Genomic DNA, 130,000 nt, shown 5'->3' with positions numbered 1-130,000 from the left:
GCCTCTCATCTTTATCTATCTGGATCCCCTTTCCTCTCTTTTGAAACGGAACAAAGGTGGCCAAATCTTCTCCCGCTCCAACAACACAGAGTAAACCCCTTCAGAACCACGGGTGAGCTGAGAGGAACGAGGAGAGCTTCTCAACAGGCTTGATCTCATTATTCCATCTGGGTACTTCAATCCACAACATTGATCGGAATGGAAGTGAAAGAATGTATTTTGGAATCCGGCCTCCCTGGCTTTCATAGACGAACGTTCCCAGAGCCAAGTGAGCACAATACTAGATAACTTAGTTGTCTTGGTAACCTCTAGGGTTTACATTGGGACTGGTGTATAGTACAAGTGGTTCCTTTACCACAAGTGTATATGGTATATTATAAACTGGGAGGTTAAAACCCTGAATGCTGATTGACTGACAGCCATGGTATATCAGACCGTATTCCACAGGTATGACAAAACATGTATTTTTACTGCTCTAATTACATTGGTAACCAGTTAATAATAGCAATAGGGCACCTCGGGGGTTTGTGTTATATCCAGGTTCGCCTTGTTGCGTCGTGCATAAGAACAGCCCTTAGCCGTGGTATATAAGCCATATACCACAACCCCTCCTGCCTTATTGCTTAATATATTATCTTCCTGTGTGATTCTTTGTAGTATTCTGATATCTGTCACAAATTGTCTTTGTTTCTCTGGTGATATTGTCCAATATTGTCTTAGTGTCTCTGGTTATATTGTCCAATATTGTCTTAGTGTCTCTGGTTATATTGTCCAATATTGTCTTAGTGTCTCTGGTTATATTGTCCAATATTGTCTTTGTGTCTCTGGTGATATTGTCCAATATTGTCTTTGTGTCTCTGGTTATATTGTCCAATATTGTCTTAGTGTCTCTGGTTATATTGTCCAATATTGTCTTAGTGTCTCTGGTTATATTGTCCAATATTGTCTTAGTGTCTCTGGTTATATTGTCCAATATTGTCTTAGTGTCTCTGGTTATATTGTCCAATATTGTCTTAGTGTCTCTGGTGATATTGTCCAATATTGTCTTAGTGTCTCTGGTTATATTGTCCAATATTGTCTTAGTGTCTCTGGTGATATTGTCCAATATTGTCTTTTTGTTGTCTGGTGATATTGTCCAATATTGTCTTAGTGTCTCTGGTTATATTGTCCAATATTGTCTTAGTGTCTCTTGTGATATTGTCCAATATTGTCTTAGTGTCTCTGGTGATATTGTCCAATATTGTCTTTTTGTTGTCTGGTGATATTGTCCAATATTGTCTTAGTGTCTCTGGTTATATTGTCCAATATTGTCTTAGTGTCTCTGGTGATATTGTCCAATATTGTCTTTGTGTCTCTGGTAATATTGTCCAATATTGTCTTAGTGTCTCTGGTTATATTGTCCAATATTGTCTTAGTGTCTCTGGTTATATTGTCCAATATTGTCTTTGTGTCTCTGGTGATATTGTCCAATATTGTCTTTTTGTTGTCTGGTGATATTGTCCAATATTGTCTTAGTGTCTCTGGTTATATTGTCCAATATTGTCTTAGTGTCTCTGGTTATATGGTCCAATATTGTCTTAGTGTCTCTGGTTATATTGTCCAATATTGTCTTAGTGTCTCTGGTTATATTGTCCAATATTGTCTTAGTGTCTCTGGTTATATTGTCCAATATTGTCTTTGTGTCTCTGGTGATATTGTCCAATATTGTCTTTTTGTTGTCTGGTGATATTGTCCAATATTGTCTTAGTGTCTCTGGTTATATTGTCCAATATTGTCTTAGTGTCTCTGGTTATATTGTCCAATATTGTCTTAGTGTCTCTGGTTATATTGTCCAATATTGTCTTAGTGTCTCTGGTTATATTGTCCAATATTGTCTTAGTGTCTCTGGTGATATTGTCCAATATTGTCTTAGTGTCTCTGGTTATATTGTCCAATATTGTCTTAGTGTCTCTGGTGATATTGTCCAATATTGTCTTTGTGTCTCTGGTAATATTGTCCAATATTGTCTTAGTGTCTCTGGTGATACTGTCCAATATTGTAGTGTCTCTGGTGATATTGCACAATATTGTCTTTGTGTCTCTGGTGATATTGTCCAATATTGTCTTAGTGTCTCTGGTGATATTGTCCAATATTGTCTTTTTGTTGTCTGGTGATATTCTCCAATATTGTCATTGTGTTCATGGTAGAGAGGATATTATGTTTTATTAAAGGGGCAATCTGCAGTTGCTACATACATTTTAGGATTTATGAATTATAATTATAATTGTTGAAGAATATAATTTATAAATTTATAAATGCCTCATGTCATATCTCATCATAACTCAAAATATAAGATTGTTTTACCTCAATGTTTGAAAACAAACTGCATGTAAACTGCATGTGTGTGTGTGTGTGTGTGTGTGTGTGTGTGTGTGTGTGTGTGTGTGTGTGTGTGTGTGTGTGTGTGTGTGTGTGTGTGTGTGTGTGTGGTAAAAAGGACCGTTCAGGTCCAAAAATCATGAACTTGATTATAACAGTTAGACTAGCAACAACCCCCATCACTACACACAGTGTTACCTGCCAAACCTGCCTCATGCACGGGGAGCTGTGGCTGATGAACCCAAGGACTCGGACAGTCAGGGTGCAGAGCAGGAGGTTTAATGTTAGGCTATACAGGCCAGGTTTCTTGCCTTCTCTCTTAGCAGGTGTTCCAGAAACAATGTCAAGCGAGGACTGGAGATGAGATAGAGTCTGCGTCCCAAATGGAACCCTATTCCCTATATAGTGCACTATGGGCCCTGGTTAAAAGTAGTGGACTATATAGGGAATAGGGTGCCAATGGGGACACACACAGAGAACAGAGAACATTGTTACTCTGCTCACACCACTGAGCTGGGAGTTGACTGCAGCAGATAACTGAGTAACATAATGTCTGGGTCCTCTGGTGACATCACCATGGCATTGTTTTCTCATTGGCTCCCACATATAGAGTAAACAGGACATCTCCAACACATTGGACTAAACAAATCCTCTAACCACTGACATATAACAGTACACTGACATATAACAGTACACTGACATATACAGTATACAGTACACTGACATGTACACTGACATATACAGTACACTGACATATACAGTATACAGTACACTGACATGTACACTGACATATAACAGTACACTGACATATACAGTACACTGACATATACAGTATACAGTACACTGACATATACAGTACACTGACATATAACAGTACACTGACATATACAGTATACAGTACACTGACATATACAGTACACTGACATATAACAGTACACTGACATATACAGTATACAGTACACTGACATGTACACTGACATATACAGTACACTGACATATACAGTATACAGTACACTGACATGTACACTGACATATAACAGTACACTGACATATACAGTACACTGACATATACAGTACACTGACATATACAGTATACAGTACACTGACATATACAGTATACAGTACACTGACATATACAGTACACTGACATATAACAGTACACTGACATATAACAAACAGTACACTGACATATACAGTATACAGTACACTGACATATACAGTACACTGACATATAACAGTACACTGACATGTACACTGACATATAACAGTACACTGACATATACAGTACACTGACATATACAGTATACAGTACACTGACATATACAGTATACAGTACACTGACATATACAGTACACTGACATATAACAGTACACTGACATATAACAAACAGTACACTGACATATACAGTATACAGTACACTGACATATACAGTACACTGACATATAACAGTACACTGACATATACAGTATACTGACATATAACAAACAGTACACTGACATGTACACTGACATATACAGTATACAGTACACTGACATGTACACTGACATATACAGTACACTGACATATACAGTATACAGTACACTGACATGTACACTGACATATAACAGTACACTGCCATATACAGTACACTGACATATACAGTACACTGACATATACAGTATACAGTACACTGACATATACAGTATACAGTACACTGACATATACAGTACACTGACATATAACAGTACACTGACATATAACAAACAGTACACTGACATATACAGTATACTGACATATAACAAACAGTACACTGACATGTACACTGACATATACAGTACACTGACATATACAGTATACAGTACACTGACATATACAGTACACTGACATATACAGTACACTGACATATAACAGTACACTGACATATACAGTATACAGTACACTGACATATACAGTACACTGACATATACAGTATACAGTACACTGACATATACAGTACACTGACATATACAGTACACTGACATATACAGTACACTGACATATACAGTATACAGTACACTGACATATACAGTACACTGACATATAACAGTACACTGACATATACAGTATACAGTACACTGACATATAACAGTACACTGACATATAACAGTACACTGACATATAACAGTAACTGACAGTACACTGACATATACAGTATACTGACATATAACAGTACACTGACATGTACACTGACATATAACAGTACACTGACATATACAGTACACTGACACAACAGTACACTGACATATACAGTACACTGACATATACAGTATACAGTACACTGACATATACAGTATACAGTACACTGACATATACAGTACACTGACATATAACAGTACACTGACATATACAGTATACAGTACACTGACATATACAGTACACTGACATATAACAGTACACTGACATATACAGTATACAGTACACTGACATATACAGTACACTGACATATAACAGTACACTGACATATACAGTATACAGTACACTGACATATACAGTATACAGTACACTGACATATACAGTATACAGTACACTGACATATACAGTACACTGACATATACAGTACACTGACATATACAGTATACAGTACACTGACATATACAGTACACTGACATATAACAGTACACTGACATATACAGTATACAGTACACTGACATATACAGTACACTGACATATAACAGTACACTGACATATACAGTATACAGTACACTGACATATACAGTATACAGTACACTGACATATACAGTATACAGTACACTGACATATACAGTACACTGACATATACAGTACACTGACATATACAGTACACTGACATATACAGTATACAGTACACTGACATATACAGTATACAGTACACTGACATATACACTGTAGCTTCTAACTGGAGCCTAGACTGAAGCATTTCTTGTAGGCTGAAAGTTCATTGTAACATACAACTCACGGTATACTTTCACATCGAGAGGTAGTAGAATTATGAAGAAACTGCAGTGAGATATGTATGGCTGTATTCTCCAGACAGACAAACACAGACGGACAGACAGTCACAAGCAGACAGACAGATGGACAGTCAGAAAGACAGACAGAATGAGGCATGTTCTATTGGTGAGACTCGGACATCAAAGCAGTCTGAAGAAAGGAAGTCAGCATGGGATGAGAGGGATGAGTGGAGAAGGAATTCATAGCCACACTAGGACCTTTCACAGAGCCAGCAGGGCACCCTGTTAGAGGACAGGATGTTTTACTGGTTTATAGTGGCACTACAGTCCAGTCTGGCCTTAAACCTAACTCTAACTCTAAATCTTTACTGGTTTATAGTGGCACTACAGTCCAGTCTGGCCTTAAACCTAACTCTAACTCTAAATCTTTACTGGTTTATAGTGGCACTACAGTCCAGTCTGGCCTTAAACCTAACTCTAAACCTTTACTGGTTTATAGTGGCTCTATAGTCCAGTCTGCCCTTAAACCCTATTCTAACCATAACTCTAACCCTAACTCTAAACCTAACTTTAACCCTAACTCTAACCACAACTCTAACCCTAACTCTAAACCTAACTTTAACCCTAACTCTAACCATAACTCTAACCCTAACTCTAAACCTAACTTTAACCCTAACTCCAACTAACCCTAACTCTAACCCTAACTAAATCCAACTCTAACCATAACTCTAACCCTAACTCTAAACCTAACTCTAACCCTAACTAAACCTAACTCTAACCCTAACTCTAACTCTAACTCTAAACCTAACTCTAACCCTAACTCTAAACCTAACTCTAACCCTAACTCTAACTCTAACTCTAAACCTAACTCTAACCCTAACTAAATCCAACTCTAACCATAACTCTAACCCTAACTCTAAACCTAACTCTAACCCTAACTAAACCTAACTCTAACCCTAACTCTAACTCTAACTCTAACCCTAACTCTAACCCTAACTCTAAACCTAACTCTAAATCTAACTCTAACCATAACTCTAACCCTAACTCTAAACCTAACTCTAACCCTAACTAAACCTAACTCTAACCCTAACTCTAACTCTAACTCTAACCCTAACTCTAACCCTAACTCTAAACCTAACTCTACTACATTGAAACACAACTCAGAGTCCAGAAAGTGCACCACAGATCCCTTATAGATCTCAAGAGGTATTCATCCATTATGTATATCAACAGTAGATCTAGTATGTGGTTAAGATGGAGGTTCAGTTTCTTTCCCACATAAAACATCAAACCACTCAAACACAACTCTATGCTTCTTCTAACAGTCTGTGAATCATTATGAGAATATAGTGACATTTTGAAATGAAGTCGAGTAGGACATTCAGGTGTGTCATTTGTGCTGGAAATGGACTTTATAATCCAATTCTACATTCAATTAACAGTATTACATTTAAACTCCTCTCTGTGAAACATCAGCTACATCAAGGCACTTAAAAACCTTTCCATGAACAATAAGTCTCTCTTAGTTAGCCAATATAAATACTGCAGCCCATTCTAGTTCCCTGCATTAGCTGTGTTTTCCTTCTGCCTGGCCTCCCTGTCCCTCTTAAGCTGATGGTCACGCTGCGTTCCTTATGACCGAGGACATGTCCCAAATGGCATCCTATTCCCATAGACCCTGGTCTAAAGTAGTGCACTATATAGGGAACAGGGTGCCAGAGTCCATAGGGTTCTGGTCAAAAGTAGTGCACTATATAGGGAATAGGGTGCCATTTGGGACAAAGCCGGAGAGGAAGAGAGAGGGCAAACACCGACTGTGACGAGGAACTCCAACCCCAGCACCAAGACAGCACAGACCCATGTGAGAACATTCAATAAAGAAAACGGAGCAGACATGAAATAAACGGAGCGGTCAGAGAAACAACAACCTGACTGACCCTTCAGATTCCTTTCTCAGGTTGGTTTCCTGTCTGCTTCAGGCTCAGCTGTTTAAAGGCTGTTACTGTTGAAGCTCCACACCTGTCCTCTTTGACAGGGGCTATTCCAGTCACACAGCAAGAGGGATTGGACCTTTAAAGCCACATTCTGTAAGATGTGCATTCCATCAAACAGTGGGCCCACCGACAACCATGTATACAATGGAGCAATATTCCTACGTCTCGACCCATGTTGTACTGACTCATTCAGCTGTTAGTACTAGTACTACATGTATACTGGTCTGGCTGAGGATGGAAGGACAGGAAATATCACCACAGGACATAGAGGATTTAGTTTATGTAGTCTCTCAGCTGTAGTCTATGTAGTCTCTCAGCTGTAGTCTATGTAGTCTCTCAGCTGTAGTCTATATAGTCTCTCAGCTGTAGTCTATGTAGTCTCTCAGCTGTAGTCTATGTCATCTCTCAGCTGTAGTCTATGTCATCTCTCAGCTGTAGTCTATGTAGTGTCTCAGCTGTAGTCTATGTCATCTCTCATCAGTAGTCTATGTCATCTCTCAGCTGTAGTCTATGGCATCTCTCAGCTGTAGTCTATGTCGTCTCTCAGCTGTAGTCTATGTCGTCTCTCAGCTGTAGTCTATGTCATCTCTCATCAGTAGTCTATGTCATCTCTCAGCTGTAGTCTATGGCATCTCTCAGCTGTAGTCTATGGCATCTCTCAGCTGTAGTCTATGTCGTCTCTCAGCTGTAGTCTATGTCGTCTCTCAGCTGTAGTCTATGTCATCTCTCATCAGTAGTCTATGTCATCTCTCAGCTGTAGTCTATGGCATCTCTCAGCTGTAGTCTATGTCGTCTCTCAGCTGTAGTCTATGTCGTCTCTCAGCTGTTGTCTATGTCGTCTCTCAGCTGTAGTCTATGTCATCTCTCATCAGTAGTCTATGGCATCTCTCAGCTGTAGTCTATGGCATCTCTCAGCTGTAGTCTATGTCGTCTCTCAGCTGTAGTCTATGTCGTCTCTCAGCTGTTGTCTATGTCGTCTCTCAGCTGTAGTCTATGTCATCTCTCAGCTGTAGTCTATGGCATCTCTCAGCTGTAGTCTATGGCATCTCTCAGCTGTAGTCTATGTCGTCTCTCAGCTGTAGTCTATGTCGTCTCTCAGCTGTTGTCTATGTCGTCTCTCAGCTGTAGTCTATGTCGTCTCTCAGCTGTAGTCTATGTCGTCTCAGCTGTAGTCTATGTAGTGTCTCAGCTGTAGTCTATGTTGTGTCTCAGCTGTAGTCTATGTTGTGTCTCCGCTGTAGTCTATGTAGTCTCTCAGCTGTAGTCTATGTAGTCTCTCAGCTGTAGTCTATGTAGTGTCTCAGCTGTAGTCTATGTAGTGTCTCAGCTGTAGTCTATGTCATCTCTCAGCTGCAGTCTATGTAGTCTCTCAGCTATAGTCTATGTAGTCTCTCAGCTATAGTCTATGTAGTCTCTCAGCTGTAGTCTATGTCATCTCTCAGCTGTAGTCTATGTAGTCTCTCAGCTGTAGTCTATGTAGTCTTTCAGATGTAGGGCAGTGAGGTCTGGCCTTTCAGCATGTTGTTGAGGATGCTGCTGAGAAGGGCCATTCTGAACAGTGAAACAGACAAACTCAGATTGTGGCTAACAGTCCTCCCTCCCTCTCTTCTATTATGTGCAGACATACAGTTAAACTCCCTTTCTGGATGAACATGTAGACAGCTCTCCTCTTTAAACAGGGCTGAGGAGGGCTGAGGGCCTCACAATAGGAAACACATGGCTTTGGAATAAATAGTGTTCATTTCATTAGTTAATATGAATGATTACATTATACACCATTTAGCTACAACAAAGTTACAACCCTACTGATTCCAAATGCAACTGAAATGTAAACAGGAGAAAAGCTGTTATTATCTCCCAGTGCTGAGGTTTTAGCAGTGACCTGTGCTCTCATAATCTCTCTACATGTCTGAGATCGTCAGAACACGGAAACACCACTCACACCTCACTGACAGAAAGAAAGAATGAAAGAAAGAGAGAGAGAGAAAGGGAGAAAGTAAGAACAGAGAAGGTACGGGAAGAGAGAGCGATAGCATCAATGCACCCACTGATCTGATACACACCATTACACTAGAGCCTGATTGGGACTGATGAGTCCCTCCCTCCCCCCTCCCTCCCTCCCTCCCTCCCTCCCTCCCTCCCTCCCTCCCTCCCTCCCTCCCTCCCTCCCTCCCCTCCCTCCCTCCCTCCCTCCCTCCCGCCCTCCCCCCCGGGGTGTGTGTTTTCCTCCAGTTTCTCCTCCTTGACAGGCTGTTGTTTAGCTTGGACTCCCGGTGTGACTCTAACTCCATGATCCCATGTTGGAGGCTGTTTGAGCGGAGCCGAGGAGATGAGTGACAGGTTTATATGACCCCCTCAGCCTGGTCCTGTGGTGCCTCATTACATGTATGTTTTTAATTATCCTTCCCTCTATCCACTCTCTCCTGGCTCTCTCTCTTTCTCTCTCTCTCTGGACAGGGGGATAAGGGTTAGATACTGGATCTCTCTCTGGACAGGGGGATAAGGGTTAGATACTGGATCTCTCTCTGGACAGGGGGATAAGGGTTAGAAACTGGATCTCTCTCTGGACAGGGGGATAAAGGTTAGAAACTGGATCTCTCTCTGGACAGGGGGACCAGGGTTAGAAACTGGATCTCTCTCTGGACAGGGGGATAAGGGTTAGAAACTGGATCTCTCTCTGGACAGGGGGACCAGGGTTAGAAACTGGATCTCTCTCTGGACAGGGGGATAAGGGTTAGAAACTGGATATCTCTCTGGACAGGGGGATAAGGGTTAGAAACTGGATCTCTCTCTGGACAGGGGGATAAGGGTTACATAATGGATCTCTCTCTGGACAGGGGGACCAGGGTTAGATACTGGATCTCTCTCTGAATCTCTGGCTGGCTGACTGGATGGATGGCTGGAAACTGGATGGCTGGCTGGCTGACTCTGGATGTCTGGCTGGCTGGGTTACTGGCTGGATGGCTGGCTGGCTGACTGGATGGGGCTGACTGGGGTTGATGACTGGATCTGGATCTCTGGCTGACTGGCTGGCTGACTGGATGGATGGCTGGCTGATGGATGGCTGACTGGCTGGATGACTGACTGGATGGCTGACTGGATGGCTGACTGGATAGCTGACTGGCTGGCTGACTGGATGGATGGATGGCTGACTGGATGGATGGCTGACTGGATGGATGACTGACTGGATGGCTGACTGGATGGCTGACTGGATGGATGGCTGACTGGATGGATGGCTGACTGGATGGATGGCTGGCTGACTGGATGGCTGGCTGACTGGATGGCTGGCTGGATGGCTGACTGGATAGCTGACTGGATGGATGGATGGCTGACTGGATGGATGGCTGACTGGATGGCTGACTGGATGGCTGACTGGATGGATGGCTGACTGGATGGATGGCTGACTGGATGGTTGGCTGGCTGACTGGATGGCTGGCTGACTGGATGGCTGGCTGACTGACTGGATGGCTGACTGGATGGCTGGATGGATGGATGACTGACTGGATGGCTGACTGGATGGCTGACTGGATGGCTGACTGGATGGCTGACTGGATGGCTGACTGGCTGGCTGACTGGCTGACTGGACTGGATGGCTGACTGGATGGCTGACTGGATGGCTGACTGGATGGATGGCTGACTGGATGGATGGCTGAGTGGATGGTTGGCTGGCTGACTGGATGGCTGGCTGACTGGATGGCTGGCTGACTGACTGGATGGCTGGCTGACTGGATGGCTGGGTGGATGGCTGGCTGACTGGATGGCTGGCTGGCTGGCTGGCTGGCTGGCTGGCTGGCTGACTGGATGGCTGGCTGACTGGATGGCTGGCTGGATGGCTGACTGGATGGATGGATGGCTGACTGGATGGATGGCTGGCTGACTGGATGGCTGGCTGGCTGGCTGACTGGATGAGGTTATGGAAAAGACAGACTCCCCTGCAGAGAAGGAAGAATGAGGAGGAGGCTGCAGGTGATATGACCATTGTGAGTCATTGTGCTGACATCTATAAACCTTGTTAACAACTCAGTTAAACAGGGAATTATTATTGAGAATTTACAGCTCGAAGAGTCCCGTTTTTAAGAACACAGTGTTTCCAGTAGTCGACATAAAAGGCCAAACACTACACATTTTTCAGGGCATGGAATCATGCCTCGAGCCGTCTCCATAACAGCTCATTAAAAAAAGACAATCCTGGGAGAGCCTGTCACCTATGATTAAAGCTGTCATTCTTCCACTGTGGATGAATGTGTTGACAGACACACCATCTCTCACACAAGCTGCCCTGCCTTAGCTGTAGTAGCTGTAGAACTGGGGAGAACCCCTACCAAATCACCACCTCTGTCTGTCTGTCTGTCTGTCTGTCTGTCTGTCTGTCTGTCTGTCTGTCTGTCTGTCTGTCTGTCTGTCTGTCTGTCTGTCTGTCTGTCTGTCTGTCCCTCTGTCTCTCTCCTCTGTCTATCTTATCTGTCTGTCTCTGTCTTGCTCTCTCTCTCTGTGTCTCAACTTCGTCAATTGGGGAAAATAATTTCCCAAAGTGCAATCAGAGACTAATTGGTTTGTGGACAGGGTGAACACCAACACAACAGTTGCTTTAATCACACAAGTCAGCCAGCCCAGACCAACTCCCAGATGTATGTTTCTCTTGTTATAAGAGATGACAAATAGCTACAGAAAACAATAATAGTCCAACAAAATGAGTTTGAGCTGCTTGTGTCCAACGCTAACACACAGAGAGGAAGAACGGGTCAGATCTGAGTCTGGGGGTTTATCTGGAGAACGGGTCAGATCTGAGTCTAGGGGTTTATCTGGAGAACGGGTCAGATCTGAGTCTAGGGGTTTATCTGGAGAACGGGTCAGATCTGAGTCTAGGGGTTTATCTGGAGAACGGGTCAGATCTGAGTCTAGGGGTTTATCTGGAGAACGGGTCAGATCTGAGTCTAGGGGTTTATCTGGAGAACGGGTCAGATCTGAGTCTAGGGGTTTATCTGGAGAACGGGTCAGATCTGAGTCTAGGGGTTTATCTGGAGAACGGGTCAGATCTGAGTCTAGGGGTTTATCTGGAGAACGGGTCAGATCTGAGTCTAGGGGTTTATCTGGAGAACGGGTCAGATCTGAGTCTAGGGGTTTATCTGGAGAACGGGTCAGATCTGAGTCTAGGGGTTTATCTGGAGAACGGGTCAGATCTGAGTCTAGGGGTTTATCTGGAGAACGGGTCAGATCTGAGTCTAGGGGGTTTATCTGGAGAACGGGTCAGATCTGAGTCTAGGGGGTTTATTTGGAGAACGGGTCAGATCTGAGTCTAGGGGTTTATCTGGAGAACGGGTCAGATCTGAGATCTGGAGAACGGGTCAGATCTGAGTTTATCTGGGAACGGGTCAGATCTGATCTGGGGGTTTATCTGGAGAACGGGTCAGATCTGAGTCTAGGGGTTTATCTGGAGAACGGGTCAGATCTGAGTCTAGGGGTTTATCTGGAGAACGGGTCAGATCTGAGTCTAGGGGTTTATTTGGAGAACAGGGTCAATCTGAGTTTTTATCTGGAGAACGGGTCAGATCTGAGTCTAGGGGTTTATCTGGAGAACGGGTCAGATCTGAGTCTAGGGGTTTATCTGGAGAACGGGTCAGATCTGAGTCTAGGGGTTTATCTGGAGAACGGGTCAGATCTGAGTCTAGGGGGTTTATCTGGAGAACGGGTCAGATCTGAGTCTAGGGGGTTTATTTGGAGAACGGGTCAGATCTGAGTCTAGGGGGTTTATTTGGAGAACAGGTCAGATCTGAGTCTAGGGGGGTTTATTTGGAGAACGGGTCAGATCTGAGTCTAGGAGGTTTATTTGGAGAACGGGTCAGATCTGAGTCTAGGGGGTTTATTTGGAGAACGGGTCAGATCTGAGTCTAGGGGGTTTATTCGGAAAACGGCAGGCCATGTTGTTGGTTAAACAAACAGACAAAGACCAAACTAACACCATTAACTGACATTGACACTGAAGTAGAGAATCAACCTCTTCCTGTATCATTTTTGATAGAGAGATGTTCTCATTCTAGTTCATAACATGCACTGGGACAGGCATAGAAGAAAGTTGTACAAAAACAAGAAACATTGGTTGGTACCACCAAGGTCTATTACAACAGTGATCCTCTAACATGGTTTTTAGTCTCTCTACAGCCTCCAGTTTGTTTTGAATGAACTACTGGGGTAAGCACAGTCACATAGACAAATAAAGGATCTCCAATACTACAGAGATCCTCTAAGATGGTTTTTAGTCTCTCTACAGCCTCCAGTTTGTTTTGAATGAACTACTGGAGAAAGCACAGTCACATAGACAAATAAAGGATCTCCAATACTACAGAGATCCTCTAAGAGTCTGTTTGTTTTCAATAGGAGAATCCAAGACGTTATGAGACAGACACTGGCCAAGTTCACATCTACCACTACCTCATCTTTATCAATACGTCATCCACTTCATTAGGAGATCATTTGTGAGTGAGGTTAACAGTAATAACAGACTGTCTGTATGTGAGGTTAACAGTAATAAACAGACTGTCTGTATGTGAGGTTAACAGTAATAAACAGACTGTCTGTAAGTGAGGTTAACAGTAATAAACAGACGGTCTGTATGTGCGGTTAACAGTATTAACAGACTATATATGTGAGGTTAACAGTAATAACAGAATGTATGAATGTGAGGTTAACAGTAATAAACAGACTGTCTGTATGTGAGGTTAACAGTAATAACAGACTGCCTGTATGTGAGGTTAACAGTAATAAACAGACTGTCTGTATGTGAGGTTAACAGTAATAAACAGACTGTCTGTATGTGAGGTTAACAGTAATAAACAGACTGTCTGTATGTGAGGTTAACAGTAATAACAGACTGTCTGTATGTGAGGTTAACAGTAATAACAGACTGTCTGTATGTGAGGTTAACAGTAATAACAGACTGTCTGTATGTGAGGTTAACAGTAATAACAGACTGTCTGTATGTGAGGTTAACAGTAATAACAGACTGTCTGTATGTGAGGTTAACAGTAATAACAGACTGTCTGTATGTGAGGTTAACAGTAATAACAGACTGTCTGTATGTGAGGTTAACAGTAATAACAGACTGTCTGTATGTGAGGTTAACAATAATAACAGACTGTCTGTATGTGAGGTTAACAGTAATAACAGACTGTCTGTATGTGAGGTTAACAGTAATAACAGTCTGTATGTGAGGTAATAACAGACTGTCTGTATGTGAGGTTAACAGTAATAACAGACTGTCTGTATGTGAGGTTAACAGTAATAACAGACTGTCTGTATGTGAGGTTAACAGTAATAACAGACTGTCTGTATGTGAGGTTAACAGTAATAACAGACTGTCTGTATGTGAGGTTAACAGTAATAACAGACTGTCTGTATGTGAGGTTAACAGTAATAACAGACTGTCTGTATGCGAGGTTAACAGTAATAACAGAGGTTAACAGTAATAACAGACTGTCTGTATGTGAGGTTAACAGTAATAAACAGACTGTCTGTATGTGAGGTTAACAGTAATAACAGACTGTCTGTATGTGAGGTTAACAGTAATAACAGACTGTCTGTATGTGAGGTTAACAGTAATAACAGACTGTCTGTATGTGAGGTTAACAATAATAACAGACTGTCTGTATGTGAGGTTAACAGTAATAACAGACTGTCTGTATGTGAGGTTAACAGTAATAACAGACTGTCTGTATGTGAGGTTAACAGTAATAAACAGACTGTCTGTATGCGAGGTTAACAATAATAACAGACTGTCTGTATGTGCGGTTAACAGTAATAACAGACTGTCTGTATGTGAGGTTAACAGTAATAACAGACTGTAAGTATGTATGTGAGGGACCCACTTAAGCTCTCCCAGGCCCAGAAGAATCACCATGTGTGCTGTTTTGACGTTTTAGGGCCCAAAAGCCCCAGACTAATAAACAGACTGTCTGTATGGATGCGGTTAAGAGTAGTTTAATAACAGATTTATGTGAGGTTAACAAATAAACAGACTGTCTGGATGTGAGGTTTAATAAACCATTAGCTCAAACAGACTTCTGTCTGGCCGAGGTTTTGTTGCACAGTAATAACAGACTGTATGTTTGTGTGGTTAACACTATGATTAAACCTGGATTAGGTCCTGTCAAAAACTCAGTGGTTAACACACAACGCAAAGACACACACAGTATGATAGGTTAACAGTAATAAGAGAGACTGTCTGTATGTGAGGTTAACAGTAGAGAACAGACTGTCTGTATGTGAGGTTAACAGTAATAAAAAGACTGTCTGTATGCCATCTGATGTTTTTCTCTAGCTGTAACAGAAACTGTAATCAAAGTTGTGTAACAGACTGTCTGTGATGTAAAGAGCTTACAGACATTAGATAAACAGTGCTAGACCAAGCCTGAGGCCATCAGTCTTGTTTATGAGGTATAAACAGGGATGAACTAACTAGAAACTCTCAGGTGTAACACTTGAATTAGAACCCATTCCACAATCTGGGATTTACAGGATGCACCATTTCTGTAAAGAGGGAGGCTAAACAGTCAGACCCAACAGTGAGCTGTCCTCACAGAGAAGTAGTGCCATGAAACTAGTAATAGTAATTTAGAGGGAACAGACTGTTCTGTATGTGCAGTTAATCTAGAATAACAGAGGCCTGTTCTGTATGGTGCAGGTAACAGAGGAACAGACCTGTCTCCCATGGTGCAGTAATTTAGAGGGAACAGAGCCTGTTCTCCCATGGTTAACAGTAATAAGGGAACAGACTGTCTTATGAGGTTAAGTAATAAGGGAACAGAGGCCTGCTTCTCCCATGGTGCAGTAACTAGTAGAGGGAACAGAGGCCTGTCTCCCATGGTGCAGTGTGAGGGAACAGAGGCCTGCTTCTCCCACAGTAATAAAACAGACTGCTTCTCCCATGTGCAGTAATTAAGAGGGACCCAGGCCTGCTCTCCCAGGCAGAAGAATCACCATGTTCTCCCATGGTGCTTGTAATTTAGAGGTTTTAGGTGCCCAAAAGCCCCAGAGGCCTGCTTGACTCCCATGGTGCATTACAAACAAATCTTCTCCCATGGTGCAGTAATTGAGGGTAAAGAGGCCTATGGTGCAGTAATTAGATAAACCAAGGCCTGCTTCTCCCATGGTGCAGTAATGAGGGAACAGAGGCCTGCTTCTCCCATGGTGCAGTAATTTAGAGGGAACAGGCCTGCTTCTCCCATGGTGCGTGGGGAACAGAGGCCTGCTTCTCCCATGTTTGTGTGTAATGACTCCCATGATTAGGGAACCTGCTTCTCCCATGGTGCAGTAATTTAGAGGTTAACGAACAGACAAAGCACTGCACTCCCATGACAATTAGCAGAGATTTAGAGACAGAGAAGAGACAAAGCAGTTAGGTGCATCTGTTCCAGACAGACAGAGAGCTGAGAATCAGAGAAGAGACAAAGCATGTTAGGATGAGTAGACAATTAGAGCTGAGAATAGAGACAGAGAGAGACAAAGAGTGAGGATGCATCTGTTCCCATACAGAGTAATTAGAGCTGAGAATAGAGGACAGAGAAGAGACAAAGCTGTTAGGATGCATCTAGTTCCATACTGACAATTAGAGCTGAGAATGTACAGAAAGAGACAAAGCAGTGTTAGGATGCATCTGTCCCATAAGACAATTAGAGCTGAGAATAGACAGAAGAGACAAAAGAGCTGCATCTCCCATGACAGACAATTAGATCCAGTGAATAGACCAAGAGAAGAGGCAAAGCAGTCTTGTCATCCATCCCATAAGACAGGGAGAATAGAGCAAAGAGAACAGACAAAGGTGTGGATCATCCATCCCATGGTGACAATTAGAGCCAGAATAGAGGACTGAGGAGACAATGTTAGGATGCATCCATTTCATACAGACAATTAGGCTGAAAGCTAATAGAGGACAGAGAAGAGACACAGTGTTAGCCTGCATCCATCCCATACAGACAATTAGAGCTGAGAATAGAGGACAGAGAGGAGAACAGTGTTAGGCCTGCATCTCCCATGGTGCAGTAATCTAGAGGAGAAAAGCAGTGTTAGGCCTGCTTCTCCCATGGTGCAGTAATTTAGAGGGAACAGAGGCCTGCTTCTCCCCCATGGTGCAGTAATTTAGAATAGGGAACAGAAGAGACAAAGCAGTGTTTCTCCCATGGTGACAGTAAGCTAGAGGGAACAGAAGAGACCAGTGTTTGCATCCCATGGACAATAATTTGAGAATAGAGGAAGAGAAGAGACAAAGCTGTTTCTCATCCATGGTGCAGACAATTAGAGGGAACTGAGAATAGAGGACAGGTGAAGAGACAAAGAGTGTTAGATGCCTGCTTCTACAGACAATTAGAGCTGAGAATAAGGACAGAGGAGAAAAGCAGAGGCCTGCATCTCCCATGGACAATGCAGTAAATAGAGAGGAAGAGAAAAGCAGTGTTAGGCCTGCTTCTCCAGACAATTAGGCTGAGAATTTAGAGGACAGAAAGAGACAGAGGCCTGCATCTCCCAGACAATGGCTGAGAATAGAGGACAGAGAAGAGAAAAGCAGTGTTAGGATGCATCTGTTCCATACAGACAATTAGAGCTGAGAATAGAGGACAGAGAAGAGAAAAGCAGTGTTAGGATGCATCTCCCATACAGGTGCAGCTGAAATAGAGGACAGAGAGAACAGAGGCCTGCTTCTCCAGACAATGGTGCAGAATAGAGGACAGAGAAGAGACAAAGCAGTGTTAGGATGCATCTGTTCCATACAGACAATTAGAGCTGAGAATAGAGGACAGAGAAGAGACAAAGCAGTGTTAGGATGCATCTCCCATACAGACAATTAGAGCTGAGAATAGAGGACAGAGAAGAGACAAAGCAGTGTTAGGATGCATCTCCCATACAGACAATTAGAGCTGAGAATAGAGCAAGAGAAGAGAACAAAGAGTGTTAGGATGCATCCATCCCATACAGACAATGAGCTGAGAATAGAGGAAGAGAAGAGACAAAGCAGTGTTAGGATGCATCTCCCATACAGACAATTAGAGCTGAGAATAGAGGACAGAGAAGAGACAAAGCAGTGTTAGGATGCATCCATCCCAGACAATTAGAGCTGAGAATAGAGGAGAGAAGAACAAAGCAGTGTTAGGATGCATCCATCCCATACAGACAATTAGAGCTGAGAATAGAGGACAGAGAGAGACAAAGCAGTGTTAGGATGCATCTCCCAGACAATTAGAGCTGAGAATAGAGGACAGAGAAGAGACAAAGCAGTGTTAGGCCTGCATTCTCCCATACAGACAATTAGAGCTGAGAATAGAGGAACAGAGAAGAGACAAAGCAGTGTTAGGATGCATCCATCCATACAGACAATTAGAGCTGAGAATAGAGGACAGAGAAGAGACAAAGCAGTGTTAGGATGCATCCATCCCATACAGACAATTAGAGCAGAATAGAGGACAGAGAAGAGAAAAGCAGTGTTAGGATGCATCTGTTCCCATACAGACAATTAGAGCTGAGAATAGAGGGAACAGAGAAGACAATTAGAGCAAAGCAGTGTTAGGATGCATCTGTTCCATACAGACAATTAGAGCTGAGAATAGAGGACAGAGAAGAGACAAAGCAGTGTTAGGATGCATCTGTTCCATACAGACAATTAGAGCTGAGAATAGAGGACAGAGAAGAGACAAAGCAGTGTTAGGATGCATCTGTTCCATACAGACAATTAGAGCTGAGAATAGAGGACAGAGAAGAGACAAAGCAGTGTTAGGATGCATCTGTTCCATACAGACAATTAGAGCTGAGAATAGAGGACAGAGAAGAGACAAAGCAGTGTTAGGATGCATCCATCCCATACAGACAATTAGAGCTGAGAATAGAGGACAGAGAAGAGACAAAGCAGTGTTAGGATGCATCTGTTCCATACAGACAATTAGAGCTGAGAATAGAGGACAGAGAAGAGACAAAGCAGTGTTAGGATGCATCCATCCCATACAGACAATTAGAGCTGAGAATAGAGGACAGAGAAGAGACAAAGCAGTGTTAGGATGCATCCATCCCATACAGACAATTAGAGCTGAGAATAGAGGACAGAGAAGAGACAAAGCAGTGTTAGGATGCATCTGTTCCATACAGACAATTAGAGCTGAGAATAGAGGACAGAGAAGAGACAAAGCAGTGTTAGGATGCATCCATCCCATACAGACAATTAGAGCTGAGAATAGAGGACAGAGAAGAGACAAAGCAGTGTTAGGATGCATCTGTTCCATACAGACAATTAGAGCTGAGAATAGAGGACAGAGAAGAGACAAAGCAGTGTTAGGATGCATCCATCCCATACAGACAATTAGAGCTGAGAATAGAGGACAGAGAAGAGACAAAGCAGTGTTAGGATGCATCCATCCCATACAGACAATTAGAGCTGAGAATAGAGGACAGAGAAGAGACAAAGCAGTGTTAGGATGCATCCATCCCATACAGACAATTAGAGCTGAGAATAGAGGACAGAGAAGAGACAAAGCAGTGTTAGGATGCATCTGTCCCATACAGACAATTAGAGCTGAGAATAGAGGACAGAGAAGAGACAAAGCAGTGTTAGGATGCATCTGTTCCATACAGACAATTAGAGCTGAGAATAGAGGACAGAGAAGAGACAAAGCAGTGTTAGGATGCATCTGTTCCATACAGACAATTAGAGCTGAGAATAGAGGACAGAGAAGAGACAAAGCAGTGTTAGGATGCATCCATCCCATACAGACAATTAGAGCTGAGAATAGAGGACAGAGAAGAGACAAAGCAGTGTTAGGATGCATCCATCTCATACAGACAATTAGAGCTGAGAATAGAGGACAGAGAAGAGACAAAGCAGTGTTAGGATGCATCCATCCCATACAGACAATTAGAGCTGAGAATAGAGGACAGAGAAGAGACAAAGCAGTGTTAGGATGCATCTGTTCCATACAGACAATTAGAGCTGAGAATAGAGGACAGAGAAGAGACAAAGCAGTGTTAGGATGCATCCATCCCATACAGACAATTAGAGCTGAGAATAGAGGACAGAGAAGAGACAAAGCAGTGTTAGGATGCATCCATCCCATACAGACAATTAGAGCTGAGAATAGAGGACAGAGAAGAGACAAAGCAGTGTTAGGATGCATCTGTTCCATACAGACAATTAGAGCTGAGAATAGAGCAAAGAGAAGAGAAAAAGCAGTGTTAGGATGCATCCATCCCATACAGACAATTAGAGCTGAGAATATATTTTTATTTATTTAACTAGGCAAGTCAGTTAAGAACAAACTCTTATTTTCAATGATGGCCTAGGAACAGTGGGTTAACTTGCCTGTTCAGGGGCAGAATGACAGATTTGTAACTTGTCAGCTCGGGGGTTTGAACTTGCAACCTTCTGGCTACTAGTCCAACGCTCTAACCACTAGGCTACCCTGCCGCAGCAAATAGAGGACAGAGAAGAGAGAGAAGAGACAAAGCAGTGTTAGGATGCATCCATCCCATACAGACAATTAGAGCTGAGAATAGAGGACAGAGAAGAGACTGGAGTGAACTAATCCTGCTTGGGCCAAGTCATGTTTTTCCCTCAAACCTAATAAGATTGGCATTAGCCCACATCTTTCCATGAAATCCCTGTTCTCCTTCTCCTTGCTCTTCCTCTGCTCTGTGGTGGTGTCCCAAATGGCACCCTATTCCCTATAGGGTGCCCGGGCTCTGGTCAAAAGTAGTGCACTATGCAGGGTGTCAATTGGAATGTAACCTGTGTGTACAGTGCAGAGGGTTTATCTGATCCTGGGGAGGGGGACAGTCAGTCAGTCACAGCAGACAGATTAACAGTTCCAGCCTTCTCTAAGTGGATGATGACTCTCCTAGTACTCACTAAGTTGACAGCCACCTGTTGCCCCTCACAGCAGAGCAGAGTCCCTCACAGCAGAACAGAGTCCCTCACAGCAGAGCAGACTCCATCACAGCAGAACAGAGTCCCTCACAGCAGAGCAGAGTCCCTCACAGCAGAGCAGAGTCCCTCACAGCAGAGCAGACTCCATCACAGCAGAGCAGAGTCCCTCACAGCAGAGCAGACTCCATCACAGCAGAGCAGAGTCCCTCACAGCAGAGCAGAGTCCCTCACACAGCAGAACAGAGTCCCATCACAGCAGAGCAGAGTCCCTCACAGCAGAGCAGAGTCCTCACAGCAGAACAGAGTCCCTCACAGCAGAACAGAGTCCCTCACACAGCAGAACAGAGTCCCTCACAGCAGAGCAGAGTCCCTCACAGCAGAGCAGAGTCCCTCACAGCAGAGCAGAGTACCTCACAGCAGAGCAGAGTCCCTCACAGCAGAGCAGACTCCCTCACAGCAGAGCAGAGTCCCTCACAGCAGAGCAGAGTCCCTCACACAGCAGAACAGACACCATCACAGCAGAGCAGAGTCCCTCGTGGCAGAGCAGACTCCATCACAGCAGAGCAGAGTCCCTCACAGCAGAGCAGACTCCCTCACAACAGAGCAGAGTCCCTCACAGCAGAACAGAGTCCCCAGCAGCAGAACAGAGTCCCTCACACAGCACAGCAGAACAGAGTCCCACACAGAGCAGAGTCCCTCACAGCAGAACAGAGTCCCTCACACAGCAGAACAGAGTCCCTCACAGCAGAACAGAGTCCCTCACAACAGAGCAGAGTCCCTCACAGCAGAACAGAGTCCCTCACAGCAGAACAGAGTCCCTCACACAGCAGAACAGAGTCCCTCACAGCAGAACAGAGTCCCTCACAGCAGAACAGAGTCCCTCACAGCAGAACAGAGTCCCTCACACAGCTGAACAGAGTCCCTCACAGCTGAACAGAGTCCCTCACACAGCAGAACAGAGTCCCTCACACAGCAGAACAGAGTCCCTCACACAGCTGAACAGAGTCCCTCACACAGCAGAACAGAGTCCCTCACACAGCAGAACAGAGTCCCTCACACAGCTGAACAGAGTCCCTCACACAGCTGAACAGAGTCCCTCACACAGCTGAACAGAGTCCCTCACAGCAGAACAGAGTCCCTCACAGCTGAACAGAGTCCCTCACACAGCAGAACAGAGTCCCTCACACAGCTGAACAGAGTCCCTCACAGCAGTACAGAGTCCCTCACACAGCAGAACAGAGTGCCTCACAGCAGAACAGAGTAGCTTGATGTATGTTTTGTAGACAAGGTGGTCACTGATCAACAGCTAGTCGAGTCACTAAGACCACTTTGTAAGTTTTAGATTTAATTTCGTACAGTTCTACACATTTTGCCATGGGGTGTTGAAAAATGTTGCAGTATTAAAGCAAGTTTGTTGCAATTCTATTAATTTTGCCAAAAGGTGGAGAGAAATGTTTTCAATGCTGTTTTTAATATGACATGCGAGTGAGACTGACCAACAAAATCAATGAGGGACCCCCGGCCAGTGATTAAACCATGATTACTACGCTTAGATATCTGGTCGCTAGACTGACTTACCAATCTAAAAACTGTTAGCTGAAATGAACTAATTGAATGACTTAACAAGAGAAAAAACTGCTGATGCACAACCACATTTCCAAATGTCACCTTGTGTATTCTACTATCCTAACTCTCAACAGTAAGCTGAGACCATCCTGAGTTCCCGGTCTTCAAAAGGCTGCCAGTTGGCCATCCCTGCTCTATATGGTTTCTATCTGTACACTCATTAAACCACCTTCGATATGATGGAATCTATGACACAGAAGTCCCCTGGAGCAAAGTCAGTTAACTAACAGTAAAAGCCAACATATACGACACTGTTTTAAATTACAAAATGAAAGTGCCAGGAAATAATAGGAAGATAGGAGCGCTTCACATTAAATAAATCCACATTGTACTCAGCATGCACAAACAGGGCCTAGGTTAGGTCACCTGGCAGGCTGGGCTAGACTAGAGCGGTCTGTACTCAGCATGCACAAACAGGGCCGAGGTTAGGTCACCTGGCAGGCTGGGCTAGACTAGAGGGGTCTGTACTCAGCATGCACAAACAGGGCCGAGGCAGGTTAGGTCACCTGGCAGGCTGGGCTAGACTAGAGCGGTCTGTACTCAGCATGCACAAACAGGGCCTAGGTTACGTTCACCTGGCAGGCTGGGCTAGACTAGAGCGGTCTGTACTCAGCATGCACAAACAGGGCCGAGGCAGGTTAGGTCACCTGGCAGGCTGGGCTAGACTAGAGCGGTCTGTACTCAGCATGCACAAACAGGGCCGAGGCAGGTTAGGTCACCTGGCAGGCTGGGCTAGACTAGAGCGGTCTGTACTCAGCATGCACAAACAGGGCCTAGGTCTGTACTCGGTCTGTACTCAGCATGCACAAACAGGAACTAGGCAGGTTAGGTCACCTGGCAGGCTGGGCTAGACTAGAGCGGTCTGTACTCAGCATGCACAAACAGGAACTAGGCAGGTTAGGTCACCTGGCAGGCTGGGCTAGACTAGAGCGGTCTTGCCTCATGTCTCAAGTCTTGCCAATATTTAAAAGACAGTATTTTTAGGGCTCGGAAAAAAACTCCCAGTAAAAATAAATAAAATCAAGTGGAGTTTCCTAATGTTTCCATGATACATATCATGCAACAGCAGGTATAATGGATTAGCAGAGAAAACGACTGCCATAGTTTCTGAAAATCATAGCCTGGATTTCACACGGCATTTCAAAGTTATAACGCCTCCGTCCTTGTCTTGGTACACTTAAATAGCACTTTTGAAAAAGGCCAAATTAAAATCCAACAGCTCGTGGCTTAATGGCTTTTCCAGGTTAACCCTGCTGAGTTATTTTAGCCCTGGCAGCCTGGAGAGGAGAGGAGGAGGAGGCCCTGTGTGTCTGCAGGAGAGAGCCACGTGCACTCCTCTCCATGGTCTCTGTCACTGTCTGCATCTCAAATGGCACTCTATTCACTACACAGTTCACTACATCTGGGCCCTGGTCAAAAGTAATGCACTATATAGAGAAGAAGGTGGCAGTTGGGATGCAACCAGAGTCAACGTGCAGCAGCCTGCAGCACTGCCTTGCTGCCAGCCTGCACAGAACAGAGCACCTTGGTATATGGGCACGCAAGGATCCCCAGAGCACAGACAAGCTCTGACTCATCATTAAGTGAAGCAGGCTGGACGTGTTTGTATTATAATACTTATTAAAAACAATTATGCACTTAAATGTATTACACACAACCTACAGTGCTACTGCTGTTGAATGTGATGTGGAGGGCAGGTTTGAGTCAGGTTTAGACTGGGACATAACTGGGCTAGTCTCTCACTAAGTATAATTTAAACCAGTATTTTAGAGCAGTTAACTCTCTCTCACACACACACACACACACACACACACACACACACACACACACACACACACACACACACACACACACACACACACACACACACACACACACACACACACACACACGCACACACACACACACACACACACACACACACACACACACACACACACACACACACACACACACACACACACGCACACACGCACACACACGCACACACGCACACACGCACACACACCTCTCCAAGGCCGAAAGGTCAGGTAATAGAGGTTCCTAAAATAGAGGCTGGTGTGTCTGAGAGACAGGACAGGACATCAATATATATCAGGAGGTGTTCCCAACTAAACACAGTATTAACATCCACATGGAAACAGTGAGCTCAACACAGAAATATACAAAGAAGTGGAAAGACTGTGACCCAAACAATAGCTTTGTGACTGATTTACTAAGTGTGTGTGTGTGTGTGTGTGTGTGTGTGTGTGTGTGTGTGTGTGTGTGTGTGTGTGTGTGTGTGTGTGTGTGTGTGTGTGTGTGTGTGTGTGTGTGTGTGTGTGTGTGTGTGTGTGTGTGTGTGTGTGTGTGTGTGTGTGCAGGCCTATAATCACTCTACTCATTTCCTCTCATTATGAGGCCTGCTTTATTGACGTAGGAATCAAGCGTTGAGCGCGTTAAAACAAGGCCATAAAACATGATGGAGGGAGAGGGAAACGTCTTTAAAACAACCAACATAACAACCTCTACACTTTCCTCACTCTCCCAGAGGATTTCATCTTTTCAGATTCATCAGCCGATGCAGTGGAACACAGTGGAGAAGTGGCAGACGATATAATGATGATATAGAGTAGTTGCCTGCACAGTGACTTTGGCTCTTTAGAAATACCATGTACACTACATATGCAAAAGTATGTGGACACCCCTTCAAATTAGTGGATTTGGTTATTTCAGCAACACCTGTTGCTGACAGGTGTATAAAATGGAGCACACAGCCATGCGATCTGTAAATTCCCGTTTTGGCAATGTATTATTATTATGTTTTATAATTATGTATTATTATTATAATAAATTATTATCAATATTATGTATTATTATTATATATACTATTATTGATATTATATATTATTATGTATTATTAGTATGTATTAGTATGTATTATACTACATTATTATTAATATTATGTATTATTATTATTATATATATTATTATTATATATTATTATTGATATTATTATATTATTATTATTATATATTATTATTATTATTATTGTATTATTATTATTATGTATTATAATATATTATTATTAATATTATTATATTATATATATATATTATATTATTATTGATATTATATATTATTATTATATACTAGTATTATTATTAGGTATTAATATTATATATTAGTAGTATTTATTATTATTTGTAATATCATTAGTATGTATTATTACTTGTATTATTATTATCTATTACTATTATTATTTTTGTTATTTTTGTTATTATTACTATTATTATTATTATTATTATTATTATTATTACTATGTATTATTACTTGTATTATTATTATGTGTTATTATTCCTATGTATTATTACTTGTATTATTATTATGTGTTATTATTCCTGTGTATTATTACTTGTACTATTATTATGTGTTACTATTACTATGTATTATTACTTGTATTATTATTATGTGTTATAATATTACTATGTATTATTACTTGTATTATTATTATGTGTTACTATTACTATGTATTATTTTGTATGTATTATTATTTGTATTATTATTATGTATTATTATTATTATTTATTATTTGTTTATTATTATTTTTATTATTATTATTATGTATTACTATTATTATTATATTATAATTTGAAATTACTATTATAATTATGTATTATTATTATGTATTATGATAATTATTATGCATTATTGTTATGTATTATTGTTATGTATTACTATTATTATGAATTATAATTTGTATAATTTGTATTATTATTATTATTATTATTATGGATTATAATTTGTATTAGTATTATGTATTGTTATTTTTATTATTATGTTATGTGTTAATCTTATGTTATGTATTATGATTTTTTTATTAGCATTATGTATTATTGTTAATATGTTTTATTATTATGTATTATCATAATTATGTATTATTATTATGAATAATCATTATTATTGTTATTATGCATTATTATTTTTATTATTATGATTATTATGTCATGTATTATTTACTGTACCTAGCAGCTGGGAGTGATATTGGATGATTGAAAACTATCGCACTAAGAAGTCAAACAGAGACTATATATTCTAATGAGATGTGCAGGTGATGCAGCAGAGGTTGACATTAGCAACATTGTCTGACTCCAGATACCTCCGCATTTTACAGTCGCAACTTAAATACCCACAGTGCTTCAAAATGAAAAGTGTTTCACTCACCGATACAAGCGTGAACTCTGACAGATAACTGTGTCCGGAGGATGATGCTGTGCTTCTTGCCTCTTCTGATGAGAAAGACAGACAGAGAGAAAGAATTTTAATAGCATTGTTCCACAACACAGTGACCCTATGTAAATGAGTTACATTTGATGTTAAAAATAAATTTCGTCTGAATTGACATTTTAAAAAGCATACAGAATAAAAGCTCATTTTGGTTGGAAAACTGTTTCCTGCAATTTAACCTTAAGGACCTCATATTCTTGGACCCCAGGTTTCTAAACTGAAGACATATAATACTGGAATGGGGGGTTATGAACGAAGTCTCCAGTTGTGACAGCCAGGCGTGTACATAGCCTACACTGTATCAATAAACTCTCCACATGGTCTGATGCAGAGAGGTATGGACATAGACATAAACATCAACAGTCTGGGTAAACTACTTTCAGAGGGCTAGATCTAATCACTGTGGAGGAGACAAGCTTTCACAGGGCTAGATCTAATCACTGTGGAGGAGACAAGCTTTCACAGGGCTAGATCTAATCACTGTGGAGGAGACAAGCTTTCTACACTGGGAGGAGACAAGCTAGGGCTAGGGAGCAAGCTAGATCTAATCACTGTGGAGGAGACAAGCTTTCACAGGGCTAGATCTAATCACTGAGGAGACAAGCTTTAATCACAGGGCTAGATCTAATCACTGTGGAGGAGACAAGCTTTCACAGGGCTAGATCTAATCACTGTGGAGGAGACAAGCACTGTGGAGCTTCTAATCACTGTGGAGGGCTAGGGCTAGATCTAATCACTGTGGAGGAGACAAGCTTTCACAGGGCTAGATCTAATCACTGTGGAGGAGACAAGCTTTCACAGGGCTAGATCTAATCACTGTGGAGGAGACAAGCTTTCACAGGGCTAGATCTAATCACTGTGGAGGAGACAAGCTTTCACAGGGCTAGATCTAATCACTGTGGAGGAGACAAGCTTTCACAGGGCTAGATCTAATCACTGTGGAGGAGACAAGCTTTCACAGGGCTAGATCTAATCACTGTGGAGGAGACAAGCTTTCACAGGGCTAGATCTAATCACTGTGGAGAAGGCAAGCATTCACAGGGCTAGATCTAATCATTATGGAGGAGGCAAGCTTTCACAGGGCTAGATCTAATCACTGTGGAGGAGGCAAGCTTTCACAGGGCTAGATCTAATCACTGTGGAGGAGGCAAGCTTTCACAGGGCTAGATCTAATCATTGTGGAGGAGACAAGCTTTCACAGGGCTAGATCTAATCACTGTGGAGGAGGCAAGCTTTCACAGGTAACCGTAGTGGCAAAATGCTACTCAATACTATGCTACCCTGAATACACTTGAGTTACCATGAACAGAACTTATGTATAAATATTTAGCAGCAAGGGATACTAAATCATCTAGTTTCACACTAGTCTTTATCCAAATCCTCTCCTCCCCCAAAGCAATACCATGACAACAATGTCTGTTGAGGGACAAAAGAGGAGGCAATAGAGGAGAGAACTAAAGGGGGTGTCACCAATGTCTCACAGGTCTCCAGAGGTCACCAAGAGGGTGTTCAAATACACAGAGATCGACTCCGCCTCCCATCTCCATGGAGACAAGGTCATACCCCCCTGTCAACAACAACACAGCGTCCCCAGTGACAATCTTAAACAAGGACAACAAAAACATCTGTGACAGAATTGTGACAAACAGTGCTATGGGGGTTTGTAGTTGAGAGCCATCCTGAGGATGACAGCCCTCACATTCTGGAAGAAAACAAATGTTGAAATCAACCAGCAGGAGAAGCGTGCAGACAACCCCCACACAGACATAACACCAGACACCACCGTAGCAGGCCCAACAGATAAGTCCAAGCAGTACACACAAACACACACAAACACGCAAACACATACACACACAAGCACTGCAGGTAGGCTTGCACAAACGCCCTGTCCGCTTCAGCTCTGTAACAAACACCCTTTTGTGTGGCCCTCACAATGGAAGTATGATGCTCCATTCAGTCTCCAGTGGCCCAGTGCCAACAGTAGAGGGTCACCATTAGAGACATTAGAGACAATCCACCAGCACTGGAACACACTGAGAGCAGACTGAAGTAGGCCCTGGGGCCCGGTGCACGCTCAACCCTCTGGACCCTGCGGTGTACAATCAACTGCACTAACATTATAGAGAGAGAGAGAGAGAGAGAGACAGAGAGAGACAGAGACAGAGAGAGAGAGACAGAGAGAGACAGAGAGAGATAGAGAGAGAGAGATAGAGATAGAGATAGAGATAGAGAGAGACAGAGACAGAGACAGAGAGAGACAGAGACAGAGACAGAGAGAGAGACAGAGACAGAGACAGAGATAGAGACAGAGACAGAGACAGAGACAGAGAGAGAGAGAGAGAGAGAGAGAGAGACTGTCACCAACCAAGGAGGGGCTATAGCAGCACCTAGATCTTCTACACAGGTTCTACCAGACCTGGGCCCTGACAGTAAATCTGTAAATCTCTATAGTAAATCTCTATGCCCTTTATAGTTGTGAGGTCTGGGGCCGCTCACAAACCAAGAATTCACAAAATGGTACAAACACCAAATTGAGACTCTGCATGCAGAATTCTGTAAAAATATCCCCCGTGTACAACGTAAAACACCAAATAATGCACGCAGAGCAGAATTAGGCCGATACCCGCTAATTATCAAAATCCAGAAAAGAGACATTCATTATATAACCACCTAAAAGGAAGTGATTCCCAAACCTTTCATAACAAAGCCATCACCTACTGAGAGATGAACCTGGAGAAGAGTCCCCTAAGCATGCTGGTCCTGGGGCTCTGTTCACAAACTCAAACAGACCCCACAGGACAGCAGCACAATTAGACCCAAATCAAATCCTGAGAAAGCAAAAAGATAATTACTTGACACATTGGGAAGAATTAACAAAAAAAACAAAGCAAACTAGAATGCTATTTGGCCCTCAACAGAGAGCACACAGTGGCAGAATACCTGACCACTGTGACTGACCCAAACTTAAGAAAAGCTTTGACTATGTACAGACTCAGTGAGCATAGCCTTGCTATTGAGAAAGGGCGCCGAATGCAGACCTGGCTCTCAAGAGAAGACTATGTGCACACTGCCCACAAACTGAGCTGCACTTCTTAACCTCCTGCCCAATGTATGACCATATTAGAGACACATATTTCCCTCAGATGACACAGACCCACAAAGAATTCGAAAACAAACCCGATTGTGATAATCTCCTGGGTGAAATATCACAGTGTGCCATCATCCCATATCTACTGGGTGAAATACCACAGTGTGCCATCACAGCAGCAAGATTTATGACCTGTTGCCACAAGGAAAGGGCAACCACTGAAGATCAAACACCATTGTAAATACAACCAATATTTATGTTTATATATTTCCCTTTTGTACTTTAACCATTTGCACATCGTTACAACACTGTATATACATAATATAACATAATTGTATTTTTTTAATCACCTTTACTTAACCAGGTAGGCCAGTAGAGAACAAGTTCTCATTTACAACTGCGACCTGGCCAAGATAAAGCAAAGCAGTGCGACAAAAACAACAACACAGAGTTAAACATAAACAAACATACAGTCAATAACACAATATAAAAAAGAAAAGAAAAAGAAGAAGAATCATTTTTGTACAGTGTGTGCAAATGTAGAAGAGTAGGGAGGTAAAGGCAATAAATAGGCCATAGAGGCAAAATAATTACAATTGAGCATTAACACTGGAGTGATAGATGTGCAGATGATGATATGCAAGTAGAGATACCGGGGTGAAAAAGAGCAAGAAGATAAATAATAATATGGGGATGAGGTAGTTGGGTGTGCTATTTACAGATTGGCTGTGTACAGGTACAGTGATTGGTAAGCTGCTCTGACAGTGGATGCTTAAAGTTAGAAAGGGAGATAAGTTTCCAGCTTCAGTAGCTCAGTTGGTAGAGCATGGCGCTTGTAACGCCAGGGTAGTGGGTTCGATCCCCGGGACCACCCATACGTAGAATGTATGCACACATGACTGTAAGTCGCTTTGGATAAAAGCGTCTGCTAAATGGCATATATTATTATTATTATATTATTTTTGCAATTCGTTCCATGCATTGGCAGCAGAGAACTGTAAGGAAAGGCGGCCAAAGTAAGTACTGGCTTTGGGGATGACCAGTGAAATATACCTGCTGGAGTGCGTGCGGTGGGTGGTGGGTGTTGCTATGGTGACCATTGAGATAAGATAAGGTGGGGCTTTACCTAGCAGAGACTTGTAGATGACCTGGAGCCAGTGGGTTTGGCAACGAAAATGTAGCGAGGGCCAGCCAACGAGAGCATACAGGTCGCAGTGTAGGTGAACCAGGCGAGGAAATCATTTGAGAAACCATGGCTAAGAATGCAGTGATTGACAGAGTCGAAAGCCTTGGCCAGGTCGATGAAGACAGCTGCACAGTACTGTCTTTTATAGATGGCGGTTATGATATAATTTAGGAACTTGAGCGTGGCTGAGGTGCACCCATGACCATCTCAGAAACCAGATTGCATAGTGGAGAAGGCACGGTGGGATTCAAAATGGTAGGTGATATGTTTGTTAACTTGGGTTTCAAAGATTTTAGAAAGGAATTGCAGGATGGACATAGGTCTATAACAGTTTGGATCTAGAGTGTCTCCCCCTTTGAAGAGGGGGATGACCGCGGCAGCTTTCCAATCTTTGGGGATCTCAGACAATACAGAAGAGAGGTTGAACAGGCTAGTAATAGGGCTTTCAACAATTACGGTGGATCATTTTAGAAAAAGAGGGTCCAGATTGTCTAGCCCAGCTGAATTGTAGGGATCCAGATTTTGCAGCTCTTTCAGAACATCAGCTGACTGGATTTGGGTGAAGGAGAAGCATGGGGTGCTTGGGCAAGTTGCTTCAGTGGGTGCAGAGCTGTTGGCCGGGGCATTTTGGAATTAGTGCTACAGGATGCAAATTTCTGTTTGAAAAAGAAAGTCTTAGCTTTCCTAACTGACTGTGTATATTGGTCCTTAACTTCCCTGAAAAGTTGAATATCGCGGGGGCTATTCAATGCTAATGCAGTACGCCACAGGATGTTTTTGTGCTGGTCAAGGACAGTCGAGTTTGGGGAGAACCAAGGGCTATACCTGTTCTTAGTTCTACATTTTTTGAGATGGTGAGTAAAGTTCTTTCAAAGAGCAACCAGGCATCCTCTACTGACGGGATGAGGTCAATATCCTTCCAGGATGCCTGAGCCAGGTCGATTAGAAAGACCTGCTTGCTGAAGTGTTTTAGGGAGCATTTGACAGTGATGAGGGGTGGCCATTTGACCACAGACCCATTACAGAGGCAGGAAATGAGGCAGTAATCACAGAGATCCTGATTGAAGACAGCAGAGGTGTATTTAGAGGGCAAGTTGGTTAGGATGATATCTAAGAGGGTGCCCATGGTTACGGATTTAGGGTTGTACCTGGTAGGTTCATTGATCATTTGTGTTAGATTGAGGGCATATAGCTTAGATTTTAGAGCGGCCGGGGTGTTAATTATATCCCAGTTTAAGTCACCTAACAGTATGAACTCTGAAGACAGATGGGGGGCAATCAATTCACATATGGTGTCCAGGGCACAGCTGGGGGCTGAAGGGGGTCTATAACAAGCAGCAACGGTGAGAGACTTGTTTCTGGATTTTTAAAAGTAGAAGCTTGAATTGTTTGGGCACAGACCTGGATAGTATGACAGAACTCTGCAGTAGATTGCAACTCCGCCCCCTTTGGCAATTCTATCTTGTCGGAAAATGTTGAGGTTGGGGAAGGAAATTTCTGGATTTTTGGTGTCCTTCCTAAGACAGAAATCAGACATGGCTAGTACATCTGGGTTGGCAGAGTGTGCTAAAGTAGTGAATAAAGCAAACTTATGGGGGAGGCTTTTAATGTTAACATGCATGAAACCAAGGCTTTTACGGTTACGGAAGTCAACAAATGAGAGCGCCTGGGGAATGGGAATGGTGCTGTGGGCTGCAGGGCCTGGGTTAACTTCTACATCACTAGAGGAACAGAGGAGGAGTAGGATAAGGGTACGGCTAAAGGCTATAAGAACTGGTCGTCTAGTGCGTTAAGAACAGAGAGTAAAAGGAGCAGATTTCTGGGCGTTGAAGAATAGATGTACAGACAAGTGTATGGTAGGATGTGAGTACAGTGGAGGTTAAACCTAGGCATTGAGTGACGATGAGAGAGGTTTTGTCTCTAGAGGCAACAGTTGAGCCAGGTGAGGTCACCGCATATGTGGGGGGTTGAACAAAAGGGCTATCTAAGGCATATTGGGCTGGGGGCTCGACAGTGAAATAAGACAATTATCATTAACCAAAACAGCAATAGACAAGGCGTATTGACATTAGGGAGAGGCATATGTAGTAGAGGTCGATCGATTATGATTTTTTAAACAGACAGAGGCTGTGTGAGCTCACTGTTTATCAGATATAATCCCCACCAACAGACAGAGGCTGCGTGAGTTCAATGTTTATCAGATATAATCCCCACCAACAGACAGAGGCTGTGTGAGCTCACTGTTTATCAGATATAATCCCCACCAACAGACAGAGGCTGTGTGAGCTCACTGTTTATCAGATATAATCCCCACCAACAGACAGAGGCTGTGTGAGCTCACTGTTTATCAGATATAATCCCCACCAACAGACAGAGGCTGCGTGAGCTCACTGTTTATCAGATATAATCCCCACCAACAGACAGAGGCTGTGTGAGCTCACTGTTTATCAGATATAATACCCACCAACAGACAGAGGCTGTGTGAGCTCACTGTTTATCAGATATAACCCCACTAACAGACAGAGGCTGCGTGAGTTCAATGTTTATCAGATATGATCCCCACCAACAGACAGAGGCTGTGTGAGCTCACTGTTTATCAGATATAACCCCCACCAACAGACAGAGGCTGCATGAGTTCAATGTTTATCAGATATAATCCCCACCAACAGACAGAGGCTGCGTGAGTTCAATGTTTATCAGATATAATCCCCACCAACAGACAGAGGCTGCGTGAGTTCAATGTTTATCAGATATAACCCCCACCAACAGACAGAGGCTGCGTGAGTTCAATGCTTATCAGATATAATCCCCACCAACAGACAGAGGCTGCGTGAGTTCAATGTTTATCAGATATAATCCCCACCAACAGGCAGAGGCTGTGTGAGCTCACTGTTTATCAGATATAACCCCCACCAACAGACAGAGGCTGCGTGAGCTCACTGTTTATCAGATATAACCCCCACCAACAGACAGAGGCTGTGTGAGCTCACTGTTTATCAGATATAATCCCCACCAACAGACAGAGGCTGTGTGAGCTCACTGTTTATCAGATATAATCCCCACCAACAGACAGAGGCTGTGTGAGCTCACTGTTTATCAGATATAATCCCCACCAACAGACAGAGGCGGTGTGAGCTCACTGTTTATTAGATATAATCCCCACCAACAGACAGAGGCTGTGTGAGCTCACTGTTTATCAGATATAACCCCCACCAACAGACAGAGGCTGTGTGAGCTCACTGTTTATCAGATATAATCCCCACCAACAGACAGAGGCTGTGTGAGCTCACTGTTTATCAGATATAATCCCCACCAACAGACAGAGGCTGTGTGAGCTCACTGTTTATCAGATATAATCCCCACCAACAGACAGAGGCTGCGTGAGCTCACTGTTTATCAGATATAATCCCCACCAACAGACAGAGGCTGTGTGAGCTCACTGTTTATCAGATATAATACCCACCAACAGACAGAGGCTGTGTGAGCTCACTGTTTATCAGATATAACCCCACCAACAGACAGAGGCTGTGTGAGCTCACTGTTTATCAGATATAACCCCACCAACAGACAGAGGCTGTGTGAGCTCACTGTTTATCAGATATAATCCCCACCAACAGACAGAGGCTGTGTGAGCTCACTGTTTATCAGATATAATCCCCACCAACAGACAGAGGCTGCGTGAGCTCACTGTTTATCAGATATAACCCCCACCAACAGACAGAGGCTGCGTGAGTTCAATGTTTATCAGATATAACCCCCACCAACAGACAGAGGCTGTGTGAGCTCACTGTTTATCAGATATAATCCCCACCAACAGACAGAGGCTGCGTGAGCTCACTGTTTATCAGATATAATCCCCACCAACAGACAGAGGCTGTGTGAGCTCACTGTTTATCAGATATAATCCCCACCAACAGACAGAGGCTGTGTGAGCTCACTGTTTATCAGATATAATCCCCACCAACAGACAGAGGCTGTGTGAGCTCACTGTTTATTAGATATAATCCCCACCAACAGACAGAGGCTGTGTGAGCTCACTGTTTATCAGATATAATCCCCACCAACAGACAGAGGCTGTGTGAGCTCACTGTTTATCAGATATAATCCCCACCAACAGACAGAGGCTGTGTGAGCTCACTGTTTATCAGATATAATCCCCACCAACAGACAGAGGCTGTGTGAGCTCACTGTTTATCAGATATAATACCCACTAACAGACAGAGGCTGTGTGAGCTCACTGTTTATCAGATATAATCCCCACCAACAGACAGAGGCTGTGTGAGCTCACTGTTTATCAGATATAATCCCCACCAACAGACAGAGGCTGTGTGAGCTCACTGTTTATCAGATATAATCCCCACCAACAGACAGAGGCTGTGTGAGCTCACTGTTTATCAGATATAACCCCCACCAACAGACAGAGGCTGTGTGAGCTCACTGTTTATCAGATATAATCCCCACCAACAGACAGAGGCTGTGTGAGCTCACTGTTTATCAGATATAATCCCCACCAACAGACAGAGGCTGTGTGAGCTCACTGTTTATCAGATATAACCCCACCAACAGACAGAGGCTGTGTGAGCTCACTGTTTATCAGATATAATCCCCACCAACAGACAGAGGCTGTGTGAGCTCACTGTTTATCAGATATAACCCCACCAACAGACAGAGGCTGTGTGAGCTCACTGTTTATCAGATATAACCCCCACCAACAGACAGAGGCTGCGTGAGCTCACTGTTTATCAGATATAATCCCCACCAACAGACAGAGGCGGTGTGAGCTCACTGTTTATCAGATATAATCCCCACCAACAGACAGAGGCTGTGTGAGCTCACTGTTTATCAGATATAATCCCCACCAACAGACAGAGGCTGTGTGAGCTCACTGTTTATTAGATATAATCCCCACCAACAGACAGAGGCTGTGTGAGCTCACTGTTTATCAGATATAATACCCACCAACAGACAGAGGCTGCGTGAGTTCAATGTTTATCAGATATAATCCCCACCAACAGACAGAGGCTGCGTGAGTTCAATGTTTATCAGATATAATCCCCACCAACAGACAGAGGCTGCGTGAGTTCAATGTTTATCAGATGTAATCCCCACCAACAGACAGAGGCTGTGTGAGCTCACTGTTTATCAGATATAATCCCCACCAACAGACAGAAGCAACCTCACTGAAGCAACATCTGTCACCGTTGGATTGAGGCCGTGCTGCCTGTGGAATGAGACGGGAGCAGAGAGGAATTGAATCCTATGATGTTGGAGGCTGAATTCAGGGCCAGGCAGTAGAAACCAGAGACCTTTTTGTAATGAACTTCAGCTTTCTCTCTAACGTCCTGCACACTGCAACTCTATCCTCATTATGACTAACCGAGACCTGCATCATCCCCACTGCCGCAGCCGACACAGGCCAACGTGCTCATTATCAGATTAAACAGAGGTGCCGCAATATGTGAGAGACATTTAGGCACTCGTTAGCGGTTACCAGTCATAATATGAAACGGGATAATAACATGTAAGTGCAACATGGTTGATATGATGATGCATGTGACCTACTACAGGAGAAATCATTCTTAGTTCTGAGAGTTAGAATGTCAACACTGAGATGGACTGAACCAGCAAATTCATATGGTCATTATGATTTGTTCAGATCAAACCAAATGTATGTTTATAAAGCAGATGTCACAAAGTTCTTTACAGATAAGAAGCAAAGAAGAAGAAACAGCACAGTCGCCATGAAAAACTCATTAGAATGAAGAAACCTATGAAGAAACCTATGAAGAAACCTATGAAGAAACCTAGGGACGATCATGATTCATATTCAAGATACGCTTTGACTATAAAATAATAAACGTTTGATGAGCAACCATCTCACCATCCTACACTTCTCTAGAGAACTTTCTCAAGAACCTGTATTTTGTCCAAGAACATCATTAAACAGAAGAAAACTGATCCAACAACACCATTAAACAGCAAAGAACTGATCCTAACAAAACCATTAAACAGAAAAAAACAGATCCTAACAAAACCATTAAACAGAAAAAAACTGATCCTAACAACACCATTAAACAGAAAAAAACAGATCCTAACAACACCATTAAACAGAAAAAAACAGATCCTAACAACACCATTAAACAGAAAAAAACAGATCCTAACAACACCATTAAACAGAAAAAAACAGATCCTAACAACACCATTAAACATAAAAAAAACAGATCCTAACAACACCATTAAACAGAAAAAAACAGATCCTAACAACACCATTAAACAGAAAAAAACAGATCCTAACAACACCATTAAACAGAAAAAAACAGATCCTAACAACACCATTAAACAGAAAAAAACAGATCCTAACAACACCATTAAACATAAAAAAACTGATCCTACAACACCATTAAACATAAAAAAACAGATCCTAACAACACCATTAAACAGCAAAGAACTGATCCTAACAACACCATTAAACAGCAAAAAAACAGATCCTAACAACACCATTAAACAGAAAAAAACAGATCCTAACAACACCATTAAACAGAAAAAAACTGATCCTAACAACACCATTAAACAGAAAAAACTGATCCTAACAACACCATTAAACAGAAAAAACAGATCCTAACAACACCATTAAACAGCAAAAAACAGATCCTAACAACACCATTAAACAGCAAAAACAGATCCTAACAACACCATTAAACAGCAAAAAACAGACCATAAACAAACCATTAAACAAAAAAAACAGATCCTAACAAACAACATCAGATATAATCAACAGACAGAGGCCATTAAACAGCAAAAAAGATCCTAGAAAAACAGATCCTAACAACACCATTAAACAGCAAAAAACAGATCCTAACAACACCATTAAACAGAAAAAAACAGATCCTAACAACACCATTAAACAGCAAAAAACAGATCCTAACAACACCATTAAACAGCAAAAAACAGATCCTAACAACACCATTAAACAGCAAAAAAACAGATCCTAACAACACCATTAAACAGCAAAAAACAGATCCTAACAACACCATTAAACAGAAAAAAACAGATCCTAACAACACCATTAAACAGAAAAAAACAGATCCTAACAACACCATTAAACAGCAAAAAACAGATCCTAACAACACCATTAAACAGCAAAAAACAGATCCTAACAACACCATTAAACAGCAAAAAACAGATCCTAACAACACCATTAAACAGCAAAAAACAGATCCTAACAACACCATTAAACAGAAAAAAACAGATCCTAACAACACCATTAAACAGAAAAGAACTGATCCTAACAACACCATTAAACAGCAAAAAACAGATCCTAACAACACCATTAAACAGCAAAAAACAGATCCTAACAACACCATTAAACAGCAAAAAACAGATCCTAACAACACCATTAAACAGAAAAAAACAGATCCTAACAACACCATTAAACAGCAAAAAACAGATCCTAACAACACCATTAAACAGCAAAAAACAGATCCTAACAACACCATTAAACAGCAAAAAAAACAGATCCTAACAACACCATTAAACAGCAAAAAACAGATCCTAACAACACCATTAAACAGAAAAAAACAGATCCTAACAACACCATTAAACAGAAAAAAACAGATCCTAACAACACCATTAAACAGAAAAACTAAACAACACCATTAAACAGCAAAAAACAGATCCTAACAACACCATTAAACAGCAAAAAACAGATCCTAACAACACCATTAAACAGAAAAAAACAGATCCTAACAACACCATTAAACAGAAAAAAACTGATCCTAACAACACCATTAAACAGCAAAAAACAGATCCTAACAACACCATTAAACAGCAAAAAACAGATCCTACAACACCATTAAACAGCAAAAAACAGATCCTAACAACACCATTAAACAGAAAAAAACAGATCCTAACAACACCATTAAACAGCAAAAAACAGATCCTAACAACACCATTAAACAGCAAAAAACAGATCCTAACAACACCATTAAACAGAAAAGAACTGATCCTAACAACACCATTAAACAGCAAAAAACAGATCCTAACAACACCATTAAACAGCAAAAAACAGATCCTAACAACACCATTAAACAGCAAAAAACAGATCCTAACAACACCATTAAACAGCAAAGAACAGATCCTAACAACACCATTAAACAGCAAAAAACAGATCCTAACAACACCATTAAACAGCAAAAAACAGATCCTAACAACACCATTAAACAGCAAAAAACAGATCCTAACAACACCATTAAACAGAAAAAAACAGATCCTAACAACACCATTAAACAGAAAAGAACAGATCCTAACAACACCATTAAACAGAAAAAACAGATCCTAACAACACCATTAAACAGAAAAAACTGATCCTACAACAGCATTAAACAGCAAAAACAGATCCTAACAACACCATTAAACAGAAAAAAAAACAGATCCAACAACACCATTAAACAGAAAAAAACTGATCCTAACAACACCATTAAACAGAAAAAAACAGATCCTAACAACACCATTAAACAGAAAAAAACTGATCCTACAACACCATTAAACAGAAAAAAACTGTTCCAACAACACCATTAAACAGCAAAGAACTGATCCTAAAAACACCATTAAACAGAAAAGAACTGATCCTAACAACACCATTAAACAGAAAAGAACTGATCCTAACAACACCATTAAACAGCAAAAAAACAGATCCTAACAACACCATTAAACAGAAAAAAACTGATCCTACAACACCATTAAACAGAAAAAAAACTGTTCCAACAACACCATTAAACAGCAAAGAACTGATCCTAACAACACCATTAAACAGAAAAAAACTGATCCTACAACACCATTAAACAGAAAAAAAACTGTTCCAACAACACCATTAAACAGCAAAGAACTGATCCTAACAACACCATTAAACAGAAAAGAACTGATCCTAACAACACCATTAAACAGCAAAAAACAGATCCTAACAACACCATTAAACAGCAAAAAACAGATCCTACAACACCATTAAACAGCAAAAAACAGATCATAACAACACCATTAAACAGAAAAAAACAGATCCTAACAACACCATTAAACAGCAAAAAACAGATCCTAACAACACCATTAAACAGCAAAAAACAGATCCTAACAACACCATTAAACAGAAAAGAACTGATCCTAACAACACCATTAAACAGCAAAAAACCATTAATCCTAACAACACCATTAAACAGCAAAAAACAGATCCTACAACACCATTAAACAGCAAAAAACAGATCATAACAACACCATTAAACAGAAAAAAACAGATCCTAACAACACCATTAAACAGCAAAAAACAGATCCTAACAACACCATTAAACAGCAAAAAACAGATCCTAACAACACCATTAAACAGAAAAGAACTGATCCTAACAACACCATTAAACAGCAAAAAACAGATCCTAACAACACCATTAAACAGCAAAAAACAGATCCTAACAACACCATTAAACAGCAAAAAACAGATCCTAACAACACCATTAAACAGCAAAGAACTGATCCTAACAACACCATTAAACAGCAAAAAACAGATCCTAACAACACCATTAAACAGAAAAAAACAGATCCTAACAACACCATTAAACAGCAAAAAACAGATCCTAACAACACCATTAAACAGCAAAAAAACAGATCCTAACAACACCATTAAACAGAAAAAAACAGATCCTAACAACACCATTAAACAGAAAAAAACAGATCCTAACAACACCATTAAACAGAAAAGAACAGATCCTAACAACACCATTAAACAGAAAAGAACAGATCCTAACAACACCATTAAACAGAAACTGACCCTACAACACCATTAAACAGCAAAAAACTGATCCTAACAACACCATTTAACAGAAAAAAACTGATCCAACAACACCATTAAACAGCAAAAAAACTGATCCTACAACACCATTAAACAGAAAAAAACAGATCCTAACAACACCATTAAACAGAAAAAAACTGATCCTACAACACCATTAAACAGAAAAAAACTGTTCCAACAACACCATTAAACAGCAAAGAACTGATCCTAAAAACACCATTAAACAGAAAAGAACTGATCCTAACAACACCATTAAACAGAAAAGAACTGATCCTAACAACACCATTAAACAGCAAAAAAACAGATCCTAACAACACCATTAAACAGAAAAAAACTGATCCTACAACACCATTAAACAGAAAAAAACTGTTCCAACAACACCATTAAACAGCAAAAAAACTGATCCTAACAACACCATTAAACAGAAAAGAACTGATCCTAACAACACCATTAAACAGAAAAGAACAGATCCTAACAACACCATTAAACAGAAACTGACCCTACAACACCATTAAACAGCAAAAAACTGATCCTAACAACACCATTTAACAGCAAAAAACTGATCCTAACAACACCATTAAACAGAAAAAAACAGATCCTAACAACACCATTAAACAGAAAAAAAACAGATCCTAACAACACCATTAAACAGCAAAAAAACTGATCCTAACAACACCATTAAACAGCAAAAAAACAGATCCTAACAACACCATTAAACAGAAAAGAACAGATCCTAACAACACCATTAAACAGAAACTGACCCTACAACACCATTAAACAGCAAAAAACTGATCCTAACAACACCATTAAACAGCAAAGAACTGATCCTAACAACACCATTAAACAGAAAAAAACAGATCCTAACAACACCATTAAACAGAAAAAAAACCAGATCCTAACAACACCATTAAACAGCAAAAAAACTGATCCTAACAACACCATTAAACAGCAAAAAAACAGATCCTAACAACACCATTAAACAGAAAAAAAACTCTCCTTTCTACCACTATGACCAGCAGCTACTCCTCTCTTCTTTCTACCACAACGACCAGCAGGTGACTCCTCTCTCCTTTCCACTCCTCTCTCCTTTCTCCTCTCTCCATGACCAGCAAAACTCCTCTCTTCTTAAACTGCCACTAAACCAGGCAGCTACTCCCATTAAACAGACCCGGCAGCTACTCCTCTCTAACCAGGTAAAAACGACTCCTCTCACCACCAGGCAGCTAGTCCTCTCTATGACCAGGCAGCTACTCCTCTCTTAAACAGACCAGGTCTACTCCCATTAAACCAGGCAAAAACTCCTCTCCTACGACCAGGCAGCTAAACCTCTCTCCTAACAACCAGGCAGCTAAAAAAAACTCCTCTCTAAACCAGGCAGCTACTCCTCTCTACGACCAGGCAGCTAAAAAAAACTCTCCTTTCTACCACTATGACCAGCAGCTACTCCTCTCTTCTTTCTACCACAACGACCAGCAGGTGACTCCTCTCTCCTTTCCACTCCTCTCTCCTTTCTCCTCTCTCCTGACCAGCAGCTACTCCTCTCTTCTTTCTGCCACTACGACCAGGCAGCTACTCCTCTCTACGACCCGGCAGCTACTCCTCTCTACGACCAGGTAGCGACTCCTCTCTACGACCAGGCAGCTAGTCCTCTCTATGACCAGGCAGCTACTCCTCTCTACGACCAGGTAGCTACTCCTCTCTACGGCCAGGCAGCTACTCCTCTCTACGACCAGGCAGCTACTCCTCTCTACGACCAGGCAGCTACTCCTCTCTACGGCCAGGCAGCTACTCCTCTCTACGGCCAGGCAGCTACTCCTCTCTACGACCAGGCAGCTACTCCTCTCTCCTTTCTACCACTATGACCAGCAGCTACTCCTCTCTTCTTTCTACCACAACGACCAGCAGGTGACTCCTCTCTCCTTTCCACTCCTCTCTCCTTTCTCCTCTCTCCTGACCAGCAGCTACTCCTCTCTTCTTTCTGCCACTACGACCAGGCAGCTACTCCTCTCTACGACCCGGCAGCTACTCCTCTCTACGACCAGGTAGCGACTCCTCTCTACGACCAGGCAGCTAGTCCTCTCTATGACCAGGCAGCTACTCCTCTCTACGACCAGGTAGCTACTCCTCTCTACGGCCAGGCAGCTACTCCTCTCTACGACCAGGCAGCTACTCCTCTCTACGACCAGGCAGCTACTCCTCTCTACGACCAGGCAGCTACTCCTCTCTACGGCCAGGCAGCTACTCCTCTCTACGACCAGGCAGCTACTCCTCTCTACGACCAGGCAGCTACTCCTCTCTACGACCAGGCAGCTACTCCTCTCTACGACCAGGCAGCTACTCCTCTCTACGACCTTGCTCTCTCTAGCAGCTCCCTCCTGGACCAATGGGAGTTCTGGTCTGCCAGGCTGAGACATAAGGCTCCATTCTCTCTCTCAGGCTTTATTTGCCGGAGCATTATAGAGCCTGTTTATAAAGACATCACATAGTGTGTGTGTGTGTGTGTGTGTGTGTGTGTGTGTGTGTGTGTGTGTGTGTGTGTGTGTGTGTGTGTGTGTGTGTGTGTGTGTGTGTGTGTGTGTGTGTGTGTGTGTGTGTGTGTGTGTGTGTGTGTGTGTGTGTGTGTGTGTGTGTGTGTGTGCACGTGCTTGCGGTAGGTGCCCACAGAGAGGATAAGGAGGGTGATAGAGAGATGGGAGCATTTAGCAGTTTACCTCACCGAGGCACGCAGACTTAGAGTTGGAGAACAGTCAAACCAAGAACTGCACTTCCCCCCTCATACCTCACACTCTAGTGTAGGCCAATTAGAGACAGACTAGAAGGCCCCTTGGAGGCCCACTGGCTCAGCAGATCTGGAGGTAACTGCTGCTGGAGGGTCATATTCTAGTCTGGTCTGTCTCTCTGCTACAACCCCAGAGGTCATATTCTAGTCTGGTCTGTCTCTCTACCACAACCCCAGAGGTCATATTCTAGTCTGGTCTGTCTCTCTACTACAACCCCAGAGGTCATATTCTAGTCTGGTCTGTCTCTCTACTACAACCCCAGAGGTCATATTCTAGTCTGGTCTGTCTCTCTGCTACAACCCCAGAGGTCATATTCTAGTCTGGTCTGTCTCTCTACCACAACCCCAGAGGTCATATTCTAGTCTGGTCTGTCTCTCTACTACAACCCCAGAGGTCATATTCTAGTCTGGTCTGTCTCTCTACCACAACCCCAGAGGTCATAGGTCATATTCTAGTCTGGTCTGTCTCTCTACTACAACCCTAGAGGTCATATTCTAGTCTGGCCTGTCTCTCTACCACAAACCCAGAGGTCATATTCTAGTCTGGTCTGTCTCTCTACCACAACCCCAGAGGTCATATTCTAGTCTGGTCTGTCTCTCTTCTACAACCCCAGAGGTCATATTCTAGTCTGGTCTGTCTCTCTACCACAACCCCAGAGGTCATATTCTAGTCTGGTCTGTCTCTCTACCACAACCCCAGAGGCCATAGGTCATATTCTAGTCTGGTCTGTCTCTCTACTACAACCCCAGAGGTCATATTCTAGTCTGGCCTGTCTTTCTACTACAACCCCAGAGGTCATATTCTAGTCTGGTTTGTCTCTCTACTACAACCCCAGAGGTCATATTCTAGTCTGGTCTGTCTCTCTACTACAACCCCGGAGGTCATATTCTAGTCTGGTCTGTCTGTTCTGTCTCTCTACTACAACCCCAGAGGTCATATTCTAGTCTGGACTGTCTCTCTACTACAACCCCAGAGGTCATATTCTAGTCTGGTCTGTCTCTCTACTACAACCCCGGAGGTCATATTCTAGTCTGGTCTGTCTCTCATCAACAACCCCAGAGGTCATATTCTAGTCTGGTCTGTCTGTTCTGTCTCTCTACTACAACCCCAGAGGTCATATTCTAGTCTGGACTGTCTCTCTACTACAACCCCAGAGGTCATATTCTAGTCTGGTCTGTCTCTCTACTACAACCCCAGAGGTCATATCCTAGTCTGGTCTGTCTCTCTACTACAACCCCAGAGGTCATATTCTAGTCTGGTCTGTCTCTCTACTACAACCCCAGAGGTCATATTCTAGTCTGGTCTGTCTCTCTACTACAACCCCAGAGGTCATATTCTAGTCTGGTCTGTCTCTCTACTACAACCCCAGAGGTCATATTCTATCCTGGACTGCGAACATGTTTGCCAAGTCAGCTCTCTGCTAACCATTGGCTAGGCCTCGTCATTGCGTTACACACGAACACGCACACACGCCCAGGCGCATACACACACACACACCAAACCACTGCTAAGATCACTATTCTGCTCTGCAAACACCTCAGGGATTTTAATGAGGTTATTTTCCTTATAGTAAGTTAAAGATCTACTTGACTTTTTTCCCCTAGTTTCAGAATTCCTCTGGTTCTTTCTGAACGTTTTTGATCTGGAGAGCTGGGTGTCTATGGAAGTACGGCCAAGTAGGTCAGAAAAAAATGAAAGGAATGAAAATGATCCGTCCTCTGAGGGATGACTGGATCTGAAACAGTGTATCTGAGGCCTTCAACGGGGCTGGGACTCCTGGAGGTTTAACACAGCTGACTTCAAACTGGCTGTCAAAAAGTTAACAAACACACCAACAACGTAGAAAAAAACGTTTCTGGCTTCTAAACATTTGCCTTGAAGCCAGGATCAGAATGTTAAAAAGTGTGAACTTCATGTGTGCTTATAGCAGCTAGCTAGACTACATAACATAAGAGAAAAACACATATTTTCTAATGCATTTCACATGTTGAATCTATTACGTGGCCAATAACAGCACCTTGTGTGATCTTTCTGTGTCAAACCAGTAAAATAAGTTCTTGAGGATTTACACATTTACTAATCAGGTGTCAATCACTGTCACACACCCACGTAAAAACAACACCAGGGCCAACGCCTAAATGTTCCCAGAATTCCACCCAGAATTCCATATGGCCCTATTCTCAAAACATCAGACAGACACTCCCCAGGAAGGTAATGTAATCTGTACCTCAGTCAGGCTCCCACTGCTCTATCCATGTAACCATTACCTCAGTCAGGCTCCCACTGCTCTATCCATGTAATCTGTACCTCAGTCAGGCTCCCACTGCTCTATCCATGTAACCATTACCTCAGTCAGGCTCCCACTGCTCTATCCATGTAATCTGTACCTCAGTCAGGCTCCCACTGCTCTATCCATGTAACCATTACCTCAGTCAGGCTCCCACTGCTCTATCCATGTAACCATTACCTCAGTCAGGCTCCCACTGCTCTATCCATGTAATCTGTACCTCAGTCAGGCTCCCACTGCTCTATCCATGTAACCATTACCTCAATCAGGCTCCCCCTGCTCTATCCATGTAACCATTACCTCAGTCAGGCTCCCACTACTCTATCCATGTCATCTGTACCTCAGTCAGGCTCCCCCTGCTCTATCCATGTAACCATTACCTCAGTCAGGCTCCCACTACTCTATCCATGTCATCTGTACCTCAGTCAGGCTCCCCCTGCTCTATCCATGTAACCATTACCTCAGTCAGGCTCCCACTACTCTATCCATGTCATCTGTACCTCAGTCAGGCTCCCCCTGCACTATCCATGTAACCATTACCTCAGTGAGGCTCCCACTACTCTATCCATGTCATCTGTACCTCAGTCAGGCTCCCCCTGCTCTATCCATGTAACCATTACCTCAGTGAGGCTCCCACTACTCTATCCATGTCATCTGTACCTCAGTCAGGCTCCCCCTGCTCTATCCATGTAACCATTACCTCAGTCAGGCTCCCACTACTCTATCCATGTCATCTGTACCTCAGTCAGGCTCCCCCTGCTCTATCCATGTAACCATTACCTCAGTCAGGCTCCCACTACTCTATCCATGTCATCTGTACCTCAGTCAGGCTCCCACTGCTCTATCCATGTAACCATTACCTCAGTGAGGCTCCCACTACTCTATCCATGTAATCTGTACCTCAGTCAGGCTCCCCCTGCTCTATCCATGTAACCATTACCTCAGTGAGGCTCCCACTACTCTATCCATGTAATCTGTACCTCAGTCAGGATCCCACTTCTCCATCCATGTAATCTGCACAAATATTCCCGGGACCTCAGCATCTCTCACACCACATTATGGCCAGGTTCCACGGTCAATTACAATCACTAACTGAGATTACAGCAGAGAGAGCAGGGTTAGAGATGGTGCCGAGGATTGGGAGTCATAATCCCACTGGGTAGCTCCATGGTTCCATCCAGCCGGCCTCCAGCCCTCCACAACTCAGGGTGTGGAAGTGATTATAGCCCCTAAGCTCCTGTGACATGGATATCTCCAGGCTTTTTAAACACTCTGCCTGTCAGAGGGTCATACTTTCATCAGGTTGGAAAGACACTAGGCATGACACAGGTGCCTCTGGAATGTTGCTTGTAACCTGTAACCTCCAGTGGTGGGAAAAGTATCCAATTGTCAAACTTGAGTAAAAGTAAAAATACCTTAATAGAAAATGAAATGAAAGACACCTAGTAAAATACTACTTGAGTAAAAGTCTAAAAGTTTGTATTTTTAAATATACTTAAGTATCAACAGTAAAAGTAATTGTTAAAATATACTTAAGTATCAAAAGTAATAATAATAATAATAATAATATATGCCATTTAGCAGACGCTTTTATCCAAAGCGACTTACAGTCATGTGTGCATACATTCTACGTATGGGTGGTCTTGAACCCACTACCCTGGCGTTACAAGCGCCATGCTCTACCAACTGAGCTACAGAACGAATTGTAGAGCTAACTACTCTACAATTCCTCATATAAAGCAAACCAGACAGTATAGTTTTCTTGTTTTTTTTAGTTTACACACAAAGTATGTGTTTAGTGAGTCCTCCAGATCAGAGGGAGTAGGGATGACTGGGGATGAATTAGACTATTTTCCTGTCCTGCTAGGGATTCAAAACGTAACGAGTACTTATGGTTGTCAGGGAAAATGTATGGAGTAAAAAGTACATCATTTTCTTTAGGAATGTAGTGAAGTAAAAGTAAAAGTTGTCAAAAAGATCAATATTAGAGTAAAGTACAGATACCCCAAAAAACGATTTAAAACTATTTTTACTTAAGTACTTCACACCACTGGTAACCTCTATTGGTAGAACCTCTATGGTAGACAGAGGGACTTTCTCCTTCAGAATGGGATAGAGATTGTGTTGAACCTGGAGAAGTGTTGCTGTTCTAACCTCCAGTATAGCACAGTGGCCAGTCTCAGGTCTGTTGCTGTTCTAACCTCCAGTATAGCACAGTGGCCAGTCTCAGGTCTGTTGCTGTTCTAACCTCCAGTATAGCACAGTGGCCAGTCTCAGGTCTGTTGCTGTTCTAACCTCCAGTATAGCACAGTGGCCAGTCTCAGGTCTGTTGCTGTTCTAACCTCCAGTTTAGCACAGTGGCCAGTCTCAGGTCTGTTGCTGTTCTAACCTCCAGTATAGCACAGTGGCCAGTCTCAGGTCTGTTACTGTTCTAACCTCCAGTATAGCACAGTGGCCAGTCTCAGGTCTGTTGCTGTTCTAACCTCCAGTATAGCACAGTGGCCAGTCTCAGGTCTGTTGCTGTTCTAACCTCCAGGATAGCACAGTGGCCAGTCTCAGGTCTGTTGCTGTTCTAACCTCTAGGATAGCACAGTGGCCAGTCTCAGGTCTGTTGCTGTTCTAACCTCCAGTATAGCACAGTGGCCAGTCTCAGGTCTGTTGCTGTTCTAACCTCCAGGATAGCACAGTGGCCAGTCTCAGGTCTGTTGCTGTTCTAACCTCCAGTTTAGCACAGTGGCCAGTCTCAGGTCTGTTGCTGTTCTAACCTCCAGTATAGCACAGTGGCCAGTCTCAGGTCTGTTACTGTTCTAACCTCCAGTATAGCACAGTGGCCAGTCTCAGGTCTGTTGCTGTTCTAACCTCCAGTATAGCACAGTGGCCAGTCTCAGGTCTGTTGCTGTTCTAACCTCCAGTATAGCACAGTGGCCAGTCTCAGGTCTGTTGCTGTTCTAAACTCCAGTATAGCACAGTGGCCAGTCTCAGGTCTGTTGCTGTTCTAACCTCCAGTATAGCACAGTGGCCAGTCTCAGGTCTGTTACTGTTCTAACCTCCAGTATAGCACAGTGGCCAGTCTCAGGTCTGTTGCTGTTCTAACCTCCAGTATAGCACAGTGGCCAGTATCAGGTCTGTTGCTGTTCTAACCTCCAGTATAGCACAGTGGCCAGTCTCAGGTCTGTTGCTGTTCTAACCTCCAGTATAGCACAGTGGCCAGTCTCAGGTCTGTTGCTGTTCTAACCTCCAGTATAGCACAGTGGCCAGTCTCAGGTCTGTTGCTGTTCTAACCTCCAGTATAGCACAGTGGCCAGTCTCAGGTCTGTTGCTGTTCTAACCTCCAGGATAGCACAGTGGCCAGTCTCAGGTCTGTTGCTGTTCTAACCTCCAGTATAGCACAGTGGCCAGTCTCAGGTCTGTTGCTGTTCTAACCTCCAGGATAGCACAGTGGCCAGTCTCAGGTCTGTTGCTGTTCTAACCTCCAGGATAGCACAGTGGCCAGTCTCAGGTCTGTTGCTGTTCTAACCTCCAGTATAGCACAGTGGCCAGTCTCAGGTCTGTTGCTGTTCTAACCTCCAGGATAGCACAGTGGCCAGTCTCAGGTCTGTTGCTGTTCTAACCTCCAGGATAGCACAGTGGCCAGTCTCAGGTCTGTTGCTGTTCTAACCTCCAGTATAGCACAGTGGCCAGTCTCAGGTCTGTTGCTGTTCTAACCTCCAGGATAGCACAGTGGCCAGTCTCAGGTCTGTTGCTGTTCTAACCTCCAGTATAGCACAGTGGCCAGTCTCAGGTCTGTTGCTGTTCTAACCTCCAGTATAGCACAGTGGCCAGTCTCAGGTCTGTTGCTGTTCTAACCTCCAGTATAGCACAGTGGCCAGTCTCAGGTCTGTTGCTGTTCTAACCTCCAGTATAGCACAGTGGCCAGTCTCAGGTCTGTTGCTGTTCTAACCTCCAGTATAGCACAGTGGCCAGTCTCAGGTCTGTTGCTGTTCTAACCTCCAGTATAGCACAGTGGCCAGTCTCAGGTCTGTTGCTGTTCTAACCTCCAGTATAGCACAGTGGCCAGTCTCAGGTCTGTTGCTGTTCTAACCTCCAGGATAGCACAGTGGCCAGTCTCAGGTCTGTTGCTGTTCTAACCTCCAGGATAGCACAGTGGCCAGTCTCAGGTCTGTTGCTGTTCTAACCTCCAGGATAGCACAGTGGCCAGTCTCAGGTCTGTTGCTGTTCTAACCTCCAGGATAGCACAGTGGCCAGTCTCAGGTCTGTTGCTGTTCTAACCTCCAGTATAGCACAGTGGCCAGTCTCAGGTCTGTTGCTGTTCTAACCTCCAGGATAGCACAGTGGCCAGTCTCAGGTCTGTTGCTGTTCTAACCTCCAGGATAGCATAGTGGCCAGTCTCAGGTCTGTTGCTGTTCTAACCTCCAGTATAGCACAGTGGCCAGTCTCAGGTCTGTTGCTGTTCTAACCTCCAGGATAGCACAGTGGCCAGTCTCAGGTCTGTTGCTGTTCTAACCTCCAGGATAGCACAGTGGCCAGTCTCAGGTCTGTTGCTGTTCTAACCTCCAGTATAGCACAGTGGCCAGTCTCAGGTCTGTTGCTGTTCTAACCTCCAGGATAGCACAGTGGCCAGTCTCAGGTCTGTTGCTGTTCTAACCTCCAGGATAGCACAGTGGCCAGTCTCAGGTCTGTTGCTGTTCTAACCTCCAGTATAGCACAGTGGCCAGTCTCAGGTCTGTTGCTGTTCTAACCTCCAGGATAGCACAGTGGCCAGTCTCAGGTCTGTTGCTGTTCTAACCTCCAGTATAGCACAGTGGCCAGTCTCAGGTCTGTTGCTGTTCTAACCTCCAGGATAGCACAGTGGCCAGTCTCAGGTCTGTTGCTGTTCTAACCTCCAGGATAGCACAGTGGCCAGTCTCAGGTCTGTTGCTGTTCTAACCTCCAGTATAGCACAGTGGCCAGTCTCAGGTCTGTTGCTGTTCTAAAACAGCTGGAATGTGTCAAAAACTCCAGGATAGCACAGTGGCCAGTCTCAGGTCTGTTGCTGTTCTAACCTCCAGTATAGCACAGTGGCCAGTCTCAGGTCTGTTGACATTTAGACCAAGGCAGTAAGCTCAACTACAGCAGTACTTTGACTGGGGTTTTGAAAGCATGTCTGCATCCCAAATGGCACTATATTCCTTGTTTAGTGCACAGTGTTCAGTCCAGAGCCCTATAGGCCCTGGTCAAAGTGTTGCACTATTTACGTAATAGGGAACCATTTTGGACATATTACTATAACAGCAGCTGGAATGTGTCAACAGCAACAAACTCCGGGTAAAATACAGATGTCTTTCTACGTAGTGAATTAATAATATATTACAAAGTTGAAGTAGAGTTGCTGAAATATCCCATACTGCAAAAACACTGAGAAAGAAAATAAACCAAAATGGAACAAGTAAAGGTGAAATACCTCATCAGGCCTTTTTACAAGCCTAATAATCATAAAGAATCAACAACAGTGCACAGCGGGGGTTCTGAACTTGGTCACATCCACTCCATAAAAAGCCAGCAGGCAGAATTACCCTGCTATTACAAATAATACCAGGCCGCCTTCCCCTAAACCCCCTCAATCCCCCTCTACACCCCCCGGCCTTCTCAGACACACTGTGTAGGTTTAATGACACACATCCATACCAGACAGAGACAGTTGGCACGGCGATGCCCCTGGCAGCCTCCCTCTTTGACGAGAGAAGAAGCAGACCACTTTAACCTCACAAGGCTCTCTCTTGACTTCAATAAGCCTCCCAATGACTTTTGATGAAACTGGGAAATGAGAGTAGTGTCTCGGGTCCAATGGAAACACAGAGCCCAGTGAACAGCCTATGAACACAAATAAATCCATAGATGCTTGTGGTCTGGCCGACCAGGAAGTCTCATGCCAACTGTGGGTTGGTCTCACATCGACTGAGAGCTGTGCAGAACATCGATGTCATATCAACACAGTGCAGGGTAGAGCTGTGCAGGTAAAACCATATGGACTGAATAAAAGAACATGAAGGTGGACACTGTACTCAAATAAATACTGTGCTTTCATATTATAAAGACAGATTCAAGCCACACATTTATGTGTATATAGGATAGGAATCATTATTCGGCTGAACTTGAGGAAGATGATCTCAAATGCAAAGCCCTGTTCATTCAGGCCTTGTGCTGTCAAAATACAGTACATGTTTTTGAAGATAAATAACTTTGAGATAGAATACTGGGCTATTTACAAATACAGATTGGATTTGATACTGTAAATTGGATAGTATATTGTAAACGTGTAATAATAGAGTAATGATGTAATAATGTATTGTGTGATGTAATAATAGAGTATTGATGTAATGTATTGTGTGATGTATTGTGTTAGTGATGATGTAGGCTGTAGTTGTGTTTTGTTGTGATGTAATAATAGAGTAATGATGTAATAATGTATTGTGTTAGTGATGATGTAGGATGTAGTTGTGTTTTGTTGTGATGTAATAATAGAGTAATGATGTAATAATGTATTGTGTGATGTATTGTGTTAGTGATGATGTAGGCTGTAGTTGTGTTTTGTTGTGATGTAATAATAGAATAATGATGTAATAATGTATTGTGTGATGTATTGTGTTAGTGATGATGTAGGCTGTAGTTGTGTTTTGTTGTGATGTAATAATAGAGTAATGATGTAATAATGTATTGTGATGTAGTGATGATGTAGGCTGTAGTTGTGTTTTGTTGTGATGTAATAATAGAGTAATAATGTATGTATGTGATGTATTGTGTTAGATGTATTGTGTTTTGTGATGATGTAGGCTGTAGTTGTGTTTTGTTGTGATGTAATAATAGAGTAATGATGTAATAATGTATTGTGTGATGTATTGTGTTAGTGATGATGTAGGCTGTAGTTGTGTTTTGTTGTGATGTAATAATAGAGTAATGATGTAATAATGTAATAATGTATTGTGTGATGTATTGTGTTAGTGATGATGTAGGCTGTAGTTGTGTTTTGTTGTGATGTAATAATAGAGTAATGATGTAATAATGTATTGTGTTAGTGTTATGATGATGTAGGCTGTAGTTGTGTTTTGTTGTGATGTAATAATAGAGTAATGATGTAATAATGTATTGTGGGATGTATTGTGTTAGTGATGATGTAGGCTGTAGTTGTGTTTTGTTGTGATGTAATAATAGAGTAATGATGTAATAATGTATTGTGTTAGTGATGATGTAGGCTGTAGTTGTGTTTTGTTGTGATGTAATAATAGAGTAATGATGTAATAATGTATTGTGTGTATTGTGTTAGTGATGATGTAGGCTGTAGTTGTGTTTTGTTGTGATGTAATAATAGAGTAATGATGTAATAATGTATTGTGGGATGTATTGTGTTAGTGATGATGTAGGCTGTAGTTGTGTTTTGTTGTGATGTAATAATAGAGTAATGATGTAATAATGTATTGTGTGATGTATTGTGTAGTTGTGTTTTGTTGTGATGTAATAATAGTGATGTATTGTGTTAGTGATGATGTAGGATGTAGTTGTGTTTTGTTGTGATGTAATAATAGAGTAATGATGTAATAATGTATTGTGTGATGTATTGTGTTAGTGATGATGTAGGCTGTAGTTGTGTTTTGTTGTGATGTAATAATAGAGTAATGATGTAATAATAGAGTAATAATGTATTGTGTGATGTATTGTGTTAGTGATGATGTAGGCTGTAGTTGTGTTTTGTTGTGATGTAATAATAGAGTAATGATGTAATAATAGAGTAATAATGTATTGTGTGATGTATTGTGTTAGTGATGATGCAGGCTGTAGTTGTGTTTTGTTGTGATGTAATAATAGAGTAATGATGTAATAATGTATTGTGTTAGTGAGTGATGATGTAGGCTGTAGTTGTGTTTTGTTGTGATGTAATAATAGAGTAATGATGTAATAATGTATTGTGTTAGTGATGATGTAGGCTGTAGTTGTGTTTTGTTGTGATGTAATAATAGAGTAATGATGTAATAATGTATTGTGTTAGTGATGATGTAGGCTGTAGTTGTGTTTTGTTGTGATGTAATAATAGAGTAATGATGTAATAATGTATTGTGTGATGTATTGTGTTAGTGATGATGTAGGCTGTAGTTGTGTTTTGTTGTGATGTAATAATAGAGTAATGATGTAATAATGTATTGTGTTAGTGATGATGTAGGCTGTAGTTGTGTTTTGTTGTGATGTAATAATAGAGTAATGATGTAATAATGTAATGTATTGTGTTAGTGATGATGTATGTGTGTGTTTTGTTGTGATGTAATAATGTAATGATGTAGTGATGATGTGTTAGTGATGATGTAGGCTGTAGTTGTTTTTGTTGTGATGTAATAATAGAGTAATGATGTAATAATGTATTGTGTTAGTGATGATGATGTAGGCTGTAGTTGTGTTTTGTTGTGATGTAATAATAGAGTAATGATGTAATAATGTATTGTGTGATGTATTGTGTTAGTGATGATGTAGGCTGTAGTTGTGTTTTGTTGTGATGTAATAATAGAGTAATGATGTAATAATGTATTGTGTGTAGTGTTATGATGATGTAGGCTGTAGTTGTGTTTTGTTGTGATGTAATAATAGAGTAATGATGTAATAATGTATTGTGTGATGTAATAATGTAATGATGTAGTGATGATGTAGGCTGTAGTTGTGTTTTGTTGTGATGTAATAATAGAGTAATGATGTAATAATGTATTGTGTTAGTGATGATGTAGGCTGTAGTTGTTTTTGTTGTGATGTAATAATAGAGTAATGATGTAATAATGTATTGTGGGATGTGATTGTGTTAGTGATGATGTAGGCTGTAGTTGTGTTTTGTTGTGATGTAATAATAGAGTAATGATGTAATAATAGAGTAATAATGTATTGTGTGATGTATTGTGTTAGTGATGATGTAGGCTGTAGTTGTGTTTTGTTGTGATGTAATAATAGAGTAATGATGTAATAATGTATTGTGGGATGTATTGTGTTAGTGATGATGTAGGCTGTAGTTGTGTTTTGTTGTGATGTAATAATAGAGTAATGATGTAATAATGTATTGTGTGATGTAGTGTTATGATGATGTAGGCTGTAGTTGTGTTTTGTTGTGATGTAATAATAGAGTAATGATGTAATAATGTATTGTGGGATGTATTGTGTTAGTGATGATGTAGGCTGTAGTTGTGTTTTGTTGTGATGTAATAATAGAGTAATGATGTAATAATGTATTGTGTTATTGTGTGATGATGTAGGCTGTAGTTGTGTTTTGTTGTGATGTAATAATAGAGTAATGATGTAATAATAGATGTAATGAATGTATTGTGTTTTGATGTAATAATGTGTTAATAATAATGTATTGTGTGATGATGTGTTAGGCTGATAGTTGTGTTTTGTTGTGATGTAATAATAGAGTAATGATGTAATAATGTATTGTGTTAGTGATGATGATGCAGGCTGTAGTTGTGTTTTGTTGTGATGTAATAATAGAGTAATGATGTAATAATGTATTGTGTTAGTGATGATGTAGGCTGTAGTTGTGTTTTGTTGTGATGTAATAATAGAGTAATGATGTAATAATGTATTGTGTGGATGTATTGTGTTAGTGATGATGTAGGCTGTAGTTGTGTTTTGTTGTGATGTAATAATAGAGTAATGATGTAATAATGTATTGTGTTAGTGATGATGTAGGCTGTAGTTGTGTTTTGTTGTGATGTAATAATAGAGTAATGATGTAATAATGTATTGTGGGATGATATTGTGTTAATAGAGTGATGATGTAGGCTGTAGTTGTGTTTTTGTTGTGATGTAATAATAGAGTAATGATGTAATAATGTATTGTGTTAGTGATGATGTAGGCTGTAGTTGTGTTTTGTTGTGATGTAATAATAGAGTAATGATGTAATAATGTATTGTGGGATGTATTGTGTTAGTGATGATGTAGGCTGTAGTTGTGTTTTGTTGTGATGTAATAATAGAGTAATGATGTAATAATGTATTGTGTTGTATCATGTGATGATGATAGGCTGTAGTTGTGTTTTGTTGTGATGTAATAATAGTAATAATAGAGTAATAATGTATTGTGTTAGTGATGATGATAGGATGTAGTTGTGTTTTGTTGTGATGTAATAATAGAGTAATGATGTAATAATGTATTGTGTGATGTATTGTGTTAGTGATGATGTAGGCTGTAGTTGTGTTTTGTTGTGATGTAATAATATGTAATAATAGAGTAATGATGTAATAATGTATTGTGTTAGTGATGATGTAGGCTGTAGTTGTTTTTTGTTGTGATGTAATAATAGAGTAATGATGTAATAATGTATTGTGTGATGTATTGTGTTAGTGATGATGTAGGCTGTAGTTGTGTTTTGTTGTGATGTAATAATAGAGTAATGATGTAATAATGTATTGTGGGATGTATTGTGTTAGTGATGATGTAGGCTGTAGTTGTGTTTTGTTGTGATGTAATAATAGAGTAATGATGTAATAATAGAGTAATAATGTATTGTGTGATGTATTGTGTTAGTGATGATGCAGGCTGTAGTTGTGACGTAACCGTTTGAACCCTGTTTGAACCCCAGGAAGAGTAGCTGCTGCCTTGGCAGTAATTGTGATCCTAAGAAATACTGAATACAAAAACAATTAGGGCTGAGGGCTTCGTTATCAAGAACGCTGGAAGTACAACTAATCCTGAGGTGAGGAGGTGATTACCCATGATCCTTCATGTCCAGTGTCCAGTGTTCTTAAAGCCGGGTGTACACTACACAACGTTTCAAATTGAATAGAACAGAATAAAACTTTACCTCCAACATTTTCTTTTATCACCTTCCATTAAAATAATCACATACATTCTCACATCATACACATACACTCTCACATCATACACATACACTCTCACATCATACACATCCGTTCTCACATCATACACATACACTCTCACATCATACACATACATTCTCACATCATACACATACATTCTCACATCATACACATACGTTCTCACATCATACACATACGTTCTCACATCATACACATACGTTCTCACATCATACACATACGTTCTCACATCATACACATACATTCTCACATCATACACATATGTTCTCACATCATACACATACATTCTCACATCATACACATACGTTCTCACATCATACACATACGTTCTCACATCATACACATACATTCTCACATCATACACATACACTCTCACATCATACACATACATTCTCACATCATACACATACGTTCTCACATCATACACATACGTTCTCACATCATACACATACATTCTCACATCATACACATATGTTCTCACATCATACGTTCTCACATCATACACATACACTCTCACATCATACACATACATTCTCACATCATACACATACATTCTCACATCATACACATACGTTCTCACATCATACACATACATTCTCACATCATACACATCACACATACACTTCTCACATCATACACATCATACATACTCTCACATCATACACATCATACACATACGTTCTCACATCATACACATACATTCTCACATCATACACATACGTTCTCACATCATACACATACATTCTCACATCATACACATACATTCTCACATCATACACATACATTCTCACATCATACACATACATTCTCACATCATACACATACGTTCTCACATCATACACATACGTTCTCACATCATACACATACATTCTCACATCATACACATACATTCTCACATCATACACATACATTCTCACATCATACACATACATTCTCACATCATACACATACGTTCTCACATCATACACATACATTCTCACATCATACACATACATTCTCACATCATACACATACGTTCTCACATCATACACATACGTTCTCACATCATACACATACATTCTCACATCATACACATACGTTCTCACATCATACACATACGTTCTCACATCATACACATACATTCTCACATCATACACATACGTTCTCACATCATACGTTCTCACATCATACACATACGTTCTCACATCATACACATTTAAACCAGTCAGTCCATCATGTTGCATACTAACAACATAGAGGATATTAATACATTCACTCACAGCCGACCGTTGTCCCAACTTCACTAGATAGATAAGTACATATACTGATACAATTTACTCCTCATTTATTAGTCCAACAGCACAAAGGACGAAGGAATGTTTGAACATGTTCTTCCTTGCCACGGGCAAATCCTAACATCACTGAGCCTCTCACATTAAACGATGGTCTTCCCTGTAGTTTTTTGTCTTGCCAACGTAGTGGTGCGCACACTAAACGGTGTGGTACACCTGGAAGTGAGGATTCTCCATCCCACGCTGTCTCGCCAAAACAATGATGTGACGATGTGATTACATTTAACTTAGCTACAACGAGCTGTGGCTCAAAGCAGCCTCAGAAACCTTTTCAGTCAGACATTCACTCTTGCCATACAGAGTGTAAATATCTAGCCAACATTTTGGATTTAATAACATAACTTGTGAACTTCAGACCTGTAATGATTAAACACTTTTGCTTTGGTTAAAGGCAAGTACAAACACATACTAGTAGTAGTCATGGCTCCTGCTGGAGAGTCGGCACATTCTGGATGATGTGAAACAACGTCATCATCTCACTGAATTCTTCTCTGGCGAGCTCAGTTGGCTATTGATCAGCGTTCTCAAAACGTGTTGCACCGCTCACACTACAAGAACATCAACGGGACGTCTGTGCTCAAAGACAAGATTGGTAGCCCTCTGAACGGAACCGCCCATGACAAGCATCATGACCCAGACATCACTGAGAACTCTGAAAAGATGTATGCACACATGACTGTAAGTCGCTTTTGTCTCTGATAAAAGTTGTCTGCTAAATCTGGCAAATTGTCTAGTGTACAGCCGGCTTAAGTTGTTCATGTCATCACTGCTCTCTCCATCTGCCAAACAACGGGATGCATCCCATCCCTATTCACTCAGGTCAAATGTCTTCTCACAAGGAATAGGGTGCCATTTGGGATGTCAGCCAGGTATTTTAAGTGACATGGGTGGAGGAATGCCTTGTAAACTCTATGGCATTTGTAGGGTTGAAAAACAACCAACCAATAACATCCCTACTTTGCCACTTTGATAAGTGTTGGCACACACACCCAGGGCCTTCAAGATGTCCACCCAGACATCACTGAGAACCCTCTGAAGGAATGACAAGATGTCCACTCAGACATCACTGAGAACCCTCTGAAGGAACGACAAGATGTCCACTCAGAGATCACTGAGAACCCTCTGAAGGAATGACAAGATGTCCACCCAGACATCACTGAGAACCCTCTGAAGGAACGACAAGATGTCCACCCAGACATCACTGAGAACCCTCTGAAGGAATTGTCCACTCTGACATCACTGAGAACCCTCTGAAGGAATGACAAGATGTCCACCCAACATCACTGAGAACCCTCTGAAGGAATGTCAAGATGTCCACCCAGACATCACTGAGAACCCTCTGAAGGAATGACAAGATGTCCACTGACATCACTGAGAACCCTCTGAAGGAAACAAGATGTCCACCAGACATCACTGAGAACCCTCTGAAATGAATGACCCTATGTCCACCCAGACATCACTGAGAACCCTCTGAGGAACAAGACAAATGTCCAGTGACATCACTGAGAACCCTCTGAAGGAATGTCCACACATCACTGATGTCTGAAGGAATGACAAGATGTCCACTCAGCATCATTTGGGATGTCAGCATATTTTAACTGAGAACCCTCTGGGAATTTTAAGATGTCCACACATCACTGAGAACCCTGAAGGAGGAATGTCCACCCAGACATCACTGAAACTCTGAAGGCATGTTGACATCACTGAGAACCCTCTGAAGGAATGACAAGATGTCCACCCAGACATCACTGAGAACCCTCTGAAGGAATTGTCCACCCAGACATCACTGAGAACCCTCTGAAGGAATGACAAGATGTCCACCCAGACATCACTGAGAACCCTCTGAAGGAATGACAAGATGTCCACCAGACATCACTGAGAACCCTCTGAAGGAATGACAAGATGTCCACCCAGACATCACTGAGAACCCTCTGAAGGAATGACAAGATGTCCACCCAGACATCACTGAGAACCCTCTGAAGGAATGACAAGATGTCCACCCAGACATCACTGAGAACCCTCTGAAGGAATGACAAGATGTCCACCCAGACATCACTGAGAACCCTCTGAAGGAATGACAAGATGTCCACCCAGACATCACTGAGAACCCTCTGAAGGAATGACAAGATGTCCACCCAGACATCACTGAGAACCCTCTGAAGGAATGACAAGATGTCCACCCAGACATCACTGAGAACCCTCTGAAGGAATGACAAGATGTCCACTCAGACATCACTGAGAACCCTCTGAAGGAATGACAAGATGTCCACCCAGACATCACTGAGAACCCTCTGAAGGAATGACAAGATGTCCACCCAGACATCACTGAGAACCCTCTGAAGGAATGACAATATGTCCACCCAGACATCACTGAGAACCCTCTGAAGGAATGACAAGATGTCCACCCAGACATCACTGAGAACCCTCTGAAGGAATGACAAGATGTCCACCCAGACATCACTGAGAACCCTCTGAAGGAATGACAAGATGTCCACCCAGACATCACTGAGAACCCTCTGAAGGAATGACAAGATGTCCACCCAGACATCACTGAGAACCCTCTGAAGGAATGACAAGATGTCCACCCAGACATCACTGAGAACCCTCTGAAGGAATGACAAGATGTCCACCCAGACATCACTGAGAACCCTCTGAAGGAATGACAAGATGTCCACCCAGACATCACTGAGAACCCTCTGAAGGAATGACAAGATGTCCACCCAGACATCACTGAGAACCCTCTGAAGGAATGACAAGATGTCCACCCAGACATCACTGAGAACCCTCTGAAGGAATGACAAGATGTCCACCCAGACATCACTGAGAACCCTCTGAAGGAATGACAAGATGTCCACCCAGACATCACTGAGAACCCTCTGAAGGAAAGACAAGATGTCCACCCAGACATCACTGAGAACCCTCTGAAGGAATGACAAGATGTCCACCCAGACATCACTGAGAACCCTCTGAAGGAAAGACAAGATGTCCACCCAGACATCACTGAGAACCCTCTGAAGGAATGACAAGATGTCCACCCAGACATCACTGAGAACCCTCTGAAGGAATGACAAATGGAATGTTCTGCACCAATGGCTGTTGACACTCGGCTGATACTGTATCAAACCACCTTAGATGTCAGAAAATGTGAGACAAAATTCAGGAAGTGTTTCGTCTGCGTCTAACAGTTGGTCGTCAACAGGCTCCATTGACTGACAAATTAATCATAAGGCTTTTGGTATTACTGTTGAAATCCCTTGTAGTTGAATCACAGGATTGGCCTTATTCCCTAGACTAGAGAGCGCTGGGCTCCAGGTGAGGTAAAGCCTGTCATCTTAGCTCGTCAACCCCCCCCCCCCCCCCCCCCGCTCCCCACACTCCACCCACCCCGCCTACAGAGAGCAGCTTAAAGGCGGGACAGCTCAATTGGCTAAAACGAGGGGATGCCAGGAAAAGGGATTATTCAGTCATTCAACCTGAACGAGAATGGGTGTCATTGTGATCCTCATCACTGTAATAAAATCAAATTAGACTGGAGGAATATAGGGAGCAGGAAGGTATTTCAGGAAGGTCTCCCCCAAGCAAGGGATTGAAATACCTTTTTCTCTCTCTTCTCTTCCTCAAAACAATGATGACATTGTATTGACCTGCTAGTTAGAGATGGAGGAATACCTCTGAACAGAACAGTTTCTCTCCCTCCCCATCTCCCCCTCCCCTCTCTCCCACTCCCCTCCCCTCTCTCCCCCTCCCCTCTCTCCCCCTCCCCCTCCCCCTCTGTGGGGGATTTTCAGAATCTTCTTTGTATTATCTACAGTACAGCACTGCTGTACAACAGACTTCAAGCCAGTCTTGAGTAATACATATTTATGGTTCATAACAGCTCATTGAAACCACAGAAAGGAACATGAAAAGGTATTCTTACTTAGACCACTGTAGCTTGGCTTGTTATGAATGCACCTGCAAGGTAGTGCAAGTTGTGCCTTCAATCAGCACCACTCTGGACTCAATCCGAGCCTGATCTTCAAAAAGCACCACTCTGGACTCAATTCCAGCCTGAACTTCAAACAGCACCACTCTGAACTCAATCCGAGCCTGATCTTCAAACAGCACCACTCTGGACTCAATCCGAGCCTGATCTTCAAAAAGCACCACTCTGGACTCAATCCGAGCCTGATCTTCAAAAAGCACCACTCTGAACTCAATCCGAGCCTGATCTTCAAACAGCACCACTCTGGACTCAATCCAAGCCTGATCTTCAAACAGCACCACTCTGAACTCAATCCCTGATCTTCAAACAGCACCACTGATCTGATCTTCAAACAGCACCACTCTGGACTCAATCCGAGCCTGATCTTCAAACAAACAGCACCAAACAGCACCACTCTGAACTCAATCCGAGCCTGATCTTCAAACAGCACCACTCTGAACTCAATCCGAGCCTGATCTTCAAACAGCACCACTCTGAACTCAATCCCAGACGGATCTTTTGAAGTGTAGAGAATATGACCTACCTTTTTTTTACCTGTACAATACAAATATAAATGTGCTGGCGGTACAAGTTTTACAATTGTTTTCTTATTTTGGAAAGAGCTCCTGAAATGGAGATATAAGGGCACGATCAGCTATTGTAATAGGTTGTTGAGACAGAGTGTTATGAAAGGCCTTACCCTCCCTCCTGAAAGCCCTCGAGTTCATCTCTCTGTTCTGCCAGGGTAGACTCCAAGTCCAGGTAGCTCCCATTTTGGGAGAGCTGGAGGGCACAGTCATCAAGCTAGATAGGAGATAAAGACAAAGATTGCATCATTAATAATTCCCGCTTCATACAACTAAAGTTATTATACAGCATAGCTATTATAGATTACCTAGCTACAACATATACAACTAAATAATGCAAGGTTAGTATCAAACTGTTGCATGTACGTCCACTATGAGGCAACATGGGAAAATATCAAATGACAAACCCCTTGATTTGGCCAATGTTAACGCCAGCCAATAGCACACAATTTAGCTATCCATGGACAAACCATGGTGCTCGGTTTCCCTCCAACTGCCCAGAGGAAAATTGAACTCAGTCAAAACATGGTCTGTACGTAGGCTGGATGGATGTAGCCGTCCATAGCTAACATGTCTGAGTCCGTGCTGCTCTAGACTGTCTATGGAGTCTGAGTCTGTGCTGCTCTAGACTGTCTAGGGAGTCTGAGTCTGTGCTGCTCTAGACTGTCTAGGGAGTCTGAGTCTGTGCTGCTCTAGACTGTCTATGGAGTCTGAGTCTGTGCTGCTCTAGACTGTCTAGGGAGTCTGAGTCTGTGCTGCTCTAGACTGTCTAGGGAGTCTGAGTCTGTGCTGCTCTAGACTGTCTAGGGAGTCTGAGTCTGTGCTGCTTTAGACTGTCTAGGGAGTCTGAGTCTGTGCTGCTCTAGACTGTCAAGGGAGTCTGAGTCTGTGCTGCTTTAGACTGTCTAGGGAGTCTGAGTCTGTGCTGCTCTAGACTGTCTAGGGAGTCTGAGTCTGTGCTGCTCTAGACTGTCTAGGGAGTCTGAGTCTGTGCTGCTCTAGACTGTCTAGGGAGTCTGAGTCTGTGCTGCTCTAGACTGTCTAGGGAGTCTGAGTCTGTGCTGCTCTAGACTGTCTAGGGAGTCTGAGTCTGTGCAGCTCTAGACTGTCTAGGGAGTATGAGTCTGTGCTGCTCTAGACTGTCTAGGGAGTCTGAGTCTGAGCTGCTCTAAGCTGTCTACGGAGTCTGAGTCTGTGCTGCTCTAGGCTGTCTAGGGAGTCTGAGTCTGAGCTGCTCTAAGCTGTCTACGGAGTCTGAGTCTGTGCTGCTCTAGGCTGTCTAGGGAGTCTGAGTCTGAGCTGCTCTAGACTGTCTAGGCTGTCTGAGTCTGAGCTGCTCTAGACTGTCTAGGCTGTCTGAGTCTGAGCTGCTCTAGACTGTCTAGGCTGTCTGAGTCTGAGCTGCTCTAGACTGTCTCGGCTGTCTGAGTCTGAGCTGCTCTAGACTGTCTAGGCTGTCTGAGTCTGAGCTGCTGTAGACTGTCTCGGCTGTCTGAGTCTGAGCTGCTCTAGACTGTCTCGGCTGTCTGAGTCTGAGCTGCTCTAGACTGTCTAGGCTGTCTGAGTCTGAGCTGCTCTAGACTGTCTCGGCTGTCTGAGTCTGAGCTGCTCTAGACTGTCTAGGCTGTCTGAGTCTGAGCTGCTCTAGACTGTCTAGGCTGTCTGAGTCTGAGCTGCTCTAGACTGTCTAGACTGTCTGAGTCTGAGCTGCTCTAGACTGTCTAGGCTGTCTGAGTCTGAGCTGCTCTAGACTGTCTCGGCTGTCTGAGTCTGAGCTGCTCTAGACTGTCTAGGCTGTCTGAGTCTGAGCTGCTCTAGACTGTCTAGGCTGTCTGAGTCTGAGCTGCGCTAGACTGTCTCGGCTGTCTGAGTCTGAGCTGCTCTAGACTGTCTAGGCTGTCTGAGTCTGAGCTACAGAGAGAGGGTAAATAAACCGTTTCAGAAGGAATCCATTTTCCTCCTGTTGTTGACCCTGTAGCGTTTGGTTTTCAGGTGTAGTAGGCCTATACAGGGACAGACAACACAAGGCAGAGAAAAACTATCATTGTTCTAGTTTGTCAAATATGCGCCGCAAACTAGCTGCATCGAGAGCGGTACCCACTACCCGCTGAAGAAAAACAACCAATGTGAAAATCCCAATACTAACTGTTTTGGAAATTACAATTGTGTCCCGGCTCTGATGTGGTTCCATTTCCTCCACTTGAATTACTGTAACTTCATTAAACATGGAGAAAGGGCAAAGGGAGGCTGCTAACTGGAAAAGACATTATGGAGGGGAGCAGCTTTGATCTGTTCAGCCACTCGTGTTTGTTTTTGGCTGTACTGCAGCGCCCAAGGACTGTGTCAAGATGGAGAAGTGAAACAAAACATGTGGTCAGCTAAGATAACACACTGACTGACTGAAACTGTCTTGTCTCTTTCCTTTAAAGCAATATAAAGCAACAACAAAACATGGTATTATTGGAAACATTCTTCTCAAAGTTCTACCTGAAACACAAGGCTGATCTGTTCAGGAGTGGACAGACACAGTGAACCTTTGGGAAAACAGACTACTTCAAGGCCTGGGATAAGTTTTCTTTAAGATGCTCTTACTGTAAGTCTGAGAGAGAGAGAGAGAGTTTCAGCAGATTACAGGACAGATTCATCACTGACAGGATATACAGTGTTTGGTACAGGCCAAAGTTAGGCCTACTATATTTAGGTCCATGAGGAGAAGGCATGCCTTGAAGACCTATAGGATGGAATGGAATGGGTGTGACATGAATCTAAGCAGTACATGGAAAGTACAAAAAATTCTAATCTATCATCTATAAAGATACACTAGACATATCATCTTGGACTGACAGGATGACATAACAGAACAACATACAGTACAGGGGGATTGTTTCAGTCCAGTGTAGCACGTTGTGAGTTGACCTCTGTTCATACAACTGATACAGAAATATAGAACTACAGAAAAGACATTGAGTTCCTCTCCTCTTAAGACACGAACACAGTAAACTCAGTATCAGGAGCTGAAATTGACAAAAACATGGGGCAGAAGTCAAAGCAGAACCAGCAATTAGTGTGAATCCAAAAAATGCATTTCTCTACATAGAGGTTATGACACAAAACCTCGGCAAGTCAGGCCAGAGCAGACAGGCCATTCTTGTGAAGCACACACACACACACACACACACACACACACACACACACACACACACACACACACACACACACACACACACACACACACACACACACACACACACACACACACACACACACACACACACACACACACACACACACACACACACTTTTGGCTATAATAGACCCGATGGATTACAGATCACAGCCATAATATCCAGGCCAGAAATGCCTTAGTGATCCACAGAAACGGCCCTTAATCCATGAACAGTGCTCATAGATTAACGGCAGTGGCAGGAGATGTGTTGTCCCCTGCCCAGCCCAGGATTTGAACCCGAGCAACAAGGCACTGTGGTCCATCGGCCAGAGAAGTAACCACCAATCCTGCTCACAGTCTCACACTGAGGCCTGTCCTCTCCCTACCACCACACTGAGGCCTGGCCTCTCCCTACCACCACACTGAGGCCTGGCCTCTCCCTACCACCACACTGAGGCCTGGCCTCTCCCTACCACCACACTGAGGCCTGGCCTCTCCCTACCACCACACTGAGGCCTGGCCTCTCCCTACCACCACACTGAGGCCTGGCCTCTCCCTACCACCACACTGAGGCCTGGCTTCTCCCCACACTGACCACCACACTGAGGCCTGGCCTCTCCCTACCACCACACTGAGGCCTGTCCTCTCCCTACCACCACACTGAGGCCTGGCCTCTCCACTACCACCCACACTGAGGCCTGGCCTCTCCCTACCACCACACTGAGGCCTGTCCTCTCCCTACCACCACACTGAGGCCTGGCCTGAGGCTCCCTCCCTACCACCACACTGAGGCCTGGCCTCTCCCCTACCACCACACTGAGGCCTGGCCTCTCCCTACCACCACACTGAGGCCTGGCCTCTCCCTACCACCACACTGAGTCCTGGCCTCTCCCTACCACCACACTGAGGCCTGGCCTATCCCTACCACCACACTGAGGCCTGGCCTCTCCCTACCACCACACTGAGGCCTGTCCTCTCCCTACCACCACACTGAGGCCTGTCCTCTCCCTACCACCACACTGAGGCCTCTCCTCTCCCTACCACCACACTGAGGCCTGTCCTCTCCACACTGGCCTCTCCCTACCACCACACTGAGGCCTCTCCCTACCACCACACTGAGGCCTCTCCCCTCTCCCTGAGGCCTACCACCACACTGAGGCCTGTCCTCTCCCTACCACCACACTGAGGCCTGGCCTCTCCCTACCACCACACTGAGGCCTGTCCTCTCCCTACCACCACACTGAGGCCTGGCCTCTCCCTACCACCACACTGAGGCCTCTCCCTACCACCACTGAGCCCTGTCCTCTCCCTACCACCACACTGAGGCCTGGCCTCTCCCTACCACCACACTGAGGCCTGGCCTCTCCCTACCACCACACTGAGGCCTGTCCTCTCCCACCACACTGAGGCCTCTCTCCCTACCACCACACTGAGGCCTGTCCTCTCCCTACCACCACACTGAGGCCTGGCCTCTCCCTACCACCACACTGAGGCCTCTCCCTACCACCACACTGAGGTCTGTCCTCTCCCTACCACCACACTGAGGCCTGGCCTCTCCCTACCACCACACTGAGGTCTGTCCTCTCCCTACCACCACACTGAGGCCTGGCCTCTCCCTACCACCACACTGAGGCCTGGCCTCTCCCTACCACCACACTGAGGCCTGTCCTCTCCCTACCACCACACTGAGGCCTGTCCTCTCCCTACCACCACACTGTGGTCCATCGGCCAGAGAGGCAGGCAGTTAGGCAGTGACAGTTAAAAATAAAGAACATACAATTCTCCAATTCAAAATGCATCTCACCCTCAATGTCTTCCTGCAGCTGCGTTGTTGTGGGCGTAGAGGCTGACAAGGGGAAAAAATATCCCGTGTTTTGGGATTGATAAATAACTCACTTATCAGCGCTGCAAGTGAAAAATGTTTAACACTATTTATCTGTGGGGGGGATGAACAATTGGAAACTTTTGTGTGCCCTTTACTTGAGGGTTTCAGTTGGAACCAGTGAATGTTTTGATGGCACTGCCTCTACATCAAGTCTGGGCAGAGGTCCAACCTTATTTCTGTCTACGGTGGATATGTTGTCTGTGGTCTCTTTCCCAAGACAGTGGAATTAGCACACTCTTTAAAATACACTATACACATGAGAGAGACCACAACAGTAATCTTCTGTCGAGCTTGCAAGGGATGAGCCTGAACAAGGAGCTACAGTAGCTCTGTGTGAATGCACAACTCTATGCTCCGAAACACAGAGAAACTTGGAGACTGACAGGCCAAACCTCAACTGTACATAACAATGAGTAATACAGTCCACCCACAGAACAAACCTAGATTTTACAGCATTTAGCAGAACTTGTTATTATGAGCCTCTGGAATCTCTCTGGGATAATTAGCAGGAAGACAATCTTCACAAAAAAAGTGAATTTGTACATCTTTCAAAAACTGACGGTCCTGCGTTCCTCTCTGCCCTCGCATAACGCTGAAGTGTGTCACAGCGGATGCTTTCTGGCATTCCAAATAAATTGACCCTGACCCCTCAGAGTATTTTAGAGAGGCAGGAAAACATCGGAAGAAGTGACAAAGAAAAAAGCGACTTGACTGTGTTCCTTTGAACTATTGCGTTTGCACAGTATGTTCACTGCTGTGAACATTTTCATTGGGCAGTACATCTGTGATGAACTGTGGCATAGGGTGCATCCCAAATGCCACCCTATTCCCTTTATAGTGCACTTCCTTTGAAGAGAGCTCTGGCACAAAGTAGTGCACTTTAGGGAACATGGTGCCATATCAAATCAAATCACATTTGATTGGTCACATACAAATATTTAGCAGATGCTATTGCAGGTGTAGTGAAATGTTTGTGTTCCTAGCTCAAACAGTGCAGTAATATCTAACGATACACAACAATACACACAAATCCCCAAAATTAAGAAATGAAGAAATACAGAAATATTAGAAAGAGCAATGTCAGAATCCAGAAGATAAATAAATATGTATATGATGGTGTGTATAGACAGTATGGACAGTATATGAATAGAAAAGGTGTGTACAGTAATAGTTATATAGGATGAGCCTGGACTAGAATACAGTATATACATATGAAGTGGGTAAAACAGTATGTAAACATTATTAAAGTGACCAGTGTTCAATGACTCTGTACATAGGGCAATAGTGTCTAATGTGCAGGGTAGAGTATCGGGTGGTAGCCAGCTAGTAACAGTGACTAAGTTCAGGGCAGGGTACTGGGCGGAGGAGGCCTGCTGGTGGTGACTATTTAACAGTCTGATGGTCTGGAGATAGAAGCTGTTTTTCAGTCTCTCGGTCCCAGCTTTGATGCACCTGTACTGTCTCCGTCCTTCTAGATGGTAGCGGGGTGAACAGGCCGTAGCTTGGGTGGCTGAGGTCCTTCATGATCCTCTAGATGGTAGCGGGGTGAACAGGCCGTAGCTTGGGTGGCTGAGGTCCTTCATGATCCTCTAGATGGTAGCAGGGTGAACAGGCCGTAGCTTGGGTGGCTTGAGGTCCTTCATGATCCTCTAGATGGTAGCGGGGTGAACAAGCCGTAGCTTGGGTGGCTGAGGTCCTTCATGATCCTCTAGATGGTAGCGGAGTGAACAGGCCGTAGCTTGGGTGGCTGAGGTCCTTCATGATCCTCTAGATGGTAGCGGGGTGAACAGGCCGTAGCTTGGGTGGCTGAGGTGCTTCATGATCCTCTAGATGGTAGCGGGGTGAACAGGCCGTAGCTTGGGTGGCTGAAGTCCTTCGTGATCCTCTTGGCCTGACCGTGACACCAGGTGCTGTAGGTGTCCTGGAGAGCAGGAAGTGAGCCCCGGTGATGCGTTGGGCTGATTGTGGGACACAGCCCTCGCATACTGAATGCACTCTGTCTATTCACAGTCTGCCTAGTCGTCCAAAAGCAAAATACATTATGCGATGAGATCTTGAGTCAGGCCATGCCTCGTACGTTCTGGTCTATCTAACTCTGATCAAGTATGTTCAGTGGTATCTACACAAAGAGGATGGCTGAGTGCTATTTGAAGGTTAGACTTTGTGTATAAGTAAAATAACGCAATCAATGCCCGTGCACAAAGAGATTGTAAATCCAACACAAACTGAATATGATACTGATTGTGTGTGAATGCTCACAGGGCATTGCCTATTTGAGCTGATTGTCAATGTCAGCAATGAGAAAGACCAGGCAGGCAGGTCCCCATGGCATCATCATCTCTAGGCAGACGTCTGCACTGCTCCTCCCCAGAGAGACACCAGTCAGCCAGGTTGGAACTGACAGGAGCAGGAGAGGGAGGGAACAAGTCTGGGACAACAGCAGCATCTGCTAGTGTGCTGTCCTGTCTGGCTCCCCTGGTACCATGTGTTAGCACTGGGCTATTAATACCAGTCTGTACACCCACTCTCAGTCATCCCCAGATGTAGCGGCCAGGGAGGCAACCCTGTGAGACACAGGCGGTCAATGGTATGACTGTGCAATTGGGAACTTGCATTTCTGTCTTAATGTGTTTGTACGTGTGTTTACTGGTGTCTATGGAAGTAAATACCAACCAATAGCTCACTGAAGACAGGTGGATGTGAAAATGTTAAACACAAAGCTGAGAAAACGTTCAAGTTTCAACATAGACATAAAGGATACGTTCTCCCCCTTTAGACAGTCCTCTGGTATCTGCCTGGGCTCTAATTGACAACTACAGCTGCTGCTGTCTGGTTAGCCAGTTGAAGCTAACCGCTAGTGCATCAGTTAGTTCACCGGCAGGGCATCACAGAGCCTTTTCGTTGGCACCCTGCGGTCCCATAGACCTTCTGCTAAACTGCCTTCAGCTTAAACTAAGGCTGGTGCAGCAGGAGATGGAGACCAATCGAGTGTGGAAACCAAACAAGTAGAGCCAACCTTGTTGTCAGTCTCCCTCTCTGCCCTTTTCCTCAGAGGAGAGAGTTCCCTTCCCATCCTGTTGGTCAGAGCAGAGTGGAGTGGAATGGGTTCTAGAATGAAAACCAGGCTCTTGTGGTGTTCCACAGCATCCTGTTGGTCAGAGCAGAGTGGAGTGGAATGGGTTCTAGAATGAAAACCAGGCTCTTGTGGTGTTCCACAGCATCCTGTTGGTCAGAGCAGAGTGGAGTGGAATGGGTTCTAGAATGAAAACCAGGCTCTTGTGGTGTTCCACAGCATCCTGTTGGTCAGAGCAGAGTGGAGTGGAATGGGTTCTAGAATGAAAACCAGGCTCTTGTGGTGTTCCACAGCATCCTGTTGGTCAGAGCAGAGTGGAGTGGAATGGGTTCTAGAATGAAAACCAGGCTCTTGTGGTGTTCCACAGCATCCTGTTGGTCAGAGCAGAGTGGAGTGGAATGGGTTCTAGAATGAAAACCAGGCTCTTGTGGTGTTCCACAGCATCCTGTTGGTCAGAGCAGAGTGGAGTAGAATGGGTTCTAGAACTCTTGTGGTGTTCCACAGCATCCTGTTGGTCAGAGCAGAGTGGAGTGGAATGGGTTCTAGAACTCTTGTGGTGTTCCACAGCATCCTGTTGGTCAGAGCAGAGTGGAGTGGAATGGGTTCTAGAACTCTTGTGGTGTTCCACAGCATCCTGTGGGTCAGAGCAGAGTGGAGTGGAATGGGTTCTAGAACTCTTGTGGTGTTCCAGAGCATCCTGTTGGTCAGAGCAGAGTGGAGTGGAATGGGTTCTAGAACTCTTGTGGTGTTCCACAGCATCCTGTTGGTCAGAGCAGAGTGGAGTGGAATGGGTTCTAGAACTCTTGTGGTGTTCCACAGCATCCTGTTGGTCAGAGCAGAGTGGAGTGGAATGGGTTCTAGAACTCTTGTGGTGTTCCACAGCATCCTGTGGGTCAGAGCAGAGTGGAGTGGAATGGGTTCTAGAACTCTTGTGGTGTTCCACAGCATCCTGTTGGTCAGAGCAGAGTGGAGTGGAATGGGTTCTAGAACTCTTGTGGTGTTCCACAGCATCCTGTTGGTCAGAGCAGAGTGGAGTGGAATGGGTTCTAGAACTCTTGTGGTGTTCCACAGCATCCTGTTGGTCAGAGCAGAGTGGAGTGGAATGGGTTCTAGAACTCTTGTGGTGTTCCACAGCATCCTGTGGGTTCCGTGACGTATTATCTACAGAGCTCTTTTCAAACCCAGTGAAAAAGACAATTGATCTGACAGAATGAAGAAAGATCCCAAATTAACTTTGTATTAGGGACCTGCGTGACTTTTCAACTGTGGCTGAGATGAACGCTCAACATAAGAGTCCGCTCCTCTGTCTCCAAAACCAATGGGCCTCTCCTCCTCTTCACTCTGTTTAAATGTCATGGTTAGAGGAAGAGGCCCTCTGACAATGTGTTTAGATGCAGATAAATCCATCACGACTGGGAAGTAGGTTTATAGTTCAACTGGAGAGGGAGGGATCCTCTGAATGATCATCAGAGACAAAGAATAGCTAAACATCTGGTTGACATCATTTGTCACTGTTAGGGATTTTCTAAAAGAACGCTGAACCACAAGGTACTGAGAAGGAGAGCCCATTTTCTTTCATCTGGTGGAAACTGGCAATAGAATGGTACGGGTTTAGGCCAACTATTGGCCGAAGCAGACATAACAGTGAATATCTAGGAACATATCACCTCCTGAAATATGTGTGGATAAAGGAAGACAGGCATGATGCATGATTGGCCAAAAAACAATGGTAAATCCAGTGAAGATGAGAAATGACATTGAAATGGAAAAGTAGGTTCGCTTTGAGGGCTATGTTGAGAACGATAGGTCAAAATGTCTACTGATCAAAAGAGCCAGCCAATGATTCAGCATAGTTGACACGGAGACGATTAAACAAGGCAAGGATGCTATACCTATGATGTCAGAGTCACAAGAGAGAATTGGTACCGGAAAGCATTCTGAGTATAGACTTTCAAAGACTGGTTAATCAAAAGGACAAGCAGTGTCTGAATACCATTCTGTATGAACAATAGATCCCTGGATGTGGTCTGAAAGGACCAAATAGAAGCGCGGAAATCAGAGTTGGGAGTCAAAGTTGTGCAAAGAACCACAAGATGACAAGATGTCATACATAGTTTAGCGTTTAACTGTTACATTTCTTTATTTCTTTGTTTGTCTTTTCACTAAAACCGCACAATAATATTGTCTTTCTCGGGAACCCCGTTAGACACCAAAGGGCACATTAGCCATTGTGTGGCTGTTGCATCAGTCCTCCACGACAGTGGTTACTGTTCCACCAACTGAATTTAGCTCTGCCCGGAGTACCACTGAAGTAGCCGCTCATGTGTATTTTACCAGTAGGCCTATGGTCCTTGTACCCCTGGTTGGGAATCACTGTTCTACGGTAATAGAGTCATTGTTAGGTTGCAAAGGGAGTGTATATTGCTGTAAATGTACTAGGTTTACCAGTAAACTACAAGAATTTTGCTATCTTTCAAAGATTTGATGTAATCTGTCACAAGACATCTAGTGGCCCTTGTGGGTACTTCAGGTTATATCAGGTGTCTAATAATCTCTGGTCCTCTCTCCGGCCTTATCACAAGTCAAATATATGAAATCATTAAATAAGATGATTTTAAAACAGAAAATAGAATGACAAAGCTGTAAAACATTCTCCTAAAAATAAACCATCAACTTAGTGAATATCATTGTTGTTTAATATGAGGGTTTCAGCATGAAATATCCTCTTTTGTTCTCACTTGTATTTATTTTACTATGTTGTCAACATGTATTTGTTGTAAATGTTTTGGCGTTAAACTGGTGGCAGGTGTGAAAAAAGTCAATGGTTGGAAGAGTTGCAGAGTTAATTGAAAATAATGCCATTCTTGATTAGATGCTTTTTAAAAACGAATTAGACCATTTTTATTTAAACCATATGGTCTATTTACTAGAAACTCATGGACAATATGGACACAGATATAAACATGAATACTATATATATATTCATATATATTTTGTAAAGTTATTCTAGTATAAATGACAAAGGTTACATTAGATTGCCATAGATGTTCTGTTAATTACGACATTCACAGAAGGTTCCGATAACGTTGGTGAATTACTGGTAGCTTTGCAACCCTAGTTGTGGTGAAGAGATCAGGTCAGCTAAACAGAGGTTTACTGTTGTGGTCCCCATTTAACTAGTCTCAGACATGCCAGACTAGGGCAGCAGGAACATGGTTCATGTGGGCTAGGCAAGGCAACCCATCTGCCTAGGGAGAAAACCATTTAACGGTCACAGCTGCTTGTCCCCCTGACCAAGGCCATGGCATGGCAGTCTAGTTCACACCCGTCCAATCTATAGTCTGTGTCCCAAATGGAAGCCAATCCCCTAGGTATGTAGTACACTTATTTTGACCTAGTTCCTCTGAGTTATGGAATGCCGAATACCCTATGGGCCGTTGTCAAAAGAAGTGCTCTATATAGGGAAAAGGATGCTCTTTGTGACAAGGCCTAGGTCTGTCCATACATTCCAGCATGGTCCTCATCAGCTGTCTATTCATGCAGCGTTCCACTAGACTCCAGTGAATACCACACGAACACCGCCCCTAAAACTAGTCCTCTGGCACAGTATTCATAGGTTGTTTACATTTTGGAAATGGTTTGAATTGACTGTCAAACCAATGATGTCTCATTCTCCCAGGCGGTAGCATCAATCAAGAGGATGTTTACTTTACACCCATAATGGTTTCTCCATACTGATTAGAGGAAAGTATTAATGCCACCGAGCTGTGGATTACATGCAGTCATTGCTATCGTGGGGAGTCATAGCAATGGATATCCTGTGTAGGCTGACCCACATTTCTGATGTACAGTACAGTACCCATCCTGAAACCTGTTAACAGTTGACTGGACTCTTGATTGGTTATGATTGGTTACATTTGGTCCTGAAATAGATCAATATGTCCTCCATTTCAGAAAAAAATATTCTAGTCATTAACTTTTGTCATACTGGCGACTCAGTGTTGCCGCAGCCTAAAACGTGAAAGTGAACACAGTGAAATAACTATGTTGACTAACAATTTTGAGTTAGGGATATGAGTTTGCAACAGTTACAATTGCATTATTATGTCATTACCATTGACATCACTGTTCTAGGACGTCAATATTGATATGACAAAACAACCCAAATTGGCTACATTCTCCAATTGCTATGGATAGAAAAATTGCAAAGCATACAACACAATTCAGTTGCCAGAACTAATAAAGACATGCAACACTTGACATACCTTGTGTGGGGCTTTGAGAAGCCGGTGGACTCCAGCAATCTGATTGATAAGGGGGATATCTTCCCTGAAAGTGTACTGAGGCGGTCTGGTCGGCTCAGGAAAATTGGTGCTGTTGAATGGATCAGTATCATCTAAGAACTGTACCCTGCATACAAACGTAGCCATGATGTTGTATCCATGCAAGATGGTTTTTTAGAACTCAGGTTTCAAAAAGTAGAAGCGCTCCGTCTGGAGAAATCCTTTGATATGACGCGCAAACCCGCACCCGACTGCTGGTCCCAACAACAAATCCAAATCCACCGAGCCGTCTGGTTTTCTGCAGCAGGCAGCAAGTCCTGCTCTGCTCTCTCAATTATCGATGCACCCTCCTCTCCATTCGCCCCATACAGGCTCACATAAATAAAGACACTGAACGCAGTCACACGGTAATATAAATCCAGTATCCTTCGCCCTGTCCTGAAGACTTTTCCAGCTATTATTCTCTCGTTCAGAATAAGGTAAATTGTGTAGCGATGAGAGGGACGGAAGTATCCAAGGGCATTGCAGGCAGCCAGGCAGGCAAGGTGCTGAAGCAGACTGCGCTGAAGACGGTACTGCTAGACTTGGCGTCTGACGGTAACGTTAGTGGGATAGGGACTCCCTCCTCCAGCGCAAACTCTGCCAGTAGCAGCAGACAGCGCTGTCAGGGCGATGCAGGACGGGACCTTCACATTATATGCGTGTTGGTGACCTCCTGTGGCCGTGTGAAGAGAGGCTTGAAATACAATGCATTGTTGCCTGTACCCTGTGGGGACAGTACAGTAGCTTACTGACGACAGATACTGAAACTTTGGAATATTGTTGTTGTATGAATTGATTGGATAAAGGAAATGATAATATGTTACCTATAGCTGTAATTATATTAATAACGATGATGATTTGTTCTGGTTTTGTGTTGCCATGTTCAAATCAAAATCAAATCAAATTATATTTGTCACACGCCCGAATACAACAGTTTGTGTTCTGTTGTATTCTGTTTATAACAGTTCGTTGTATTAATTACAAATGATTCCACTCAGTGGTTATAACTTTGATAAGTAGTCAGGTGAGTGTACAGTAGGAGCATTGGACCAGTAACCGAAAGATCGCTGGATCGAATCTCCGAGCTGACAAGGTAAAACAAAAAAGTCCTTCTGCCCCTGAGCAAGGCAGTTAACCCACTGTTCCCCGGGTGCTGTGGATGTGGATTAATGCCCCTGAGCAAGGCAGTTAACCCACTGTTCCCGGGTGCTGTGGATGTGGATTAATGCCCCTGAGCAAGGCAGTTAACCCACTGTTCCCGGGTGCTGATGAGTGGATGTGGATTAATGCCCCTGAGCAAGGCAGTTAACCCACTGTTCCCGGGTGCTGATGATGTGGATGTGGATTAATGCCCCTGAACAAGGCAGTTAACCCACTGTTCCCCGGGTGCTGATGATGTGGATGTGGATTAATGCCCCTGAGCAAGGCAGTTAACCCACTGTTCCCGGGTGCTGATGATGTGGATTAATGCCCCTGAGCAAGGCAGTTAACCCACTGTTCCCCGGGTGCTGATGATGTGGATGTGGATTAATGCCCCTGAGCAAGGCAGTTAACCCACTGTTCCCCGGGTGCTGATGATGTGGATGTGGATTAATGCCCCTGAACAAGGCAGTTAACCCACTGTTCCCCGGGTGCTGATGATGTGGATGTGGATTAATGCCCCTGAGCAAAGCAGTTAACCCACTGTTCCCCGGGTGCTGATGATGTGGATGTGGATTAATGCCCCTGAGCAAGGCAGTTAACCCACTGTTCCCCGGGTGCTGATGATGTGGATGTGGATTAATGCCTCTGAACAAGGCAGTTAACCCACTGTTCCCCGGGTGCTGATGATGTGGATGTGGATTAATGCCCCTGAGCAAGGCAGTTAACCCACTGTTCCCCGGGTGCTGATGATGTGGATGTGGATTAATGCCCCTGAACAAGGCAGTTAACCCACTGTTCCCCGGGTGCTGATGATGTGGATGTGGATTAATGCCCCTGAGCAAGGCAGTTAACCCACTGTTCCCGGGTGTTGATGATGTGGATTAATGCCCCTGAACAAGGCAGTTAACCCACTGTTCCCCGGGTGCTGATGATGTGGATGTGGATTAATGCCCCTGAACAAGGCAGTTAACCCACTGTTCCCCGGGTGCTGATGATGTGGATGTGGATTAATGCCCCTGAGCAAGGCAGTTAACCCACTGTTCCCCGGGTGCTGTGGATGTGGATTAATGCCCCTGAGCAAGGCAGTTAACCCACTGTTCCCCGGGTGCTGATGATGTGGATGTGGATTAATGCCCCTGAGCAAGGCAGTTAACCCACTGTTCCCCGGGTGCTGATGATGTGGATGTGGATTAATGCCCCTGAGCAAGGCAGTTAACCCACTGTTCCCCGGGTGCTGTGGATGTGGATTAATGCCCCTGAGCAAGGCAGTTAACCCACTGTTCCCCGGGTGCTGATGATGTGGATGTGGATTAATGCCCCTGAGCAAGGCAGTTAACCCACTGTTCCCCGGGTGCTGATGATGTGGATGTGGATTAATGCCCCTGAGCAAGGCAGTTAACCCACTGTTCCCCGGGTGCTGTGGATGTGGATTAATGCCCCTGAGCAAGGCAGTTAACCCACTGTTCCCCGGGTGCTGATGATGTGGATGTGGATTAATGCCCCTGAGCAAGGGAGTTAACCCACTGTCCCCCGGGTGCTGATGATGTGGATGTGGATTAATGCCCCTGAGCAAGGCAGTTAACCCACTGTTCCCCGGGTGCTGATGATGTGGATGTGGATTAATGCCTCTGAACAAGGCAGTTAACCCACTGTTCCCCGGGTGCTGATGATGTGGATGTGGATTAATGCCCCTGAGCAAGGCAGTTAACCCACTGTTCCCCGGGTGCTGATGATGTGGATGTGGATTAATGCCCCTGAACAAGGCAGTTAACCCACTGTTCCCCGGGTGCTGATGATGTGGATGTGGATTAATGCCCCTGAGCAAGGCAGTTAACCCACTGTTCCCCGGGTGCTGATGATGTGGATTAATGCCCCTGAACAAGGCAGTTAACCCACTGTTCCCCGGGTGCTGATGATGTGGATGTGGATTAATGCCCCTGAACAAGGCAGTTAACCCACTGTTCCCCGGGTGCTGATGATGTGGATGTGGATTAATGCCCCTGAGCAAGGCAGTTAACCCACTGTTCCCCGGGTGCTGTGGATGTGGATTAATGCCCCTGAGCAAGGCAGTTAACCCACTGTTCCCCGGGTGCTGATGATGTGGATGTGGATTAATGCCCCTGAACAAGGCAGTTAACCCACTGTTCCCCGGGTGCTGATGATGTGGATGTGGATTAATGCCCCTGAACAAGGCAGTTAACTCACTGTTCCCCGGGTGCTGATGATGTGGATGTGGATTAATGCCCCTGAGCAAGGCAGTTAACCCACTGTTCCCGGGTGCTGTGGATGTGGATTAATGCCCCTGAGCAAGGCAGTTAACCCACGGTTCCCGGGTGCTGATGATGTGGATGTGGATTAATGCCCCTGAACAAGGCAGTTAACCCACTGTTCCCGGGTGCTGATGATGTGGATGTGGATTAATGCCCCTGAACAAGGCAGTTAACCCACTGTTCCCTGTGTGCTGATGATGTGGATGTGGATTAATGCCCCTGAACAAGGCAGTTAACCCACTGTTCCCGGGTGCTGATGATGTGGATGTGCCCCTGAACAAGGCAGCCACCCACTGTTCCCTATGATTCAGAAGGGGTTGGGTTAAATGCAGAAGACACATTTCAGTTGAATGCATTCAGTTGAACAACTGACTAGGTATCTCCCCTTCCCTTTCCCATTCTGCTGAGCAATCAAAATACTGACTTTCTATAGATGAGAAACGCAAGGAACATGATTAAAGCCAGGGTTTTATCCTGACCATCAGACATGATCAAAGAAACACTCTGGGCCTAAACACGATTACTGATCTTTAATCATAAACCATTTACCTGGCCATACGTTTTACTGAGCTTGTTTTATAACCTCTCTGACATGGCATGTTGAACCATATAGCCTAGAGCTTAAACATCACTATTTGATCCTCGGGTGTCATACACATCATTATCAGAAAGAGTGGATATCCAGTAGGATATGAGATACAGGATGACTCATCCCTGACACCTCACGTGTCACTCTTCAGCTTGGTAAAGCAATCATCTACTAAACAAGTTCAGCTAAAAGTCTGTTTTGCAAAGTTGGCAACCAGTTTTTCCACACCTCAGCTAGTGTACCAGCTACCGTTTACCTAGAGACTAGCTCTCCCCGTCACACTGCTGAACCAGGCCATCTACACCCGAGGAACCATGAGACTACAGCTGCCCAACCCAGGCCTGGAAGACAGGATCCTGTCCCATGAGGAGCTGGACAAGCTGGAGACGGAAGAGGCTGGGAGGGGAGACAGGCCCAAATGGGACAACAAGACCCAATACATGCTCACCTGCGTGGGGTTCTGTGTGGGGCTGGGGAACGTATGGAGATTCCCTTACCTGTGCCAGAGTCATGGGGGAGGTAGGTGTTGTTATGCTGTGGTGGGGTTGGACGGGCTGTGGTGTGGTTGAATGAGGTTTGCTGGGGTGTGCTGTGGTTGGATGGTTTGTGGTGTGGTGTGGTTGGATGGGCTGTGATGGGGTTGGATGGTTTGTGGTGTGGTTGGATGGGCTGTGATGGGGTTGGATGGTTTGTGGTGTGGTGTGGTTGGATGGGCTGTGATGGGGTTGGATGGTTTGTGGTGTGGTGTGGTTGGATGGGCTGTGATGGGGTTGGATGGTTTGTGGTGTGGTTGGATGGGCTGTGATGGGGTTGGATGGTTTGTGGTGTGGTTGGATGGGCTGTGATGGGGTTGGATGGTTTGTGGTGTGGTTGGATGGGCTGTGATGGGGTTGGATGGTTTGTGGTGTGGTTGGATGGGCTGTGATGGGGTTGGATGGTTTGTGGTGTGGTGTGGTTGGATGGGCTGTGATGGGGTTGGATGGTTTGTGGTGTGGTGTGGTTGGATGGGCTGTGATGGGGTTGGATGGTTTGTGGTGTGGTGGGTTGGATGGGCTGTGATGGGGTTGGATGGTTTGTGGTGTGGTTGGATGGGCTGTGATGGGGTTGGATGGTTTGTGGTGTGGTGTGGTTGGATGGGCTGTGATGGGGTTGGATGGTTTGTGGTGTGGTTGGATGGGCTGTGATGGGGTTGGATGGTTTGTGGTGTGGTTGGATGGGCTGTGATGGGGTTGGATGGTTTGTGGTGTGGTTGGATGGGCTGTGATGGGGTTGGATGGTTTGTGGTGTGGTGTGGTTGGATGGGCTGTGCTGTGGTTGGATGGTTTGTGGTGTGGTGTGGTTAGATGGGCTGTGATGGGGTTGGATGGTTTGTGGTGTGGTTGGATGGGCTGTGATGGGGTTGGATGGTTTGTGGTGTGGTTGGATGGGCTGTGATGGGGTTGGATGGTTTGTGGTGTGGTGTGGTTGGATGGGCTGTGATGGGGTTGGATGGTTTGTGGTGTGGTGTGGTTGGATGGGCTGTGATGGGGTTGGATGGTTTGTGGTGTGGTGTGGTTGGATGGGCTGTGATGGGGTTGGATGGTTTGTGGTGTGGTGTGGTTGGATGGGCTGTGATGGGGTTGGATGGTTTGTGGTGTGATTGGATGGTTTATGGTGTGGTTGGATGGGGTTAGATGTGGTGTAGTGTAGTGTGGTTAGTTGGGGTGTGGTCTGGTGTGGTTGGATGGGGTTGAATGGGGTTTGGTGTGGTTGGATGGGGTGTAGTGTAGTGTGGTTAGTTGGGGTGTGGTCTGGTGTGGTTGGATGGGGTTGAATGGGGTTTGGTGTGGTGTGGTGTGGTTGGATGGGGTGTAGTGTGGTTGGATGGGGTTGAATGGGGTTTGGTGTGGTGTGGTGTGGTTGGATGGGGTGTAGTGTGGTTGGATGGGTTGTGATGGGGTTGGATGGTTTGTGGTGTGATTGGATGGTTTATGGTGTGGTTGGATGGGGTTAGATGTGGTGTAGTGTAGTGTGGTTAGTTGGGGTGTGGTCTGGTGTGGTTGGATGGGGTTGAATGGGGTTTGGTGTGGTTGGATGGGGTGTAGTGTAGTGTGGTTAGTTGGGGTGTGGTCTGGTGTGGTTGGATGGGGTTGAATGGGGTTTGGTGTGGTGTGGTGTGGTTGGATGGGGTGTAGTGTGGTTGGATGGGGTTGAATGGGGTTTGGTGTGGTGTGGTGTGGTTGGATGGGGTGTAGTGTGGTTGGATGGGGTTGAATGGGGTTTGGTGTGGTGTGGTGTGGTTGGATGGGGTGTAGTGTGGTTGGATGGGGTAGGATGGGGTGTGAAAACATGTTTTTAGAAATGTTTGCAAATGTGTTGAAATATACAATTTATGTAATTATTCACACCCCTGAGTCAATACATGTTAGAATCACCTTTGGCTGCAATTACAGCTGTGAGTCTTTCTGGGTAAGTCTTTTAAAGCTTTGGATGGGTTGTGGTGTGGTGTGGTTGGATGGGGTTGGATTGGATGGGGTGTGGTGTGGTTTGGTTTGGTTGGATCACTTGTATAGGGAAAGCTCATGTTCTTCTCTGATTTGCTTGATGTACAAAAATACTGATTTTGCTTTACTTTACAGTGTTCTTATTATTGTAGGTGCTGTTTAACACATATTCTAATTACACATTGCACACATTGTTCCACTGTTATCAGGTACATAAAGTGTACTTACAATACAATAAAAACACAGAACTAATGAGAACAGTGAAAAACATGTCTGCTGTTTGTGTCACTAGTTTATGTGTAGTCTAACCATGGTGTCTGTCTCTATGGAGGCTCCATGGTGATCTGTCTCTATGGAGGCTCAGTGGTGATCTGTCTCTATGGAGGCTCCATGGTGATCTGTCTCTATGGAGGCTCCGTGGTGATCTGTCTCTATGGAAGCTTCATGGTGATCTGTCTCTATGGAGGCTCCATGGTGATCTGTCTCTATGGAGTCTTCGTGGTGATCTGTCTCTGTGGAGGCTCCATGGTGATCTGTCTCTATGGAGGCTCCATGGTGATCTGTCTCTATGGAGGCCCCATGGTGATCTGTCTCTATGGAGGCTCCATGGTGATTTGTCTCTATGGAGGCTCCATGGTGATCTGTCTCCATGGAGGCTCCATGGTGATCTGTCTCTATGGAGGCCCCATGGTGATCTGTCTCTATGGAGGCTCCATGGTGATCTGTCTCTATGGAGGCTCCATGGTGATCTGTCTCCATGGAGGCTCCATGGTATCTGTCTCTGTGGAGGCTCCATGGTGATCTGTCTCTATGGAGGCTCCATGGTGATCTTTCTCTATGGAGGCCCCATGGTGATCTGTCTCTATGGAGGCCCCATGGTGATCTGTCTCTATGGAGGCTCCATGGTGATCTGTCTCTATGGAGGCTCCATGTTGATCTGTCTCTATGGAGGCCCCATGGTGATCTGTCTCTATGGAGGCCCCATGGTGATCTGTCTCTATGGAGGCTCCATGGTGATCTGTCTCTATGGAGGCTCCATGGTGATCTGTCTCCATGGAGGCTCCATGGTGATCTGTCTCTGTGGAGGCTCCATGGTGATCTGTCTCTATGGAGGCTCCATGGTGATCTGTCTCTATGGAGGCCCCATGGTGATCTGTCTCTATGGAGGCTCCATGGTGATCTGTCTCTATGGAGGCCCCATGGTGATCTATCTCTATGGAGGCTCCGTGGTGATCTGTCTCTATGGAGGCTCCATGGTGATCTGTCTCCATGGAGGCTCCATGGTGATCTGTCTCTATGGAGGCCCCATGGTGATCTGTCTCTATGGAGGCTCCAGCGCCACAAACACTGCATTTCGTTAGCTGATGTAGTAATCTATTACTACTACTTATGCTGACAGGCCTTGTATAGGTGTTAAAGCTTGATTTACATCACACCTCCAGTCATAATGTCTTGTCAATGACTGATGGAGAGGACATGCCTGGAGTCTATAGACAGATCCCAGGAAAAATATCTAACTTATTGTCAGTTAGTATAACAGAGTTATTCATTTGCACTTTGCCCATGTCGCCAAACACATGATGCTCCAGTGCCTTCAGCAAGTATTCATACCCCTTGACTTATTCCACATTTTGTTGTGTTACAGCCTGAATTCAACTTTTTTTTAAATTCACTATTCACAATCTACACACAATACCATATAATGACAAAGTGAAAAAAACATTTTTAGAAATGTTTGCAAATGTGTTGAAATATACAATTTACGTAAGTATTCACACCCCTGAGTCAATACATGTTAGAATCACCTTTGGCAGCAATTACAGCTGTGAGTCTTTCTGGGTAAGTATTTTAAAGCTTTGCACACCTGGATTGTACAATATTTGCACATTATTATTTTTAACATTCTTCAAACTCAAATTGGTTGTTGATCATTGCTAGACAGCCATTTTCAAGTCTTGCCATAGATCTTCAAGCTGATTTAAGTCAAATCTGTAACTAGCCCACTCAGGAACATTGAATGTTGTCTTGGTAAGCAACTCCAGTGTATATTTGGCCTTGTGTTTAAGGTTATTGTCCTGCTGAAAGGTGAACATCTCCCAGTGTCTGTAGGAAAGCAAACTGAACCAGGTTTTCCTCTAGGATTTTGCCTGTGCTTAGTTCTTTTAGGTTTCGTTTTATCCTATAAATCTCCCCAGTCGATGACAAGCATACCCATACCATGATGCAGCCACTACCATGCTTGAAAAAATGAAGAGTGGGATGTTGGATTTGCCCCATACAAAACAATTTGTATTCAAGACATAAAGTTAATTCAAATTGTTTGCATTATTACTTTAGTGCCTTATTTCATACAGGATGCATGTTTTGGAATATTTTTGTTCTATACAATATTTGAGTTATTTTCTCTCTGTAAATTAGTTTAGCATTGTGTAATGACTACAATGTTGTTGATCCATCCTCAATGTTCTCCCATCACAGCCATTAAACTCTGTAACTGTTTTAATGACCCTCCTGTTGAGTTCGTTTCATGTTCATTCATTCTGTGTTCCCTGTCCAAAATGACCACCCCATTATAGATGATTATAAATCCATAATAATACATATATTATCATCTAATGTTGTGTTAGATCTTTTTATAAACTTAAGTTCTTGTGAACATTACAAGTTTTGAACTTCTATTTGCTTTTTGTGGTCTGTTGGCCTCATTGCCCTGTGCACATACAACTAGTTTTTGGGTAGAATAAGCATAATGTATGGATTATTTTGACTATAATAAATACTCAGATAAAACATATTGTGCTATTTATCACAGACGACTTTGTGTAAAAGTTTAACAAGTACTCTCTCCTCCTCACCAGTGTCATGATCAAAGATATGATCTCGAGCCTCACATACACTATATCATTTGGTCATTGTGCTGCCACAGAATGAATTGTGAGCAAGGCCTCAAAAAAGCTTTATATACCAGAGCTGCGAGAAAAGTTATGTATATTATTAAAACAATGTTGCAATTGCTTGTGAGAATGCCAGCAGGTGTGGTTCCCTCGGGAATAGATTATATTGGGGAAAGGTTCCTGTGGGGGTTGCCATGGAAGCCAAGAAGGGAAGTGATGTGTGTGTGTGTGTGTGTGTGTGTGTGTGTGTGTGTGTGTGTGTGTGTGTGTGTGTGTGTGTGTGTGTGTGTGTGTGTGTGTGTGTGTGTGTGTGTGTGTGTGTGTGTGTGTGTGTGTGTGTGTGTGTGTGTGTGTGTGCGTGCGTGCGTGCGTGCGTGCGTGCGTGCGTGCGTGTGTGTGTGTGTGTGTGTGTGTGTGTGTGTGTGTGCTTATGCACACATATGCATGTGGGGGTCTGGGAGAGGAAGTGTGTCCATCTGATGAATGGGCATGTGCCTGAACTTAATTTTATACACTAATTGTAGTCTCACCCATTCATTTCTAATGACCGGCCATTTTTGACTGGGAACACCACAGGTGTACAAAAGTTAAATAAAACACCCAAAATGTAAAGACAATCATCAAAATGTATTTTTTTGTGTTCAGATGCCCTGTGTGAACAAAGTCATGGAACCTCATGACAATCAGATTAAATGAACTACATTTTCAGAGAGAAACCTTGTAAATTGGTCAAATTCGGCCGGAACACAGCAGGAGGGTTAAAGTCCATTGCCCTCATGGTAAAATCCCTGAGCGTTTTCGTTCCTCTCCGGCAACCTGAGTTAGGGAGGACACCTACATCTTTGTAATGACTGGGTGTACTGATACACCATCCAAAGTACAATGAATAACTTCACCATGCTCAAAGGGATATTCAATGTCTGCTTTTTTTGTATCCTTCTACCAATAGTTGCCCTTCTTTGCAAGATATTGTAAAAAGTTGCTGGTCTGTGTAGTTTAATCTGTTTTTGAAATTCACTGCTCGACTCAGGAACCTTACATATGTGTGGGGTACAGAGATGAGGTAGTCATTAAAACAATCCTGTTAAACACTATTATTATTGAGTCCATACAACTTATTGTGACTTGTTAAACACATTTTTACTGCTCAACTTATTTAGGCTGGCCATAACAAAGGGCTTGAATTCATTTGTAACAATTCCACAAAACATAATTCCACTTTGACATTATGAGGTATTGTGTGTAGGCCAGGGACACAACATATCAATTGAATCCCTCTTAAATTCAGGCTGTAACACAACAAAATGTGGAGAAAGTCAAGGGGTGTGAATACTTTCTGAAGACACTGTATATCCATCTACTGTATTGTTGGCAAACATTGAGAAGACTAATGAGAAGAAGAAGAAGAAGAAGAAGAGAAGACTAATTTCTAATGGTTATACACTAATGAGGGATGTAACTACAATATGGGCTCTCTTGTGCCGACCCAGGGTAGATAGGGTGCTTTAGCCCAGTAACATCCACCCAGTGTGATAATTGTAATGAAACACCTCCGCTCTTATCTTATCTAAATACAGAGAGAGTGCCTAAATGGACTTACGGTAACATCCCATCACGTTCTATGGAAACGGTTTGACTACAAGCGAACGACAGATAAGGACTGTTAAGGCAGATAAAGACTGTTATCTACTGAAGATTGCTGATGGACAGGAAAGCCTTGAGAAGAGTTTGTTGTGAACTGAGGGATAATCACCTGCACATTGAACCACCAACACCATCACTATCCTGTGCCACAGTAAATCCTTTACTTCAGCCATTCCCGCCTGCAAAAGGTGCATTGACTTGTCTCCGTAAAAGGACATCAGTGTTATGTGATTCACAAGTGGTTTTATTGTTTCTCTCCATCTGTTTCTCTCTATCCTTTTTTGGCAGTATGTTTAGATAGACAGGTATGTGTATCGATGAGCCCTGTGTTTTTATTCTAAACCCAAGTACAGGTGTTTCATATTTAAATTTGAACCTTTATTTAACTAGGCAAGTCAGTTAAGAACAAATTCTTAGCCTATCGGGGAACAGTGGGTTAACTGCCTTGTTCAGGGGCAGAACGACAGATTCTTACCTTATCAGCTTGGGGATTCGATCCAGCAACCTTTCGGTTAATGGCCCAACGCTCGAACCACTAGGCTACCTGCCACCCCTATATATGATAAAGAAGACTTGTAATATACACTCCATTACATCTGCAGGTGTCTGTATGTCATGAGATGTCAGTAAGAGTCATGGATATTTACCAATGATTTAAGAGCTTTGATTGTGGCCTCTTTGTTCTCAGGTGCATTCATGATTCCTTTCCTGATTCTACTGGTTCTAGAAGGTGTTCCCCTGCTCCATCTGGAGTTTGCTATTGGTCAACGTCTAAGGAAAGGCAGTGTAGGTGTCTGGTCTTCCATCCATCCATACTTAGCTGGAGTTGGTAAGCAACACTTTCCCTATCTCTGGTCCAGGGCAAATACATAAGGTGCAGTTTGCTGCATGTAAGCAGCAGGTAAACGCCCCGGGACCAGAGCTACACGTGATGCTTCAATAAACCTTGAGTCATCATGGACTCACTGCTCTGTGTTCTTCCCAGGCATAGCGTCCATGTTTGTTTCTTTGATGATCAGCCTGTACTACAACACCATCATGGCCTGGGTGATGTGGTACTTATTTAACTCCTTCCAAGAGACGCTGCCTTGGAGCCAATGTCCCCTCAATTACAATCTAACAGGTAAGAGTTCCGTACAGACACCGTCTCCATGCAAGATTGGTAAAAATGAGATATCAAATTAAATGAAATGTATTAGTCACATGTTCAGAATAGAACAGGTGAAAGGCTTACTTACAGGCCCTAACCAACAATGCAGTTTAAAAAGAAATATGTATAAGAATAAGAGATAAAAGTGACAAGTAATTAAAGAGCAACAGTAAAATAACAATAGACTATATACAGGGGGGTACCGATACAGAGTCAATGTGCGTGGGCACCGGTTAGTTGAGGTAATATGTATATGTACTAGGTAGACTTATTAAAGTGTCTATGCATAGATGACAACAGAGAGTCGCAGATGTACTGTATAGTATTTGAGACATTATGGGGGTCAGGGGTGAATTAAAATTCAGCAAATTCAGAAAGCCAACAGATATTTCATAGAGGAGAACTGAGAATAATGTTAGTTTACTTTCTGAATTAATGAACTGAATTGAAATGGAATTGACCTCAACACTGATAAACATGCTTCACACTCAGGATGACAGCTATATTACAAGGAAGAAGTACATTTATTATGGAATCTGAAGATACTACATGTACTATGGCTGAACATGGTCTGCATCCTAAATGCCACCCTATTCCCTATAGTGCAATACTTTTGACCAAAGCTCTATTGGCCCGTGTTTGAATCATCCAGTCATGTTCAGTGGGGCAAAAAAGTATTTAGTCAGCCACCAATTGTGCAAGTTCTCCCACTTAAAAAGATGAGATAGGCCTGTCATTTTCATCATAGGTACACTTCAACTATGACAGACAAAATAAGAAGAAAAAAAAATCCAGAAAATCACATTGTAGGATTTTTTATGAATTTATTTGCAAAATAATGGTGGAAAATAAGTATTTGGTCACCTACAAACAAGCAAGATTTCTGGCTCTCACAGACCTGTAACTTCTTCTTTAAGATGCTCCTCTGTCCTCCACTTGTTACCTGTATTAATGGCACCTATTTGTACTTGTTATCAGTATAAAAGACACCTGTCCACAACCTCAAACAGTCACCCTCCAAACTCCACTATGGCCAAGACCAAAGAGCTGTCAAAGGACACCAGAAACAAAATTGTAGACCTGCACCAGGCTGGGAAGACTGAATCTGCAATAGGTAAGCAGCTTGGTTTGAAGAAATCAACTGTGGGAGCAATTATTAGGAAATGGAAGACATACAAGACCACTGATAATCTCCCTCGATCTGGGGCTCCATGCAAGATCTCACCCCGTGGGGTCAAAATGATCACAAGAAGGGTGAGAAAAAATCCCAGAACCACACGGGGGGACCTAGTGAATGACCTGCAGAGAGCTGGGACCAAAGTAACAAAGCCTACCATCAGTAACATACTACGCCGCCAGGGACTCAAATCCTGCAGTGCCAGATGAGTCCCCCTGCTTAAGCCAGTACATGTCCAGGCCTGTCTGAAGTTTGCAAGAGAGCATGTGGATGATCCAGAAGAAGATTGGGAGAATGTAATATGGTCAGATGAAACCAAAATAGAACTTTTTGGTAAAAAAATCAACTCGAGCAGCAGCACAGTCAGGTGGACTGGGGACAGCAAGGAGTCATCATGTCAGGTAGTCCTGGGGCACGGTCCTTGGGCTCAGGTCCTCCGAGAGAGAGAAAGAAAGAGAGAATTAGAGAGAGCATATGTGGGGTGGCCAGTCCTCTTCTGGCTGTGCCGGGTGGAGATTATAACAGAACATGGCCAAGATGTTCATAAATGACCAGCATGGTCAAATAATAGTAAGGCAGAACAGTTGAAACTGGAGCATGACAATGATCCCAAACACACCGCCCGGGCAACGAAGGAGTGGCTTCGTAAGAAGCATTTCATGGTCCTGGAGTGGCCTAGCCAGTCTCCAGATCTCAACCCCAAAGAAAATCTTTGGAGGGAGTTGAAAGTCCGTGTTGCCCAGCAACAGCCCCAAAACATCACTGCTCTAGAGGAGATCTGCATGGAGGAATGGGCCAAAATACCAGCAACAGTGTGTGAAAACCTTGTGAAGACTTACAGAAAACGTTTGACCTCTGTCATTGCCAACAAAGGGTATATAACAAAGTATTGAGATAAACTTTTGTTATTGACCAAATACTTATTTTCCACCACAATTTGCAAATAAATTCATTAAAAATCCTACAATGTGATTTTCTGGATTTTTATTTCTCATTTTGTCTGTCATAGTTGAAGTGTACCTATGATGAAAATTACAGGCCTCTCTCATCTTTTTAAGTGGGAGAACTTTCACAATTGGTGGCTGACTAAATACTTTTTTGCCCCACTGTATGTCTAATTGTAATAATGTATTATTTGTAAATTATTTCCCTAAATGTCTCAGGCCTGGTGTCAGAGTGTGAGCAGAGCTCCCCAGTGGACTTCTTCTGGTACAGAGAGACCCTGAACACCACCACAGACATTGGTGAGAACGGGGGTCTGCAGTGGTGGATGGTGCTGTGTCTGGTCAGTGCCTGGGCCGTGCTCTATATTTGCATCATCCGAGGCATCGAGACCACTGGGAAGGTAGAGCAGCTCAATCTATCTGAGATGAGGACTACATGTTTACGTTCACATTTATATCCACTTATGACCAATAACAATGGATGAACATTGGAAAATGGACAAATAAAATAGCATAAAGGTAGTTTTATGTTATCATGTCTCAGTGATTGCGAATACAAATAAAGGTATAGTGAAATCCCTGTCTCCCCTCTCCTCATAGGCTGTGTATGTCACCTCAACGCTACCCTACGTAGTGTTGAGCATTTTCCTGATCAGAGGTCTGACTTTGAAAGGCTCTTTGAGTGGAGTTGTGTTTCTCTTCACCCCGAACGTAAGTCAAGTGTTGTGGTCCAAATGGCAACCTATTCCCTATATAGTCTACTACTTTTGACTACAGACATATGGGCCCTGGTTAAAAGTAGTGCACTATGCAGGAAATAGGATGCCATTTGGGACACTGTTACACTTCACAAAAAAACCTCACGCTAAAAGAAATGTAAACCCATCCCTGAACTGACATCAGATAAATAGGTCATATATAAATCAGGTAAATCTGAATCATGGGACAAAACGTTGTGTTGTTGTCCCAGTTGACAGAGCTGACCAACCCATCTACCTGGCTGGATGCAGGGGCCCAGGTGTTATATTCCTTCTCCATAGCATTTGGTGGACTCATCTCTTTTTCCAGCTACAACTCTGTGCAGTAAGTCACAATCAACCATCTAAATAAACTACTATTGTTTAATCAATGTATTGTATATTTTAGGAAAAAAAGTGGTTTACTATGTTGTATTGGGACACTTTTGAATTGTGTTATAAAGCCCGACAACTGTGCTAAAATAGAGCGTTATGGTGTCCATATCAGGACATGCTCAGTCTCAGCACCTGGGTCTCGATCCCGCCCTGTGCAACTGGGTCCTGGACTTTCTGACGTGACGACCCCAGGTGCTGAGGGTAGGAAATGTAATTAACTAGAAAGTCGGGGCACCACGAAATAATGTTAAGAGAGCTGTTATCTTCTGAATAAACCCTTAAAGACCTGGTAATGTTTTACCTCAATAGCAGTCCATCATTAATCGTCACCTTATTCAGTCTCATCTGAACATCGTAAATTCTTGGTTATCTTCATGAACTCTGGCTAACAAGTTGAATCAGCAATACAAAATTTGATTTACTTATTTATTTACTAAATACCTAAATAATTACATATACACAGGACGGATCATACATTGATTAGTAATTAAGTCATGCAAGAAAATGTCCCTGGTGGACGGAACCGATATGACGGCTGGTTACACAAAGAAAGAGGGTTGGGTTTGAATGAAAGCGGGGAAGACTGAGGAACAAAAGGTTTGGGTCGCTATCGGACCTCATGAAGCTATGCTATCGTAAATACAGAATCTTATGCATTCTAAATAACCGCTCATTTGGAGAAGGAAAATGCAAGAAATATTTACTCTGACCTGCACTTCAATAGATTGGTCGTAGATGGACGGCTGGGTTGCCCAGCAGGGATCTCTTGTCCTCTGAAGAATGTCTCGTGGTAAAGTGGATACGTTGTAGGACCGTCGTCGTGTGGTAGAACAAATACTTTGTCCGTCCTTTCCTGGCCCATGTTTACAGCTGCTGCTGCTAACTCAACGTCTAGGAGGTATCACTTCTTTAATAAGTAAGAGTTCAAAGTTCATACCAGGTTGCCATACTATACGATCATGCTATATTCTGGCTGGTATAGTTGAAATTCATCCTTCCGGCGTGTCGATCGTCACCTCCAAGTTGAAATTCACCCTTTTTAAGGTATGGACAGCAGTCCTCACGTCACCGGGAACACAATGCTAATTTCATTTGTTTATTGTCGTTCAACCGTTTGCAACCAGAGCTCACGCTGAGGTTGGCTTAGTTCTGTAGTTGATATTAGCCCTTTTAACGTATGGACAGTAGTCCTCACATCCTTGGGAACAACAACGTTACATTTTCATAAAGGGCCTTATGTAGTGGTGGGAGAGAAGGGTGTGTTTCATAGTTTACAACCAACGTCTGTTCACTTGGGCACTGAGTGAGCAGAATTGTTACTTTATAAAAACCATTCTCTCATTTTCTCATGATAACTAGGATGTGTAGAATTTCCAAGATACAGTTTATGTCATCCTGTCATCAGTAACAATGTCTCAGATGACAACTGATCTGACATCATATTCTTTAAGTACCAATGCATATTTTCAGCTGGTTGGATTACCAAAATATGGTTCTGTTCCCCACCCTTTTTGATGTTACCAGACTCTCTATGTTAACAAAGGGCTTTCCAACAGTCACATCTGTAGAGTAGAGAGAGGAAAGGGGGGAAGGTATTTATGGGGGTCATAAACCTCACCAACAGGGCAACGTCATGACAGTACACATTCTTATTCATTCCTTTACACTTGTGTACAGTATATAAGGCAGTTGTTGTGAAATTGTTAGATTACTTGTTAGCTGTTACTGCACGGTCGGAACTAGAAGCACAAGCATTTCACTACACTCGCATTAACATCTGCTAACCATGTGCATGTGACCAATAAATTTGATTTGATTTGAGCAGGACGTTGTTGTTTTTGATCCCCAGTAACAACTGTGAACAGGATGCAGTGATCATCTCTGCCGTCAATGGCTTCACCTCCATCTACGCTGCAACAGTCATCTACACCATCATTGGCTTCAGAGCCACAGAGAGATTTGACAACTGTCTTGGCGGGTAGGAATCTACTCGTCTCTGTAGACGACATGTTCCTACTACAGTACTCACTGCATCCAATATGATATGAGTACAGTTGCCAAAATTCGTCACCTTTCCCAAAATTCCCAGGTTTTTCAGAAATCCCAGTTGGAAGAGTCGTGGAATCAGGATGGGATAAGCAGGACATCTGGGAATCCTCCAACCACGATTTCTGTCAAATCTGGGAATTTTGCAACCCTACATGTACCTAACAGTGCCCTCCGATATGACAGTATGATAGCCGATGTGACATAGTTAGATGTAATGTTACCACGAAAGAGGCCGTGACGTCACCTAATTTTCCACAATGATTCTGTAGAAATATCCTGGTGCTGCTGAATACATTTGATCTCCCAGAGGGAAACGTCACTGAGAACAACTATGATCAGGTTCTCCAGAGTCTCAATGGAACATATCCAGAAGTCATTCAGGGACTCAACTTGAAGACCTGTGACTTGAACACTTTCCTCAGCGAGGTATGACTTTTAGGACTGGTTTCTCAGACACAGATTAACCGCAGTCCCGGACTGAAAAGCATGCTCAATGAGATTCTCCATTGAAAGTGATTTTTAGACCTAATCTGTGAATGGGAAACCAGAGCTTTTAAGCTAATAATAATATATAATATATGCCATTTAGCAGACGCTTTTATCCAAAGCGACTTACAGTCATGTGTGCATACATTCTATGTATGGGTGGTCCTGGGGATCGAACCCACTACCCTGGCGTTACAAGCGCCATGCTCTACCAACTGAGCTACAGAAGGACCACCTAAGCTAAGCTAAGCTAAGCTAAGGTCTCTTACATAAATGCTCCACAAGCTTTTCATTTCATCGTATAAATACTGACAATATAAGAGTATTATTTTAGCTTGACTATATGGCAATGGCAGTCCCAAAGGGAACTATACACTGAATATCCTAGTCCTATACAGTGTAGTAACACAATGTTATTTAAAACAGGCTCTAATTCATTCTCTATGTGTCCTGATGCAGGGGGTTGAAGGAACTGGTCTGGCCTTTATCGTGTTCACAGAGGCCATCACTAAGATGCCTGCATCTCCTGTTTGGTCAGTCTTGTTCTTCATCATGCTCTTCTGTCTCGGCCTGTCCTCCATGTTTGGCAATATCGAAGGAGTTCTGGTACCACTTCAGGACCTGGGGGTTTTCCCCAAGAGTTGGCCCAAGGAGACCACCACAGGTGAGACAAGAGCTGGGAAAGACGGACCGTACATCAGCTCAGACAACACACCAGCCCATTAATTTCCTTCGGACCAAAATCCCACACTGGTCTAAAGATGGACCAGTCTATCTTTCATTTGCCCAAACTGCCCCATGGCCAGTCTGTTTCTGGACAAGAGCAATCCAGACCTATTTTCTCCAATGTTGAGAGATTGATACCTCTTTATTAAATATCTTTAACTCATGTGTTTTCTTCTGTTACAGGGACAACATGTGTTCTCTGCTGCCTTGTTGGATTAATATTTGTCCAAGGCTCAGGGAACTACTGGCTGTCCCTCTTTGACAGCTATGGCGGGTCCATTCCTCTGTTGATCATTGCATTCTGTGAGATGGTCGGGGTTGTGTACATCTATGGTATTGATAGGTGAGTAATAAATTCATTCTGTGAGATGGTCGGGGTTGTGTACCTCTATGGTATTGACAGGTGAGTAATACATTCATTCAGTGAGATGGACGGGTTAGTGTTACTCTATGGTATTGACAGGTTAGTAATACATTCATTCAGTGAGATGTTGGGGGTTACGTTACTCTATGGTATTGACAGGTTAGTAATACATTCATTCAGTGAGATGTTGGGGGTTACGTTACTCTATGGTATTGACAGGTTAGTAATACATTCATTCAGTGAGATGTTGGGGGTTACGTTACTCTATGGTATTGACAGGTTAGTAATACATTCATTCAGTGAGATGTTGGGGGTTACGTTACTCTATGGTATTGACAGGTTAGTAATACATTCATTCAGTGAGATGTTGGGGGTTACGTTACTCTATGGTATTGACAGGTTAGTAATACATTCATTCAGTGAGATGTTGGGGGTTACGTTACTCTATGGTATTGACAGGTTAGTAATACATTCATTCAGTGAGATGTTGGGGGTTACGTTACTCTATGGTATTGACAGGTTAGTAATACATTCATTCAGTGAGATGTTGGGGGTTACGTTACTCTATGGTATTGACAGGTTAGTAATACATTCATTCAGTGAGATGTTGGGGGTTACGTTTGACTCTTCAGTGGTATTGACAGGTTAGTAATACATTCATTCAGTGAGATGTTGGGGAGATTTGGGGGTTACGTTACTCTATGGTATTGACAGGTTAGTAATACATTCATTCAGTGAGATGTTGGGGGTTACGTTACTCTATGGTATTGACAGGTTAGTAATACATTCATTCAGTGAGATGTTGGGGGTTACGTTACTCTATGGTATTGACAGGTTAGTAATACATTCATTCAGTGAGATGTTGGGGGTTACGTTACTCTATGGTATTGACAGGTTAGTAATACATTCATTCAGTGAGATGTTGGGGGTTACGTTACTCTTCAGTGGTATTGACAGGTTAGTAATACATTCATTCAGTGAGATGTTGGGGGTTACGTTACTCTATGGTATTGACAGGTTAGTAATACATTCATTCAGTGAGATGTTGGGGGTTACGTTACTCTATGGTATTGACAGGTTAGTAATACATTCATTCAGTGAGATGTTGGGGGTTACGTTACTCTATGGTATTGACAGGTTAGTAATACATTCATTCAGTGAGATGTTGGGGGTTACGTTACTCTATGGTATTGACAGGTTAGTAATACATTCATTCAGTGAGATGTTGGGGGTTACGTTACTCTATGGTATTGACAGGTTAGTAATACATTCATTCAGTGAGATGTTGGGGGTTACGTTACTCTATGGTATTGAGATGTTGGGGGTTACAGGTTACAGGTTAATACATTCATTCAGTGAGATGTTGGGGGTTACGTTACTCTATGGTATTGACAGGTTAGTAATACATTCATTCAGTGAGATGTTGGGGGTTACGTTACTCTATGGTATTGACAGGTTAGTAATACATTCATTCAGTGAGATGTTGGGGGTTACGTTACTCTATGGTATTGACAGGTTAGTAATACATTCATTCAGTGAGATGTTGGGGGTTACGTTACTCTATGGTATTGACAGGTTAGTAATACATTCATTCAGTGAGATGTTGGGGGTTACGTTACTCTATGGTATTGACAGGTTAGTAATACATTCATTCAGTGAGATGTTGGGGGTTACGTTACTCTATGGTATTGACAGGTTAGTAATACATTCATTCAGTGAGATGTTGGGGGTTACGTTACTCTATGGTATTGACAGGTTAGTAATACATTCATTCAGTGAGATGTTGGGGGTTACGTTACTCTATGGTATTGACAGGTTAGTAATACATTCATTCAGTGAGATCAGTGAGATGTTGGGGTTACTTACTCATGGTTACGTTACTCTATGGTTACGTTTCATTCAGTCTATGGTATTGACAGGTTAGTAATACATTCATTCAGTGAGATGTTGGGGGTTACGTTACTCTATGGTATTGACAGGTTAGTAATACATTCATTCAGTGAGATGTTGGGGGTTACGTTACTCTATGGTATTGACAGGTTAGTAATACATTCATTCAGTGAGATGTTGGGGGTTACGTTACTCTATGGTATTGACAGGTTAGTAATACATTCATTCAGTGAGATGTTGGGGGTTACGTTACTCTATGGTATTGACAGGTTAGTAATACATTCATTCAGTGAGATGTTGGGGGTTACGTTACTCTATGGTATTGACAGGTTAGTAATACATTCATTCAGTGAGATGTTGGGGGTTACGTATTGACAGGTTAGTAATACATTCATTCAGTGAGATGTTGGGGGTTATTACTGATTGACAGGTTAGTAATACATTCATTCAGTGAGATGTTGGGGGTTACGTTACTCTATGGTATTGACAGGTTAGTAATACATTCATTCAGTGAGAGGTTGGGGGTTACGTTACTCTATGGTATTGACAGGTTAGTAATACATTCATTCAGTGAGAGGTTGGGGGTTACGTTACTCTATGGTATTGACAGGTTAGTAATACATTCATTCAGTGAGAGGTTGGGGGTTACGTTACTCTATGGTATTGACAGGTTAGTAATACATTCATTCAGTGAGATGTTGGGGGTTACGTTACTCTATGGTATTGACAGGTTAGTAATACATTCATTCAGTGAGATGTTGGGGGTTACGTTACTCTATGGTATTGACAGGTTAGTAATACATTCATTCAGTGAGATGTTGGGGGTTACGTTACTCTATGGTATTGACATTCATTCAGTGAGGTTTAGGTATTGACAGGTTAGTAATACATTCATTCAGTGAGATGTTGGGGGTTACTCTATGTATTGACAGGTTAGTAATCTTCAGTGAGATATTGACAGGTTACTCTATGTAATACATTCATTCAGTGAGATGTTGGGGGTTACGTTACTCTATGGTATTGACAGGTTAGTAATACATTCATTCAGTGAGATGTTGGGGGTTACGTTACTCTATGGTATTGACAGGTTAGTAATACATTCATTCAGTGAGATGTTGGGGGTTACGTTACTCTATGGTATTGACAGGTTAGTAATACATTCATTCAGTGAGATGTTGGGGGTTACGTTACTCTATGGTATTGACAGGTTAGTAATACATTCATTCAGTGAGATGTTGGGGGTTACGTTACTCTATGGTATTGACAGGTTAGTAATACATTCATTCAGTGAGATGTTGGGGGTTACGTTACTCTATGGTATTGACAGGTTAGTAATACATTCATTCAGTGAGATGTTGTTACTCTATGGGACAGGTTAGTAATACATTCATTCAGTGAGATGTTGGGGGTTACGTTACTCTATGGTATTGACAGGTTAGTAATACATTCATTCAGTGAGATGTTGGGGGTTACGTTACTCTATGGTATTGACAGGTTAGTAATACATTCATTCAGTGAGATGTTGGGGGTTACGTTACTCTATGGTATTGACAGGTTAGTAATACATTCATTCAGTGAGATGTTGGGGGTTACGTTACTCTATGGTATTGACAGGTTAGTAATACATTCATTCATGAGATCAGTGAGATGTGAGATGTGGGGGTTACGAGTATTGACAGGTTAGTTACATTCATTCAGTGAGATGTTGGGGGTTACTTACTCTATGGTATTGACAGGTTAGTAATACATTCATTCAGTGAGATCATTACTCTATGGTATTGACAGGTTATTCAGTGAGATGTTGGGGGTTAGTTACGTTACTCTATGGTATTGACAGGTTAGTAATACATTCATTCAGTGAGATGTTGGGGGTTACGTTACTCTATGGTATTGACAGGTTAGTAATACATTCATTCAGTGAGATGTTGGGGGTTACGTTACTCTATGGTATTGACAGGTTAGTAATACATTCATTCAGTGAGATGTTGGGGGTTACGTTACTCTATGGTATTGACGGTTACATTCATTCAGTGAGTATTGACAGGTTAGTAATACATTCATTCAGTGAGATGTTGGGGGTTACGTTACTCTATGGTATTGACAGGTTAGTAATACATTCATTCAGTGAGATGTTGGGGGTTACGTTACTCTATGGTATTGACAGGTTAGTAATACATTCATTCAGTGAGATGTTGGGGGTTACGTTACTCTATGGTATTGACAGGTTAGTAATACATTCATTCAGTGAGATGTTGGGGGTTACGTTACTCTATGGTACTCTATTTGAGGTTAGTAATACATTCATTCAGGTTAGTTAATACATTCATTCAGTGAGATGTTGGGGGTTACGTTACTCTATGGTATTGACAGGTTAGTAATACATTCATTCAGTGAGATGTTGGGGGTTACGTTACTCTATGGTATTGACAGGTTAGTAATACATTCATTCAGTGAGATGTTGGGGGTTACTCTATGTTGACAGGTTAGTAATACATTCATTCAGTGAGATGTTGGGGGTTATTGACAGGTTAGTAATACATTCATTCAGTGAGATGTTGGGGGTTACGTTACTCTATGGTATTGACAGGTTAGTAATACATTCATTCAGTGAGATGTTGGGGGTTACGTTACTCTATGGTATTGACAGGTTAGTAATACATTCATTCAGTGAGATGTTGGGGGTTACGTTTACGTTACTCTCATGGTATTGACAGGTTAGTAATACATTCATTCAGTGAGATGTTGGGGGTTACGTTACTCTATGGTATTGACAGGTTAGTAATACATTCATTCAGTGAGATGTTGGGGGTTACGTTACTCTATGGTATTGACAGGTTAGTAATACATTCATTCAGTGAGATGTTGGGGGTTACGTTACTCTATGGTATTGACAGGTTAGTAATACATTCATTCAGTGAGATGTTGGGGGTTATTACTCTATGGTTTGACAGGTTAGTAATACATTCATTCAGTGAGATGTTGGGGGTTACGTTACTCTATGGTATTGACAGGTTAGTAATACATTCATTCAGTGAGATGTTGGGGGTTACGTTACTCTATGGTATTGACAGGTTAGTAATACATTCATTCAGTGAGATGTTGGGGGTTACGTTACTCTATGGTATTGACAGGTTAGTAATACATTCATTCAGTGAGATGTTGGGGGTTACGTTACTCTATGGTATTGACAGGTTAGTAATACATTCATTCAGTGAGATGTTGGGGGTTACGTTACTCTTGATTGACAGGTTAGTAATACATTCATTCAGTGAGATGTTGGGGGTTACGTTACTCTATGGTATTGACAGGTTAGTAATACATTCATTCAGTGAGATGTTGGGGGTTACGTTACTCTATGGTATTGACAGGTTAGTAATACATTCATTCAGTGAGATGTTGGGGGTTATTGATTGACAGGTTAGTAATACATTCATTCAGTGAGATGTTGGGGGTTACGTTACTCTATGGTATTGACAGGTTAGTAATACATTCATTCAGTGAGATGTTGGGGATTACGTTACTCTATGGACAGGTTAGTACATTCATTCAGTGAGATGTTGGGGGTTACGTTACTCTATGGTATTGACAGGTTAGTAATACATTCATTCAGTGAGATGTTGGGGGTTACGTTACTCTATGGTATTGACAGGTTAGTAATACATTCATTCAGTGAGATGTTGGGGGTTACGTTACTCTATGGTATTGACAGGTTAGTAATACATTCATTCAGTGAGATGTTGGGGGTTACGTTACTCTATGGTATTGACAGGTTAGTAATACATTCATTCAGTGAGATGTTGGGGGTTTACGTTACATTCATTCATGGTATTGACAGGTTAGTAATACATTCATTCAGTGAGATGTTGGGGGTTACGTTACTCTATGGTATTGACAGGTTAGTAATACATTCATTCAGTGAGATGTTGGGGGTTACGTTACTCTATGGTATTGACAGGTTAGTAATACATTCATTCAGTGAGATGTTGGGGGTTACGTTACTCTATGGTATTGACAGGTTAGTAATACATTCATTCAGTGAGATGTTGGGGGTTACGTTACTCTATGGTATTGACAGGTTAGTAATACATTCATTCAGTGAGATGTTGGGGGTTACGTTACTCTATGGTATTGACAGGTTAGTAATACATTCATTCAGTGAGATGTTGGGGGTTACGTTACTCTATGGTATTGACAGGTTAGTAATACATTCATTCAGTTCAGGGTGAGATCTATGGTATTGACAGGTTAGTAATACATTCATTCAGTGAGATGTTGGGGGTTACGTTACTCTATGGTATTGACAGGTTAGTAATACATTCATTCAGTGAGATGTTGGGGGTTACGTTACTCTATGGTATTGACAGGTTAGTAATACATTCATTCAGTGAGATGTTGGGGGGGGTTACGTTACGTTACTCTATGGTATTGACAGGTTAGTAATACATTCATTCAGTGAGATGTTGGGGACAGGTTACGTTACTCTATGGTATTGACAGGTTAGTAATACATTCATTCAGTGAGATGTTGGGGGTTACGTTACTCTATGGTATTGACAGGTTAGTAATACATTCATTCAGTGAGATGTTGGGGGTTACGTTACTCTATGGTATTGACAGGTTAGTAATACATTCATTCAGTGAGATGTTCAGTGAGATACATTCATTCAGTGAGATGTTGGGGTTACGTTACTCTATGGTATTGACAGGTTAGTAATACATTCATTCAGTGAGATGTTGGGGGTTACGTTACTCTATGGTATTGACAGGTTAGTAATACATTCATTCAGTGAGATGTTGGGGTATTGACAGGTTAGTAATACAGGTTACGAGATTTGGGGTTACGTTACTCTATGGTATTGACAGGTTAGTAATACATTCATTCAGTGAGATGTTGGGGGTTACGTTACTCTATGGTATTGACAGGTTAGTAATACATTCATTCAGTGAGATGTTGGGGGTTACGTTACTCTATGGTATTGACAGGTTAGTAATACATTCATTCAGTGAGATGTTGGGGGTTACGTTACTCTATGGTATTGACAGGTTAGTAATACATTCATTCAGTGAGATGTTGGGGGTTACGTTACTCTATGGTATTGACAGGTTAGTAATACATTCATTCAGTGAGATGTTGGGGGTTACGTTACTCTATGGTATTGACAGGTTAGTAATACATTCATTCAGTGAGATGTTGGGGGTTACGTTACTCTATGGTATTGACAGGTTAGTAATACATTCATTCAGTGAGATGTTGGGGGTTACGTTACTCTATGGTATTGACAGGTTAGTAATACATTCATTCAGTGAGATGTTGGGGTTACGTTACTCTATGGTATTGACAGGTTAGTAATACATTCATTCAGTGAGATGTTGGGGGTTACGTTACTCTATGGTATTGACAGGTTAGTAATACATTCATTCAGTGAGATGTTGGGGGTTACGTTACTCTATGGTATTGACAGGTTAGTAATACATTCATTCAGTGAGATGTTGGGGGTTACGTTACTCTATGGTATTGACAGGTTAGTAATACATTCATTCAGTGAGATTGTTGTTACTCTATGGACAGGTTAGTAATACATTCATTCAGTGAGATGTTGGGGGTTACGTTACGTGTTGGGGGTTACGTTACTCTATGGTATTGACAGGTTAGTAATACATTCATTCAGTGAGATGTTGGGGGTTACGTTACTCTATGGACATTGACAGGAGATTTGGGGGTTACGTTAATACATTCATTCATTCAGTGAGATGTTGGGGGTTACGTTACTCTATGGTATAGACAGGTTAGACAGGTTAGTAATACATTCATTCAGTGAGATGTTGGGGGTTACGTTACTCTATGGTATTGACAGGTTAGTAATACATTCATTCAGTGAGATGTTGGGGGTTACGTTACTCTATGGTATTGACAGGTTAGTAATACATTCATTCAGTGAGATGTTGGGGGTTACGTTACTCTATGGTATTGACAGGTTAGTAATACATTCATTCAGTGAGATGTTGGGGGTTACGTTACTCTATGGTATTGACAGGTTCACATTCATTCAGTGAGATGTTGGGGGTTACGTTACTCTATGGTATTGACAGGTTAGTAATACATTCATTCAGTGAGATGTTGGGGGTTACGTTACTCTATGGTATTGACAGGTTAGTAATACATTCATTCAGTGAGATGTTGGGGGTTACGTTACTCTATGGTATTGACAGGTTAGTAATACATTCATTCAGTGAGATGTTGGGGGTTACGTTACTCTATGGTATTGACAGGTTAGTAATACATTCATTCAGTGAGATGTTGGGGGTTCTACGTTACTCAGTGAGATGTTGGTATTGGTATTGACAGGTTAGTAATACATTCATTCAGTGAGATGTTGGGGGTTACGTTACTCTATGGTATTGACAGGTTAGTAATACATTCATTCAGTGAGATGTTGGGGGTTACGTTACTCTATGGTATTGACAGGTTAGTAATACATTCATTCAGTGAGATGTTGGGGTTACGTTACTCTATGGTATTGACAGGTTAGTAATACATTCATTCAGTGAGATGTTGGGGGTTACGTTACTCTATGGTATTGACAGGTTAGTAATACATTCATTCAGTGAGATGTTGGGGTATTGACAGGTTAGTAATACATTCATTCAGTGAGATGTTGGGGGTTACGTTACTCTACGTTACTCTATGGTATTGACAGGTTAGTAATACATTCATTCAGTGAGATGTTGGGGGTTACGTTACTCTATGGTATTGACAGGTTAGTAATACATTCATTCAGTGAGATGTTGGGGGTTACGTTACTCTATGGTATTGACAGGTTAGTAATACATTCATTCAGTGAGATGTTGGGGGTTACGTTGGTATTGACAGGTTAGTAATACATTCATTCAGTGAGATATTGACAGACAGTTAGTAATACATTCATTCAGTGAGATGTTGGGGGTTACGTTACTCTATGGTATTGACAGGTTAGTAATACATTCATTCAGTGAGATGTTGGGGGTTACGTTACTCTATGGTATTGACAGGTTAGTAATACATTCATTCAGTGAGATGAGATGTTGGGATTACGTTACGTTACTCTATGGTATTGACAGGTTAGTAATACATTCATTCAGTGAGATGTTGGGGGTTACGTTACTCTATGGTATTGACAGGTTATAATACATTCATTCAGTGAGATTGACGTTAGGTTGACAGGTTATAATACATTCATTCAGTGAGATGTTGGGGGTTACGTTACTCTATGGTATTGACAGGTTAGTAATACATTCATTCAGTGAGATGTTGGGGGTTACGTTACTCTATGGTATTGACAGGTTAGTAATACATTCATTCAGTGAGATGTTGGGGGTTACGTTACTCTATGGTATTGACAGGTTAGTAATACATTCATTCAGTGAGATGTTGGGGGTTACGTTACTCTATGGTATTGACAGGTTAGTAATACATTCATTCAGTGAGATGTTGGGGGTTACGTTACTCTATGGTATTGACAGGTTAGTAATACATTCATTCAGTGAGATGTTGGGGGTTACGTTACTCTTGATTAGGTGATTGACAGGTTTGACAGTTAATACATTCATTCAGTGAGATGTTGGGGGTTACGTTACTCTATGGTATTGACAGGTTAGTAATACATTCATTCAGTGAGATGTTGGGGGTTACGTTACTCTATGGTTTGACGGTTAGTAATACATTCATTCAGTGGATATTGACAGGTTTGACAGGTTAATACATTCATTCAGTGAGATGTTGGGGGTTACGTTACTCTATGGTATTGACAGGTTAGTAATACATTCATTCAGTGAGATGTTGGGGTTACTCTATGGTTTGACGTTACTTCATTCATGGTATTGACAGGTTAGTAATACATTCATTCAGTGAGATGTTGGGGGTTACGTTACTCTATGGTATTGACAGGTTAGTAATACATTCATTCAGTGAGATGTTGGGGGTTACGTTACTCTATGGTATTGACAGGTTAGTAATACATTCATTCAGTGAGATGTTGGGGGTTACGTTACTCTATGGTATTGACAGGTTAGTAATACATTCATTCAGTGAGATGTTGGGGGTTACGTTACTCTATGGTATTGACAGGTTAGTAATACATTCATTCAGTGAGATGTTGGGGTTACGTTACTCTATGGTATTGACAGGTTAGTAATACATTCATTCAGTGAGATGTTGGGGGTTACGTTACTCTATGGTATTGACAGGTTAGTAATACATTCATTCAGTGAGATGTTGGGGTTACGTTACTCTATGGTATTGACAGGTTAGTAATACATTCATTCAGTGAGATGTTGGGGGTTACGTTACTCTATGGTATTGACAGGTTAGTAATACATTCATTCAGTGAGATGTTGGGGGTTACGTTACTCTATGGTATTGACAGGTTAGTAATACATTCATTCAGTGAGATGTTGGGGGTTACGTTACTCTATGGTATTGACAGGTTAGTAATACATTCATTCAGTGAGATGTTGGGGGTTACGTTACTCTTCATTCAGTGAGATGTTGGTATTGAGATGTTGGGGGTTACAGGTTACAGGTTAATACATTCATTCAGTGAGATGTTGGGGGTTACGTTACTCTATGGTATTGACAGGTTAGATGTTGGGGTAATACATTCATTCATTCATTTGACAGGTTAGTAATACATTCATTCAGTGAGATGTTGGGGGTTACGTTACTCTATGGTATTGACAGGTTAGTAATACATTCATTCAGTGAGATGTTGGGGGTTACGTTACTCTATGGTATTGACAGGTTAGTAATACATTCATTCAGTGAGATGTTGGGGGTTACGTTACTCTATGGTATTGACAGGTTAGTAATACATTCATTCAGTGAGATGTTGGGGGTTACGTTACTCTATGGTATTGACAGGTTAGTAATTCACATTCATTCAGTGAGATGTTGGGGGTTACGTTACTCTATGGTATTGACAGGTTAGTAATACATTCATTCAGTGAGATGTTGGGGGTTACGTTACTCTATGGTATTGACAGGTTAGTAATACATTCATTCAGTGAGATGTTGGGGTTACGTTACTCTATGGTATTGACAGGTTAGTAATACATTCATTCAGTGAGATGTTGGGGGTTACGTTACTCTATGGTATTGACAGGTTAGTAATACATTCATTCAGTGAGATGTTGGGGGTTACGTTACTCTATGGTATTGACAGGTTAGTAATACATTCATTCAGTGAGATGTTGGGGGTTACGTTACTCTATGGTATTGACAGGTTAGTAATACATTCATTCAGTGAGATTGTTGGGATGTTGGGGGTTACGTTACTCTATGTATTGACAGGTTAGTAATACATTCATTCAGTGAGATGTTGACTCTAGGTATTGACAGGTTAGTAATACATTCATTCAGTGAGATGTTGGGGGTTACGTTACTCTATGGTATTGACAGGTTAGTAATACATTCATTCAGTGAGATGTTGGGGGTTACGTTACTCTATGGTATTGACAGGTTAGTAATACATTCATTCAGTGAGATGTTGGGGGTTACGTTACTCTATGGTATTGACAGGTTAGTAATACATTCATTCAGTGAGATGTTGGGGGTTACGTTACTCTATGGTATTGACAGGTTAGTAATACATTCATTCAGTGAGATGTTGGGGGTTACGTTACTCTATGGTATTGACAGGTTAGTAATACATTCATTCAGTGAGATGTTGGGGGTTACGTTACTCTATGGTATTGACAGGTTAGTAATACATTCATTCAGTGAGATGTTGGGGGTTACGTTACTCTATGGTATTGACAGGTTAGTAATACATTCATTCAGTGAGATGTTGGGGGTTACGTTACTCTATGGTATTGACAGGTTAGTAATACATTCATTCAGTGAGATACGTTACTCTATTAGTAATACATTCATTCAGTGAGATGTTGGGGGTTACGTTACTCTATGGTATTGACAGGTTAGTAATACATTCATTCAGTGAGATGTTGGGGGTTACGTTACTCTATGGTATTGACAGGTTAGTAATACATTCATTCAGTGAGATGTTGGGGGTTACGTTACTCTATGGTATTGACAGGTTAGTAATACATTCATTCAGTGAGATGTTGGGGAGATGTTACGTTACTCTATGGTATTGACAGGTTAGTAATACATTCATTCAGTGAGATGTTGGGGGTTACGTTACTCTATGGTATTGACAGGTTAGTAATACATTCATTCAGTGAGATGTTGGGGGTTACGTTACTCTATGGTATTGACAGGTTAGTAATACATTCATTCAGTGAGATGTTGGGGGTTACGTTACTCTATGGTATTGACAGGTTAGTAATACATTCATTCAGTGAGATGTTGGGGGTTACGTTACTCTATGGTATTGACAGGTTAGTAATACATTCATTCAGTGAGATGTTGGGGGTTACGTTACTCTATGGTATTGACAGGTTAGTAATACATTCATTCAGTGAGATGTTGGGGGACAGGTTAGTAATACGTTGAGATGTTGGGGGTTACGTCTATGGTATTGACAGGTTAGTAATACATTCATTCAGATGAGATGTTATGGTATTGACAGGTTAGTAATACATTCATTCAGTGAGATGTTGGGGGTTACGTTACTCTATGGTATTGACAGGTTAGTAATACATTCATTCAGTGAGATGTTGGGGGTTACGTTACTCTATGGTATTGACAGGTTAGTAATACATTCATTCAGTGAGATGTTGGGGTTACTCTATGGTTTGACGTTACTCTATGGTATTGACAGGTTAGTAATACATTCATTCAGTGAGATGTTGGGGGTTACGTTACTCTATGGTATTGACAGGTTAGTAATACATTCATTCAGTGAGATGTTGGGGGTTACGTTACTCTATGGTATTAACAGGTTAGTAATACATTCATTCAGTGAGATGTTGGGGGTTACGTTACTCTATGGTATTGACAGGTTAGTAATACATTCATTCAGTGAGAGGTTGGGGTTACGTTACTCTATGGTATTGACAGGTTAGTAATACATTCATTCAGTGAGATGTTGGGGGTTACGTTACTCTATGGTATTGACAGGTTAGTAATACATTCATTCAGTGAGATGTTGGGGGTTACGTTACTCTATGGTATTGACAGGTTAGTAATACATTCATTCAGTGAGATGTTGGGGGTTACGTTACTCTATGGTATTGACAGGTTAGTAATACATTCATTCAGTGAGATGTTGGGGGTTACGTTACTCTATGGTATTGACAGGTTAGTAATACATTCATTCAGTGAGATGTTGGGGGTTACGTTACTCTATGGTATTGACAGGTTAGTAATACATTCATTCAGTGAGATGTTGGGGTTACTCTATGTTTGACGTTACTATTGACAGGTTAGTAATACATTCATTCAGTGAGATGTTGGGGGTTACGTTACTCTATTGACAGGTTAGTAATACATTCATTCAGTGAGATGTTGGGGGTTACGTTACTCTATGGTATTGACAGGTTAGTAATACATTCATTCAGTGAGATGTTGGGGTTACGTTACTCTATGGTATTGACAGGTTAGTAATACATTCATTCAGTGAGATGTTGGGGGTTACGTATTGACAGGTTAGTAATACATTCATTCAGTGAGATGTTGGGGGTTACGTTGACATTGACAGGTTAGTAATACATTCATTCAGTGAGATGTTGGGGGTTACGTTACTCTATGGTATTGACAGGTTAGTAATACATTCATTCAGTGAGATGTTGGGGGTTACGTTACTCTATGGTATTGACAGGTTAGTAATACATTCATTCAGTGAGAGGTTGGGGGTTACGTTACTCTATGGTATTGACAGGTTAGTAATACATTCATTCAGTGAGATGTTGGGGGTTACGTTACTCTATGGTATTGACAGGTTAGTAATACATTCATTCAGTGAGATGTTGGGGGTTACGTTACTCTATGGTATTGACAGGTTAGTAATACATTCATTCAGTGAGATGTTGGGGGTTACGTTACTCTATGGTATTGACAGGTTAGTAATACATTCATTCAGTGAGATGTTGGGGGTTACGTTACGACAGGTTACTCATTCAGTGAGATATTGACAGGTTTGACAGGTTATACATTCATTCAGTGAGATGTTGGGGGTTACGTTACTCTATGGTATTGACAGGTTAGTAATACATTCATTCAGTGAGATGTTGGGGGTTGTTACTCTAGGTATTGACAGGTTATAATACATTCATTCAGTGAGATGTTGGGGGTTACGTTACTCTATGGTATTGACAGGTTAGTAATACATTCATTCAGTGAGATGTTGGGGGTATTGACAGGTTAGTAATACATTCATTCAGTGAGATGTTGACAGGTTAGGTTAATACATTCATTCAGTGAGATGTTGGGGGTTACGTTACTCTATGGTATTGACAGGTTAGTAATACATTCATTCAGTGAGATGTTGGGGGTTACGTTACTCTATGGTATTGACAGGTTAGTAATACATTCATTCAGTGAGATGTTGGGGGTTACGTTACTCTATGGTATTGACAGGTTAGTAATACATTCATTCAGTGAGATGTTGGGGGTTACGTTACTCTATGGTATTGACAGGTTAGTAATACATTCATTCAGTGAGATGTTGGGGGTTACGTTACTCTATGGTATTGACAGGTTAGTAATACATTCATTCAGTGAGATGTTGGGGGTTACGTTACTCTATGGTATTGACAGGTTAGTAATACATTCATTCAGTGAGATGTTGGGGGTTTGACGTTACTCTATGGTATTGACAGGTTAGTAATACATTCATTCAGTGAGATGTTGTTTACTCTATGGTATTGACAGGTTAGTAATACATTCATTCAGTGAGATGTTGGGGGTTACGTTACTCTATGGTATTGACAGGTTAGTAATACATTCATTCAGTGAGATGTTGGGGGTTACGTTACTCTATGGTATTGACAGGTTAGTAATACATTCATTCAGTGAGATGTTGGGGGTTACGTTACTCTATGGTATTGACATTCATTCAGTGTTAGTAATTGACAGGTTAGTAATACATTCATTCAGTGAGATGTTGGGGGTTACGTTACTCTATGGTATTGACAGGTTAGTAATACATTCATTCAGTGAGATGTTGGGGGTTACGTTACTCTATGGTATTGACAGGTTAGTAATACATTCATTCAGTGAGATGTTGGGGGTTACGTTACTCTATGGTATTGACAGGTTAGTAATACATTCATTCAGTGAGATGTTGGGGGTTACGTTACTCTATGGTATTGACAGGTTAGTAATACATTCATTCAGTGAGATGTTGGGGGTTACGTTACTCTATGGTATTGACAGGTTAGTAATACATTCATTCAGTGAGATGTTGGGGGTTACGTTACTCTATGGTATTGACAGGTTAGTAATACATTCATTCAGTGAGATGTTGGGGGTTACGTTACTCTATGGTATTGACAGGTTAGTAATACATTCATTCAGTGAGATGTTGGGGGTTACGTTACTCTATGGTATTGACAGGTTAGTAATACATTCATTCAGTGAGATGTTGGGGGTTACGTTACTCTATGGTATTGACAGGTTAGTAATACATTCATTCAGTGAGATGTTGGGGGTTACGTTACTCTATGGTATTGACAGGTTAGTAATACATTCATTCAGTGAGATGTTGGGGTTACTCTATGTTGACGTTACATTCATTCAGTGAGATGTTGGGGGTTACGTTACTCTATTGACAGGTTAGTAATACATTCATTCAGTGAGATGTTGGGGGTTACGTTACTCTATGGTATTGACAGGTTAGTAATACATTCATTCAGTGAGAGGTTGGGGGTTACGTTACTCTATGGTATTGACAGGTTAGTAATACATTCATTCAGTGAGAGGTTGGGGGTTACGTTACTCTATGGTATTGACAGGTTAGTAATACATTCATTCAGTGAGATGTTGGGGGTTACGTTACTCTATGGTATTGACAGGTTAGTAATACATTCATTCAGTGAGATGTTGGGGGTTACGAGATGTTGGGGGTTGACGTTACGTTACTCTATGGTATTGACAGGTTAGTAATACATTCATTCAGTGAGATGTTGGGGGTTACGTTACTCTATGGTATTGACAGGTTAGTAATACATTCATTCAGTGAGATGTTGGGGGTTACGTTACGGTATTGACAGGTTAGTAATACATTCATTCAGTGAGATATTGACAGGTTAGTAATACATTCATTCAGTGAGATGTTGGGGGTTACGTTACTCTATGGTATTGACAGGTTAGTAATACATTCATTCAGTGAGATGTTGGGGGTTACGTTACTCTATGGTATTGACAGGTTAGTAATACATTCATTCAGTGAGATGTTGGGGGTTACGTTACTCTATGGTATTGACAGGTTAGTAATACATTCATTCAGTGAGATGTTGGGGGTTACGTTACTCTATGGTATTGACAGGTTAGTAATACATTCATTCAGTGAGATGTTGGGGGTTACGTTACTCTATGGTATTGACAGGTTAGTAATACATTCATTCAGTGAGAGGTTGGGGGTTACGTTACTCTATGGTATTGACAGGTTAGTAATACATTCATTCAGTGAGAGGTTGGGGGTTACGTTACTCTATGGTATTGACAGGTTAGTAATACATTCATTCAGTGAGATGTTGGGGGTTACGTTACTCTATGGTATTGACAGGTTAGTAATACATTCATTCAGTGAGATTGTTGGGGGTGAGATTTGGGGGTTACGTTTGGGGTTACGTTACTCTATGGTATTGACAGGTTAGTAATACATTCATTCAGTGAGATGTTGGGGGTTACGTTACTCTATGGTATTGACAGGTTAGTAATACATTCATTCAGTGAGATGTTGGGGGTTACGTTACTCTATGGTATTGACAGGTTAGTAATACATTCATTCAGTGAGATGTTGGGGGTTACGTTACTCTATGGTATTGACAGGTTAGTAATACATTCATTCAGTGAGATGTTGGGGGTTACGTTACTCTATGGTATTGACAGGTTAGTAATACATTCATTCAGTGAGATGTTGGGGGTTACGTTACTCTATGGTATTGACAGGTTAGTAATACATTCATTCAGTGAGATGTTGGGGGTTACGTTACTCTATGGTATTGACAGGTTAGTAATACATTCATTCAGTGAGATGTTGGGGGTTACGTTACTCTATGGTATTGACAGGTTAGTAATACATTCATTCAGTGAGATGTTGGGGGTTACGTTACTCTATGGTATTGACAGGTTAGTAATACATTCATTCAGTGAGATGTTGGGGGTTACGTTACTCTATGGTATTGACAGGTTAGTAATACATTCATTCAGTGAGATGTTGGGGGTTACGTTACTCTATGGTATTGACAGGTTAGTAATACATTCATTCAGTGAGATGTTGGGGGTTACGTTACTCTATGGTATTGACAGGTTAGTAATACATTCATTCAGTGAGATGTTGGGGTTTGACAGTTACTCTATTCAGTGATTGACAGGTTAGTAATACATTCATTCAGTGAGATGTTGGGGGTTACGTTACTCTATGGTATTGACAGGTTAGTAATACATTCATTCAGTGAGATGTTGGGGGTTACGTTACTCTATGGTATTGACAGGTTAGTAATACATTCATTCAGTGAGATGTTGGGGGTTACGTTACTCTATGGTATTGACAGGTTAGTAATACATTCATTCAGTGAGATGTTGGGGGTTACGTTACTCTATGGTATTGACAGGTTAGTAATACATTCATTCAGTGAGATGTTGGGGGGTTACGTTACTCTATGGTATTGACAGGTTAGTAATACATTCATTCAGTGAGATGTTGGGGGTTACGTTACTCTATGGTATTGACAGGTTAGTTCATTCATGAGATGTTGGGGGTTATTCATTCATTCATTCAGTGAGATGTTGGGGGTTACGTTACTCTATGGTATTGACAGGTTAGTAATACATTCATTCAGTGAGATGTTGGGGGTTACGTTACTCTATGGTATTGACAGGTTAGTAATACATTCATTCAGTGAGATGTTGGGGGTTACGTTACTCTATGGTATTGACAGGTTAGTAATACATTCATTCAGTGAGATGTTGGGGGTTACGTTACTCTATGGTATTGACAGGTTAGTAATACATTCATTCAGTGAGATGTTGGGGGTTACGTTACTCTATGGTATTGACAGGTTAGTAATACATTCATTCAGTGAGATGTTGGGGGTTACGTTACTCTATGGTATTGACAGGTTAGTAATACATTCATTCAGTGAGATGTTGGGGGTTACGTTACTCTATGGTATTGACAGGTTAGTAATACATTCATTCAGTGAGATGTTGGGGGTTACGTTACTCTATGGTATTGACAGGTTAGTAATACATTCATTCAGTGAGATGTTGGGGGTTACGTTACTCTATGGTATTGACAGGTTAGTAATACATTCATTCAGTGAGATGTTGGGGGTTACGTTACTCTATGGTATTGACAGGTTAGTAATACATTCATTCAGTGAGATGTTGGGGGTTACGTTACTCTATGGTATTGACAGGTTAGTAATACATTCATTCAGTGAGATGTTGGGGGTTACGTTACTCTATGGTATTGACAGGTTAGTAATACATTCATTCAGTGAGATGTTGGGGGTTACGTTACTCTATGGTATTGACAGGTTAGTAATACATTCATTCAGTGAGATGTTGGGGGTTACGTTACTCTATGGTATTGACAGGTTAGTAATACATTCATTCAGTGAGATGTTGGGGGTTACGTTACTCTATGGTATTGACAGGTTAGTAATACATTCATTCAGTGAGATGTTGGGGGTTACGTTACTCTATGGTATTGACAGGTTAGTAATACATTCATTCAGTGAGATGTTGGGGGTTACGTTACTCTATGGTATTGACAGGTTAGTAATACATTCATTCAGTGAGATGTTGGGGTTACGTTACTCTATGGTATTGACAGGTTAGTAATACATTCATTCAGTGAGATGTTGGGGGTTACGTTACTCTATGGTATTGACAGGTTAGTAATACATTCATTCAGTGAGATGTTGGGGGTTACGTTACTCTATGGTATTGACAGGTTAGTAATACATTCATTCAGTGAGATGTTGGGGGTTACGTTACTCTATGGTATTGACAGGTTAGTAATACATTCATTCAGTGAGATGTTGGGGGTTACGTTACTCTATGGTATTGACAGGTTAGTAATACATTCATTCAGTGAGATGTTGGGGGTTACGTTACTCTATGGTATTGACAGGTTAGTAATACATTCATTCAGTGAGATGTTGGGGGTTACGTTACTCTATGGTATTGACAGGTTAGTAATACATTCATTCAGTGAGATGTTGGGGGTTACGTTACTCTATGGTATTGACAGGTTAGTAATACATTCATTCAGTGAGATGTTGGGGGTTACGTTACTCTATGGTATTGACAGGTTAGTAATACATTCATTCAGTGAGATGTTTGACAGGTTAGTTACATTCATTCAGTGAGATGTTGGGGGTTACGTTACTCTATGGTATTGACAGGTTAGTAATACATTCATTCAGTGAGATGTTGGGGGTTACGTTACTCTATGGTATTGACAGGTTAGTAATACATTCATTCAGTGAGATGTTGGGGGTTACGTTACTCTATGGTATTGACAGGTTAGTAATACATTCATTCAGTGAGATGTTGGGGGTTAACTCTATGGTATTGACAAAATGGTTATAATACATTCATTCAGTGAGATGTTGGGGGAACGTTACTCTAGGTATTGACAGGTTAGTAATACATTCATTCAGTGAAAAAAGATGTTGGGGGTTACGTTAACAATCTAGGTATACAGAGTGAAAAAGTTGGGGGTTACAGTTACTCTATGGTATTGACAGGTTAGTAATACATTCATTCAGTGAGAGGTTGGGGGTTACGGGTATATACTAATACATTCATTCAGTGAGATGAGGCTTATCTATGTATTTGACAGTTAGAGAGGCTATTACGTTACTCTACAGTAGACAGGCTATAATACATTAGTGAGATGGTATCTATGAACACAGGTAGAGTGAGACAGCTGGGGGTATACAGTAGACAGGCTATATACAGTAGAGTTGGGGGTTAGGCTTATATACAGTAGAGAGGCTATATACAGTAGAGAGGCTATAATACAGTAGTATTTGTCATTACTACACCAATACAACTATATACAGTAGAGAGGCTATATACAGTAGAAAAATTATTAGAGGCTATATACAGTAGCTAGGCTATATACAGTAGAGAGGCTATAAATACAGTAGAGAGGCTATATACAGTAGAGAGGCTATATACAGTAGAGTAGAGGCTATATACAGTAGAGAGGCTATATACAGTAGAGAGGCTATATACAGTAGAGAGGCTATATACAGTAGAGAGGCTATATACAGTAGAGAGGCTATATACAGTAGAGAGGCTATATACAGTAGAGAGGCTATATACAGTAGAGTAGAGAGCTATATACAGTAGAGAGGCTATATACAGTAGAGAGGCTATATACAGTAGAAGGCTATATACAGTAGAGAGGCTATATACAGTAGAGAGGCTATATACAGTAGAGAGGCAATATACAGTAGAGAGGCTATATACAGTAGAGAGGCTATATACAGTAGAGAGGCTATATACAGTAGAGAGGCTATATACAGTAGCTAGGCTATATACAGTAGAGAGGCTATATACAGTAGAGGCTAGGCTATATACAGTAGAGGGCTATATACAGTAGAGAGGCTATATACAGTAGAGAGGCTATATACAGTAGAGAGGCTATATACAGTAGAGAGGCTATATACAGTAGGCTATATACAGTAGAGGCTATATACAGTAGAGTAGAGGCTATATACAGTAGAGAGGCTATATACAGTAGAGATATATACAGTAGAGAGGCTATATACAGTAGAGAGGCTATATACAGTAGAGAGGCTATATACAGTAGAGAGGCTATATACAGTAGGCTATATACAGTAGAGAGGCTATATACAGTAGAGAGGCTATATACAGTAGAGAGGCTATATACAGTAGAGGCTATATACAGTAGAGGCTATATACAGTAGAGAGGCTATATACAGTAGAGAGGTTATACAGTAGAGAGGCTATATACAGTAGAGAGGCTATATACAGTAGAGAGGCTATATACAGTAGAGGCTATATACAGTAGAGAGGCTATATACAGTAGAGAGGCTATATACAGTAGAGAGGCTATATACAGTAGAGAGGCTATATACAGTAGAGAGGCTATATACAGTAGAGGCTATATACAGTAGAGGCTATATACAGTAGAGAGGCTATATACAGTAGAGAGGCTATATACAGTAGAGAGGCTATATACAGTAGAGAGGCTATATACAGTAGAGAGGCTATATACAGTAGAGAGGCTATATACAGTAGAGAGGCTATATATACAGTAGAGAGGCTATATACAGTAGAGATGCTATATACAGTATAGTGGTTATATACAGTAGTGAGGCTATATACAGTAGAGGGGCTATATATAGAGTAGAGAGGCTATATACAGTAGAGAGGCTATATACAGTAGAGAGGCTATATACAGTAGAGGCTATATACAGTAGAGAGGCTATATACAGTAGAGAGGCTATATACAGTAGAGAGGCTATATACAGTAGAGGCTATATACAGTAGAGAGGCTATATACAGTAGAGAGGCTATATACAGTAGAGAGGCTATATACAGTAGAGGCTATATACAGTAGAGAGGCTATATACAGTAGAGAGGCTATATACAGTAGAGGCTATATACAGTAGAGAGGCTATATACAGTAGAGACGCTATATACAGTAGAGAGGCTATATACAGTAGAGAGGCTATATACAGTAGAGAGGCTATATACAGTAGAGAGGCTATATACAGTAGATAGGCTATATACAGTAGAGAGGCTATATACAGTAGAGAGGCTATATACAGTAGAGAGGCTATATACTGTAGAGAGGCTATATACAGTAGCTAGGCTATATACAGTAGAGAGGCTATATACAGTAGAGAGGCTATATACAGTAGCTAGGCTATATACAGTAGAGAGGCTATATACAGTAGAGAGGCTATATACAGTAGAGAGGCTATATACAGTAGAGAGGCTATATACAGTAGAGAGGCTATATACAGTAGCTAGGCTATATACAGTAGAGAGGCTATATACAGTAGAGAGGCTATATACAGTAGAGAGGCTATATACAGTAGCTAGGCTATATACAGTAGAGAGGCTATATACAGTAGAGAGGCTATATACAGTAGCTAGGCTATATACAGTAGAGAGGCTATATACAGTAGAGAGGCTATATACAGTAGAGAGGCTATATACAGTAGTGAGGCTATATACAGTAGAGAGGCTATATACAGTAGAGGCTATATACAGTAGAGAGGCTATATACAGTAGTGAGGCTATATACAGTAGAGAGGCTATATACAGTAGAGAGGCTATATACAGTCGAGAGGCTATATACACTAGTGAGGCTATATATAGTAGAGAGGCTATATACAGTAGAGAGGCTATATACAGTAGTGAGGCTATATACAGTAGAGAGGCTATATACAGTAGCTAGGCTATATACAGTAGTGAGGCTATATATAGTAGAGAGGCTATATACAGTAGAGAGGCTATATACAGTAGTGAGGCTATATACAGTAGAGAGGCTATATACAGTAGCTAGGCTATATACAGTAGTGAGGCTATACATAGTAGAGAGGCTATATACAGTAGAGAGGCTATATACAGTAGTGAGGCTATATACAGTAGAGAGGCTATATACAGTAGCTAGGCAATATACAGTAGAGGCTATATACAGTAGCTAGGCTATATACAGTAGTGAGGCTAAATACAGTAGAGAGGCTATATACAGTAGAGAGGCTATATACAGTAGTGAGGCTATATACAGTAGAGAGGCTATATATAGTAGAGAGGCTATATACAGTAGTGAGGCTATATACAGTAGAGAGGCTATATACAGTAGCTAGGCTATATACAGTAGAGCCTATATACAGTAGCTAGGCTATATACAGTAGTGAGGCTATATACAGTAGCTCGGTTATAACAGTAGTGAGGCTATATACAGTAGCTAGGCTATAACAGTAGTGAGGCTATATACTGTAGCGAGGCTATAACAGTAGCAAGGCTATATACAGTAGCGAGGCTATATACAGTAGCTAGGCTATAACAGTAGTGAGGCTTTATACAGGCACCTGTTAGTCGGGCTGATTGAGGTAGTATGTACATGTAGATATGGTTAAAGTGACTATACATATATGATGAACAGAGAGTAGCAGTAGCGTAAAAGAGGGGTTGGCGGGTGGTGGGACACAATGCAGATAGCCCGGGCCAATTGAGGTAGTATGTACATGAATGTATAGTTAAAGTGACTATACATCTATGATAAACAGAGAGTAGCAGCAGCGTGAAAGGGGTTAGGGGGAGGCACACAATTCAAATTATCCGGGTAGCCATTTGATTACCTGTTCAGGAGTCTTATGGCTTTGGGGTAAAAACTGTTAAGAAGCCTTCTTGTCCTAGACTTGGCACTCCGGTACCGCTTGCCATGTTGTAGTAGAGAGAACAGTATGACTGGGCTCTTTGACAATTAGGGCCTTCCTCTGACACCGCCCGGTGTAGAGGTCCTGGATGGCAGGCAGCTTAGCCCCAGTGATGTAAGACACATAATTACCACAACAAACTGTGATTGGATAGAATTTTATAGTATTTTTGGTGCTGGCCAGCCGGGCTACTAGACATAAAATTCTACTATCCCTAAATGTCACTCGTCAGTGTGCCAGGTTGGCACATTTTCTACTAGCCCGGTCTGAAAAATACTAGCCTCGGGTTAGCTTAATTTCCATCCATAGTAAACTGGGTTGGACTTGCTAGGTGTTGATAATATGTACTGTACCAGTCAAAGGTTTGGACACACCTACTCATTCAAGGGTTTTTCTTTATTTTGACTATTTTCTACATTGTAGAATAATAGTGAAGACATCAAAACTATTAAATAACACATATGGAATCATGTAGTAACCAAACAAGTCTTCAACACTCCTAATATATTTTATATTTTACATTCTTCAAAGTAGCCACCCTTTGCCTTGATGACAGCTTTGCACACTCTTGGCATTCTCTCAACCAGCTTCATGAGGAATGTTTTTCCAACAGTCTTGAAGGAGTTCCCAGATATGCTGAGCACTTATTGGCTGCTTTTCCTTCACTCTGCGGTCCAACTCATCCCAAACCATCTCAAGTGTGTTGAAGTCAGGTGACTGTGCCTTTTAGAAAAACATTCCTCATGAAGCTGGTTGAGAGAATTACAAGAGTGTGCAAAGCTGTCATCAAGGCAAAGGTTGGCTACTTTGAAGAATGTAAAATATAAAATATATTTAGTTTTCTTTTACACGTTTTTGGTTACTACATGATTCCATATGTATTATTCCATGGTTTTGATGTCTTCACTATTATTCTACAGTGTAGAAAGTAGTAAAAATAAAGAAAACCCTTGAATGAGTATGTGTGTCCAGACTTTTGACTGGTACTGTATAATAACAATCGTTTTGTGTCTCTCTCTCTCTGTGCCAGGTTCAACGATGATATTGAGTTCATGATCGGCCACAAGCCCAACCTCTTCTGGCAGATCACATGGAGATTTGTCAGCCCCGCCATCATGCTTGTCATCTTTGTGTTCTACTTTATCACTAAAGTCACCGAAACGCTCCTATATAAAACCTGGAATCCTGAATCGGTACGGTTTTTGCTCTGTCATGTCTATAAATCTGTTGAAATCAAAACATCCAAATTGCAACAAATAAATGTATCTGTCATTTGTTTTTAGGCCTCTTAACATACTACTCACGAACAAAGATTTCCCATATGTCTATATTTACATGTATAGCTCCACTATTCCATATGGTACAGTACTGTACATTACAGTGACAACACGGACATACTAAAAGCCTTATTCCATTCATCTTCCGTTACAGGAAAACTTCCCTACATTGGAGGAGAAGCTCTATCCAGCCTGGATCTATGTAATAATCTTTATCCTGGCAGGGATACCCAGTCTAGCTGTACCTGGCACTGCTCTCTTCAAATGTTTACGGAGGAAGAGAAATAGAAAGTCTGAACAGCAAGAGCTCAAAACAGTCTGTAACCAAATGGACGTGAACAACAAGGCTCAGGATGGTAAATCCCATACCTGATGACCCGTAATGACTCACCACCAATAAAAACTCAAAGAAAAACAAACCCTTTAACGTATATTCATTTTCAGAAACGTATGTACTGTTTTTATTTATTAATCACTGTTTCTTTCATTTCTTTCATTCTGTAAAGTGTGTTGTGATTTGATTTGAATCTGACCGAGATATTTTTAGCATAGTATTGCTGCAGAACTTGTACACTGATATGTCTATGAATGAAAACTGTCGTATCTGAGGATGCTTCTTAGATCGAGGACTCCGGACACCCAAGTACATTTTAGTATTTCATTGTAACTTAGAATAACATTACAGGAATGTAGCTGGCACAAGCTACCTGAGGCCTCTTGAGGTTAAAGCAGACATTAAAGGGCTACGGATAGTGGGAAGCAAACTACATATTGAGTCAATACTGCCATCTATTGGTAAACATAATACTTAACATACACTGAGTGTAGAAAACATTAAGAACACCTGCTCTTTCCATGACATAGATTGACCAAGTGAAAGATATGATCTCTTATTCATGTCACTTGTTAAATCCACTCCAACTCAGTGTAGATGTAGGCGAGTTGACAGGTTAAAGAAGGATTTTTCAGCCTTGAGACATGGATTGTGTGTGTGCCATTCAGAGGGTGAATGGACAAGACAAAATATTTAAGTGCCTTTGAACAGCTTATGGTAGTAGGTGTCAGGAGCACCGGTTTGTATATCAAGAACTGCAACGCTGCTGGGTTTTTCACACTCAACAGTTTTCCCTGTGTATCAAGAATAGTTCACCACACAAAGGACTTCCAGCCAACTTGACACAACTGTGGGAAGCATTTAAGTTAACATGGGCCAGCATCCCTGTGGAATGCTTTCAACACCTTGTAGGATTCCATGCCCCAGCGAATTGAGGCTGTTCTGAGGGCATACTTTCATTCCGCAGTACTAGACGGCAGAGTTAGCTATTCAACTGAAGTCATAAATTAGTCCTCTTAAAATGTAGTTCTCATTACTTCTTGCTGTAGATTTTTATGAATCTCCACTGTTTCTGCTACTCTGTATTAGCTTGCTCATACGAGGGTTTAGGTTCAGTTGTTACGAGGGTTTAAGTTCAGTTTGTTACGAGGGTTTAGGTTCAGGTTGTTACGAGGGTTTAGGTTCAGTTTGTTATGAGGGTTTAGATTCAGATTGTTGCGAGGGTTTAGGTTCAGGTTCTTACAAGGGTTTAGATTCAGGTTGTTACGAGGGTTTAGGTTCAGGTTGTTACGAGGGTTTAGATTCAGGTTGTTGTTTCTAAAAGGGTAGCATGCCCATCGTCCAACTAAATATTTCCTAATACATTTCAACTTATTTGATGGAGTTGATTGCATGATTGATTCTAATATGATGCCATTTCAATATGAATGGATACTGCTATCAGGCCTGAGAGTCAATAGATGGAGGTGACTGGTCTGACCATGGATGTGCTGTACAGAGTCCACATGGGTGAGTTGGGAGGCTGCCCTCTTGAGATAAGTGTGTAGATGGTATATTTAAGCAATAAGGCCCAAGGGGGTGTGGTATTTGGCCAATATTCCCGGGCTAAGGGTTGTTCTTAGGCACCATGCAACGCGGTAAAAAGCAATGTTCTGATATACCACGGCTTTGAGCCAATCAACATTCAGGGCTCGAACCACCCAGTTTATAATCATTCTTATGCGATGATCAATTCAAAACGTTGTGGATACAGATAATCCACATGAATAACTCAGATAAAACAGCTACAGTACTCGGTGCAGTAACCAACAATAACATAATGATCCTCACCATCACAACCACCATCTAATTGGAGTTAGTTTTACTCTATAGAGAAGAACCCGACAGTATATTGGATACAAATAACAATGTTGAATGTTGAACCTGCATTGGAATTTATATCACTCATAAACGAGTCATAGAGATCGTTATCAGAGGCCAATGACTATAGATTACCATGGTGTACTAGCAAGAGCCATACGGAATGGGGTTGTAGGCGTGTGCAATGCGCCTCACATCCATCCAAGACATTGATTATAATCGGGAACAGTTTGCCCTTATTAATAGCCTCCTTTGAACAGTGGGTTACACATTCATTGGACTCCATAGAAAGTAGTCATATTTTCCATTTGCATTGAGCCTGTCCATCTGCGTGGAAGGAACCATGAGGTGTTTACAGGTGTCCAACCAAGACCTGGAAGAAAGGATCCCTTCCTATGAGGAACTGGAAAAGCTGGAGAATGAGGAGGCTGGGGACAGACCCAAATGGGACAACAAGGCCCAGTACATGCTGACTATCGTAGGTTTCTGTGTGGGACTGGGGAACGTCTGGCGCTTCCCGTACCTTTGCCAGAGCCATGGGGGAGGTAGGTGTTGTTGAATGTGTTGTTGAGGTGTAGGGTTGCAGAATACCGCTAACTTTCCTCAAATTCATGGCTTTTCCAGAAATCCGGTTTGAAGATTCCCTTAATACAGAGGGGAATAAGCAGGAAATACGGACATTTTGGGAAAGTTCCTGTAATTTTGCAACTCTGTGTTTCTTTATGTACATACAACAGCAACAGATAACCTCTCCTCCACCCTGCTTCTTGTTCTGTTCTCAGGTGCATTCATGATTCCTTTCCTGATCCTACTGGTTCTAGAAGGTGTTCCCCTGCTCCATCTGGAGTTTGCTATTGGTCAACGTCTAAGGAAAGGCAGTGTAGGTGTCTGGTCTTCCATCCATCCATACTTAACTGGCATTGGTAAGCAAAACACTCCATAGGAATTTAGACATGGGTAAAAATGGACCAAATCTCATTGGGCCACGGTGTTGTGTTGTGTTCCATAGGCATTGGATCCATGTGTGTGTCCTTTCTGGTCAGCCTGTACTACAACACCATCATGGCCTGGGTGATGTGGTACTTCTTTAACTCCTTCCAAGAGACGCTGCCTTGGAGCCAATGTCCAGTCAATGCCAACATGACAGGTAAGGCATCCATAGATAGCTAAGTTTTCATGATGGAAAATGATTCACTTTATACACACCCCTTATTTCTTTACCTGTCTTCAATTGCTTCATTCTATTGTATTTTGCCATGTGAATGAATGAAATGAACTTTCCCCAGGCCTGGTGTCAGAGTGTGAAAGAAGCTCTCCAGTGGATTACTATTGGTACAGAGAGACCCTGAACACCACCCCAGACATAGATAACACAGGTGGGCTACAGTGGTGGATGGTCCTATGCCATGTGTCTGCCTGGGCGTTGCTGTTTGTCTGCATAAGTCGAGGCATTGAGACGACTGGGAAGGTACGGCATAACCTCTGCACAGCAAATCACTTTATAATAATACTAAAGCAGCAGCAGCTGGCAATGTCAAAATGATCAAGGTTATGTTTATAGGCATTTGATTATTGAAGCGCTGAATCAAGGTTTCCTTTTTGTGACATTATAATCATATACAACACAATACAGAATGATTTGTTTTACTATACTGAACAAAAATATAAATTCATTAGGCCCTAATCTATGGATTTCACATGACTGGGCAGGGGCTCAGCCATGGCCCACCCACTTGGGAGCCAGGCACAGGCCCAGCCAATTACACGAATGTTAAGCCGATTGGGCATACTGCCATATTCTCTAAAATGACATAAAGGCTTATGGTAGAGAAATTATCATTCAACTCTCTGGCAACTGCTTTGGTGGACATTCCTACAGTCAGCATGCCAATTGCACGCTCCCTCAAAACTTGAGACATCTGTGGCATTGTGTTGTGTGACAAACCTGCACATTTTAGAGTGGCCTTTTATTGTCCCCAGCACAAGGTGCGCCTGTGTAATAATCATGCTGTTTAATTAGCTTCTTGATATGCCACACCTGCCAGGTGGATGGATTATCTTGGCAAAGGAGAAATGCTCACTAACAGGGATGTAAACAAAATGTGTGCATAAAATTGGACAGAAATAAGCTTTTCGTGTGTATGGAACATTTCTGTGATCTTTTATTTCAGCTCATGAAACATGGGACCAACTCTTTACATGCTGAGTTTATATTTTTGTTCAGTTTATATATTGATGCAATAAAGCATGCTACCATAGCACTCAAATGACCCAGCTGTTTTTAATAACAGCTTTGTTGACCTTTCTGACACCACTTTGACAGCATAAACAGTTGTAGACAGTGTTCACGTTCTAATTTGAACGTATTTTATATATTTGTATTATATATGGTATTATATATTGTATATACAGTGTATGTCACCATGGTGCAATCCTGGACATAAAATTGTTGTAGTTTGTAGTTTATTTGAAAATACCAACTTTTCAAACACTCGAGGTAGACAAATATAGTTTATATAGAGTTTCAGCTAAAAGACAAACACATTTAGTATTTTGAATACCTCTCAGAAAACCAAATAATATTTGAAGGTATTTGAATATATGGCTGTCAAATATTTGATGAAAAATCCCAAAATTATAACAGTTAGTTGAATTAGTCAACATGTTTTATTATAAGCAAGTGGTTTGTAGGACTCTTAGATATGAGCCTTAATTTAGCTTATAACCTAGAATGAAATACACAAGGGACAAGGAATCACCTCAACATTAGACGAGACCATATTTGAAGCTTTAAACTAACAAATATTTTTTCATAATGAGTGAGACATAAGGTAATACAATAACACATGACATTAAGTTTTTATACTTGTGCAGTAACTTTGTCATTATTACAACAAGAACATTGTTGTTAAATTTGAGTTGATTTATAATTGAATAATAATGGAGTTATGACATAAGTGGAATAAGGAACAGTCACTATTGCCCTTGTGTACAGTAGTTACAAAAACACTCAGGTCATTGCTATGCGATTAAAATGCAATTGACAAAGTATTGTGTAACAATAAGCTAATAAAATGTTGTTCCAAAAGTAATTAAAGTTTATTACACAGGTACAAGAACAGTTTCATGTTAAGTGTTACTGAGAAATCTAACAGTAACAAAATACGTCCATTAAGTGTCGAAAGGAAACTAAATGTCCCAACTACAGACAAGGTAGGTGGAAAATCATGTTAGTTTTTTTATTCTGAGTAAACGATCCCTTTAAAGATGGTATCGTGTGTGTTTGAAAACAAGAACACTTGCCCTCAGATGGAAAAAGAGGTTCGAAGTTGTTTTTGCTAAGCGTTCAACTTGCTGTTAGCAATGTTTGCAAATGGCTGTGAATTACTCTGCAGTATTTTCAGGTATCATTAAATGAATTGCAGCTTTCGACCTTTTCAGTGGCATGTTGAAAGAATCATTCAGTGGTTGAGCGTCACCACGTCTTTATTCTTGTCTGTACAAAATATCATTGGTTAATTGGTTTGACTTGATTTTGTGCACCTGGGGCAATGGACATACAGGAGAATGTACATTTACCAAATGTTTAGATAGAAAAGTATCGTGTAGATCAAATATATGACTGTCAGATAAATTGGAATAGTATGGGTCATTGTGTGTTGTCTATTCATTCTATTTCTGCCAAGAGTGTGCAAAGCTGTCATCAAAGCAACGAGCGGCTATTTGAAGAATCTCATATATAAAATATATTTTGATTTGTTTAACAATTTAGTTGGTTACTACATGATTCCATGTGTTATTTCATAGTTTTGATGTCTTCACTATTATTCTACAATGTAGAAAATAGTAAAAATAAAGAGAACCCCTTGAATGAGTAGGTGTTCTTAAACTTTTGACCGATAGTGTACGTATGTCACTATTTTGAGTCCATTTTAGTATATTTGCTATGATAGCACACAAAACAGTAACTGTCCAACTTCATAAAAGCATTCCTCTCTCCTCCCATTAGGCTGTGTATATCACCTCAACATTACCCTGTGGTCTCCTCCCATTAGGCTGTGTATATCACCTCAACATTACCCTGTGGTCTCCTCCCATTAGGCTGTGTATATCACCTCAACATTACCCTGTGGTCTCCTCCCATTAGGCTGTGTATACCACCTGAACATTACCCTGTGGTCTCCTCCCATTAGGCTGTGTATATCACCTCAACATTACCCTGTGATCTCCTCCCATTAGGCTGTGTATATCACCTCAACATTACCCTGTGGTCTCCTCCCATTAGGCTGTGTATATCACCTCAACATTACCCTGTGGTCTCCTCCCATTAGGCTGTGTATATCACCTCAACATTACCTTATGTGGTGCTGACCATCTTTCTGATCAGAGGCTTGACCTTGAAAGGCTCCCCAATGTGAGTGTATTTATTCAAAGTATATCACCTCAACATTACCCTGTGGTCTCCTCCCATTAGGCTGTGTATATCACCTCAACATTACCCTGTGATCTCCTCCCATTAGGCTGTGTATATCACCTCAACATTACCCTGTGATCTCCTCCCATTAGGCTGTGTATATCACCTCAACATTACCTTATGTGGTGCTGACCATCTTTCTGATCAGAGGCTTGACCTTGAAAGGCTCTTTGAATGGAGTGAAGTTCCTCTTCACCCCAGATGTGAGTAGTTTACATTACTATCATCGAACAAAAGTATTTATTCAAAGTATATGATATTCCAAGTTCAGCCACAGATCCAGATCCACAAAGAGTGCATCTAAGGCCTTTTAGCTAGCGTTAATATATGAGGTAGTATGATGGAATCAAAACGACACGCCTAACAACTTTTCTATGGGTGTGTGTTTCTCCAGATGAATGAACTAATGAACCCAACGACTTGGCTTGATGCGGGTGCCCAGGTTTTCTATTCATTCTCTTTGGCCTTTGGAGGTCTGCTGTCTTTCTCCAGCTACAACTCAGTGCAGTAAGTCCATACTGCTTGCTAATAACTACTAAATTACTTGTTGTTCACAACCCAGTTGAGACATTAAATCAATTTAAAACGTATCATATCTTGTACACAACCACTGCAAAATTAGGACTCAGTCCTACCTACCTCAAAGTGTGCAAGCTTAACTTTCATCGTAAAATATTTTTAGCCAAGATTTATGCAAAAGTTAAAGTGATGGTGCAATATATCTAGTTTAGATTCAGCCCTTATGGCTGGTTTCTGATGGGGTACGACAGTTGAACTAGATTCAAACCTTATGGCTGGTTTCTGATGGGGTACGACAGTTGAACTAGATTCAGCGCTTATGGCTGGTTTCTGATGGGGTACGACAGTTGAACTAGATTCAAACCTTATGGCTGGTTTCTGATAGGGTACGACAGTTGAACTAGATTCAAACCTTATGGCTGGTTTCTGATGGGGTACGACAGTTGAACTAGATTCAAACCTTATGGCTGGTTTCTGATGGGGTACGACAGTTGAACTAGATTCAGCCCTTATGGCTGGTTTCGGATGGGATATAACAGTTGAACTATATTCAAACCTTATGGGTGGTTTCTGATGGGGTACGACAGTTGAACTAGATTCAAACCTTATGGGTGGTTTCTGATGGGATATAACAGTTGAACTAGATTCAGCCCTTATGGCTGGTTTCTGATGGGATATGACAGTTGAACTAGATTCAAACCTTATGGCTGGTTTCTGATGGGGTATTAAACTAGATTCAGCCCTTATGGCTGGTTTCTGATGGGGTACTTAAACTAGATTCAAACCTTATGGCTGGTTTCTGATGGGATACGACAGTTGAACTAGATTCAAACCTTATGGCTGGTTTCTGATGGGGTACGACAGTTGAGCTAGATTCAAACCTTATGGGTGGTTTCTGATGGGATATGTCAGTTGAACTAGATTCAAACCTTATGGGTGGTTTCTGATGGGATATGTCAGTTGAACTAGATTCAAACCTTATGGGTGGTTTCTGATGGGATATGACAGTTGAACTAGATTCAAACCTTATGGGTGGTTTCTGATGGGATATGACAGTTGAACTAGATTCAAACCTTATGGGTGGTTTCTGATGGGATATGACAGTTGAACTAGATTCAAACCTTATGGCTGGTTTCTGATGGGGTACGACAGTTAAACTAGATTCAAACCTTATGGCTGGTTTCTGATGGGGTACGACAGTTGAACTAGATTCAAACCTTATGGGTGGTTTCTGATGGGGTATGACAGTTGAACTAGATTCAAACCTCATTGCTGGATTCTGATGGGTATTTATACATTTTATTCTTCAAGAATAAAAAATGGATTTACCAATTCCAGATTGCTCCTTTAATGTGGTCTATTTCTCCAATAATAACTGTGAAGAGCCATTCCAGATTGCTCCTTTAATGTGGTCTATTTCTCCAATAATAACTGTGAAGAGCCATTCCAGATTGCTCCTTTAATGTGTTCTATCTTTCCAGTAATAACTGTGAACAGGATGCAGTCATCATCTCTATCGTGAACGGAGCCACTGCTGTCTACGCTGCAACAGTCATCTACACCATCATTGGCTTCAGAGCCACAGAGAAGTTTGATGACTGTATTTCTGGGTATGTACCTATACTAGAATTAAACTAGAGTTGTTGCATGAATGAACTACCCTCTAAATACATGTTTTTGCAGAAATATCCTGACACTGCTGAATACATTTGATCTCCCCGAGGGAAACGTCACTGAGAACAACTATGGTCAGGTTCTCCAGAGTCTCAATGGAACACATCCAGAAGTCATTCAGGGACTCAACTTGAAGACCTGTGACTTGAATTCTTTCCTTAGTGAGGTGATTCATTCATTTTTATGAAATGGTACCTGAATGTAAAATGTTACCAATACAGTTGAAGTCAGAAGTTTATATACACTTAGATTGGAATCATTAAAATTTGTTTTCAACCACTCCACACATTTCTTGTTAACAAACTATAGTTTTGGCAAGTCGGTGAGGACATCTACTTTATGCATGACACAAGTAATTTTTCCAACAATTGTTTACAGACAGATTATTTCACTTATAATTCACTGTATCACAATTCCAGTGGGTCAGAAGTTTACATACACTAAGTTAACTCTGCCTTTAAACAGCTTGGAAAATTCTAGAAAATTATGTCATGGCTTTAGAAGCTTCTGATAGGCTAATTGACATCATTTGAGTCAATTGGAGGTGTACCTGTGGATGTATTTCAAGGCCTACCTTCAAACTCAGTGATTCTTTGCTTGACATCATGATTAAATCAAAAGAAATCAGCCAAGACCTCAGAAAATAATTGTAGACCTTCACAAGTCTGGTTCATCCTTGGGAGAAATTTCCAAACGTTCCACGTTCATCTGTACAAACAATAGGTCGTAAGTATAAACACCATGGGACCACGCAGCTGTCATACTGCTCAGGAAGGAGACACATTCGGTCTCCTAGAGATGAACGTACTTTGGTGCGATAAGTGCAAATCAATCCCAGAACAACAGCAAAAAACCTTGTGAAGATACTGGAGGAAACCGGTACAAAGTATCTATATCCACAGTAAAACAAGCCCTATATCGACATGAAAGGCCGCTCAGCAAGGAAGAAGCCACTGCTCCAAAAACGCCATTAAAAAAGCCAGAATACGGTTTGTAACTGCCCATGGAGACAAAGATCGTACTTTTTGGAGAAATGTCTTCTTGTCTGATGAAACAAAAATAGAACTGTTTGGCCATAATGACCATCGTTATCTTTGGATAAAAAGGGGGAGACTTGCAAGCCAAAGAACACCATCCCAACTGTGAAGCAGACAGGGTGGCAGCATCAAGTTGTGGAGGTGCTTTGCTGCAGGAGGGACTGGTACATTTCACAAAATAGATGGCATCATGAGGAAGGGGAAATTATATGGATATGTTGAAGCAACATCTCAAGACATCAGTCAGGAAGTTAAAGCTTGGTCACAAATGGGTCTTCCAAATGGACAATGACCCCAAGCATACTCCCAAAGTTGTGGCAAAATGGCTTAAGGACAACAACGCCAAGGTATTGGAGTGGCCATCACAAAGCCCTGACCTCAATCCTATAGAAAATTTGTGGGCAGAACTGAAAAAGCGTGTGCGAGCAAGGAGGCCTAAAAACCTGACTCAGTTACACCAGCTTTGTCAGGAGGAATGGGTCAAAATTCACCCAACTTATTGTGGGAAGCTTGTGGAAGGCTACCCAAAATGTTTGACCCAAGTTAAACAATTTAAAGGCAATGCTACCAAATACTAATTGAGTGTATGTAAACTTCTGACCCACTGTGAATGTGATGAAAGAAGTAAAAGCTGAAATAAATCATTCTCTCTACTATTATTCTGACATTTCACTTTCTTAAAATGAAGTGGTAATCCTAACTGACCTAAAACAGGGAATTTTTACTTGGATTAAATGTCAGAAATTGTGAAAAAATGATTTTAAATGTATTTGGCTAAGGTGTATGTAAACTTCTGACTTCAAATGCATTTGTATAAGATTTGGTGAGATGGATACAACACAAGTGGTGTATATGAAGCTTAAATATATCTTAGTTGCTAGGCTTCTGATTCATTCTCTTCTTGTCTTG

At 42.2% G+C, this 130,000-nt stretch overlaps 3 protein-coding genes and 1 long non-coding RNA gene across 11 annotated transcripts; 3 read left to right on the top strand and 1 right to left on the bottom strand.

Moving 5' to 3' along the window:
* Positions 1–26,767: 26,767 nt before the first annotated feature.
* On the bottom strand, positions 26,768–75,987 carry LOC127919431 (FH1/FH2 domain-containing protein 3-like). Its single transcript, XM_052502984.1, has 3 exons — positions 75,379–75,987; positions 63,103–63,206; positions 26,768–27,091 (listed from the first exon to the last, which is right to left on the bottom strand). The coding sequence occupies exons 1-3, from the start codon at positions 75,541–75,543 to the stop codon at positions 27,019–27,021; spliced, it is 342 nt and encodes a 113-aa protein (XP_052358944.1). The 5' UTR covers positions 75,544–75,987; the 3' UTR covers positions 26,768–27,018.
* A 3,694-nt stretch (positions 75,988–79,681) lies between these two features.
* On the top strand, positions 79,682–119,649 carry LOC118374725 (sodium-dependent neutral amino acid transporter B(0)AT1-like). The gene is made up of 12 exons (XM_052502983.1): positions 79,682–79,959; positions 87,150–87,290; positions 87,447–87,584; positions 89,952–90,133; positions 90,333–90,443; positions 90,703–90,815; positions 92,715–92,843; positions 93,184–93,340; positions 93,860–94,064; positions 94,310–94,469; positions 118,947–119,109; positions 119,348–119,649. The coding sequence occupies exons 1-12, from the start codon at positions 79,755–79,757 to the stop codon at positions 119,564–119,566; spliced, it is 1,923 nt and encodes a 640-aa protein (XP_052358943.1). The 5' UTR covers positions 79,682–79,754; the 3' UTR covers positions 119,567–119,649.
* On the top strand, positions 96,817–114,273 carry LOC127919430 (uncharacterized). Of its 8 annotated transcripts, none has more exons than XR_008102917.1 (4): positions 96,817–96,990; positions 108,076–108,255; positions 110,150–110,329; positions 110,863–111,063. It is a non-coding gene; the product is annotated as an uncharacterized LOC127919430 (long non-coding RNA). The 8 variants fall into 8 exon arrangements; XR_008102916.1 differs by having other exon boundaries at positions 96,821–96,930; XR_008102920.1 differs by having other exon boundaries at positions 96,821–97,110; positions 108,136–108,195.
* Positions 119,650–121,584: 1,935 nt separating the features above from the next.
* On the top strand, positions 121,585–128,220 carry LOC118383636 (sodium-dependent neutral amino acid transporter B(0)AT1-like; the record flags this gene model as incomplete). Its single annotated transcript, XM_052502982.1, has 8 exons — positions 121,585–121,932; positions 122,170–122,310; positions 122,397–122,534; positions 122,674–122,855; positions 125,954–126,064; positions 126,256–126,368; positions 127,862–127,990; positions 128,064–128,220. Coding segments are annotated over exons 1-8 (1,173 nt in total), but the record flags the coding sequence as incomplete, so codon positions are not given.
* Positions 128,221–130,000: the final 1,780 nt, after the last annotated feature.

Source organism: Oncorhynchus keta, unplaced genomic scaffold, assembly GCF_023373465.1.
Source record: "Oncorhynchus keta strain PuntledgeMale-10-30-2019 unplaced genomic scaffold, Oket_V2 Un_contig_16649_pilon_pilon, whole genome shotgun sequence".
NCBI lineage: Eukaryota > Metazoa > Chordata > Actinopteri > Salmoniformes > Salmonidae > Oncorhynchus > Oncorhynchus keta.
Note: the sequence above shows the minus strand (reverse complement) of the source record. Positions and strands in the feature narration are given on the sequence as shown.

Bases quoted from the DNA above. Each gene is read 5' to 3' on its own strand.
- LOC118374725 (XM_052502983.1), top strand. From the start codon at position 79,755: ATGAGACTACAGCTGCCCAACCCAGGCCTGGAAGACAGGATCCTGTCC. The intron at 90,444-90,702 runs GTAAGTCAAGTG...TTGTTGTCCCAG, and splicing joins TGTTTCTCTTCACCCCGAAC to TTGACAGAGCTGACCAACCC. The intron at 92,844-93,183 runs GTAGGAATCTAC...ATGATTCTGTAG, and splicing joins TTTGACAACTGTCTTGGCGG to AAATATCCTGGTGCTGCTGA.
- LOC127919431 (XM_052502984.1), bottom strand. From the start codon at position 75,543: ATGGCTACGTTTGTATGCAGGGTACAGTTCTTAGATGATACTGATCCA. The intron at 63,207-75,378 runs GTATGTCAAGTG...TCTCCTATCTAG, and splicing joins TTCTCAAAGCCCCACACAAG to CTTGATGACTGTGCCCTCCA. The intron at 27,092-63,102 runs GTAAGGCCTTTC...CTTTCTCATCAG, and splicing joins GAGGGCTTTCAGGAGGGAGG to AAGAGGCAAGAAGCACAGCA.